We start from the raw sequence: 102,805 nt of genomic DNA on the forward strand, positions 1-102,805 counted from the left end.
AGACAACAGCAAAACTTTGGCAAACTTACTCCATTTCAATACAGTAGACAGTCCTATAAAGTATACCTCCTATAATATAAATTCCAGATAACGCAAAAATCTTATGTGAAGTTTTTGCTTCTTACTACATAAAAATTCCATATAACGTAAAGTGTAAAGTCAGCGGAGTTCTCAAATTCCATTTGAATGGTGATCTATTTCGTCGCACTTGCGAGAGAAAAAATGATGTGAGTATTGTATTATATCTATTATATGTTAAACTTATGCAATAATCTAGTTCGTAGTGATAGTTCGTCAGATAGGTCGTCAGATAGTTCGTCAGATAGTTCATCAGATAGGTCGACAAACAAAGAACAGGTAGTTGCACAATTGTTCATAAATATAAAGGCAATCGGTTGGTGCAGCATCGGTCTACCAATCTGAATGTCACAAGTTGGAGTATCATTGAAAGTTATTTTTTATTCTAACCTTGACCCTCTAGATACATATAGACGAGAAACAGGTAGTACCGCTTTTTAAAGTAAAAATATTTCGTTGTTTTGCTTTATTGTAAGCACACAATATGTGTGTTATTAAATTTAATTTGCAGAATAAACTTTGCTGTTTAGAAAAAACAAGCAAGTCGTTGTGAATGAACGTCGAACATGTGCGCTCTCCATCAACTTATCTTAAAATTACCGCAATCATGGTCTATAAAACCAGTGAGACAGATCAGAAAAAAGAAAAATGTAGTCGATACAAGCCAAGAATATTGCAGTTACGCTACAGCCAACAAATTAAACATTCAAGTCAAGTTTTTTTATTATTGTATGGCTAAATGGGTGAGTTTGGAAAGATCTTGGAATGGATTAGATAATTTGTACATGTATTTTAATGTTCTTAAAACGTAGAATCCCTATAATGTAAAAGTTCCTGGAACGGATTATTTACGCTGTAGGAGTGCCTACTGTATTTGCTTTGTATGTCGAAATAGTCATATATAGATATGATTGTAATTTAAAGTTTAATTGTATTGCTTGTCTAATAATTGCTCTCACTAAAAATGTTCTGTTTTGTTCAAACGCATGTTTGTCACGTTTCTGACTTGAATGTCTCACGTGTACCTACAAAATATCTTCATTTTCTACTGCTGGAATGAGAATGCAGACACGGTTACTATAAGGATAACAAGTTTCAATGGCTCAAATGTATTGTCTGTGAAGGAAGTTATTTAATTACAATACATAGTAATAATAATACTTTAGATTGGCCATAGTCAATGGTTCATGTGACATAATGATGTACTGCTCGTACCTGTAGCCTCATAGGAATTTACAATAGAACAATATACAAATGTGTTATATTGTAGCAAAACAAATCTCACTTTGTGACATAGACATCAAAATGCTCAATTTCATCACCTTTTTCTGTCCCATTAATTTGCTTTCCAGCTTACCATGTTCTTTCTTATCTCCTCTTTCTACATCACTTTACACAACTTTGTAATGATCAGTTTCATTCTTTTCATCTACTAGTAACTTAAAATATAGGGTTATGCTACCTGATATAGACAGTTAAATGCCCTTAGTGCTGCAGAGCTAAATGCGTTTTTATATATTTGCATAATAAAATAGTCAAATCGTATCTCTAATTTGCCTGACCATACATTACATTCCTACTTCTGCAGAAAACCACTCCACCTTGCCAATCCATATATATAAACTTCAAAGTTTGTATGTACTTCGGTTTGTCCAGCTGTAGCTATTAAAATATTGGAATGAAGAACCCGTATTGCAGAAGATTTGATCCTGGAACCTCCCATTCACCAGGCCACTATTTTACCACTGGAGCTACATGGTATTGATGGATTCAATAGGCAATATATATGTCACTATATGGGTAATAATACGCATACTGCTCCGCGTATGGTGCAACGTTATTTTCTACTTGCTTTCACGGCTCTTATTAGTAAGTTTACTTTAGCTTGCTCAAATTAGCTATTGGCAATATGCCAGGCTAATGGCAAGTGGCAGGCAACTACATTACCTGTCACTGTTTATAAGCTGATTTTTAATACCCGTGCAATGCTGGGCATTCCACTAGTTTACATTATAAAACAGTGTTATACAAAAAGAGTTTTTTTCAATAGACATAATTTACTTGACTATGTTTTATTTGGCCCATGGTGTAATTAGTTTAAAACGGTATTTCCCAGTGATAATAAAGTTCACATCTATTTATATATCTATTTATCTAGCTATCTATCCATCTATCTATCTATCCATCTATCTATTTATCTGTCTATCTATCTATCTGTCTATCTATCTATGGAACATGATCATGATAATATTTATGCAAATCCTTTTGTTGATTGATCAAGCAATCTGACTTTTGAAGTTTTGTTGGATTGCACTCAAATTATTACTCGATTCATTTCATCTTTCTCTATTCACTTATGCTGCTCCTTTCTACCTACAATTGTGGTATTTCAGTTTATTGAATGATGGCAGCCCTCTTCTCTCAAAGCTACTGCTACTTTTAACTCACTGGTGCCACCAGCTTCCTAATGACTGCACCAGAGTATCTAATGGTAATTCGGAGTCCTAGTAACCTCAGACTTAACTGTTACAACTCTATTACTATACCAAAGAGTTTCCAACGAGCAGTAAAAGAAACACAAGTTACTTGAATGTGGCTGTGATAAAACTATTTGTAGAAGTTGAAACCTTAGTTTACTGATTGCTAATTCGACCTACGCTATAGAGTTCAATGCTGTTGTTGGATACTGCAGCACATATTTCTATTGTTTCTCTCATCCATTCTACATTTTAACCTGGAGATAATGAATTAATATATGCCAGTAGGTTGTACAAATTGTGCTTTGACTAGAAGCTGTTGACATGGTAACGGATCTCATTCCTTAAAAATTTGTAACCACATAACGAGACTAATGGTACTTAAGGTAGGAACAAGATAGGAAAGAGTATCGATGTGTTAGCCAAAAATACCTTCGAAATTCTAAGTGGCGTACAAATTGTATGACACACTCACATTTGCGATAAGAAAGCTATCACTTTAAAACAACTGTCTAGCATGGAACATGTGAGCCACAACATTTCAGTAACAAGCTGTATGAGTGCAAGTCAACATGACAAGAGTTGTGCGCTATTTGTTTTAAGCCTATAACGTCTGATACTTTTTCTCGGCTAATATTATATAGCAGTTGTCAAGTGAGATCTTTTATATGGCCATATATGGGTTTTTATATAAACATCTACATTATCATATTGATCATATGAAAATTTAGATGTTTATATGAATATGATATACATGTTTATATTATATGATATATAATACTGACCATTTATCAAAGCTACGTGAGCTGTTGAAGTTATAAAGAGCTAGGAGATGATATTTGGTCTGATGTTTTGCATAGGTAGGTTACTGTGACTCTGTAAAGAACTCATTGCATCGCTCAAGGTAAGCATGTTGGTGTTCAGTTTGCAAACTGAGACTACTTTTGCATTTTCCAAGAATTGAAAATCATGCTACCATCATTTTAGAAAGCGTTAGTTTGTAGTGAAAGTAAAAGCTGAATCTTTTAACCAATATTAAACCTTTTTCTCAATACCCAATGCTAGAAATTAGTGTGAATAAAACATTCACATAAAGCAGTAGACCCTCTTAGCGAGGTTTTTTGGTTTTAAACTGAATATTTGTACACTTCAGCATGATGAAAATCGTCACATCACAAAATGGGTCTTCAAAAACATAACTGCTAAACTGCTGAATCAAGTGAACTTTACCAAGTAAGTTGACAGTCTCACTCTACTCTCAGTTAATACAGAAAAGAATCTCAACAAATGCATGTTGTTTTTGGTATTGGCATTTTTATATTCTCAAGTATTTAGCAGTCCGAGCACTCACTTCAACCACAGCCTAATCACACCTCAGCTATGATTAATGGACCTCGGCTCCGCGTCGAAGGCTGAACGCTTTCTCGTCAGTAATCCGCCAGTACTCAATGAGCCAGGACGAGTTTCTCCCATCAACATTCTGTTTAATCTTTGCACGAAAACTATTTCGAAATCTCGTGTCTTCTTTTTGAGGTTGTGATCAATCCTACTCAAGTAAGGTTTCAGCAGAAGACCACAAGAAAACAGGTTTACTCAAGAAAGGAGTTGACCTCCATATTTGAATTGACGATTTGTTGTTATCGCAACTAGAAAGGACGCCTAGTGTACTCCTAGGCAGCATGCGTTGAAGAACATTTAGACAATTTGTTCTTATCTGAACGAGGTGTTGGATTTTCTACAGGGATCTCAAACAAACATCTGCATAGAAAATGGATACTACATTTATATCAGTATTTATATTTCTCCAGAGTCTGTTCAGCTTATCTACAGGTAAGACTTGATGTTTGTGGTTCTACGCCAACATACTGAGTGCACACTTTATAAGGGTTCAGCTCACTGAAACACTTCATCTGATAAAGATGTGCTGCTCCTAGCAGTATTCTTATCACTGTAAAAAAGTTTCAAACAAATTAGATTGTTAGCGGAGAACCTTTGCTCATCATTTTCTTTTTTCCTTTCTATAAAAGTTCCTCTGAGCCAAAATATTGATGCTTACAGACTTTTAAATAATATAATCAATAAATCAATAATTGACCACGGTTATCACACATGAACTAAAAAAAGACAGACATACCCAGACAACTACTTTGCAATCAAAGATTGTTTAAGTAATTAAACAGTATATACGAATCGGTATTCTCTTGACATATAATATGTAGAGCCTAGATTGAGCCTTAGTTAGTGTACTTAAAGTGTTCATATCTGTCCCAGCAGATTGAAATCCTCATAAATCTTGTGTTAGCATCTCATGAATGTCTCCACATTAGTGCATAAATTTAGCAGTTAGCAAGGCATACCAACTAACGATTCTTCTTCTGTCATTAAACCACAAATTCTCACAAGTTTTTGCTGAAAGGGTGAGGCAACCCTAATCTTTAGATTGCAAGCTTTATTCTAAAGCTAACTCAACCTCATTTAACCATCGATAATAAGATATTCTGGCTGTCATTTATAGATCACAGTTGTCAGAAACTAGTTTAAACTAATCTTCCCAGGCTGTTGCAAAACTGGCATGTCAATTGATATAAGATTGATTCACGGTCTGTTCGAGAGTTTGAATACAGAATGTGAAGCTTTCTTACGCTTTTATGAAAGATAAGCATTGAAGAACACCTTGCCTGTTTTGAACAAGCTTCCAGATTCACTTCCAGCCATAGTAATTTATTTATAGTTTTAGATTGATTGATTCTAGCAATAAATTCTTTTGCTTGCATTTGACTCTAAAACATTAATCTTTTCCTTTGCATAAGTTTTTGGAAAAATTGTTGTAAATGAATACTTCACGCCGACTTTTATGAAGGTTTGACCATCCAGACAAATTCAGCATCCTGCAAGCTTCTATGAATTTATCACAATACGTACTCATACTATATCTATGACAATGATTACTTGAAATTTGCAGAATACCATTTACACTAGCTATGACACATTGGCAGGGCTATAAATATTCACCGAACGAGACATTTCCAAAAAGCTAAGTTGAGATGTTTCATCGAATAATCGAATTTGAGGCTATTATATTGTAATAAACCTTGTTTTAAAATGCTTGAAGTGATGAACAAAAGATGACACGACAGTTGAACAGAAGCTGTTAGCGTATAACATAAAATTGTTATATTTAGCTGCTTAGCTACATTGTATTCGAATGTCAGGGTTGCCATGGAGAAATGTTCAGTTTTGAACACTTAGGATTATACATGGTGCCAGTCTCTGAGGTAGGAGCACTAGCTTGTACTGTATCAGATTATCAGGGACTGATTTCAGCTGTGTGTCAGTCTGTGAAGTGACAGGAATCGCTCAATGACACATACAAGGCAAGAAGCACCAGCCTGAGCTGTCATGTATTTTGATCTTCGTTTTTCTGAGGATCAGTTTATGTCTGTTTTGTAAACGAGCTTACCAAAAGTACGATGAAATTTATAAAGAAAAATTGATATTTTGATTACCATCATTTGGTGAACACTCTCAAATGACCTCTTAAAATGATGTGCATATTCAATCAAGGTTTCTATATATTGTAAGCACTCTCTATGACTATGAGTTGTTGAAAAGTTCAGCATTATTGCATTTCATCTAAAAATATTAACTCTTTAGCGAAAACAACACTACAACAGTTTAGTTGCTACTGTGAAGTTTTTGTAAATCGGAGCTCATGAGTGACTTATATAAGAGTCACTGGGAAAGTCTAGTTTGACCATTGCCTGTTAGAGCGAAATCTAATCTGATTTGGACCCCAGTCAACTGTTCAGAGTTAAGAGTCTCTAAATTATCAAGTTATAAAATTATATATCGTTAAAAGTTCATGACGACAGGATAACTGCAGACATGCAGTAGCCTATGTTGTATCATGCTTTGCTACTTAGTGTACATTTAGGTGTTGGCTGTTTTTTGTAAAGAAACAAACCAAACCTGCTGCTTCATTAAAATTTTTATTCATTCATATTTTTGAAGAAGGGAGGTATAGAAAGTGCCATAATAATTCTACAGATCCGTCAAATGACAGTTTAATCGCTTTTGACTTCCCAATTTTCTTGGCCAGAACTTCTTAGTTACACCCAGTGTGACGTGGGTTCTTACCAAATTGCTCAAGGCTGTTATCTATGCATCTGTCGAGAACAAGCAATACATTGTAGGCCTTATTAGAAATTCAAAGATAAGTTAAATTGCGGATTCTGTCACATTATATATCCTAAAAAGTTTTTGTTGTGAAACAGGATAATTAATTAGAGTATTTTTTTCGTGAAAGATCGTAATGTTGGTCTACCCTTTATGTAATTGCAACTCTTATAGAGTTGCCAAAACAGTTGTTTTTGAGTATGAAAGTGACAGAAGGATTTTTATCTGTGGTCATAAAAAGGAATTAAACTCAAGCTATGTGACGCGTAGTCTATAAGCTATCAGAGCACTAGCTTATATAAAACACTTTATTTCAACATCTTGGTGTAAATAATAGGTAAACACTCTATTCAAATGGTGGGCAGATTTGATCTGAATGTCCGTAAATGAAGATATACCTAATCAAATACGACTTGTTGACTAGAACCTGATGGACATAGATATTATCATTTGGTGATTAGTCTAGCAACGGAATGAAGATACAACACTTAATATGAGAAGCTTATTTCTAAGTGGGTGTGTTTTGACTGTGAGATATGAAAGATTTATTTGTTTTAGCAGCTCCTGACAGTTGCTAACAGTTACTGACAATTGCTGACAATTGCTTCATTGGTACTTCTTACAGATGCATCATCTGACTACATTTTAATTTTGGTCAATTAAATTTCAATGACAGCGCTGTCAATTGTATATCAGCAATAAGCGAATGTTATTTTGTATGTTCTAGGCTGCAAATACTCTTATTTTTGTGGATAGTATATATATATATTACACATCTTATATATATACAGTAGTGTAATTCTTCTAGTTAGATAATAAATTGAGCTTTTAAAGAAAGAATGTGTTTATATTGGACTCAGATACTTACTTTACATAAGTAAAATGTGAATTTTACTTTGAATATAATTTGTGGACAATTCTAAATCATGACATTTAAAACTTATATGTATTTTACGTTATAAAGAGTATGTATATATCTCTAATAGATTGAACCACATATTTTCAAGGATGGAGACATCCACCCATCGCTGCAAGCACCTGTTAAAACAGATACCTGCAAGCACCTGTTAAAACAGATACCTGTACCTGTGAAGTACACAATTTCTGGTTCAGCTTGGAATCCTCACTGTAGCTTCATAGCATCAACACTTGGTTGTTAGTAGCAAAAGCTGTGAGTCACAGTACAGTAGCTAGATAACCGGATGTTTTGACATCACATTTTTGTCATGACTTTCGCATCACAACATTATCAAGAGGAAATTTTAAGCATAGTTGAGTTTTGAAATGCTACCGTTTAAGGTTGTGCCATATGCTTATGTATCGGTTACTATAAATAGATATAGCTTATAAAAGGGTTTAACAGCTGAGTTGTGTAGATAGTTCTAGAATGTTAAAACCAGTTCTAGAATATTCTAGTTAGTTCTAGATTGATCTAGAATGTTCTAGATATCTTTGGACTAAACACAGAGGATCCTATCTTTAGTTCATGACTAGTTGTTCTACCCGGCGTTGCCCGGGTAATAAAAAAGTCTTTGGACAGAAAATTGATTTGTATTTAACATGTAACAACATTTTCCATTCTAACTTTCAAATTACATATCATGAGAGAAGTGTGTTGTGTAGTTGAACTAAATTAAGAGAAAAATAAAAACAACTGTAAAGGTTTTAAAACTTTGTCAAACAACTGTAACTTTCAAGCTGTTAGCCAGGCACATTGCCTATGGAAAATTCTAGTAAGTTGCTTAATACGATAGGCTTCTAACAGCGGTAAACCGTGACTTTGTGTCTGCATTGTTGTCCAGCTACTATTCTAATAATTGCTATAACCGGACAACCAAACCTAGAATACACATACGGACATACTTTGAGAAATATATATATAGATTTAGCATTGTCTTAATATACAAACCAGCTCACCTGCGGCCTGCCCAGTCTCTTCATACATTTAACATAACCACAAATGTGAGTGATTATTATTAACACTTCATGGCCCTTTTTAAAGCAATAATTTTATAATTCTTCAAGGAGGTTAATAGGCTATTACTGGACATAAGACTTTAGTTCTTGCACGTTACACGTGAAGCATAAGGCAGAATGGCATTTATAAATACTAGTTGGTCACTTTATTAATAGTTATAGCCCCATTTCTAGTTCAGCTAATTATCATTATAGAGTAACTAAATCCCTATTAAATCTGTGACCAATTAAACTAATGAAAACATATTTGAGCTCTGTAAAAATTCAATTCCAGCTGAGACCTCAAAACCCCCATTAACCAAACCTCATTCTGTTGAGCAAACAAACGAAGCACATTAAACTGCCAACTCAGACCCCAAATTTCTTAACCAAACCAATAGCATTAGCCTGCCTATTATGAGAGATTTCAGCTTCATCCACAAACCTTTTTTTTTACACAAACCATCCACAGCTATTGGCTTGATTGTAGCTGAACAATTAAAATTTAACTAGATTTGTGTAGGCGGTTTTGAAAAACAACTGGATGTAAGTATGTTCACCTTTGGATGGATTTATAGAAAAGAACATGATCTGATCTGTATTTTGCTGCTAACAGTTTCTGTTTTAGGTTTAATGTATTGAAGGAACAGCAGTGTCTTTTTAAAGTAAATGGCTTGTGCTTTCCACTCAGCTACACCTCAACTCATTTTTTCTCACTAAATAAAATTTAATTGACACGACTTGTTCCATATGTTACTAAAAATTAAATACTTAGGAGAAACACTCATATTTGATTTTATGTCTTAATGGATAGTGACCATACATTGATGTGAATACATTGTTGAGCTCATCTGTTTTATTCAGTTTTTCACATTCAGCACCACTTGTCTTAACTAGTTTATAATAATGTTTTAGGTAAAAATGCATATCTATGTACCTGGCCTACCAGTGATGTTATACAGCTTCAATGTGACAATGTTAATTGCCCGTATCTATCAGTGGAGCAAATAACAGTTGGGCGTCTACGAGGAAACCCGTCATCTTGTCGAGAATTCAATGCTAATGAAACTACGAGAAAGCCCATTTCTAGTTGTACATATCAACTCATGGAGACACACGACTTCTTTAGGTAAGCCCAGTAAGATAACTCCTGGCTAGAAAACACTTGTTTAATTTTGTTCTAATGTACACATCAAACCACTTTCTGACATTCATCATCTGTAGGCTAGACTCACCAACTCACATTGTTGGTAAACTAGGACCAGCAGTTTATGGTCATTGGCTGTAACCAAACTTAGCTAGTTCCAGTTCACCTTTGGTAACCTAGTTACGTCTTTGGCTAAAAATATTTTTTACACATTTGTCTCACGTACTAGCAGGCATCAGCCAAAACATTGTATAATTATACTACTGCACTAAAGGTAATATGCTTTCTATGTAGTTATACAATGCATTCAACCATAGAATGTCACAACATTCATCACATTTCTGAGGTTGTTTTATTATTTTTTCATCTCATGATATTCTCATTAATGGCTCTCTTTTTCTAAAACGTCATTCATGGTTGCCGAGGCACTCAGCTATACCAAGTCATCCCTGTAAGATGAGGATAGACAGAGATTTTGTGTCAGACTCAGGATTATCCTAATATGCTGAGAAAAGATTAGTGTAATCACATGAAAGGAACTTCCTCCTTCATTGTCGCAATCAACTAGTAATCTCATGAAGATCAACTGTAATTCCTTCTTAATAAGGTGTCAGAATAATGAGCCTGTAACTTTACCTGATATATAGCAATACAACGAGAATGGCCTTAGGTTTTTTGTGTCATCCAAAATTGATGTTGATGACCATATCCTCCTTGATGCATTTGTTCTAGAGTTACATTGTCAATCTTTTAGTAATTTCTTTGTGTGTTTTAAAGTTTTTGTTAAGTTTGATTTCAGCATTTAGTGAATTTAAAAAAAAAACTATCTTTTTAACTCCATTGATACATCAGGTAAGAACAGCTCGAATAGTCACAAGCATTTTGATCACTAGTCGTACTGCTGTTCCTTGTGAGGTTAGTAACTAAATTCTGTGAGGCGTTTCACACATGCATAATCAGTAGCATAATGATAACTCACCCTGTCTAGTTAAAGACAGTAACAGTTCCGCTTTAAGAGTTAGCAGTAATTCTGCCAACAAACCACAAAAATCTAAGTTTTACAAAAACTAAACCCGCTTGGCAATGGACTAGGCTGGAAAGCGCTAAAGATACCAAAGAGTTTTCATGAACTCATTACCTAAACATTATTTTGTTAAAAAGACGCATAGTTTGTATTGTTGGATGTGTCTCTTAGTGTAATTAGCAGGATAATTATACCCATCATGCCCAAGTTCAGCTTGAACACTTCCATTATTTTATGGTGTCACATAGGAAAAGGCTAATTTGTTTAATAGTGAGTGCTGCACTATATTTAAATACAATTAGTCATTCTATATTTGCCTAGCTTCATACCCTGCACAAAATGGTATTTGCAGATCAAAGACAAATAATGAATTGATACATAGCAACCCACTAGCAATGGGTATATTTCCAATTTGCTTTTTTAGTTGTTTCTATTTATAGTAACAAAATCTATTAAGTGACACATCGCACTATGGGCAGGGTCATCATCTACTGAGAAAAGACTATAATTTGCCTAGTTTTCAGCTATGTGATATTCTTTATCTACAAGCTGATGAACTGTTGACACTGTCTGCTAAAGGGTCATTAAGCATCAACTGGTGTTTTCTGCTACATTACACCAACAATATTCCTACAGGCGCCATACGGACACTGTCTGATGAACAATTCTAATAGCTTAGCTACAAGCTTAACAAATAACAAGACTTTTTTGTTGTTTTAGAAAGCAAAATCTTTTCATGGATCAGCCTAACACTCCTACAGATATTTGATAGGAATAAGCTGATTACAGTTTTACAGCTACCACAGCAATAGCTCTCATCTGTAGGCTAGATATTGATTGATGTTTTCTGTATATAGTATTTGTATTGGTTGAGAGCTTTACTGTTCAGTGATTGTATCTTTTATGATAATATTTGTGTTTCTTGGCGTATTCAAAGGCCATTATAGGTCACAAAATCAAGTTCCGTAATTTACTTGAAGTTGAACTAACTTTTTAATGTTGCAGGCAAGTGAGGAACAACTGTTCTCGCAAACAAATCTGTGAGATATCTTCTAATGAATTCTTCCAGTCAGCAGGTACTTGTGGGATGGAAGTCAGCGAACAAATCAACATAAGGAACTGGGTTCATATAGAATACAGCTGCTATGGCGATATACTACCGGGAGTCAAGTGTGAAGCCCCTCAGGACCGTCCAACAAGTAGTGAGGCAACAAATGCGAAAAGTACATATTACTCTTTAGAATTCAGTAAAGAATGTCAAACTGAACCATTGTTAAACATACTAAACATGAACAAATATTAAAATAATATTTAATCAAAAGCCTGCATTGCTAATACAACGGTAGTTCTCTGTGTGTGTATAACTAGTTATTCAGGCTAGTAAATGTGCTCTTGGCTGGCTAACACTAATTATGTCAGGTGTCATATGCTAGCCCAGATTTAAAACAATTTATGGAATTATTTCTAGAAAGTTCCTCAACTCCTTCAGCGTAACCTCTCTATAACTGAAAACGATTTTACAAATTATAAAAAAGGTTTTGTGTTTTAGATTGCTGATGTCTTCCAAAGTTGTTTTTAATCTTTAGAGCCTGACCTATGCTGTCAACTAGAGTTAAAAGTTATTCCTGAAACAGTAAAAGAGTTTAGAAAAAACAAAAACAACAAGAATTTAAACCGTGTAACTCCCTAAAAGGCGTCAACTCATAGACATCGATGCAGAAAAGTAATGACAATGTTATTTTGAGATTTTCAAGTCTTTACGGAACTCACAACAAATACATACTAGTCGTCTATCAATCCTGAACAGCTGTTTGCAGCTGTAATATCGCTAGCATTTTGGTCTCTTAAGGCTTCTATCAATGGTAGACTGAGTTGCAGGATTTGACGAAAACATCCGCGCCAAGAGATTACTATGCTATCGTATGCTCTTTATCTGGATTATCTATGGGAGATTAAAGTATTTTTTACCCCACGGATTAATTTGACGATAGTACATTAAATGGCTCTATTTGCGGTGGGTTTAGTGTAGTGCGCAACGTTTTTATGTCAGTGTGCGGCTCATCTGTTGAGGGTTCAATAGATTTGTAGCCTAAGGTACCTTAATAAGAACGGAGAGGCGTCACTCCATTTTTCTGTATTGTCAAGAACTTGCTTTGCTATCTATCATTGTGGGTTTGCATTGACACAAAACTAAAATCTTCCATTAAATACAAAAAAAGTAAGAGTTCAGGATCAATTTTAGGTCTATCATTTACAGCTTCTGGATTGTTGAAACAGCCTTGTACCAGTGAGTTTGTACGACAAGCAGACAAGGAATGACTGATGATAACCCGCGACTATTGTTTTCTGTTCACCTATCGCTGTCGGTAACTTTTGTCGTCTCATCTACTTACAGAGAGTATACAAGACACATCGACAATTGCTATAACTAGGCTGCGACGTCCACAAACCTATCGGCCTAGCTTAGAATCTACGCAAGCTTCGAAGCCAAAAACTAGCGGCATGGCGCTGGTCATCCCCATCTTGGCAACGCTACTATTCTGCACGCTATTGCTAATAGTTGCAACAATGCTCTATCGGTAAGTTACCAGTTCTAATAGGAGAGTAGGAAAAATGAGGGAAAACAAATAGGGAGGAGGGGAAGGCGTGCTGAAGTCAGGCCTGTATTCCCTGGTTGCAAGTTGGGGCGGCTAATGTTAGGCGACTGGTTATGAGCATTTGGGGGTTTGGAGGGGGGGGGGGTGTAAGCCCCCAACAGGTTTCTTTCATGTAGGGCCTCAACCGGGCATCTCATGCAAAGTTTTAGAAATTTTATTAGAAATTATAAACATTTTTTCTATTATACCTGTTTGAGATTTGTTTGTTTTAGGTCATGTGACTGCAAGGACGTTTTCAGATTAAAGTAGGCTAAACTTGACTTCAGTTAAAACGCTAAAAAAAGACATCTTTTTCTTTTGAGCGTTTCAACAAAGACTTATTTTTGCCGATTTTATTCTAAGTTCATCCGAAGGTTTCTACTCTTCCGTTGGGCTATTGCCAAACGGATGTTTGTTAAAACTTGACATTTTGCAAACCTTTATAAAAATCGTTAACAAGAATATTTTGCCGATGATGATAATAATGACGCCTAGAACTATTAAAAGTTGACGTTTATCTTTATGACTTGGAATAAAGTGATAAAAACTGTTCCCGTAGCCGTTGGGCAAATAACTGTTCGAGTTAATGATGTTGAAGTCGAGTTATCTAAAGCAATTTATCATTACGTGGAACGAACCAAACAAATCCGTTCGAGTTAACCAAGTGTTCGTGATAAAATTTTACATTTTATCCGAGGGCGAGTTATCCGAGTTTGACTGTGCTTAGCCACCAAGAATTCTTAAAAAGTTGGGGCGGCTCAGCCGGCCAGCCACCCCAGAGAATACGGGCCTGGCTGAAGTAATCTTTACTATGTAGAAAACTGGTAGTGTGCTAACTGCTATTTGTGTTTGTTTATCCCATCACTGGCATAAATTGTTGCTTGTTGCCAAATATACAGCGTCATTTAATTAACTGCTTGCCATTTAACTGACTGCTCTCCAAGTAAGTTAAGGTGATTGATGCACAATCCAACAGTTCAAACATATATCTCTATGTTATCAGCAAGTCGTAAACCAATGAGATTCATAGTCATGTTGTTGTGAAACAGTAAACTGTTGGTTATTGAAAGATACGGCGAAAGCAGTCGTTAGTTCTGTGTAGGCCTGATTGACGGATGAGCTCTTAGGATTGATATTGCCATGGCGGCATGACCTACTCCTAGCTTTCACACAATTATGCATAAAATTTCTACTGAATAGAATTTTTTAAAGGCTCTACATGTAGATTAGGATTGTCTTTTACATGTAAGACTGGTTGTTTGCGCTTAGTAAAGCATTAAGGAGAGCACAACTCCAACTGAAAATGCTGTTTCACTTGTCATATTTGAAATACATGCTCAGTTTTCAAAACATGATTAAAAATTTACTTTCAAAGTTCCAATTAAACACTTTTATTGAAGTCACAACAGCACAACTAGCTTGAAGAGAGCTGAAAAGTTATTAAAACTTGTCTGGATAACCTTAGGAGTTAAAAAGTGACGAAAGATGGTGCATCATTATATAACTCTAACATTTTTACTTACAAACTGTTAATAGTCCTTCGAACCTTTTTGGAATCTTATTTTAAAAAGAGAACTCTTTGTCATAACTCTTGCGTTTTAGAAATGGACTTTGTCGGCAGCGCAAGTCATGGTCCGACACAGTCGAGAGCCGAATGAAACAGTCTTTGCCAAGCCCTCCTAACAAAGCTCAATTAGAGATAGATGTTGCCGAGTTTAATATAGACACTTCCAACCTAAGAGAGCTCGAAAAAAGGCTGCAGAGAAACAAGACGTCGCGAATAAGTTCAAATGACTATTGTCATGCCTTCGCACTTCCTACAAACACTTCAACAGCGCAGTAAGTTCCTATCACTCTGTAAAAGCATTGATTACAAAGATAATTTATATAAGAATTAAGGAGAAGTTTGATAGATGTTCTTTGGTTCGCAATTATCTTGCTGAGGATTAGCTGGTTAGCCAAACCTGAACCACTTCCTGCTCGGATGCATTATCTGAAGACCAGCAGTGATTGATATTAATACAGCGACACATAAATTTTATGCTGAAATGGAAATCAGCTGCTTTGTTCCATAAACTAGGAACAGGAGCAATTTTAAGTATTTACAGGGATTAAAGCCAGCGGCTAAATGTTATTTGCCCGTTGACAGCCTACCAATCATTCTGATGAAATTTTGGCAACTGATGACAAAAAGAACATCTGAGCTTACGATGATGATCTATTATTATGCTTGCCTGAGGGGCCTCACTCTAAAGCAACATAACAACATTTAATTAATGCTTCCAGTACTGATAACATTTATATAAAATATTAATAAACTAAATGCCAACGAGTTTATTATAGACTTCACTCAATATCTCAATATGACCAAGCAAATAAGCAAGAGCCTGCTCGTGTTTGTCAGACAATTAATAACTAAAAGTTTTAATCATACCCACGATGATGTACAATCATCTGTCGCTTAGTGAAAACATCAAACGAGATTTTGGCCAAAATTTTCTGATATTGAATGTGTTAATATTTGTGCATAAAATCAATATCACTAATAAAATCAATATTAGACTTATTGTTAAAATCAATGTTATTAATAAAATCACTATTATTAATGAAATCAATATTATTAGAGAAATTAATGTTATTGATAAAATCAGTACATATTGTTAGTAAAATCCATATTGTTAAAAAATTGATATCATTAATAAAATCAATATTATTAATGAAAATATTATTGTTAGTGAAATCAATATTATTGATAAAATCAATACTATTAATAAAACTCATATCTCTAAAATATCAAGAACATAAATAAAATCATATAGCAAACAGAAAAGCCACTATGGCAGATTGTCAAAGCAGAGACTTTAGAAATGTAAAAACCTTTGAAGATTACATTGCTTTCTACTCTAGAGTTTGGATAAACCAGCATAACTTAGCCTGTAGTCCTTGAATTATGCAATAGTGCCTGTTACATCGCTTACAAATATATTGTAGGACCACTTCAAAGCAACTACTAACAGACGTTAAAATGAGACCGACCTCTAGGAAAGGTCGCAGAGCTTCACTCGAGCTGCCAGTAGAGCAGACTACCCCTACACACTCCAACTGTGAGATGTATTACAGTGACACTTCAGAGTCGACTACAACCACAGCCGAACAGGGGTTCGGTTCGAATGACAGAAGGAAGCGGCGGAGGGTGAAGCCATTACCCCCTCTTCCTCGACCTGTCATTCCACACAGTGAAGTATATTTCACTGAAACAGAGACTGAAAGCGAAGCCCCTCACAAATCTTCTCGTAGGAAAGAACCTCTTCCAATACTCGAACCTCCACCCAGGTTAAACCGTGACAAGCCAAAACACGATAGATTGAAATCTCATAAACTGACTATGTCTGTAGAGGCGGGTGTTCCGCTACAGCACCCTATACGCCAACACAGTCTTGAGTTAGCGCTTACAAAAGGTGCAGCAAAAAAACTGAGTATACCAGTAACGCAGGAAACTAAAGTGAAGCTAAGCTATAAGAAGCCAGTAGCAAGGCCAAGGTCATCACGGACTTCAACATCTCTCTATGGAAATATTCTGAGAGATGAAAATATGAGGTTACCTGCGAGTATAGGTGCTTCAGGGCCTAATACAGGGAATACTAACAACTTAGCCAGGTGTCATACAGTGCCTTCTAGCCATAATTACAAAAACAACATTGATCCTTGATTGAATCCTATTTCTTCTCATCTGCTATTTTTTTGTGCAAAACTATTCTTTTTAAAAAGTGGCCTCTCATTACCTAGTCACTTAGTGCCATTTTATTATACTAAAAATATTTTATCAATCATCAAGTATTACTTTTGTATATAATTTTATATTGAACTGCCATTTCTAATAAAAGACAACCTTTTACTATAATGTGTAAAATAAATTAAATTAAAACAGATATGAATTTCATTGTTAATGTCCTATGCTGTTTTGAAGGGATCAAACAAGCAAGACTGTGAGGTACAGGTCTTGTATGTCTTTCACAACTACATGTACATGCTATATATTGTATACTTATCATACAGTTGCCTCCTTCCACACATTAGGGCACGAGGCTATATATTGTATATTTATCATACAGTTGTCTTCTTTCTGATGTTGGAGCACAAGGATATATGTTGTACATTTATCATACAGTTGCCTCCTTCTACACATTAGGGCACGAGGCTATATATTGTACATTTATCATACAATTGTCTTCTTCCTGATGTTGGAGCACAAGGATATATGTTGTACATTTATCATACAGTTGCCTCCTTCCACACATTAGGGCACGAGGCTATATATTGTCCATTTATCATACAGTTGTCTTCTTTCTGATGTTGGAGCACAAGGATATATGTTGTACATTTATCATACAGTTGCCTCCTTCTACACATTAGGGCATGAAGCTATATATTGTACATTTATCATACAGTTGTCTTCTTCCTGATGTTGGGACATGAGGCCTATACTGACCGATCTATATTTAATCACATCACTGAAATTAGGATGGAAAAATCTCCCACCGCTATGCATTTCACTACATTACCTTTAAGAATAATGAGGTGTCATCCAAAGCCTTCCCAGTTCCTACTATTTCGTAAACACAGCTGAATAGAGAAAGAGGGCTAATCTAAAGACTGCAGCAAAATATCCATTAGAAGTTTGAGCCTAATGCTAATAGATTGCCCAAAAATTGCTATTAAAAAGTGGCAGCTCAGTTAAGAAATTTACGTTTGAATCGAATTGTATATTAGCATAAAATTAATAGGGTAAACTATATAGGCCAGCATTGATGGATGGGACTATTATAAGTTTATTGCCAAAGTTGACACGTTGAAAGGATTTTTCTCAACAGAAAAAGTATTTTGCCCAGACTATCAAATATGTAGACCAAAATCGTAAACAGCTGCTAAATAAATGAAGAGACCATATAGTAACCTCCTAAATTCTGCTAAAACTCCTCATGAAAGGATTATATCTATGATAGCGACTGGCCTGAAACAAGTAATAGCTATAGTAGCAAAAGGAATAGTTACAATTCCGTATATAATTTGCCTTTGTTTGTCTGTTTGTTTGTTCCTTATAGAAACTAATTTCCTATCCTATCGGTCTAAAATTTGTATACGGTTTTTTGCTAGCCTCCCGTCACAAATAATTTTGAGGTCGCCAACTCGAAAGAGTGTCAAGGTCAAGAAAGATGTTTATTTTTGATGAGAATTTTGGTAAATGCCCTTTGAAAACAGATGACAAAACCATTCACCAATGTGGGGCTTGAACTCAAGACACTCAGCCTATTAGGCCGACACCCTAACCAACCGAACTAATCAGTCACCTTAAAAAGCTTCAGAGTGCTTATGTGTATCTTTGTTTGGTTTATTTGTTTGTTGTATTTGTTTGGTAATTACTAGAATAACAGAATAAAACTTAAAAATTCAAGTTGTACTTGTCTTCTTGGGTTAAGAATGATCATAAAAAGCTGTAACAACATTAACTATAATTATAAATTAGTAAGTTAATTCATAAAATAATTGTAAGAGGAACTACTAGATGAATCTCATACTTTTTAGGTACATATTCAGCTGCCTTACTCAACAAGGTAACAGTGATGAAATATTAAGATCAGTAGTAAATGATTCTAGAGATTTGATTTGCAATATTGTCACTTTCCTACTACTACAAATGTTACTGTTCATATAGACATCAGCATGTAGGAACCTGACAAGACATTCTCCTCCTGGCTCTTTAAGACAGAGCCAGAATCTATGCAGACATTGCAATACAGAGTCATAGGAGTGGTGAGGAGCAATAGATAACATTGAAATATATACAACAGGTAGTGAGCTTTACAGGCTGTCAGAGGTCAAAGGTCAGAGGTCAAAGCAGTGCCAAGCATTTTTAATCGGATAACATTTATAATTAGCGGTTTTTTAGCTTCAACTTACATTCACAGCTTGAGATACCAGCATGAGTGACCTATAAACCAGCATGAGTGACCTATAAACCAGCATGAGTGACCTATAAACCAGCATGAGTGACCTATAAACCAGCATGAGTGACCTATAAACCAGCATGAGTGACCTATAAACCAGTTGCTGATGCCAGAGATGGTAGAGATATTGAATGCTGTCATGAATGCTAGCTCTGAGAAGAGACACACATAGAGACTCAGCTGTAAGTAAATGACAGAGGTTCAGTTTTATTCATTTTTACCCTGTATGTGAGAATATAGGGTTTAAATGTAATAGCTCAGTAGTAGTTTGACTTACAATAATATTTATTTTAAGTCCTGGTGAATATGGTCGAATGCCAAATTTTGATTTACGCATTTTTTACATTTTGGATTGAAATGAAGTAGAGATATTTGAAGCTTTTGGAGAAATGATGATATGCTGTCAGGTTAGTTAACTGAAATACTAGGAAGTGTTTGAGATTACAAAAAGTCATACCCTGAGGCCCAAAACTTGTTCAGGAGCGCACTGTTACTCCCATTAGCTTGAGGAACAGCAATTTAAACTATGGATGAATAAGAGATGAATCAGCACTACTTCTATCAAAACTTCAAAAATTATTAGCTTGAGTTTTCCAAAGAAAGAAGAATACGCTCTCCCTTTTTTGTGACACCGATCTGGCACAAAGAACAGCTGCAATAAAAAATAATGAGGTGGAACTATTATGGCATTCTTTGTGAAAATAAGCAGGATTATGGTGACTAGATCACTTGATTTCGTTCTGATTCATAGGAAAACAAAAGGAATTAGACTTGAAACAGTCTGGATACTTTCACTAAGAATAAGCTTGTGGAAAAAGGACTAAGCATCAATACCTAGGGTAACCGATACACCAGAAAAATGAGGGGCAATAAATTGGATTTTACAAATTTTTTACATTTTACAGATTTTACAGATTTTTACAAAATTTTACAAAGTTGCACATCATCTGGCTGACAAAACAAACCTACTTGTTGGATAAAGATGGAAAACATTATGCAACATGTCGCTTTGTTGGGTCAACACATATTGTGAGCACAATTGTGATGAACTCGCTCAAGTGCCACCAAGCAAAAGATAAAAGTTGTCAGGGACACAAGAAGATACAAAAATTTTTTTAAGGCATAGTGCGACGCAACAAGTCAGTTAATATTGTGTAATCGCTATTTCAAGACAACTCATTTTCCAATTTTTTTATGTTTGCCTTGAATAAATTCTTTATTGAGCAGCATATGTATAACATGCCATGTTTCCTGCAATTTATTTATTACGCAGTAACTTAAGTGTAAATGTGTAATCACTCTGAAATCTTTTCCAATTCATCAATAAATTCAGGCTATTGTGCAGAAGAAATTTTGTGACAAGTTTGTTTAAAATAATTCTCTAAGCGAATAATTTTTTGTTACCTAAATTATAGCCGGTGTACGTGGTAACAAATTGAACAGTAATTATTACAAGAGAGTTGGCTTTGAAATTTTATTAAGGCTCAATTAAAGCTCAATTCAGGCTGTTACTGGCATTACTGGTTATCGACAAATTATATTTTATGGAGTTGTCTGCTACCTGTGATTTACTGGCCTCCGTCACATGACGAACATGTGACTTATAATAGCTCGGCTCAACGCGGAGTGAGCCAGTTTCATTTTGGTAGTATTTATTATTATTACTATCCTTATCGTTCTTTGCTAGATTACTTGCACCAATAACACAATTGATATTTGCGATAGTAAAATTTGCTTGCAACAATTTAAAAACAATTAATAGAATAAGTATTAAAGAGGAAGACAAAACAGCTGCAAATGACTTGAGACGTGGACAGTGTTTTTATTGCGAAACAAATACTCCGCCAGTCAGGGTTTAGCTTTTGTAGTAGATTTGATCTAAATTAAAATTTAATATAACTGGCTTAGAAATAAAGCTAATATGTAAATTTGGTTCAAAGATTAAAAATACGCACAAGGGCCTTTTAGCAGAAATATAATTTAATTTTTATGGTGCAACTATCTCATGGCATTGCTTCGCAGACATGCTACCGTACTATTGTAGTGAGGAAGTAAAATAAAACACAAATAAAATCATCAAGGTTTTTACAAACAAAATATTAAATATATTCAACTAGGGAATAATATAAATATTAAACTCGTAGGAATGAAAAACACACAGAGAGGATGTAAATTTCCGGGAGACAAGCTTAACTCAAGATTTTAAGATCTCTTGAGTACAATTTACAAAAGTATGATACTAAACAAAAGGATGTTAGTACTCACTGGTTGTTTGAAAAAAGACGTTTCCATACGCCGTATGAACATTTCCACCCATTTGCCATCATTTGAAACATTGCTAATTAATTAGTAGATGACACGAATATCTCAACATTAACTTTATGCTCTTTATGGCGGTTTCATAAAAATTTTATTGATCAATGTCAAAACGTAAATATAAATAAAAGAACTATGTATCAGCTTTGATTGCAGTATTTTCAACAGATTTGAAAATGAAACTTACACATTCAAATCATCTAGTGCTAAATTGCCATTAGTTACCACTCGATTGGCAAACTTTGTTGCAGGGTTAGTAAAGCTGAGCTGATATGGCCACTGTGGTTGAAGGTGAGGCCTCTGAGTCAGATGATGAATTTGAGGAAAGCTTTGGTGAGCCCGTGACGGTAAGTCTTGCTTATATATATGAGCAATCTTTATTGTGGTCATCAGTAGTCATATTTTACAACATGTTTTCCACAAGGTATCACATCAAGTAAAATAATTAAAAAGCAGTTTGCAAAAAATAAACACAAAATAAGAAACTATATCCTAACTAAAAAACTAATGAATAGTCTAACTAATATAATAATGTTGGAACTGAAAGCATAAAATATGTAAAAAGCAAGCTTGAGGATTGATATGAGTATTGTTTAAACAAAAAGGGGACAAATGAAAGCTCTGAGAAAATAGTTATGCATATCTATGATAATAAATTTTTAGTTATGAAAATGTATGAGTAATGTAAAAATGTTAAAATGGGTAAAATGGGTCAGGCTAGATGGTGAATGGTATTATTGGTCGGAGGATAGCAGGTGTAGTTTGAGTTTTGTTTTAAAAGATTGCAGAGGAAGAATTCTTAAATGAGTGCAGGGGTTGTTGAATGAATTTAGTTGGTTGCTGTTGAGTTTGTTGTGGTTTATGGCACTAGGTAATTTAAATCTGGTCGTGGTTCTGTGATCATGGTTTATGGTTTGAAAGCTTTAGCTGAGATATTTAGGGCAGTTATTGTGGAGTATTGAATGAGCAGTGATGCAGGTAAAATACTGTGATAGCTTAGGTTGGTAGGTGGTAAACGATGGTTTTATGGGGTATGTTTAGGTCTTTGCATATAGCTTAGTGACATGCTAGCGACATCTTGCTTAGTGACATATGCGATTCGATTAAAAAAGTACTTTGCCATAATTCTGTGTATGCGCATACAGCCATCGGTTTTTTCATAGCTTGGTTTCTTATAATTTTTCTACTGCATTGTTTTGTGCTTAAGTGATTGTATCTTTACTATACACATTATTTTTAAATCCTTGAGATGGCATGTTCGTTGTTTGCAAGTAAATCTCAAAGTCATCAGATGAAGCCATTAAACTTATCATAGATACTTTATAGAAATATACTTATGACCATATTAATTTTTAAAAAGGAATATTTTTATTGTAAATGTGTAAAATGTAACCATCAAGTTCCCGATTTTTTCTATTTATTTTTGAAGATTAAAATGTTTTCAGCTTACGTTTCTGTTTCACCTCAATAATTTTTTATTTGCTTACTTACTTTTGTATAAATGAGACCACAATATTTTGTGAATTCTGATGATTGTTAGACTAACTCAGTGAGCTTTGTAGGACGGGGGCAGCACACCAAAGGATTCTCCCAGTGAGAGCATGTCTTCTAAGGACTCCCTCTCTCTTGTCAAGTCTCTCTCAGGTATTTGTTTATATAACCTCTATATGCTAAACATTGTTGTAGCGCTTAGTAGAATACAGTGTGATCACTATGAAGCCATTACATTCAGTAGTAGGTATGACATGATCTATTGGCAAAATATATGTGTTTTAAGCTTTCTAAAATCACACTGAAAGTTATATTGAACTAGATTAGTTTTTTACACTGAGTGTGTAACTGCTATTTATTACCGTAGTATATACCATTATCTCATTTTAACATCCAAGTGTAATTCCTTGATGTCTTTCACGGAATATACCACCGAAAGAATGGCTTTTACATATTTACATATAAAGGTAACTATATCTTAGTTAACTCATTTTTTTCATTGAACTAATGAGGCACATTCACCAACTCATGTTTCTTATTGCTTGACTCTGAGGCTGAAGCTTCCCACTACTGAAGGGAAAATTGTTTATCTGTAGAGAATGATAGCTCAACCGATGTCTCACCATATGATGGACATCAGAAGAAGGTTGTTATAAAACACAAGTATAAGAGGTCAGTAGAATATATGGAAAACTTTGAAAGTGTGTCAGCTACAAAGTTGACCTATTTTCTTTTTTTCAGAGTTATCTCCTCATAGTTTAATCTTTAATCATTGGACATGCCTGCTCCCGAGCAGCTATCAGTCAGGTCAAGGACAATTAAAGTTTTTTCTATTGCTATTTAATTTATTACAAAGTTGACTGGCAGGAAAACAGTGTGATCGGCAACGTATGAATATCATGCTGTTTTTATTTTCAATATGTTGTAATAGATATAGCCCTAGTTCTAATAATTTGCAGACTGTGAAGCACTTCACTTAAGGAGTATGACACAAAGCATAGTTTTAATATTATAGTTTTCATTTGCTACATGTGAAAATATCGAACTGAATGAAAATGTAAAAACTGCCAAATATTTTGTTCTAATCGTCACCTACAGAGTTTTCTATCCATAGATATAGTAAACCCTTAGATATAGGGTTTACTATATCTATGTTTCTATGCGCGTGTACCATGAAGGAACTAGCTCCTGTTTTTTTTATAATAGCTTTCTGTATCCTTGATGCTAATGCCCAAGAATGTTCCAGACTAATCAAAGTTTCTTTTGTGTTGCAGCTTATTCCAGAAAAAACTGGGTAAGTTATTTTACAACTGCAATTGTGAACATGGTTCAAACCAAATGATGCCAGTTCCATTGTTTCAATAGTAAATTCTATAGAATGGTTTATTTTAGCGTAATAGGTTGAAGACCTAAGGCTAGAAAGGGTCTGACAGATCAATAGAGAATATCATCGATATTGGTGGATTCATATGCTCAACTTGCAGGTTCATGACATCTCTATGTATGAACCATTGAAATGGAGTGTTATCTGTAGCACTTGTACGCGATAATAGACAATTAATACCATTAGTTAATTAGTATTATTATATAATAATACTAATTAACTAATAGACTAATAATAATACTATTTAGCTTCTAGAATCTTTTCTTTGACTAGGATGACTCCTGGTGAGTGACCACAGGCTTTTGTTAGTTGTTCTATAGAAAGCCCATTCTATTGGAAGGTTTTTGCAAAGCACAATCTATATCACTCAGATCACAGTACTTCGCCACTCGGTTACCTAGTTCTGTAACTTAATGAGCAAGATTCTTAAATCGCTTGATCATTTGATGAGTCAGTATATTCTACTTCTAGAACTAGAGAGCAAATGTGATCAAACACTGCAGTATTGTCTTGTGTTATCTAAAATCAGTGCTTGCTACAATTGGCTCTTCACTGAACTCCCCTCTATTGCAGTGGAGGAAATGTTTTCCTTGCGTAGTCAAGTGGAGACAATAGTGGACAACTCCTACGCTGAGTCTACGAGGAATATGAGGCAGCTGGTTAAGAATGCTGATGCTCTTACAAGCAATCTCAAGGTGAGCGAAGATGATGAAGTGGTTTGCTAGTGGAGCAGTTGTTTGAGAGGAGATGACAGTGTGGTTAGCTAGTGGAGCAGGTGTATGAGAGGAGATGACAGGGTGGTTAGCTAGCAGAGCAGGTGTATGAGAGGAGATGACAAGTTTGTTAGCTAGTAGAGCAGGTGTATAAGAGGAGATGACAGGGTGGTTAGCTAGTGGAGCAGGTGTATATGAGGAGATGACAGGGTGGTTAGCTAGCGGAGCAGGTGTATGAGAGGAGATGACAGGGTGGTTTGCTAGTGGAGCAGGTGTATAAGAGAAGATGAAAGGGTGGTTTGCTAGTGGAGCAGGTGTATAAGAGGAGATGACAGGGTGGTTAGCTAGCGGAGCAGGTGTATGAGAGGAGATGACAGGGTTGTTAGCTAGTGGAGCAGGTGTATAAGAGGAGATGACAGGGTGGTTAGCTAGTGGAGCAGGTGTATAAGAGGAGATGACAGGGTGGTTAGCTAGTGGAGCAGGTGTATAAGAGGAGATGACAGGGTGGTTTGCTAGTGGAACAGGTGTATAAGAGGAGATGACAGGGTAGTTACAAAATCATTTCAACTAGACTTCCACGCACATACTGTTAGATTGTTAAGCGCCTTTCATATGTTTAACATCATATACACTACACACTGGTAATGTAACAACAACAGATCTTTTTAATTTGAAAATGCCGTTTTTCTAGTCGCTTGTTTGCCCTCAAATTCTCTCTATAGAGATGTTTGGTCAGTGATTTTCAATGCACTGACTTGAATGTTGTTGTTTTATGTTTTAAGATAATGGTGATTTAGGTGGACAAAATTGCTCCACCATTGTATTTTAAATAGGTATTAGTGTTTGTATTTTGAATAAATTTAGGCATCTATAATAAACATATTAAATAAAGAGGTGAACCATGAATATACCCAGTGCCAACCATAGGTTTCCACCAACTTATATAACTTCTTGGCTTCCACCCACTTCTTTTTGCTATTCCTATAGTGATTGCTGAGTGGTAGAGGTTGTTTATGACAACTATAGAAATATCCATCTATCTAAAAAATATTTGAAGGCATATTATTGACCAATGAACGGACAAAAAGTGCAAGTGTTTGGTCATTATAAATTATCTGTTTTTATATTTTTGATAAACATAAAATATGGGTTTGAAATTATGAGATTTTTATGGAGTACAGTCATACCTTGACATATGAGCTTAATGTGTTCTGGGACTGAGCTAGTATGTCAACATACTCGCATCTCAAGGCACTATTTTCCATATAAAATAACCAAGTAAAAATTAATCTGTTACCAAATTATGAATAAACTACCTAAAGAGGATATCACGGTGAAAAGAGTGTTTTAATTATTATAATTCAATATGTACACTAACAAAGTAACAAATACCCATTTAGTTGTTATAATCCGCAATAAAATGTAACACCACTATGTACACTACCGAATGGAGCATTATCTTCGAGACGGACATTATGGATAATGGCTGTCTGAGAGAAACTTGAGAGCAAAAGAGTTCGGTACACTAAACTTTTGTGACTCCACATAATAGAAACTTTAAATTTAACTTAAATAATTTTAGATCACTAAACGCACACTTAAAGCTAAGTTGTAAGCTTTTGTTAAACTTACTTTAATTTTATCATATTTTTAATGTTTCCGGTTAGCTGCGTTTTGCCTCGCCTTCGCTATAGAGTTTAGTCAACCTTTTAAAGTTTTTTTTCAAACTGATTTGAGGAGAAAGACCGAGCGATGCTGTTCTCGAAAGTGGCCTGTTGCATACTTAGTCGTATAGTGGCCATCATGCCGGCCCATACACTCGTATCTCAAAGATTGTTCGTATCTCAAGGAAGAAACTTGTTAGAAAGTCTGCTTTTATCTCGAGTTTCACGTATGTGGAGGCACTTGTGTGTAGAGTTATGGCTGTATTCGCATTTCTTGATAATTTAATTCCTCGATTTCACTTGGCATAGTGAGTGAAGAATGAGAAGTTGTCTCCTCATCCTATTTGTTGTATGCTACATTATTTATTTATACTTCATAAATGTGAAACCAGCCTTTTACATTCAGTACATAAGTATTTCCATCATGCGATAACTTGGAATTATGAATGTGATCAGTATTAGACAGTTGGTGACAAGTTAAAAGGTCACGGTCGTTGAAGAGCAGCTATATGGAGACCATGTAACTGTGATATTCTGCTAAGTGCTGTCTTGTTGCAGAAGTCGACCTATCAACTTCAATTGCTGACCAATGACCTCTTCAAGCTCGAAGATCAAATCGATTTGGTCAACCAACAGAAACCCTTCATCAGTTTAAAACTTCCATCACATTTGAGAACAGATGCTCCAGTGTCTAGCTAACGCAAATATTTCTATTGTTATAATATGCTATACATGTACTGCGTGTCTAATCAATGTTTTGATCCTTCTGTTGAACCTTAGTAATATTTGCTTTGATGAGGATATAAGACAGTGTTTGGGCTTTAATACATCTATAATTATTTATTTCCATTATTAAGGCATATTGTTGGACCTAAGACTATAGCTGTAGTGTATTATTGTGATAGTAATATAACACTTAATTGATGTGTATACTACGCGCAAGACTTCTACACAAATCGTTTTGTTTAACAATTTCATGTTAATTTTCAAGACCTTGTTTATTGAGAAGATTTATTCCATTAATAATTTTTGAATCATTTTTTTGCTTTTTGTCAGGCTCTGTGCTGAATCGAGGCCATTTGATGATTCAAGTTTGTAGCGAATTTTACTTGTTTGTCAATCCAATGATGGTTGGCATACAATTTAGGCATATAGCCTATGTTTCATTTTAAAAATTAATATTATAATTGAGCGACAACATTTGCAATTAAAAATGGCAGTGAAATGTGATAACAAGAAAAGTACTATCACCAAAATGAGACATAATTTGCTGTTGGCCAATTTAAGGCAACAAATCATCTCAAACGTTTGATTACTGCCAATTTTCACCATTGCTAGCCAGCTACACTAGATGTACAGTTTACAACTACTTCCATGGTCAATCCTCTTTTGCACCTTTCCAAAACCTACATTTAGAAATGCAATTATATAATCAATACATGTATTTATAACATGTGCAGCAATAATCAACGTTAACGCATTTAAACCCTGCGTGAGATTTGAGCAATAGATTTTATTATTGAATTTTCGTATATATTTTTGTGGTAGACCAAGCTTCGCAAGAGGTATTGATCAAGTCCTCTGTCTCCTTGTGAGCGAAAATGTGATATTATTGTCTGTTTTGATGCTTTTAGTAAGAAAACAGTTTATCTGCTGCTTTTTCTTTGGTTAGAAAAGAGTGGCAGCTCTGTTGTGTCAAGAGTGGCAGCTCTGTTGTGTCAAGAGTGGCAGCTCTGTTGTGTCAAAAATAATAAAAGCTAGCAATACCACTCAACCATTTGTTACACTGTGTATCGATTGAAAAAATTTTAACAATAATTTCCCAAGGCACCGCGGTATTTCCCCTTACATATATAAGCAGATATTGATCTGAGTGGATATTGTTAAAGGGGAAAATTCCAATCAATTAGTTTTAGAACAAACACATCATAGAAAGAGTTTAAGGTTTAAAACCTTGACCCCTAGCTGTTGATTGCACATTCTATTGATCTTGCTGATGGTGTACATTGCAAGGAGCTTCAACACTTGAGCTGCTGTTTAGCAAAACTCACAATCATAGTTAATCATAAGCCAATACTTTTTTAACTACCTACTATATGAAGTCAGCAGGATCACTATGGCAAGCTCCTCCAACAAGCATATCCTTGTTGAATCAGCAGAGAGCACAGAATCAGCAATCGAAGACCTCAAAGAATATAGTACACTGAGTGTTGATTGTGAAGGTGTGGATTTAGGGCGTGACGGGGAGTTGTGTCTCTTGCAAGTTGCTACGCCTTCAAAGGTTTATTTATTTGACATCGTGGCTCTGAAAGGGACGGCGTTCAGTGCAGGTAAGAGCAGATGTCTGAAACATGCACTGTTTAACCTGAACCCACGTAAACAAATCGATCACAATGTTAACACGGAGTCAAGCATAAGGCTTTCATAGCAATAATTCAATCTCAAATTGAGAATAATGAATTTATTTAGTTGATTTAAGTTAACAACTTGTTCCTCAAGTCTCTCTAATAGTAAGCTGAGTTTACAATGTATTGCTTAGCCATCAGCTGTTGGACTTGTGCCAAAAGGCAGGAGTGGTTGAGCTTTGCAGATGGTTTGTTGCCATCGTTGGCCTTCGGGCCATACAACCTGTGGTCTCTATCACCGCCTGGTAAGATAGCCATGATACCTTTAGTGTAAGCTCTTGTGATGACAGGTACAGTATTTGCCCTCGCTGTTTTAAAAAATAACTTTAGGGCTCAAGGCAACAAATCACTTTTGATAAGCACTAGGTTATGTCCCAACACGCGCAAAGGTGTCAAATTCGGAGTTGTTCCTTCTCGGTAAGAGTGAATAATTACAGGCATCCTGAGATTTCCAAGTTTGAACTGTTAGCTTAGAAACTAACTCGAAATGGCTATAAATGCTCATGATCCACAGCCCTAAAGCTGTTAGCACCTGTTCTATGTGATATGTAAACGGGCATGAAATCCCGAGGTTTATGTAAGTTACAAATCTGAGAAACCCTTGGTAGCTGTTACAGGAATGTTCTCAGAGTATATAATTTAAGCTAGCATGATACAACCAACCATTTAATAAACAATAATATAAATTAGCATAAAGTACTAAAAGGTTTTAACTTTTAAGACCCAGGGCTACATTTAGGCCTTCATACGCCAAAACTCATACACTATTAAATGTTTTACAACCTGTTATTGGAGTCGCTCAGAAAGCCGATAAAGCTTAACTAGCCTTTACCAACACGTAAAAACCTGTTATTATCAGCTCTTGCTGTTGAGTATCAAATATGGTCTTCTATCTAGCAGACAACAATAACTATTTTTTGCTCCAGCCATTAATACCTCGATTAATGATCCAGCAAACCCGGAGAAGCACCTAGACTGATTTATTTAAGCAAACAAACCCCCCTAAAAATGTGAGTTTACCATCTTCAAGCAAAGGATGAGATGCTACAATATATAAGTGAAAATATGTAGGCCGAGTTGCCACACTTTAGATTTTGACTTCCAGAAAAACATATTAACACCTGACTAATAACATCGAGTATCTAAACTCTGATTTGAAGTTCTTGTCACAAATCGGTTTTTACCAGTGTATTTCACCATGAAATTTATTTATCAGGTCTGAAGGACATTCTAGAAAATTCTACTATAACCAAGCTTTTTTATGACTGCAGAGAGGATTGTAACGCACTGAAACATCAATACAATGTAGAAGTCAAAGGTCAGTAAGCATTTATATAATATATATCCAATATACACAATGCTATATTTACAACATAGATACTATATATTGTTTTTATGCAATATATATTGTATTTATACAATTTATATTGTATTTATACAATATACCGTATCCTGTATTTATACAAAATATTCTGTAGATATACAATGTCCATTGTATATTTACAATATATATGTAAATATGTACAACATACATTTTATATTTACAATATATATTATACATATGTACATATAATGTATATTATGTAGAGTACTTAGCAGTTAGTAAAATCCGTATTATAGAAGATTTCATCTCAGAACCTCTCATACACCAGGCAATAACCCAACCCATTAAGCTATGCGAGATGCAATGAATTCATTGGGCGATGTGGATTAAAATGCGCATAGCACTCTGCATTACGTGCAACGTCACAAAAGCTTGCTCTCATGGCTCTTATTAGTAAGTTTGGTAATAGGAATACTGGCTTACTCAAATTGGCCATCAGCAATGTGACAGGCTAATGGCAAGTGGCAAACAACTACATCACCTGCCACTGTTTGTAAGCTGTTTTTTAATACTCGTGCAACGCCGCATATTCAACTAGTATATACATATACAGAAGGCACTCCTACAGCGTAAATAATTTGTTCAAGAAACATTTACATTATAGGGATTTTATGTTATAAGACCATGAAAATGCAGTAAATGCTCCTATAACGTAAACTTCCTATAATGTAATTTCCAGATAACGTAAAAATGTTGTAGGAGGTTTTTGTTTTGTAGTATGTACAAAATTCCAAATAACGTAAAGTTTCAAATCAGACGAGTTCTCTAATTCGATTTTAATGTTAGTTTATCTCGCCTAATATATATCTTGCCTAATATATATATACATGTATATATATATATATATATGTACGATATATATACGACGACCTAATATCTCCCTCTTGGAGAAGAAATTGAAAAATGCTGAAATGTAAGAACAACTGTAATCCCAGTAGTCATTGGGGCACTGGGCGCAATAACACCGGCGCCTAAAATGTGGCTTGCCCAAATACCAACAACAATCAACTCAGGTGAGTTGCAGAAAAGTGCGCTATTGGGAACAGCTAAGATCTTGAGGCGAGTGCTCAAACTTCCAGGTCTCTGGTAGGAGACCCGAGTTAGAGCAGAAATTACCACCCATAAGGGTTAACCGAGGTGAGGAAACAATTTATATATAAATATATATTATCTAGTAGATATATATATGTCACAAAGTGGTGATGCAATGTGACAGGTTCGAGATATCTGGTGTTGTGATTGTATCCTGATGTCTGCACAAGGCTAAGAGTTAAGACGTCCGTGTGTAATATTGCGGCTAACTATGTATAAGTAATAATATGCAGAAGATTGCTGTGAGAGTATGATATAATCCTTTATTGCTGACTTGTAGACATGCACGCTGTAAACTGAATTCTGAATTCTCATGAACTACTGCAGTCAGGCTATTTATACCTCCTTACAATTATTCTAGAAACTTCTTGAAAATCCATTCAGAAAAAATCTAGTAATAGAACAATGCTTCTAAATTTATGATCATGACTCATCAGCGTATTGCGCAATAGCTATTGTCATGCTATAACTTTATTTATGATACTATATACAGCACTCAGAATCTGTGACAACTCCCCATTCAAGAGGAAATTTATAGTCAAATTTCCAGCATTAAGATTCTGAGTCTATTCTGCTCATGTAGTCCGCTCCGACGTTGTCTTTCCCTTTGATCGATTCCACCGTCATGCGATAATCCTGCAGATATAGTGCCCATCTCATCACTCTGCTGTTCTCATACTTTGCTCGATTGATGTAGGTTAGTGGTTGGTGATCCGTTTGTAGTATGAACTCCACGCCGTAGAGATACGGTAGATATTTCTTTACAGCCCATACAATTGCCAGGCATTCTTTCTCTATTGTTGAGTAATTCCTTTCACGGTCCAGTAGTTTTCTGCTAGCATAGCTGACAGGAAATAGCTTTCCATCATGTTCCTGTAGTAGTACAGCTCCGAGTCCAGTGTCCGACGTGTCAGTCCTTAGAGTGAACTGCTTCGTTATGTCTGGTAGTTTCAGAACTGGTTTCTCGGTTATGGTCGCTCTTAATTTCCGGTATGCCTTCTCTTGCGCATCTGTCTAGATAACTTTATTAGGTTGTCCTTTTTTAGTCAAGTCCGACAGAGGACCTGCTATCGCCGCGTAATTTGGGACGAACTCTCGGTAGTAGCCCGTCAATCCTAGAAACGACCGTACTTGAGTCTTGGTCAGAGGCCTTGGAGCTTCAGTGATTTTCTCCACATTGTCTTCCATCGTTTTCAGTTCTCCCCGATCGATCTTGTGACCTAGGAACTCTATAGATGTTCCACCGAGGTAGCATTTCGTCGGTTTGATTGTAAGCTGTGCCTTGGCCAAACGAGTGAAGAGTTCTCTCAGTGTGTCCATGTGATCCTCCCATTTGGCAGTGTGTATGATGATGTCATCGATGTAGTTGTCTACTCCTGGTAAATCCTTTAATAGCTTCTTCATGCCACATACAAATGTTGCTCCAGAGTTGACCATCCCAAACGGCATCCTGATGAACTCGTATTGCCCATCTGAAGTGACAAATGCAGTCTTCGGTATGTCACTCTCCTCTACAGGAATTTGCCAGTAGCCCTTAGTTAGATCTACCTTCGAGAAGTAGTGATCACCGCTCATCTTCTGAAACAGATCGCTTGCTGTTGTCATTGGCTCTGGATCGAACACTGTTATTTTGTTCAAGTTCCGGTAGTCAGCACATAGTCGATTGGATCCATCAGGCTTTTTCACGAGTACGACTGGTGATGCATATGGAGAGTTTGATTCTCTGATGATCCCTGTGTTCAGCATATCTTTTATATCTTCTCTAAGTGATTCTCTCACCGCATAAGGTAATGTGTAGGGTTCGGATTTGATGGGCTTGTTACTGGTTAGAGTAATCGGATGTTTGATGAGATTGCAGTTTCTCGGTCTGTCTGTGAATATATCTGTGTAGTCCTTGACGATGTCCGTGATCTGCTTTCTCTGCTCATCAGATATATTTTCTCCCATCTTCAGATCTTCCGACTGACTTTCCCGAATACAACTCCACCAGTGTGCCTTCCTCTTCTTCTACTTCTCCGATACCAGCTACCTCAGTTATTTCCTTTTCATTATCTCTCACGTAGTATTTCTTCAGCATGTTAGCGTGGTAGGTTCGGCTTTTACCTTTGACCTGAACTCGGTATGCGTTTATCCCGACCTTCTCTTCTACGTTGTATGGTCCTTGCCAGTGCGTTAGTAACTTGTTGTGGTTAGTAGGGAGCAGGATGAGAACTTTGTCACCTTTTTGAAATTCCCTTTTCTTTGCCTTCTTGTCGAAGTAATGCTTGTACCTCTGCTTATTTCCTTCTAGCGCTTTCTGGGCCAACTCCATCGTATCTTCCAGCTTAGCACGCAGATCAAACACCTGTTGGTAGCTACTCTTGGTCTCTCCATCGGCATCATCCTGTGTCCATAGCTGTTGTAGAATATCCATCGGCCCTCGTACTGTCCTTCTGTACAACAGCTCGTATGGTGAGAATCCAGTAGATTCTTGTGGGACCTCTCTGTAGGCAAATAGTGCCGGGTTTATGTATCTGTGCCACTGCCTTGGCTCCTGATGACATAACTTTTTCAGCATTGACTTCAGTGTGCCATTGAATCGCTCCACCAGTCCATTAGCCATAACATGGTAGGAAGTTGTCGGCATCTGCTTCATGCCGAGTAGTCTGGCGAACTCCTCCATGTACTCAGACATGAATTGGGTCCCTCGATCACTGATTACTTCTTCAGGTATTCCAACCCGACTGTAAATGTCGATTAGAGCTTCAGCCACTGCTTCTGAGCTTATCTCTTTCAGTGGAACAGCCTCGGGGTATCGAGTAGCGTAGTCCACCAGAGTTAGTATATATCTATGCCCTTTTTCACTCGGAGGGTTAATCGGTCCAATCAAGTCGACAGCGCAGCGCTTGAATGGAGTCTCAATTAGTGGAGTCCGCTGTAGGGGAACCTTCTGTACTGAACCTTTCTTTACAGTGCGTTGACAGATGTCGCAGGATCGACAGAATCTCGTAACCTCATCATGTAGACCCGGCCAGAAAAAGTTGGTTAGGATTCGATCAGTAGTTTTACGGATTCCCAGATGTCCACTCAATAAAGAATCGTGGGCGTGTCTCATCACAGCGACACGTAGAGTTTTTGGTACAACTACTTGTTTTATCGGCTGTCCGCTGTTATACCCTGGGTGATAATATTCACGATAAAGGATGTCCTTCTTCACCATGAACCTGGTTTGTTGTTTGCCTTTCGTTATTGCTTCTATAGCGTCATACAGCCTCTTTAGAGAATCGTCTTCTCTGTGTGACTTGATGAGGTCTTCTCTGTTTACTTCGATGTTTTCATTGCTCACAACTGATAATGGTTTTCCTCCTCGTTTATTTTCTATAGCTTGTGCGCGTGTAACCACAGAACACTCCTGATCCTGTTCTGGTAGTGGATCACATGGGGATCGAGCGCCTGAAATATTTCCAAGCATTAGATCGTGAATGGGTGTCTCCATAACCATCGCCGTTACATCTCCCTGATAGAATGGTGTATCGATGCTGATTTTGGCAAATGGCAGTTTTCTAGCAGTGTTATCTGCCATTCGTAGATATCCTTCCTCTCCTGTGTACTGATCAGCTTTTACCAGTGATTTCTTGACCACTACTGTGGTGCATCCAGTATCTCTAATCATCTCCACCTGCTTACCATTTACATAACCTCCAACCAGGTTTACTCCATTCTCCATTTTACCAACTTTACCTTTACAACATGTTACTTGTACATAACGCTTCCCACTTAGCTTAATTTCATCCGTATTCTGTCCTTCTGGATTTGTCTCCCCTTCAGCCACACCCGCCTTGTGCGTAGGTGTCTTGAGCCTTCGACATTCGGCTGTGCTATGGTTATTCATCTTGCAGTGTGCGCAGTACTTTTGAGGCTTCTTATTACACCGATTTGCAATATGTCCCTTTTCGTTATAACTGTGGCCGGTGATGGTTGTCTCATTTGGAGTTGTCTTCCTTATGAATGACATCTTGCGACCATGAGCTGTCAGGTATCGGTCAGCAGCTTCAGCCAACTCGTCACAGCTGTCAAATTTCATCTCCTTTAGATGTACAGCGAGATCCGTAGGACATGCCGCTATGAATTGTTCTCTCAAGTTGAGTTCTTTCAGGTCTTTGCAGTTCGATAGCTCCAACCACTTGTCAATGTAGGTACTGAGTCAAACTAGAAATTGTTGTGGTGTTTCGTCGTGCTCGGCTTTACTCTCTCTGAATCGCTTTCTGTAGCCTTCCTCCGTGAGATTGTAGCGTTTTAACAGAGCTTCCTTCACCTGATCGTAGTCCTTCCTATTCTCTGCCGCCATTCTAGTGTAAGTCTCTGTAGCCTTACCTTTGAGATATTGGCTCAAATGGAATGACCATTCAGCTTTATCCCACTGATAGTTTTCAGCTATCCATTCAAATCGCTGCAGGTAACTATCCATGTCATCTGTTTTCTCATCAAACACTGGTAGTTTCGGTTTAGGTTTATTGCTAACCCACTCTAGTCCTGTACTCTCATTTTTGGAGCCATCCATCCTAATAGTCTCCACTTCCAGTTTTTTCATCTCGAGCTCATGCGCTAACCTCTTTTCTTCTATCTCTTTTTGCATCTCCAACTCTCTTGCTTGTTTCTGGCTGTCTATCTCCATTTGCTTCATTTGCATTTGGAGTTGGAGTTTTCTGTCCTCAGCTTCGGCCTCTTTTTGGCTTCTCGTTCCATCCGTCTCTCCTCGCGTCTCTCCTCGCGTTCAATCTCTGCTGCGAACTTTGGTTCGTTCTCTTCAATGAATTTGGCTAGCTCAGCATCCTTTAATCCGAGCTTCCCGCCCATATCCATTGCCCTCTGCATACTGCTCATACTAGTCTCCGCCATTACTGACTGTCTTTTGGTAATCTTTATGTCTTGCGTGAGTTAGACTGATATAATCCTGATCAACGATAGATATTCCCGGAGCAGCCCCCAAGTTGTCACAAAGTGGTGATGCAATGTGACAGGTTCGAGATATCTGGTGTTGTGATTGTATCCTGATGTCTGCACAAGGCTAAGAGTTAAGACGTCCTGGTGTAATATTGCGGCTAACTATGTATAAGTAATAATATGCAGAAGATTGCTGTGAGACTATGATATAATCCTTTATTGCTGACTTGTAGACATGCAGCTGTAAACTGAATTCTGAATTCTCATGAACTGCTGCAGTCAGGCTATTTATACCTCCTTACAGTTATTCTAGAAACTTCCAGAAAATCCATTCAGGAAAAATCTAGTAATAGAACAATGCTTCTAAATTTATGATCATGACTCATCAGCGTATTGCGCAATAGCTATTGTCATGCTATAACTTTATTTATGATACTATATACAGCACTCAGAATCTGTGACAATATATATATTATCTAGTAGATATATATATCTACTAGATAATATATATATTTAGTTATATATATATATATAACTAGCTTCTGCTGGAACACACATACGCGCATGCGCGTATGTGTGTAAAGTTATTAAAACTTTGAATATGACGTTGCTGGTAATTCCCGATACCGGCAATAAATTATGTACAAATGAGATATCGGACTGTCTTTGTCTGATACTTTGTCTGACCGAACAGAGAGAGAATGTAGAGGCTGTTCTAGCCTTTACCAGTTTAGCAATTGAACCTTATGAAAAATTGGAAATAGAAGTATTGGCACATTTGAAAATGAAATGGCACATTTAAAAATTACAAATAGAAAAATTGGTTATGGTAGCAAAAAATCAGTTTTTATACAATTTCAAAAAATAACAAATGCAAAAGGTAATATTAGTTAATAATCAAAAATGTACATTTAGCGTGTGCCCATGGTATATGATGAGTGACAAGAGTGATTGAAACAAATGAACAGCGTAGCTTGGTGGCTAATTGCACGATTCGAAACTTGTGGTTGCAATCTTCGTGAGTTAAAATCCAGCAGAATGCGAGCTTTCAATTTCAAGATTTTAATAACTATAGCCGAAGATATCGAAGGACATACACACATACACACAAACTGTAAGACTTATATATATAAAAAAGTCTCGTGCGGAAACCAAAGTGTTGTTTAGAATGTTGTTCTCCAATGGTTGTGGCCAAAGACTACCTTGATTTGCAGGAATCGAAGATGTGCAGATATTGAATACTCTGAGAATGAAGCTGACTGGTAGACTTAGTAATTGCGTGTCAGGGCTGCAGAAGTGTTTGGACTACTACATGAAAGGTAGTGTAAAGCCTTCTACAATCTATTTGCCCTTTTTTAAAACCTCTTACCATCTTTTTAATGTCTGACACCCTTTTGTCTTTATTACTTTTATACATCTCACGTCTGATATATTTTCTTTTTATGTCGGTTTGTCTGCTTTCTCATTATCTTAGTTGTTACCTGATGAGTTTATTTCAGTAATAGCCCTTTTGTAAAAATGCTATTGTATATAGAGATACCATTTTAAGAGCTCGTTGTTCATTGAAGAGCTCATTGTGCTTCAGCGCAATAGTAAACTTTTTGAAACTGTAAGTTCAAATCTTCCATTAATTCAGGTACTTATAAACATTTAAAAATAATCATTTTAGTATTTACAACCAATATTATTATTATTATTTATTGCATTACCATTCCGTTACAACTTTAATTCTACAAACAAATCTTTGGTGAAAGATTTTTTTAGCGCAAATGGTTTTTTCTAGATCATGAATATTCATCAAACTGTTTAATTTTTTTGTTTAGACTTTCTCAGATTTTACATTCTGATCAGGCTTTTCCTAATTAGCTTTGTGCTTCAGTTTGTCATAGTTAGCAAAAGTCATAATTTTGATAAGATTTATGTTATATTAATATAATTTTAATTAATTATAATTTTAAAATGTTTTTCTTTGGCTTTTGCACAAAAACTAAAATGATATTTTTTAGTTGACTATGGAGTTGTTTTTATTTACCATTCACTTCAACTTGAGCACTGAAAATGTGTTTCCAATGCTCTAATTGTTCCATTTAGATATGTGGAGCTTCCACTTAGTTTTTACATGAAAATAATTAGCAGGAGCTGCCATTAATATTACTTAGTAAATAAGCTCTCATGAAACAACGTATGAGGAAGAAGAATCAACCAGCTAAAATCAGATTAAAACTTCATTAATGTTATCTATCGGTAGCGCTAAAAAAGAATTGTTAAAATTTCTGAAAAATTATGTTGCGCGGACATACCTATAATCTAAGTTTAATATTTTCTGTCTTCAGACTCCTGCAGCACACTGTCTTATTTTCAACTTGCCTGGACATTCTGTAAACCAGTTGAGAGATGTTTTTTTACACCTCAGCCATTTATTGCTAAAATTGATTAAGTCATTTACAGGTTGCGGTGTTTCAAGTGATCAAAAGGATAAGATGAATAAAGCATTTAAAGAAAACAATGCTCTTTGGCAAAAGAGACCCCTAAGTGATGAGCTCCTCACCTATGCATCAGCAGGTAAAAGATTGACATTGAGTACCTATAAATGTGCACTGTACTGCGGTGAAATTGTGAATATCACAAATATGTGAATTAGAAGGGTAGAGAGATGTGTAGAGATGATGAAGGGATATTCGCATGTTGTGCTTCAGCTCAAATATTCATGCAAACATTCAATATTTGGAATATTCTTATGGTGTCATTACGTATGCTATGGATGCTGATGTTTAGTGTCAAAACTTTGCACACATGTAGGAGCCAATGCAAACACACTTGCTGACACTGAAATGGGCACTGATGTGGGCAATAGTGTGGGCACTGGTGTGAGCACTGACGTGGGCACTGATGTGGGCAATAGTGTGGGCAATAGTGTGAGCACTGACGTGAGCACTGGTGTGAGCACTGACGTGAGCACTGTTGTGAGCACTGATGTGAGCACTGGTGTGAACACTGACGTGAGCACTGATGTGAACACTGACGTGAGCACTGGTGTGAACACTGATGTTAGCACTGGTGTGAGCACTGGTGTGAACACTGACGTTAACACTGGCGTGAGCACTGACGTGAGCACTGGTGTGAGCACTGGTGTGGGCACTGATGCTGACACTGGTGTGAACACTGTTGTGGACAGTGGTGTGAGTATTGGTGTGAGCACTGGTGTGGGCACTGGTGTGGACATTGGTGTGGGCACTGGTGCTGACACTGGTGTGGACAGAGGTGTGGGTATTGGTGTGAGCACTGCTGTGGGCACTGATGCTGACACTGGTGTGAACACTGTTGTGGACAGTGGTGTGGGTATTGGTGAAGGCACTGATGTGGGTCCTAGCAAGAATACTGGTGTGCCGATGTGTGGAGCATATGGTTCTGGTAGCGTTGATACCAGATACAGCATCTGGATGTTTCTTTGGTATGCTTTTGCATCACTCTCGTATGATTGGTTGCTTTTGCATCACTCTCGTATGATTGGTTGCTTTTGCATCACTCTCGTATGATTGGTTAGTGCAGTTATTACGAAGTCCACTTTCTGCGTTTGAAAAAACACGCTGAACAACAAGTGTCAGTCTGTGACAAGTTTTTACAACTAACAAAAATAGCTATAAATTCATAGCTTCAACAACTGGCATATCGTCAGTTTGAGTGTTATTGAGAAACAAAAGTTTAACACAAGAAATCATGAATTTAATTTCAGCAGGCATGCACACCCGACTTGTGTAGCCACTAAAACATGGGTAAGATGCATTTTGCTAAACAAGCATCGGCTGGAGAAGCCACCCCAACCATTTATGTGAGAAATCCTTCAGGAATCGGGTATAATGTCTGCTTAGCTAACTGAAAGCGGAGGGTGGATGCTTTTAAAGAGCAGCTTTAGGGTTTGCTGTCATTCCTGTCACCACCGGTGGCCTTTTGGGAATTGAACACCATTCAGTTGTTTGCAGGTCAAGAGTTCTAAACCACTAAGTCACGGCTGCTCTTTTTTAAAACAGGTAAAAAAAGATCTTAATGTTTGCTGAACATCAGCACCTAAAACAGCAATCTGTGTAGCCACTCCTTCAGCCATTGATATGGTAAGATAGAGTTGGTTTGTTAATGCCTCTAGTTTTGGCTAATGTCGGTTACACCTACCTATATGCGCAATGCAAAATTAATGTCTGCTAGCTGGTAATTTGACACAGAATAAAAATTAGTATAGTTTTGAGATATTTTTCATTTAATAGAAAATATTTCCAAAATGCTGGAGTTGCTTGCTCGGCTAAATAATACCAACCCTAAGATAAAACCAAATTATGTAACCCTGAGAGAATTTGCTATCCTGTTCACCAATAAATAAATTGTAAAATATTAAATAACGTATTTATCAGTTTGTCTTTTGATTGATGAGGTTATGGCATGAGGATCCAACTAACGACAAACATATTACATAAAAACTAAACTGCAAAAGGTCAGAAAATATTATGACAGCGCATAGCGATCTTACTAGGTACAAAGAAAAACTGTTGCAACTTGGTAAAATGTTTCATTGAACTAACGCTCTACTCTGAAAGAGAAATGGTATGTCAAAGAGAAGGCCAGCGTTCAAGGAATTTACTTCCTGTTGAATTGAAGTACAGCTTGAAAAACTTTTGATCACATGTTGTATAATCCAATAAAACCGACTGTAAAACTGTCAGCCAACTGTTGATTTTACCGACAGTAGGCTACACAAAGTTTATTTTAAATTGATTTTGCAACTTTCTGTATCTTCACGAAGCTATTCGATATCCTTCCTTAGGTGTGATGCAGTTTGCTGAATTGAGACTGAAGCTTTACAAAAGTTTAGATCACCGCGGCTCTCTCGATGACTTGGCTGCCGTGGTGAAGTACGCTTCAAGTCGTTACGCTGACTTCATGACCAACAACAGTAAGCATTGGCAGACCCTACTCATTTTAGTTCTATTTCCAGATGTCAAAACATGACACGAATTGATACGTAATTTAACATAAAATGTATTCTTTAAGATCAATTTTATTAAGAATTGGTTTATTATTCAATTATGCGGTTCCACTAAAGTTTTACAATTCTGAAGTTGGGCTGATAAAAAGGTTATAGGAAATATTGCAGTACAGCCAATACAGTCAGTACAGACATCTTTGACTAATTGATGAGCTTACAAGAATCAATGCTTTTCAATTTTGAAAATCAAAAAAAGGGTGACTATGAGGCTGTTGGTTCCATTAGCCTTTTTAATAGGCTGCCGTAATGAGAATAATTTCCTACTAGCCGACTCGTTGCTAGCAGTGAAAAGTTGACCATGTTAACACATATTCAGATACATAAACAGTAATTTTGTGTAAATAGTTTTAAGTTAGACATAGTAATATTATAACTATGCATTTAGAATGACAATTTAACAATGGAATTAATTTGTTAATCCTGATTCTTACCTGTAACAGCCCTAACCAAACATCTATAAATTAATAATGGACTATTTAGAAAAGGCCTAGACACCTTTTACCAGTTAATTATTAAAAGTTAATGGCTTTTCATAACTGATAGTTGCAGACACAAATGTAACCTACAAACTACATGTATTACACAAACTGTAACTCATATACTTGAACTAATTTTAAATTAATATATTTAAGCATTTTCTTACAATTTCACTGAGCTTCTACCTGAGTAAAGTTTCTTCTCAGATTAAAATCATGATTTAGAGTTGGTTGGGTTGATAGTAATAAAAAGTATTCGTAGTTACCAGTTGGTAGCGAACGGAACATATTGGTAGTTACCAGTTGGTAGTGATAGGAACATATTAGTAGTTACCAGTTGATAGTGATAGGAACATATTAGTAATTACCAGTTGATAGTGATGGGAACATATTAGTAGTTACCAGTTGATAGTGATAGGAACATATTAGTAGTTACCAGTTGATAGTGATAGGAACATATTAGTAGTTACCAGTTGATAGTGATGGGAACATATTAGTAGTTACCAGTTGACAGTGATGGGAACATATTAGTAGTTACCAGTCGATAGTGATAGGAACATATTAGTAGTTACCAGTTGATAGTGATAGGAACATATTAGTAAATACCAGTTGATAGTGATGGGAACATATTAGTAGTTACCAGTTGATAGTGATAGGATCATATTAGTAGTTACCAGTTGATAGTGATAGGAACATACTAGTGGTTACCAGTTGATAGTGATAGGAACATATTAGTAGTTACCAGTTGATAGCGATAGGAACATATTAGTAGTTACCAGTTGATAGTGATGGGAACATTTTAGTAATTACCAGTTGATAGTGATAGGAACATATTAGTAGTCACCAGTTGACAGTGATGGGAACATATTAGTAGTTACCAGTTGATAGTGATAGGAACATATTAGTAGTTACCAGTTGATAGTGATAGGAACATATTAGTAGTTACCAGTTGATAGTGATAGGAACATATTAGTAGTTACCAGTTGATAGCGATAGGAACATATTAGTAGTTACCAGTTGATAGTGATAGGAACATATTAGTAGTTACCAGTTGATAGCGATAGGAACATATTAGTAGTTACCAGTTGATAGTGATGGGAACATATTAGTAGTTACCAGTTGATAGTGATGGGAACATTTTAGTAATTACCAGTTGATAGTGATAGGAACATATTAGTAGTTACCAGTTGACAGTGATGGGAACATATTAGTAGTTACCAGTTGATAGTGGTAGGAACATATTAGTAGTTACCAGTTGATAGTGATAGGAACATATTAGTAATTACCAATTGATAGTGATAGGAACATTTTAGTAGTTACCAGTTGATAGTGATAGGATCATATTAGTAGTTACCAGTTGACAGTGATGGGAACATATTAGTAGTTACCAGTTGATAGTGATAGGAAAATATTAGTAGTTACCCCCAGGAAGGGTGTTTTAAAGGTGCCTATACGCGAGGGAGCCAATACTTCTCCACAGCAAAACTCCCTGAGAGGATAATTCCCGAAATTTCCAAAACAGGATCAAAGCTTACCTTTGTACCTTTTCCTGACACTGGTGACATCTGCAAAAGCTGCAACTGGAAGACAGAGACTACAATGAATGGACAGTGCAGGCGATGCCTCTTTATAAAGCCTCTTCCGAACCTGGGGCTTCCTAAGAAACGCAAGTTGTGTGTTTATGACACAGACATATTTGAATAAAAACATTTCGAACTGTCCGTCGACAGAGTTTTATTTTAAATTCTTTCAGCTTGTGAGTTTTGTTTGCTTCTTTTTTATTAACTAGAGAATCAAAGAGTATCTATACTATCTTTATTACTATTGGCTGTTGTCCATTTGTTTGTTTACTTTTTATTCAATAGCGACGGCTTTGTTTGACGTGAATCAAGAAATCAATGGATTACTTTGACGACTTTAGCTAATTGCATTGCATATACATAATTTTTTGATTGCGTGAATGTTGGCACGTTTAAAAAAAACTGCAATTGTAACACAAAAATAAATGGCTTTGGCATTCATACAACATTCTATCATTTATATTTATATAACATTGATTCAAAAATCACCTTTTATTAACAATGACCCTAAGAGTCCTCGTAAATAAATTTCAAATGAAGACGATTTCAGCTAAAAGGATTTACAATGGTCGCTGTAATATGTACAATAAGAACTCCTTAGTTCAACAAATCAAATATATGTACACTATTTCTCATTCGATCAATTAGGAAGGCTTATGAAGGAGAAAGCAATAGATATAATTTAAAATGACCGATGTAAAGAAAAATATCTACTTAACTCTGTGTCAAGTAGTTCTTTGTTTTAGCTTTGATTGTAAACAAGCTGTATTCAGCTTGCAAAGTATAGTTGCGTTACCTTGTATTGGTAACTAGCCCATTGTACCCATTTGATGTGATTATAATTACCATACCTAACTGCGCAGCTCTTAGTGAGAGTGAGGCTACAATTAGACCGCATGTATTGCCAGTTTTTGCTTTAAAGAACATAAATTACATAACTTTTTATTATATATTTCAATACATCAGAGTCTTGGCTTTCGAATGAGCCTATATTCAATACACAAAGAGTAATATAACTATGAAAAACGGGGTGTCAAAAGTACGTCCTGCAAAAAAACACACTTGGTTCAGGTACTCAAAATGTGGCGTCATAATTCTTATTTAGCCTTAGGTCGTCGATCCCTTTCGCTGCCATTGAGGCTGCGTTTTTCTGTGACAATCGGTGCTGTTAAACCCGGAGAGCGCTAATAATAAACTAAGATTCTAGATAATCAAAAATGCCGGCGATCGTGCTAACGCCCGACCAATACAAACACATGTTCTGGGTTAATTAATTATGCTTCAATAAATGTACTGTCGTTGATAAAGGTAATGAAATCACATCGATTGAATTATGATCTGCGGTTGCGTGGCCCTAGGACTAAATGTCAACATCATCGGGAAAATATAGTATGGTTCTTGGAGTCTGAGGTACTTATCATAGAAATAATATGTACATGGAGAACTAATGACACTGATTCCTTTGTCATCTTCATTTGTTCTCTGGAGTTGTCCTACCTTCGCCTGCCACTAACGTCATTATCGTGACTTTCGTAGTTGATAAATAAGCAGTAAGAGCACACAACAACAAATATGAGAATTGTGACGTCACGATTTTTGAGACTATGCCAGTAAACTTTTTCGCGGTAGAGCTCTGGGGAAATCCTATAAACACCAACCAATGTCTGTCTCACCATGGCAAACAATAGCTCATTCGAAAGCCAAGACTCTGATGTATTGAAATATACAATCAAAAAAACTATGTAGTTTATGTGCTTTAAAGATTATTGGGTTTGTATATTTAAAATTGCAAACGGCTTCTCTGTGTAACCAATACAAGGTATCAGCGCCACTGCTTTTTTGACATGCTTTGCAACCACATTTTCACTTAGCTCTGTTTCAACATGTTCTGCTTGAATACATGATACGAATACATAATACGAATACATTATATGAATACATGATACGAATACATGATACGAATACATGGTATGAATACATGATACGAATACATGATACGAATACATGATACGAATACATGGTACGAATACATGATACGAATACATGATACGAATACATGGTACAATTACATGATACGAATACAAGTATGATGGTGATAAGTTTTAGTTTGTGATATTTGAAGATGTTTGAGCTGCAAAGTTTGAGTGAGTTGAGTTAGCAAATTCTGAGTGTTTATATTATATATATTACTATTACTCGCAGAGGCCCCGTCTTATAACACGTTTTAAGAGCTGCTTATATTAATGATTTAAACATGTTCTGCTCAAATGCACAATTAGATCCATTCAGGCACACAGAACACTTATGAAACATTAACAAGTACAGAAGGTTTACCCCATGTATACTTGTTCCTATGCATATTTCTAAACAGCTTCATTTGAGCGCTCTATTGAACTCTTTGGTACATATTCCCTTTATGCCCACTTGAGTATTGATTATGATCCAAGTACTGTGATATGGGGACAAGCAATTTACCAATCAGAAGAATAATACTCAATATTTTTCAGCCTATTAGATATTTCAATATATGTTTGTTTAGTTGAAGGTTCCAAGTAAATCTAAATATTCTAAAAGTACTGCAACATTCAAGTTATCAGCTAGCCAATCAGCCTGTGGGATTTCATATTAATATCTTTATTCAGTTTATTGGTCATTTAGCTAGAGAACTTCATGTATACTATATGCTTCATTACACTATATGCTTATTATGTAGCTAGAGAGCTATATAACATGTATGTCATATAGCTATAGCTATATAACATGTATGTCATATAGCTATAGCTATATTACATGACATAAAATTATTATGAGTTAATAGCTCATAGCTACATACGGTGTACAAGTCTTCACCATTTTCCTTTTCATCAAAGTGGGCCTCTGGTTCTACTATTAGACTACTAAGGTCTTCTGCATTGCCATGTTTGTTGGTTTTCCTGTATTCGATCGTGTATTCATAATGGCTGAACTGTAGCGCCCTTCTGAAAAGTCTGTTTGCTACTAAAGCTGGCGGTTCCGTCATAGGTTCAAATAATGCCAGAACTGATCGATGGTCAGTAACCAATATGAAGCATTTTCTATTCTATACATGTATCGATAAAACTTTTCAGTGCAAATACTATGGATAGAGCTTCCTTTTGTGTCTGTCTATATGTTTGGTGTGCTTTCAGCATCTTAAAATGTAGATCCATTAAAGATAGGTCTTTCTTAGCTATCTTGGTTTTATGAAAAAGCATAGCACCAGGCCCTACTGATAAAACATCACAAAAAATCCCAATTTCCAGTGAAGGATCAAAACATGTGAACACTGTGTATGAGCACAACACCTTCCTCAGTTATGCAAAACTGGCTTCCTCTTTGGTTCCCCACTTTCTTAGTAGATTTTTTGTAGGTTAATATAAAGGTTCAGTAAGTTTGATAGAAATGATAATTCGATAGTTTGTTGTAAAACACAACAGATCCAAAAAATGAGCTAAAGCCTGGTTCCTACATTGGCTGCAAGACCACGGCGGTAATCTTGCGCAACAAAACACTTTCGACGCTAGGCTCGGCAGTTTCAGTTCACATACAGCTGCCTCGCTATTAATCACATAAAAATGTTTGCTTGCCATGCTGCTTCAAAAATGCTGACCTTTACCTGTACAGTGCATTTCGGGAAGGTTTTGTCTGCGGTTCTTCGCAAAAGTTGAACATCGCTAAACTCTTGCGTTGGTACTCGAGGCGCAGGTTTGCATTTCACCGCTGATAACCCTGCGGTGCTGTTGCCCGTGTTTGCAGCGTATAAAGAAACCAGGCTTTAGCGAGGGAACTTCTGTTGGTTGAGGCATAACCTTTACAACATCCGTTTTTGTGTGAAAACAGATGTCCAGTATAGTTGACTGCTGGTTTAGCAAACTTACATTTTTCTTTTTGACATCACTAATCTTAGTCACTGAAACGTTGTAGCAGCTGCCTCAAATTATTTAAAGGCTTTTCTGTATTAGATTCACTCTCCAGAATATCATCTTGATGAGGGCTTCCCAACCTTTTTCACTCAGTGTCCCCTTTAGGCTTTTTCAGAAATTTGGTTCTCCACGCATGCTAATTCACATGACAAAAAACGACCAACACAAATTATAACCCTATTTTATTGTACATATTTATATATATAAATCTCAAAGTCTGTAGTTCGGTCTTTCCAGCTATAGCTGATTAATATCTAGCAATGATTAATTCCTATCACAGAAGATTAGATCTCTGGACCTCCAGTTCACCACGCGATAAACTAACCCATTGAACTATGCAAGATGCAGTAAATTCATTGAATGATATTAGTCATTATCTACATGTAGGTTCAAATACACATAGCACTTTGTGTTACAGTGCAACGTCACTAAAGCTTGTTCTCACAGCTTTTACTACTGAATTTAGCAAAAGAGATACTCGCTTACTCAAATTAGCCATTGACAATGCGGTAGGCGAGTAGCAAGTGGCAGGCAACTACATTTCCTGCCACTGTTTATAAGCTGTTTTTAATACCTGTGCAACGCCGGAAATTCGTCTAGTCTGAACATATAACAACGTATTATAAATTTTTATACAACACGCAAACAATATACAATAATGCATCAGCTTCGGCATGGTGGTGAATTGGTTTATGACTATGTTAGCTCATTATCCAATCAAAATCCAGATCGATGTAGTCACATATGCCTATATGGGTTTTGACTAGTAACCAATTACTAGCCACTAGTGTTATATGCAAAACCAAAATGTTGAGGGAAGAAACCTAAACTCACACAGCATTGCAGGACATAACTTAAAAACTGAACAAATCAGACACCTCTCTGTTCCCCTTGTATATTCAAAATTTTCCCTAGTGGGGAATTCCCCTGGTTAGGAACACCTGATGTACATGTAGATATACCACAACTCCTTCTAGATCACCGAGTCTTTCCATAATCACTTGAAAATGACCTGGAGACAAACTTATTTTAAATGGAAGCCTTTTCTGAAAAAGTACACCGCGGCACGGCGTGTGTTCCATGCTAGTCATCACTGACTCTCTGGTGCAAGAAGAATTTGGTTGTATGCATTTAGAAGGTCAATCTTGGAGAAACCATAAACTCCAGTGTCTAGCAAACACAAATATTTCTATTGTTATATAATATGATATACATGTACTTTGTGCCTAAGCAGTGTTTTGATCCTACTGTTGTACCTTGGTCTTATTTTTTTTAGCTGAGGATATAAGATAGTGTTTGAGATTTCATACATCTGTAATTATTTATTTCTTTTATTAAAATATATTATTGAACCTAAGCCTTTGGCTTCGGTATATTATTGTGAAAGTAATATAACATTTAGCTGATGTGAAGAATATGCGCAGGACTTGTTGCGCATGGACCTTCCTATTTAACAATAAATATTATGGTAATTTTTGAGACCCTGTTTATTGAAGAGAATTATTCCAAAAACAATTTAGCAAATTATGTTTTTGTGTCTGGGTCTGTGCTGATTAAAACCAATTAATGAGTCTATTTTGTTGTGAATTTTACTTTGTTGTCAACCCAATGCATGTAGTTCACCTGCCTATACAATTCTTTGACTTGCAGTATTGACCAATAAAATAAGAAACCAAACAGGCTTCAGTGGGACAGACAAGATGAATGTTTGGCACGCGTGTTTCTTTTTAAAAATTAATAAAATATTGCGAAAATGTTTAAATAGGAATAGCTGTAAGGTATGACTAATGAGAAAAGCATTATCACTGCAATGACACGCAATCTGCTATTGGTCAGTTTAATGTAGTGGTTCTCAATAATCCTCGGGAATGCCTACCTTAGAAAGAAGAAAACATATCGATTCCTTTGCCATAACTATAAATACTATCATTTATCTATAACATTGTTATAAGTTCACCTCTGCATAACACAGATATGGACAAACTTACAACAAAGAATAATTTTATTAACTGTCCCAGAAAATATTTAAAATGCATTTAAAAAGTACATCTGAGGGTCAAATATAAAAGCAAATCCTTAAGTAAGCTATAAATATTTTGGTTGACCATGTCAAACTATATGATACTGAAGAATAAACTTTACATCATGCCCTGCTTGCAACACACATACTCCGTGCAAACAAAACCCCTAAACCATAGAGTGAATGCTTTTTGCGCACACCCTGACATTGAGAGCGCGTTGCCTCTTAATATAATAGAGATGCAATTTCATTTTAGTCTAGGACAGTAAAAATAAAAAGCATGCTCCTCAAGGTTAGATGTGTCCCCTTGATGGAGCCTCACACCCCACAGAAAGGATACATCCCACTATTTGAAACACCAAATTTACTCTTTACTTCAATACAGCAATATGTCTCTGATGTCAGAGATCGATTGCTCAAGGTTATCCCCATAGTAAGTCAGCTACTCTAAATGTACAGTATACAACTAACTTTATGGTCAACCCTCATCTGCTGCTCTCAAAAACTTATATTTGAAAATGCAAATATATATATATATATATATATATATACCTATTATTATGGGTTTATTATATCTATGCTCTCAACACACACACAAACGCACACACCATACCACACACATGCACACGCATGCACGCGCATGCGTGCACACACACACACACACACACACACGCACGCACGCACGCACGCACGCACGCACGCACACACGCACGCACACACGCACACGCACACGCACACACACACACACACGCGCACACACACACAGTCCCTGATTGCCATAAGCTAAGCAGACATCATAATCGATATCCAAAAGATTGCTACAAATATTGATGGAAATTATGTTGTAGAGAATTCCCCAATGCACCATGGTATTTCCCCTTACCATGAATACACATTTATAGGCAGATATTGATCTGAGCAAGTCATCAGTATAATTTTTTGGGGTGAATTTTCAACCCATTAGCTTCATAACAAACGAATCACAGAAAAAGTTTTCGCTATCAAATATCGACCCCCCTGGCTGTTATCTTTACATTCTATTGATGCTGTTGATAGCATAAGTAACTTCAGCATTTCAGCTGTTATCTCCAAACAAATTAGTTTCAACTACTCACATTAGGAAGTCAGCAGGATAATCATGGCGAGCTCTTCCAACAAGCGCATCCTGGCCGAGACAGTGGAGACAGTGGAGAATGTAGAAACGGCAATCAAAGACCTCCAACAACATAGTCTACTGAGTGTTGATTGTGAAGGGGTAACGTTGGGACGTGAGGGGGAGTTGTGCCTCATGCAAGTTGCTACATCTTCAAAGATTTACTTGTTTGATATTGTGGCTCTGAAAGAGAAGGCTTTTAGTACAGGTGAGTGAAGTTAAAAGCAGCTTGATAAGGTGTTAAGATGAGGTTAAAATAAAATTGGAAAAAATTTGCTAGCGGCTCCTCAGTGTAATAAGAGGAAGGCTATGATTGCTATACTGTAGTATTACCTCAACTTACAAAGTGGTCTAATGCGATAATTTGGTTCTGCTAAAACACCTATAATTTTCTGCTTGTTGAAGACCTAGATATGGTCTGTACACACAGGTTTATATCTAGCACTAGGCCTGCTTCAAAATACTATGAATTTCTGTTAGTAGCCCCTCTTACAACTAAAAACAAGGATTATGTGTCAACACATTTCTTAAAGTTTTTCATAAGTTGAAACTTTATTGTCTGTTAATGTCACACAAGGGTACACAATAGTATTTCATTACATTCTGATTCCTATAAACTCATCAGGTCTGAAGAACATTCTAGAAAGTTCTACTATAACCAAGCTTTTATATGACTGCAGAGAGGACTGCAATGCCCTGAAACACCAATACAATGTAGAGGTCAAAGGTCAGTGAATATGGCATAGAGTACGTACTAGTATAACTAGAATTCCTGAAACCATTAGCCTTCTAGTTGGGTGCAATTATCTAGAGAGCGAACAACTTTTTTAGAACTACATGAGTGATTTTCCTGAATCAGGTTTCCTAGAAGACCGCTGTACTAATTATTTGAAGTGTAGATCCACTGTTCATATGAATGGGGATGGTAAGACAACTCTGGCTATTTGAGTTCACTTCATTCCCAAAGTTATGGACATACAGTCATTGAGAAATACGTACACAGGTAATGAGCAGTATGTACACAGGTAATGAGAAGTACATACACAAGTAATGAGAAGTACATACATAGGTAATGAGAAGTATGTACACCGTTAATGAGAAGTATGTACACAGGTAATGAGAAGTACGTACAAAGTTAATGAAAAATACATACACAGGTAATATAATGAGAAGTACCTACACAGGCAATAAGAAGGACATACACAGGTAATGAGAAGTACATACACAGTTAATGAGAAGTACATACACAGGTAATGAGAAGTACATACACAAGTAATGAGAAGTACATACACAGGTAATGAGAAGTACATACACAGGTAATGGGAAGTACATACACAGGTAATGAGAAATACATACACAGGTAATGCAAAGGCTTAAAAATATAAAATTGTAGATATTGAGTTTTTGGGTTTTTCTGAGATGTTATTTGATCATCCCTGACCCTCAATACTCACCAAACAGTAAGAAGAAATGTGCAAGTACACTTATTACCTACACTTTGTACTTACAAGTTTACTTACCACTTATACTTACTACTTACAAGTAGACTTACTACTTTGTCTGTATTGATAATCTCTCTATTAATTATCTCTCCCTATTGATAATCTCTCTTTTGATAACCTCTTTCCTTCTATATTAACTGTATTTTATCTAAGACCAATCTAATGGTGATGTAAAACTATATAAAATGGTATTCCATAATCTTTGTAAAGAAAAGTGCAATCTGACTGTTGATTTACAGGAATAGAAGACATGCAGATACTAAATTCTCTGCAAATGAAACTCACTGGTAAAAGGAGTGACTGCGTATCAGGACTGCAGAAATGCTTAGACTACCACATGAAAGGTAAATGACTATGCATGAGATGGTTTTAGCACATTATTTAGCAAATTTTCATTGTTTCAGAGATTCTCTTAATATTCAGCGGTAAATGTTATGCTGTTTCCGTTTTTAATGCCACTTATACTGATAGCTAGTTCGACAGGGTTTATGGCCAGGCCTGTCAACCCAAGAGTGGGGCAATGCTTGAGATTTGGTTTTGGGGCATTTGACGTATCAATGATAGTATCAAAGATATATATATATATATATATATATATATATACACGCATATATAAAATATGTATAAGTGGAACTTTACTCGATAAGTTAAACATTTTAGCTTTTGGCTTCTGTACCCTCATCCAATTATCAGCTTTATCTGAAAATTTAGCTCTGATTTACCATTGAGCACTCCGTAACGAACTGTGCAGCATCCACTTTGTATATATATATACAGTCATACTTCAACTTACGAGCTTAATGCATTCCGAGACTGAGCTCGTATGTCAATTTACTCGCATGTTGGTGCAATTTATTTATATATAAAACAATTAAATATATATTGATTGGTTTCCCTACTCTAAAAAAGCAAATAAAACACTCAAAACAAGATATTGTAACAGAAAGAGCATGTTGGTTATTGTTCTTACGTACTACATGCTTTCAAAAAGCAACAAATAAAAAATAATGCAAGGAAATGTGATTAATTAAATTGTAAAATTAAATACATACAATAGCAGTTAACACTCGCATTTGCCAGGGAGGGAGATATAAGTTATCCTTCGTTACAACATTTGACTTTGATAAATTTGGATTTTATCAAAGTGTTAAAAGACAAACTTATAAGCAAACCTAAAAGCAAACTTTCATTTTCAACTAAACGTAATTAAAATTTCTTCGGCGTTCATAGTTTGAAGTATCTCGCTGGTTAGCGAGAAATTTTTCTTTTTTTTTTGCTTTCACGACTAGCCGGGCGTTTTAAGATAAACCTATCTAAGGACGTTTGCCTTTGTCGCCCTTGCAACATGTTGCGATTAGGACGAACACAGGTGTCGTCATAATTGGTTAATGCCCGACCATTAGCCAGCTTGTCCGAATGTCTATTAAACAGTTTGGATAGATAGCGCCGGCCTTTTCACATAGCATCGTTTCAGTTACGCTGTCACCGGCCAATTGTTTGTCCACTGCCACCAGCGGTCGTGAAGATCGCTGGTGGCAGTGGAAGATCGCTGGTCTATATATATATAGATATATATATATATATATCTATATAGCGCAGGACAGATAGCGCAGTTGGTAAGGTATCGACTGTGATCATTAGGTCCTCGGTTCAAACCCCAACAACTGCACTTTTCTGGTGGTCCTTGGACAAGACCCTTGCTTGTATAACGTCTACAACCTCTATGATGAGTGCAATAATCAAAGCCATGCCGGCTCGGACGTCGCCCGGTCAAACAAGGTCCGCGCTGCCTGTAGCTGAACCAGGACAAGGCAGTGAAAAATGGGCTACTGGTTCAAAACGGATAAAATGGACTCGGACTGATAACACGGACCTCATGCAGTGCTACTTTATGAGTGAACCTCAAAAGTGGGGCTATATGGGAAGGATGCGGCAACTGTGGATAAACATGCGCCCTGAATTGCCACTAACCGCTAAGCAACTTGTAGCTCAGAGGAGTAACATAATCAAGCGGCACCTCATATCGGAACTTGAGGTAGATGAAATTAGGGAACAGTTCACCAAAGTAACCTCAACCAACGAGGAGTGCATATCAACACACACTGTCACGCATACACGATCATGTGTTGACTCACGGGTGGAAGAAGACATGCATTTGGACCTTGACCCAAGGGTGAGAGAGCTTGCGGAATATATCATCAACAAGATGTCAGCTGCTAATGATTATGGAAGCAGGGCACCACTACGAAGAGTTAGCAAGGCCATACCTAAGAAGCTGTTAGAAGACATTAACATGGCACTGGAGTCGATCTCAACTGGATCAATCAGTGAGACTAATGCCTTAATCTACAGTACAGCAACCGTCATCTTGGAGGAGATGGATATTAAGCCAATGCCAACAAGGCTTCAAGCCATTTCATCCTGGCAGCTGAGGCTACAAAATAAGATCAAGGACTTGCGCAAGAAGGTTAGTAGGCTCAGTGAGAGATCTAACCACAGTTTGGAGCGTCTAAAAAGGGAAGCCACAATAGAAGCTCTAGAATCTGCCAAACAGCAGCTAGTAGCACTCTCGGCACGACTGAAGCGGTACACCAAAGAGCGGGATAACAAGAGAATGAACAAACTGTTCATCAATAATCCATCTAGAGCGTATTCCCAGTTCAAAGGTGAACTGCAGAGGCCAATGTCTGAGCCTCCCCGATCTAGCACTTCAAAGTTCTGGAAGGACATCTGGGAGAAAGAGACTACTCATAACACCACTGCAAATTGGCTGAAGAGGCTTAAAGAGAACCATCAACACACTGTGGCTCAGCAAGGACTCACCATCAGCAAAGAGAACATCAAGTGCAGAGTGCAGCGTATGAAGAACTGGGCAGCACCTGGCCATGACATGATTCAAGCCTTCTGGTTAAAGAGATTGACATCACTTCACACTAGAATGGCTAAGCAGATGGAATGCCTAATAGAACAAGGTGACCATCCAGAATGGCTGACCAAAGGACGAACTGTACTTCTGATAAAAGAGCCAAAGCAGGGGCCGATTCCCAAAAACTATCGACCAATAACGTGCTTGCCCACCACTTGGAAACTGCTCTCAGGAATAGTTGCAGACAAACTGGAAGAGCACATGAGTCACTATATGACCAGAGCTCAGAAAGGAATTGGGCGCAACACCCGAGGAGCTAAACATCAGTTACTGGTGGATCGGACGGTCTGTCAAGACAGCAGGAGAAGGCAAACCAATCTTGCCATGGCTTGGATTGACTACAAAAAGGCCTATGACTCAATTTCCCATAGTTGGATACTTGAGTGCCTCAGTATGCACAATGTTCACCCTGCTCTTGTGGCATTCATCAAGATGTCAATGACCAAATGGAAGACGGAACTGGAGGCTAATGGCAAAAAGCTAGCGAGTGTACAAATTAAGCGAGGCATCTATCAAGGTGACTCCTTATCACCGCTGCTCTTCTGCATATGCCTAAACCCTCTAAGCAATATGCTGGAGGAAACTCAATATGGGTACCAGTTTAAGAGTAGCACCAAGATAAACCACCTCTTCTACATGGATGACATCAAGCTGTACGCTAACAAAGAAAGGGACATTGATTCGCTAATACACCTCACTCAGGTATACAGCAAGGACATCGGAATGACCTTCGGTATTGAGAAATGTGGAAGGCTAATTCTTAAGAAAGGCCATTCTATGCTCACAGATGGCCTAAGAATGCCAAATGGTACCATCAAAGATATAGAAGAAGGGTACAAGTACTTGGGGATTATGCAAAGCAACATCAACCACGAAGTCGAGGTACGTCACAAAGCCATTACCGAATACAAGAAACGCCTTCGGCAGGTCTTACGGAGCCAGCTCAATGCCAAGAACCAAATCATGGCAATAAATACCTACGCACTGCCAGTAATAAGATATCCAGCAGGCATAATAAAGTGGACTGAGAAAGCCATCAAAGAAACAGATATAGCAACTCGTAAACTGCTGACCATGCATGGAGCACTCCACCCAAAATCTGATACTACTAGATTGTATCTTGATAGGAAAGATGGCGGTAGGGGACTCAAAAGTGTACAGCAGACAGTGAAAGAGGAGGAGCAAAGCATCAAAGCACATGCAGCCTCCATGGCCATCTCAGATAAGTTGCTAGCTGAATTTCAATCGGCTGCTCTTACAACGGACCTACGCCCTGATGATGAGGAAATTGACTGGCACACGAAACCTCTTCATGGTGCTTACCACCGACAAATATCTAAGGTTGGCGATCTTCACCAGACATATATGTGGCTGAACAAAGGAAACCTAACGTCCAATACAGAGTCGCTAATCATGGCAGCCCAGGAGCAAGTGCTCCCAACAAGGCAACTACAAACGAAAATCTATCACACTAGAGACGATCCTAGATGCAGACTGTGCAAAGATGCACCTGAGACCATCCAACACATCATCAGTGGATACAGGCAGCTAGCAGGGAACGCATACACTGAGCGGCATAATCATGTCGCAGGTATTGTGCATAGAAGTCTATGTGATGAGTACGGCCTTAATAAACCACAACACTGGTGGGAAGCTCCTGGTAAGGTGAATGAAAATGACCGCGCTAAGATCATCTGGGACTTCTACATCCAAACTGACAAGCATGTCCTAGCAAACCAACCAGATATAGTGGTGGTAGACAAGGAGAACAAGAGGGCTACTATAATAGATATAGCAGTACCCAATGACTACAATATAGCCAGCAAAGAAAAAGAAAAGGTAGAGAAATATCTCCCTCTTGGAGAAGAAATTGAAAAATGCTGGAATGTAAGAACAACTGTAATCCCAGTAGTCATTGGGGCACTGGGTGCAATAACACCGGCGCATAAAATGTGGCTTGCCCAAATACTAACAACAATCAACTCAGGTGAGTTGCAGAAAAGTGCGCTATTGGGAACAGCTAAGATCTTGAGGCGAGTGCTCAAACTCCCAGGTCTCTGGTAGGAGACCCGAGTTAGAGCAGAATTTACCACCCATACGGGGTATCCGGGGTGAGGAAACAATTTTATATATATATATATATATATATATATATATATATATATATATATATATATGTATAGCGTCCTGGTGTCGATCTTTTTTGTAACTGTAATAGGTGTGCTACAGTTGGCCATCATCTGCCAGTATTAAGAACGATACTAACTGTTACATATTAGCTGTGCAGTCAGCTTTCTTTTAGCTGTGCTATAATCGCATAATTGTCTAATAACCCATAGCTATGGGCTTGCTAACTAAGTCAGTTTCTTTATGTGCTTCTTACCTGTTAGCTGTGTTTTCTGTGATACAAGACTTATCGTGATAATACAATACAACAACTACAATACAACAACTGGTGTCAGGAACGAACATTGTGGACTCACAGCCAGCATTTTTCTATGGTCTTACTATGGATCCTAACATAAAAGCTTTGATTGATGCTATGCAGAAACAGCAACAACAGTTCCAGCAGCAAAACGCTGATCTACAGAAGCAGTTTATCTCCTTGTTTGAAGCTACCAAGAGTGATAGTGCTGCATCAATACCAGTAGCTGTCGCCATACCCAAGTTTGAAGCATACGACAGGGGTAAAGGAAAATGGAACCAGTACCTTCAACTTTTCAATCAGCCCTTTAATGTGTATCGGGTGGTAGATGACAGTCAGAAGCGAGCATGCTTACTATCTTGGGTAGGAGCTGAGACATACGACTTGTTGTCAAACTTATTTGGCGCAGAGGATATTACAAGCAAGTCATTTACTGAGTTGTCGGAGAAGCTTAATGAACACTTTGCAGATACCATACATGTTCAGGCAGCAAGATTTGAATTTTCTCAATGTAAGATGAAGACTGGTCAGTCCTATGTTGATTGGGCTGCAGAACTTCGTGGACTCGCACGGCACTGTGCTTTCACGTGCAAAAGCACAGGCTGTGGCACTAGTTATGTTGATGAACAAATTCGTGACATAATCATTAAAGAGACGCCACATGCTGATGTATGTCGCCAGTGTCTTCTTGATGCTGATCCCTCTCTTAATGATGTTCTTAAGAAGGCTACAGCATTCATCAAGACAACGGAGACCGATAAAATTCTCAAGGGGGAGACAAATTCTCCAGCTATTGAAGACACAGTAAACAAAATGTCAGGTCAGTACAAGCAAAGATCACGCCGAGGTCAACAAACTATTGGAAAGCAACAAGCTAATGCACAGAATACAGGTATGTTGAAGTCTTGCCCTAGCTGTCACATTAAACATGACAGAAAAAATTTTCCCTGCAGAGCATTTGTCTGCAGGAAATGTGAGGTCAAAGGTCACATTGAGGCTGTCTGTATGGCTAAGACAGCGGCACAAAGTCAGACAGAACAGTCTGCTAGGACAGTTGAAAACTCTGTGTTAAGTGTGCTCACTGATGCAAGTGAACCTTATCATTCAGTACATGCAGTTTCAGATAATCTTTTCCAACGAGTCAATAGAAAGGTTTGGATCAAAACTGTTGTCAATGGTCATGATGCAATGTTTCAATGGGACACAGGGGCTACTTGCTCTATAGTTGATTTGCAAGGCTACCAAAGTCTTGGATCACCCCCCCTCTTACCTGTCAGTACTCATCTTAAAGCATATGGGCAGAGTGAGTTACAGATTAAAGGACAATGTTTAGTTAGTGTGAAGGTAGGAGATGTGGAAAAACAAAATCTCAAACTTCTTGTTGTAAACACAACACAAGGCTCAAACCTTTTTGGTCTAGATTGGAGTGACAAATTCGGTCTCTCAGCAGGGGCTAGCTATATTGACACAGGGTAGTTGTGATGTTACCTGTACTGTCACAGGAAGTAACCTTATTGGATTTAGGGACAAAATCGCTGCACTCTCCTCTAAGTACTCTGATGTCTTCAAGACAGGTCTTGGCCGATGTAAAAAGGTAAAAGTACCAGTACGCTTGAAACCAGGAAGCACACCAAGCTTTTCTAAACCTCGTGTAGTGCCATTCTCTAGACGCCAAGCTGTAAAAGAAGAGCTAGATCGATTAGTTAAAGCTGGTGTTTTGGAACATGTGGACTTTAGTGATTATGCTGCTTCAATAGTAGCAGTTTCCAAACCAAATGGAAGAGTGCGTATATGTGGTGATTTCAAGATGTTGAACCAACAAATATCAATTGATCAACACCCATTACCAAGCCTTGAAGAGTTGCTAGAGAAGTTGAGAGGCGGGGTACACTTTTCCAAGATAGACCTGGCAGATGCCCACTTGCAACTAGAGTTAGATGATAATGCAAAGAAGTTGTGTGTCATCAACACTCAATGTGGTTTGTTTCGCTACAACAGGATGTGTTTTGGATTGGCATCAAGCCCTGCACAGTTTCAGCGATGCATGGACTCAATGATTGCTGACTTACCTGGAGTTGCAGCATACTTGGATGATCTGATTGTCACTGGTAGCAGTGAGAGTGAGCACTGGTCTAACCTCGACAAAGTCTTAGCTAGACTACAGGAGTATGGGCTCCGCATACAGAGAGAGAAATGCGAGTTCTTTAAGAATGCTGTTGAATACCTAGGTCACATAATAGACAAGAACGGCAAGACTCCCTCGAATTCTGCAATAGAGGCTATTGAACAGTTTCCACGACCACAGAGCTTACAACAACTACAGGCGTTTTTGGGCAAGATCAACTATTATGGCTCATACATTGCTGACCTGTCTAACAAAGCAGCCCCCCTCTACAAGTTTCTTCGTGAAAATGTCGAGTTTGACTGGACTGACGAGTGTGACAAGGCCTTCCATGTTCTTAAAGAAAGTGTCATCAAGGCTACCAAACTTACCCATTTTGACCAGAGTAAACCGCTGGTTCTAGCAACAGACGCATCTAACTATGGAATTGGGGCAGTACTCCTACAAGAGGAAAATGGAGCTGAAAGACCACTAGCACATGCATCAAAAACATTGAGCGTGCACCAAAAGAATTACTCACAGATAGAGAAAGAAGCACTTTCTATCATCTATGGAGTGACTAAGTTTAGACAGTATCTATATGGGAGATGTTTCACGCTCATTACTGATCATAAACCCCTGGTTGCCATGTTTTCACCAGAAAAGAATATCCCCGTTTTAACAGCTCAGCGACTGCAGAGATGGGCCCTCACACTGATGGCTTATCAGTATGACATCAGGTACAAACCTACAGCACAGCACGGCAATGCAGATGGCTTTTCCAGGTTACCTATAGGGGCAGACCCGAAGTTTGACCATGATGAAGAGAAGGAGAGCATTGAGGTCTCACACACTATACAAGAGGAGCTCGATCATGGTCCCCTTGACGATGAGGCTGTTAAACAAGAAACCATGAAAGACACATCACTACAGATAGTGAAAGAGTGGATACTGAATGGCCTTTGGCCCAGTAAGCTTACAGCTAGCTATGAACATTTGCGGCCATATTGGAATATGAGGGAGTCTCTTTTTGTTCATGGGGAGGCTGTGCTTTTGCAACGTGATGGCACTACTAGAGTTGTCATTCCACAGGCTCTGAAGAGTAAAGTGTTAGACTTGCTGCAGACATCACACTGGGGTGTAAAAAGAGTAAAACAGCTTGCTCGTCGATACGCATGGTGATCTAGCATCAATGCAGACATAGAACAGCTAATCAAAGCTTGTGAACCTTGCCGAATCTGTGCTAATGACCCAGCCAAGTCTTACCAAAGTTGGCCGTCCACCCAACTACCATGGGAACGAATTCATTTGGATTATACAGGACCTTTTAAAGGTCAGATGTGGTTGGTTTGTGTAGATGCACATTCCCGATATCCGTACGTTGCTATGCTAGATGTAGGAAAAACTACTTCTAAGGACACAATTGGCGTGCTACGACAGATCTTTGTACATGAAGGTCTTCCTCGGACTATTGTTACGGATAACGGCCCACAATTCGTGTCAAATGAATTTGACCAGTTCTGCACCATGCATGGCATTAAACATATAACATCTCCCGCATTCCATCCTGCATCGAATGGAGAAGCGGAGAGATTTGTCCAGACTCTTAAGCAATCTGTAGAGAAGAATTGTGCAGGAGGGGAGAAAATCAAGACTGCCCTACAACTGTTTTTAACCACTTACAGATGTTTGCCTCATCCCTCTTTGAACTGGAAATCACCTGCTGAAGTTCTACATGGACGACAGCCAAGAAATACTCTGACCTTGCTGAAACCAATTCAGAACAAGAAAACTCTTTCACCAGGTCAAGCATCTTCTACATCATCACGGTATGAAGTAGACTTTTTGGTTTATGCAAGGAACTATAGCTCTGGACCTAAGTGGATACTTGGAACGATAATTAACAAGCTGGGTAACATACTGTATGCTGTGTGAACAGACCGTGGTGTATGGAGACGACATGCCAATCAGCTACAAGCTAGACTTCAAGTTAATGATACATCGACCAATGACAATATCATTACAGCTTCAAATGATCTTAACATCCAACCTGCCCAATCTGTACCTGATGAGAGGCCAGTACAAAGTCCCAGATATCCTACTCGTAATAGAAGACGACCTGATTACTATGACAGTTCTAAGTTCTAACAAGGTCATGACTAACCATAAACTCAGAATAGTGAGGGAGATGTGTTACATATTAGCTGTGCAGTCAGCTTTCTTTTAGCTGTGCTATAATCGCATAATTGTCTAATAACCCATAGCTATGGGCTTGCTAACTAAGTCAGTTTCTTTATGTGCTTCTTACCTGTTAGCTGTGTTCTCTGTGATACAAGACTTATCGTGATAATACAATACAACAACTACAATACAACAACTTTATGAGTATTTAATGAGTGATAACTTTATGAGTATTTTTGTTAGCTGTAACTAATCTCTGTACTATCGTGCCACTGCCATCAGCATTTCCACATGTTTTTTACAGGATGTGGGTTCTCAGGCTATCAGAAGGAGAAAATGCACAAAGCATTTGCTGCTGATGATTCTCTGTGGAGAAAGAGACCTCTAAGCGCTGAACTCTTGACCTATGCAGCAACAGGTTAAAAATTTACCTCAGGCTGGTATTAAAGTGAAATTCGCAAGTATGGATATCTATATACATGTATATAAATGTCAGTCTGTCGTCGTTCGGTATGTCCAGCTATAGCTATTAAAATTTAGGAATGGAAGATCCACTTCATGCTTAATTTGAGCATCCCATTCATCAGGCAATAACCTAACCAATTAAGCTAACCGAGATGCAGTTGATTCATTTGGCGATACAAGTCGTTATCTCGTTTAAAATATGCATAGCAACCTGCGTTAGCAACATCCCTTGAGCTTGGTCTCATGGCTCTTATTGGTAAGTTTAGCAATACGGATTGTAGCTTACTCAAATTAGTCATTGGCAATGTGCCAGGCTAATGGCAAATAGCAGGCAACTACACTACCTGCTACTGTTTATAAGCTGTTTTTCAATTCGAAATCAGTTTTTATAGCTTCTTTACATGAGATATTAATTCCAAATCAAAATAAATGCCACTAAACTGCTTTAAGGTCACCTGCTGAATAAAAAGCATGGAAAATAAAAATCTACATTCAAAATGTTTTGCTTGTATTCTTTTATTTTGGTTATAGATAGTACTAATAACTCAAACTCACTTTTTAACAATAAATGTGTATAATTCTGATGAATAACTGATATTATACAGTTTATTTTAAAACTATCAAGAGTATGAAATACAGATTTGTGCATAAATAAGCACAAATAAAGTTTACACATAGTAAACTGTAAGCCAGTTGAGAACGAAATTATTTCAAGCAGCTATTTTTTATTTATTTGTTTTTGCAAGTTGTAACTCAGTGAGCTAAAATATCTGACTTTTTTATAATTCTGATAAATAAGTAATATTATACAGTTTATTTAAAACTACATTGTATCACAAATATAAAATAAATATTTGTGCATAAACAATCTTTTACACATAGTAAACTGTAAAATTATTGACAGCATTTTTCATTTTTATCTAAATAAAACAAAAATATTGTTTTAAATTTGTTTAAGAGCATCAAAAACCACTTTAAATGCACTTTAACACAATCAATACATGGAAGAAACGAAGAGAGCACAACAACTTATAACACCAAGATGTCTTAATTTCTCTATAAGCCAGTTGAGAATGAAATTATTTCAAGCAGCTATTTTTTATTTATTTGTTTTTGCAAATTGTAACTCAGTGAGCTAAAATACTGTACTTTTGATACACTATAAAAGGGTTTCACTATTCCAAAGACACTATTTAGGGCAGCTGACTTCGAACTCTTACATCAGCTCTAAAAATAAAAACAAACTGTTAGTTGAGATGAATAAAATTGGAGAAGGTCTGAGTCGCGCAAACATCTGTATTGCTGTCAGTTTATGTCAACGATTGTTACAGATGTGTTGTACCTCAACACTCTGAGAGAGAAGCTTTATGCACGTATAGCCTTCCGAGGTCCTCGCGAAGATTTGGTTGCCGTGGTGAAGTATGCTTCACAACGCTATGCAGACTTCATGACCAAAAATAGTAAGTTGTCGAAGGACTTGTAGACTTCAACATAAAAGTTATTTCTGTATTTATGATTTTCTCTATATTAGTAGCTGACACTGCAGATTCATCACTTCTACTGGAAAAAAAGAATCACCTTATTTCAATAGTATAAAATAATATGAAGAGTTTTGCTTATAGAAATAGTTTATTATCAGTTTTTACCAACAAACAATGAATCTCTCTCTTTTAGAAAAGCTTCTCTGCTGGTATACAAAAAAGCTGGCTAATGGCTACAATTTGAGTTGTCTCTACATTTGAGTCGTGTTTATATCAAATTGGTCAGAAAAATGCATATCAGCAAAGGCACACTTTGTAATCATGCATCTATTTGTATTAACTGTGCTAAACTACAGCTAATAAAGATGATTTTTGTTTTGACTCTCTCACTCCAACATCAAGTACTTAATAACCAACTCAGATATATAGTGAGATGCCCACAATTGGATAATAGCCAACTAAATTTGGGTCGATGAGAAAATCAAATCTTCATTTGTGAAAACTTGGGGCATAAAACTTGCTGATCCTGATACTTTTTTTAAGGTGCATATCGGAGAGACAGTCCGTACTTTCGTACTGCCAGACTACCTGAGAGGATAATTCCTGAAGTTTCCAAACTAGGATCAAAGCTGACGTTCACACCTTTTCCTGACACTGGTGACATCTGCAGAAGCTGTAACTGGAAGACAATCGTCAGGCCAAGCGGACAATGCAAACGATGTTATCTGATCGACCATCCTGCTGAGTTTGAGCTTCAATATCGACCAGCTAAAAGGCCTCGATACAATTTTTATGATGACGATATATTTTAGTTTACGACGTTTTGATATGTTTGAGCTGGAAAGTTTGATTTTAAGCTTTTTGTTTTAGACAGTGTGTGTTTTGAGTTTTAATATTATTTATTATATACATTATATTACTATTACTCGCAGAAGTTTTGATTTATAAGAAGTTTTAAAAGTTGCTTACATTGATGATTTAAACATATTCTGCTCAAATACATAATCAGATCAATTCAGGCACACAAAGCATTTATTAAACATTAACAAGTACAGAAGGTTTACTTCATGTCTATCTGTTCCTATGCATATTTCTAAACAGCTTCATTTAACCACTCTATTGAACTCTTTGGTACATATCTTCATTATACCCACTTGAGTATTGATTGGGACCAAAGTACTGTGGTATGGGGACAAGAAATTTACCAATCGGAAGAATAACACTCAATATTTTGCAGCCTATTAGAGATTTCAGTATATGTTTGTTTAGTTCAAGGTTCTAAGTATGTCTAAATATTCCAAAAGTACTGCAATTTTCAAGTTATCAGCTAGCCAATCAGCATGTGTGATTTCATATTAATATCTTTATTCAGTTTATTGGTCATTTAGCTAGAGAGCTTCATGTATATTACACTATAATATTATGCCTATTAGCTAAGAGAGCTACCGTATATAACATGTGTGCTATATAGTTATACATGTAGTTATATTACCATACATGACATATTATAAGTTAATAGCTCATAACTATTAACCCTAGCTCTCTAGCCAAAGCTATTATATTACATGTAGTTGTAACAGCGAAAGCTGTTACCATAGGACGTCAAATCAAGTGTTGAGAAGACAACTCCTTCTGCAAGTAAAAACATTTACATGTGGTTATTAATCAGAAGCTAGCAATCTACCAACCAGCAGGGCATTCTTACAGTCTCCTACATGTAGAAGATATAAATCATTAGCTAAGTATTTGTGTAAAGATTAAGTTTTTGGTCTGTTCTGTGACCAACAAAACCTGCATAGATTTAGTGTTTATCAATTATAAAAGGGCCTATCTCTTACGTTGGTGCAATGTCAATTAATATGTGGATTACAATAAACGCTCTTATAACGTATACCTTCTATAACATACATTCCAGATAATGTAAAATCTCTGTAATGTAAACGTTCCTAGAACAGATTATTTACGTTGTAGGAACATCTACTGTACTTTGTAAGAATAACATTATAGGAACAAAGCATCTCAGAGTGAGCTTTAATTGCAACGAAAATGGTAAAAGGATGGTCAAATCTTAATAATCATGAACTTCTATTAGTGGAGTTGCCTTCTCGTTATATTTTGTTTCATACTGTCCACTATTTACTATTTGATCTTTATTGTAGTTACAGATACATGTAGTTGGTTAGTGGTTTTTCCACATTTGTAAAAGGTTGTTAAGTGTGAACTTTTTTGGCTCTCATTGGTTGTGGAACTGTAGAGCCTATTAATTGCAGGTTTAGAACCATAGAAACCCATAGTAATTATAGTAATGCAAACAGCCTTGGTGAACACATCAAAATTTTATATACGCACTTTACATATTAAAAAAGTGACAAAATAGTGTATTAACCTTAATAACTATAATTACTTACAGTAACTTTAGTGTATGTAGCGGTTATGATCTGCTTATAATTATGGTTGTTTTTTACTTTTTCCTTTAACGTAGTTATCAATCTTAGGACCCAAAGCTAACGAATTACAGTTATATAAGTTGTTGTGTAGTTATACCCCTATAATGAATTAAAGTTTATAGTAAATATTATATTAAACGCTAAAATGCATAATAAATTTTTACTGTCGCTTACTTTTCACTAATTTTTGTTTTACTCATGCAATATCAAGCATTTACGAAACACGACAAATGCTGAACTGAGAGAAAGAGAGCCATTGGACAATTACTCAATTTACCCAATGGCAACTACATTACCAGCAACTGTTTATAAGCTGTTTTTATTACCCGTGCAACGCCAGGCATTCAGCCAATCTTTACTATAATAAGAGTCACGTCCGTCTGTCCACACGTCTGTCTGAAGCCACTGTTGGGGTTGCAAAAATGATTGTACTGTACAGGATTCAACCCCGCATCACTCAGCTTTCCGACCCGGCGTGCTACGATCTTACCAACCATTCGCCTTCCATGATTTAGCAATGTGGCAACATTGACAGGACTTTGAACTTGAGAGAAGTACTATGCTATATACTATTGCGATATTAATACAACACTTAGTTAATTAGATATTAATACATCAATTTTATTTCAATTTTCGGGACTCTGTTTATTGAAGAGAATTATTCCAGTAATAATTTTGCAAATCACGCTTTTTGTGTGCTTGATCCATAGACCTATCAACTATACTTTAATAGTATAGTATAGTTATTTAATAATTGTTGAATAATAGTATAGTTAATAGGTCTATGGTCTGATCAAAGGCAATTTGATGACTCAGTTTTATAATGAATTTTACTTTTGTAAATCCCAAGGATTGCTGGCATCTAGTTCATCTTCTTATAAAATACAATTTTTTTACTTCCCTTATTAACCAGTAAAATAAGAAATCAAACAACCCTTAGTAGAACAAAAAAAACAAACAAAGACAACATATCGCTTCCTTTGCCACCTCTTTAAATAGTATCATTTATCTATAAAATTGTTATAATTACACCTCTGCATAACACAGATATGGACAAACTTACAAACCAAATAATACTGAAAAATAAACTTCACATCATACCCCTGTTTGCAAGGTGAATACTCAATGCAAAAAAACCCTAAACCATAGAGTGTCTGCTCTATGTGCACTGAGCATACCTGCCAACTCTCACGCATTGGGCGTGAGACTCACGCAATCACCCCAAAGAAAAACTGAAAATGCGTGAGAAATGCGTGAGATTTTTGCCCCAATTTCCATAATTTTATATATACTATCATTGATACATCAATTGCCCCAAAACCAAATCTCACGCATTGCCCCACTCTTGGGTTGGCAGGTCTGGCACTGAGTGCTCATTGAAAGCGCACTGCCTTTTAATAAGTGGAGGTGTAACTTCATTTTATTCTAGGTCAGTAAAAAATAAAGAGCATGTTCTTCAAGGTTAGACGTACCCCTTGATGGAGCCTCGCACCCATTGGGAGGCCGCATCCGACTATTTGAAAAGCACGGCTTTAATACAACAAATAGACTCGAACCATCAGAGATTAATTGCTTTCGATTATCACCATCGTAAACCAGCTACGCTTGATGTACAGTTTACAACTAGTTTTATGGTCAATCTTCATCTGCTGCTCTCAAAAACTCGTATTTGGAAATGTACTTCTATAAGCCCATACATATTTACAGCATGCACAACAATCCTCAATATCCATGCAATCAAACCTTACACGAGATTTGAGCAATAGTTTTTATTGTTAAAAGGCTTTTTTAAAGATTTATTTAAAATGTTCATTTTCATATATATTTTTCTGATAAGCTTCATAAGAGGTATTGCCGAAGTCATCTGTTTTCTTTCAAGTGAGTGGCAAGAGCTCTGTCATTATTGTCTTTTTTACTATTTTCAATACAAAGACAATTTATCTCCTGCCTTTCTTTAAATTGAAAGGAATCGCAGCTATGTTCTGTTAAAAACAGTTGAAGCCAGCAATATCACTCTATCACTTGCTTTTAAGTAAGATTAATACACTGTGGCTTAGTGGTCCATGATGCTTTACCTATGAACAGCAGGTTGGGATTCGACTCCCAAAAGGGCCACCAGAAGCATCCAGTCTTGAATCGCTCCTCTGCAACTGGTCATGTCTCTAGCCATCGAGATTCCCTTTTCACTGGACTTAGACATGTCCAACCAAAATCACAGAATCACCCGGTGCGCAACCAAAATCGAATGAAAACTGAAATCACCGGGTGCGCGCACATACACAGCCTCTGCTTGCCATAAGCTAAGCAGACATAATCGATTTACAAGGGATAGCTACAGTTATCAATGGAAATTATGTTGTAGAGAATTCCCCAATGCACTATGGTATTTCCCCTTATCTTGAATACACGGTTATAAGCAGGTATTATTCCGAGCAAGTCATCAGTTTTGTTAAGGGGTGAGTTTTCAATTAATTTGGTTCAGAACAAAAGAATCACAGAAAAAAATTTTGCTATAAAATCTCGACTCTCCCCCTTTGCTGTTATCTGTTCAGCAAAGGTTTGGAGATAACATCTGAATCTCCAAACAGATTAGTTTCAACTACGTGGAAAAGAAAGTTTGCAGAATAATCATGGCGAGCTCTTCCAACAAGCACATCCTGGTCGAAACAGTGAAAAAAGTAGAAACGGCAATCAAAGACCTCCAAGAACATAATCTACTGAGTGTTGATTGTGAAGGAGTAAAGCTGGGACGTAAGGGAGAGTTGTGTCTATTGCAAGTTGCTACGTCATCAAAGATTTACTTGTTTGATATTGTGGCTCTGAAAGAGAAGGCATTTAGTACAGGTGAGTAAAATCAGACGATAAGGTATTTAGAACAGACTAAAATAAGATTTGAATCAATTTGCTACCAATTCAGTGTAATAAGAGAAAGGCTTAGATTGCTATAATAGTATCACAAAGTCGTCTTATGTAATAATTAAGTTCTGCTAAAACACCTCTTATTATCTGCTCGTTGAAGACCTAAACATTGTCTGTACACACAGGTATATATCTAGCACTAAATCTGTTTCAAAATACTATGGATTTCTGTTAGTAGCCCCTCTTACAACTAAGAACGGGTGCTATGATTTAATACTCAATGCTTCTTCATTGAAGCTCTTCATAAATTTAAACCTTGTTATCTGTTGAGCATAAACCTTAGCATTTTATATCCTTGTGATTCCTATATATTTATCAGGTCTGAAGAACATTCTAGAAAGTTCTACTATAATCAAGCTGTTATATGACTGTAGAGAGGACTGCAATGCCCTAAAACACCAATATGATGTGGAGGTCAAAGGTCAGTAAATAATGCATAGGCCATAGAGTATGTACTAGTATTGCTGTAAATTGGGAATAAATGTATGTCAAAAATTCTCGAAACCATTAGCCTTCTGGGTGCAGTTATCTGGAGGGTGAACAGCTTGAGTGATTTTCCTGAATCAAGTTTCCCAAAAGATCGCTGCACTAGTTATTTGAAGAGAGTATATCTCTTGTTCCTGTGAATGGGGATGGTAAGACAACTCTGGCTATTTGAGTTCACTTAATTCTTGAAGTTATGCACATACACAGTTGATGAGTGCATAACTGCATGCAGTATGAGTTGACATCTCTTTTGATATCCTCTTTCCTTCTATATTAACTGTGATTCACTTAAGACCAATCTAATGGTGATGTGAAAACTATATAAAATGGTATTCCATAATCATTGTAGAGAAAAGTGCAATCTGACTGTTGATTTACAGGAATAGAAGACATGCAGATACTAAATGCTCTGCAAATGAAACTCACTGGTAAAAGGAGTGACTGCGTATCAGGACTACAGAAATGCTTAGACTACCACATGAAAGGTAAATTACTATGCATGAGATGGTTTTAGCACATTATTTAGCAAATTTTCATTGTTTCAGAGATTCTCTTAATATTCAGCGGTAAGTGTTATGTTGGCTATGTTTTTAATGCCAGACTCAATTGGACAGAGTTTATGGCATACTAGGCTACTTTAGAGAAGATATTTAACACATGCATTTAACACATATATTTAACACATAAAAATCTGACTTGTTTAATTTTAGATTTGCATTCTCAATCTATTCGCATTAAATTACCAAGTTTATGTACAATGTAGTAAACAGTTTACCAATGTTCACACAGAACCTGCTAGTGAATGAATGAGAAGAGGCGGGGCCAGCAGTGTTTTTGTTCTTTTAATGCTACTGTATATATATGAAACGCCAAAACTGATAGTAAGACAAAGTTAGTTAAAAGCTATATTACAAATGGAGACTGAAAAGAAATCAGTCGCAAGTTTTATTTTATATAAATTTATAATTTTTATTACATGTACATTGATACTTTTATCAAATTTTTAATGATATCCATATTACTATCGCAAAAGTCTGTCTTAAATGCTTTTGTGTGGTGATACCACTATCTTGATATACTATATATATAAAAAATTGTTTCCTCACCCCGGATACCCCGTATGGGTGATAAATTCTGCTCTAATTCGGGTCTCCTACCAGAGACCTGGGAGTTTGAGCACTCGCCTCAAGATCTTAGCTGTTCCCAATAGCGCACCTTTTTGCAACTCACCTGAGTTGATTGTTGTTGGTATTTGGGCAAGCCACATTTTATGCGCCGGTGTTATTGCGCCCAGTGCCCCAATGACTACTGGGATTACAGTTGTTCTTACATTCCAGCATTTTTCAATCTCTTCTCCAAGAGGGAGATATTTCTCTACCTTTTCTTTTTCTTTGCTGGCTATATTGTAATCATTGGGTACTGCTATATCTATTATAGTAGCCCTCTTGTTCTCCTTGTCTACCACCACTATATCTGGTTGGTTTGCTAGGACATGCTTGTCAGTTCGAATGTAGATATATATATTTATATATATAATTATATATATATATATATATATATATATATATATATATATATATATATATATATATCTTTTTAGCCTCCTGGTGTCTCTCTTTTGTGTATCCGTAACAGGTGTGCTACAGTTGGCCTTCAATCATCTGCCAGTATTAAGAACGATATTCATGTAATAAATTTATGAGTATTTTTATTAGCTATAATTAATCTCCGTACTATCGTGCTTTTGCCATCAGCTATGCACACCGTGTTTTTTACAGGCTGTGGGTTCTCAGGCTATCAGAAAGAGAAAGTGCACAAAGCGTTTGATGCTGACAATTCTCTGTGGAGAAAGAGACCTATCAGCACTGAACTCTTGACCTATGCAGCAACAGGTGAAATATTTACCTCGGGCTGGTATAGAAGTGAAAGTCACAAGTATGCATGTATACTATAATAGCATGTATAGAAAATAGCGGTATTGGTGCACGAAGCAACCCAAAAATGTGCTTAACCAATGATTTACTTGTTTAGAGAAGTTTTTCAAATCAGTTTTTCGAATCAGAATAAAATGCAGCTAAACTGCTTCAAGGTCACCTGCTCAATAAACGGCATGGAAAATAATTATCTACATTCAAAATTTTTTTCTTGAAGTATTTTAGTTATAGATAGTAATAACAACTGGGGCTCATTGTTTACAAATAAATTTTTATAATTCTGATGAATAAGTAATATTATACAGTTTATTTAAAACTACATTGTATCACAAACATAAAATAAAGATTTGTGCATAACCAAGCTTTTACTCATAGTAAACTGTAAAATTAATGACAGCATTTCTCATTTTATGTAAATAAAACAAAAATATTGTTTTAAATTTGTTTAAGAGCATCAAAAACCACTTTAAATGCACTTTTACCCAATCAATACATGGAAGAAGCAAAGAGAGCACAACAACTTATAATACTGAGATGTCTTGAGAACCAGTTGAGAATGAAATTATTTCAAGCAGCTATTTTATATTTGTTTTTGCAAATTGTAACTCAGTAACCTCAAATACTGTACTTTTGATAGACTATAAAAGTATTTCACTATCCCAAAGACACTATTTAGGGCAGCTGACTTCGAACTCTATTTTCACCTCTAAAAATAAAAACAAACTGTTAGTTGAGATGAATAAAATTGGAGGTCTGAGTTGCGCAAACATCTGTATTGCTGTCAGTTTCTGTCAATGATTGTTACAGATGTGTTGTACCTCAACACTTTGAGAGAGAAGCTTTATGCAAGTATAGCCTTCCAAGGTTCTCGCGAAGATTTGGTTGCCGTGGTGAAGTATGCTTCACAACGCTATGCAGACTTCATGACCAAAAATAGTAAGTTGTCGAAGGACTTGTAGACTTCAACATAACATTTATTTTTGTATTTCTGATCTTCTCTATATTAGTAGATAAAACTGCACATTCATCACTCCTACTGAAAAAAAAGAATCACCTTATTTTGATAGTATGAAATAATATGAAGAGTTTTGATTATAGAAGTAGTTTATCACCAGTTTGTACCAACAAACAATGAATCTCTGTCTTTCAGAAAAGCTTCACTGCTGGTGTACACAAATGCTGGCTAAAGGCTACATTTTAATTTGTGTTAATATTAGATTGGTCAGAAAAATAAATACCCAAAAATTGCTACAACTTGGGTCAATACTTTGTTTTTTGAGTTCTAATTATGTAATACATCCAGGTTGAACTTTGTTTCTTTAAATAGCCTTTGTAAAGGTATCAGCAAAGGCACACTTTGTAATCATGCATCTATTCGTATTAACTGCGTTAAACTACAGCTAATAATGATAATTTTTGTTTTGACTCTCTCACTCCATCATCAAGTACTTCATAACCAACTTAGATATTTAGTGAGATGCCCATAATTGGGTAATAGCTAACTAAATTTGATTGATTAAAATATCAAGTCTTTATTTGTAAAAACTCAGGGCATACGAGTTGCTGAACCTGGTACTTTTTATAAGGTGCATATCAGGGAGACAGTCCGTACTTCCGTACTGCCAGACTGCCTGAGAGGATAATTCCTGAAGTTTCCAAAGTAGGATCAAAGCTGACATTTAAGCCTATTCCGGACACTGGTGACATCTGCAGAACCTGTAACTGGAAGACAATCGTCAGGCCAGATGGACAATGCAAACGATGCTATATGATCGACCATCCTGCTGAGTTTGAGCTTCAATATCGACCAGCTAAAAAGTTTTGATACAATTTTTATGGTGGTGATATATTTTAGTTGACGACTTTGAGATGTTTGAGCTGCAAAGCTTGATTTTAAATTTGTTTTTTTCAACCAGTGTGTGTTCTATGTGCTGATATTATTTATCATATATATTGCATTATATATATTATATTACTATTATTAACAGAGGCTCCAATTTATAACAAGTTTTAAGAGCTGCTTATATTGATGATCTAAACATGTTCTGCTCAAATACATAATCAAATCAATTCAGGCACACAGAACACTTATGGAACATTGACAAGTACAAAAGGTTAACCACATATCTACTTGTTCCTATGCATATTTTTGAACAGCTTCATTTGAGCACTCTATTGAAACCTTTGGTAATTATCTTAGTTATACCCACTTGAGTATTGATTATGACCAAAGTACTTGGGTGTGAGGGCAATCAATTCACTAATCGGAAGAATGAGTCAAGATTTTCCATCCAACACATCAATGTTTATGCAAGCTGTAAAGATTTTCCCTTCTTGGAATCTACAGCGCAGTAAAAACACCTTTTAGTCATAGCCATTTCTAGCCTCATTGCAAAGATTTAGTCAGAAATAAACTAACAACTAAACTAAACTAATAAACTGGCCCCTTAGGCTAAGTGTATTTGTCAATTGCATTGCTTACAACTCTATATTAACAGATACAGAAAAACATTGCAGACCCTTAGTATAACAACAATTTGATATTCAAGCATGCCAAAGGCATTGTCATGTTATCAATGTTATCTAGTTACTATCTCTATATGGAGTGATCCAACTACTTTGTCTCCTTTGACCTATGATCAGGTTTAACAAGGGAACACATCAGACAGAAAATAACTACTTATTATCTAAGTGAGCCACATTCTTTTCATTTAACCAATCAAATGGCAGCGTATCTTTACTGGAAAGAACAAGGCGCATGTGTAAATACATTCCCATCAGGTCTGTTCAGACAAATTTATAAAATAACTAGAAATAATCTACTTGTTTATTTACTACTGCGTTTACTAGATGAATGCCCTGTGTTGCATAGGTAATAAAAACAGCTTATAAACATTACATTACCTTCTACATTACCTTTACACTACCTGTCACCGTTTATACTGTGCATTTACCTTGTGAGGCCAGCTGGTCATTGTTATGCGTGACGTAACATCATGTATAGTTTAACAGATGTAATGAATATAGTCAACATTATTGATCAATATGCTTAGCCAAATGCTATAATCTAACAAATAAACTCGATGCCTTGAGAGCTGAGGGTTCCAAGATCAAATCCTTTGCTAAGTAGATTTTTCATTGCTAGACTTTAATCGTTATAGCTGGACAAACGGACACTCACATTTACTCACATTTATGTATATACTAGCTGTTCAACCCGGCGTTGGATCATGAATTTCCACAGTTAAAATAATAATTAATGCTCATATTAAAGAAATGATGATTATAGTTTATTACTCTAATATATGCTTATTATTTAAAGCAATTCCATACGTACCCGACTTGCAAAGACACTGAATAGATAGTTAAATAGTTAGATAGTTAGATAGTTAGATAGTTAGGTAGATAGTTCGATAGTTAGATAGTTAGGTAGATAGTTAGATAGTTAGGTAGATATTTAGATAGATAGATAGATAGTTAGATAGTTAGATAGTTAGTTAGATAGATAGTTAGTTAAAGCAATCAGTTACTCATAGAGAAGATAGATAGTCATATTGGGGTTGTATTACATTAGTGTGATGGGAAGCTAATCGACTGCCATCAACTATGAGCTGTACTACCCAGTGTTGCCCGAGTAATAAAAAAGTCTTTGGACAGAAAATTTCTTTTATATAACACACCGTATACAAGATTTACCATTCTAACTTTTAAACTTCATGTCATGAGAAAATATTTTCAAGCAGTTCAAATGGATTAAGAGGAAAAAGAAAACAACTGTAAAGATTTTCAAGCTTTCTCAAACTACTACAACTTTTAAATTTCATATCATAAAAGAAGTGTTTTGTTGAAATAAATTAGGAAGAAAAATAAAACTGTAAATGTGTTTAAATGTGAAATAATTAGCAAGTAATGGCTAAATATAATCTGTTTAGCTATGATTACAATAAAAAATTATTTAATAAATAAGGTAATAAAAAAGTCTATTTTATTTTTATATAATTATAATTTAGTATAATTAAGTATAATTTATTTTTATTTAAAATATAACAACATTTGCCACTCTAACTTTCAAACTTTTAGTTTGCTTACATCAAGCAAGGATGTCCACTAACTAGTGGACATCTTTGCTTCAAGCTAGTCTATGTATTTGGTTGATATGTATTTAAATCTAATATTACATGCAAGGGCTGCTTGTGGACTGTGGTGTCAATGAATCAATCTATCACCATACAATGTCAATACTTTCAGTTGATGGCAGCCAATTAGCTTCCCATCACACCAATGTAATACAACCCCAGTATGACTATCTATCTTATCTATGAGTAACTGTTTGCATTAACTCATTTAACACTATCTATTCAAAGCCTTTGCAAGTAATGTAGGTACCCTAGGACACTTATATTTCGCTAGTATTTAGTTTCGTGAGTAGCACACAGAGTAAAATTTTGATGCCACTCAATTTCGCAGCTTTGATGAGTGCGAAAATATAGTGATGTGACAATAAATGCGGTGGAACATAGAAATAATTAGATTCTTCAGGTTCGGTTCACCAGTAAGAAAATTTTTTTCAGTTTGGGACTAGTTTGTAATTGTGAACCGCAGGTAGAATTGTGTAGGAGATCGATAATGCAAATTGATCACTTGCTGCCATTTGTTTCTTGGAGTATCAATGAACAAAGCTATTTAATTTCGCGTTTTCGCTCGTTCGTTATGATAGTTTAGTTTTGCTCATGAAATTTTCGTGAGAGGATGACTCCGCGAAAACGCGAAAGTTAGATGAGGTGAATACATAAGTGTCCTAGGGTATTGAATTGCTTTAAATAATAAGCATATATTGGAGTAATAAACTATAGTCATCAATTCTTTAATATGAGCAATAATTACTATCTTAACTGTGGAAATTTATGATCATTGTTCAGCCATTTCATGGCTGATGTTATTGATCTAATCAATCACTACAATTGACTAGCACAAAAAAGGGGCGCGGCCTAAATGCTCCTTGTTGTCACCGGAAACGCTCGTGTTGTTGAAGGCACTGTTATCACTCTAGGGGAAGATAACTCTATGGTACTATCCGGCGTTGCCCGAGTAATAAAAAAGTATTTGGGCAGGAAATTTATTTGTATTTAACATATAACAACACTTGCCATTCTAACTTTTAAACTACATATCAAGAGAAATGTGTTTTGAGCAGTTGAAATAAATTAGGAAAGAAAATAAAAACAGCTGTAAAGGTTTTCAAACTTTGTCAACCAACTGTAACTTCAAACTTCATAAGTGTTTGGTTTGAAGAAAAGGTGTTTCGTTGAATAAATTAGAAGAGAAAATGAAAATGTTAAGGTGTTTAAATGTAAATGGGAAATCATTAGCCAGTAATGGCTAAATATAGTCTGTTACGATTACAATGAAAAATGTTGCTATGATTACAATGAAAAGTTATGTGGTATACGGTTATATGATTTTAGTTTGTCTCAGTTTGGCATGCAAAAATTGGCATGCCAATTTTAGCTAGCTAAATTCAGCTAGCTAGCATTCAGCTAGCTAAAATTGGCATGCCAATTTTAGCTAGCTGAATGCTAGCTAGCTGAATTTAGGTATTCTGAATGTAGCCGGTGGTATTAGCTCCTAAAGAAATGAACAGATATGCCTATGCAACCATAGCTAATACATCAGGTCGATGTTATCCAACAGTATATCAGTGCAGCACTAGATTTAAATATCAAAATTGTTAATGTTGTCATTCGAGAAAAATCTGTAATTATTTTTTCGCAATATGAAGCGATAATTATCATCATTAAAATCATATACATGTATATAATAATATTCGTTCTATCACTCTCAAGCTAAAACTATTACTACTAGCTAGCTTGGCACATAAGAGCTGGCTAGTGGCAGTGCTTACTTGCTGGGAGGTTTGATTCTGTTGAAGATCTTCTTCAGATAGAGCGTCAGGCTCGAAATGCCAGGGTCTTAACTCTTCAGAATTTGACATTTTTTATGATCGCAACTCGGACATGTACACGTATGTTGAACTGTCGGACGGAATGGCCAAGCCAATGAAAAGTTATGTGGTATACGATTTTATGATTTTAGTTTGTCTCAGTTTGGCATGCAAAAATTGGCATGCCAATTTTAGCTAGCTAAATTCAGCTAGCTAGCATTCAGCTAGCTAAAATTGGCATGCCAATTTTTGCATGCCAAACTGAGACAAACTAAAATCATACTAGCTGACTACTAGCTAGCTAGTATTCAGCTAGCTAGTACAACTCATATCAACACTGGCATGCAAAATATCGTAGGCTATAGACGTATATAGATTGGTATAGAAACCCATAATAATTATTTAATGCAATCACCTCCTGGTAGAAGCAAAATAATATGTTAACCTTAGTAACTATAGATGAGATTGACTTTAGTGCACAAAATGACTTTAATGCATTTTGTGGTTATGATCCGCAAAATAATACAACATTTCAATGTACTGCGTGGAGAGTTCTTACTTTTAAAACAGACGTTCAACATAAATGCTAAATCTAACCTAAATGAATTTAATTTACTAAACACATACTTGAAGGAAGTTTTAGTATATACTTTATTAAACTTTAAACTACTAACTAAAATTTCATCATTTATCCGTTTGCGAATCCATTTTACCGTAACGGATACAGCTGAACTCGCGATGGCAAGCATTGCTTATCTCTTAATAACGTATATAATCATTATACAAATCAATAAATTTTTTATTTTGAAAGAAATAGTTGTTGATATCGGAAGGCAGAAAAAATTTTCTCGACAAAACAAAAAGTAAAAAAAAAGCATCGTGCTTTTTAGAGTTAAACAAAAATTATTTTATAACAGGTGCATCGTAATGCGTGGGCGCAATGCTCAAATAAAACGTCATTTAGTGTGCGCATACGCTATATGGTATATGATAGTGTATTTGATCAATGCGTTTTGTAACGCTCAGTGGTAAAAAACTTGTGGACTTGAAAACTCGCGATCGAAAGCTCCATGAGTTCAAATCTATTGGAATGTGGAATTTTAATTCCACGATTTTAATAGCTATAAATGGACACAACCAAGCACCACGCACCCACACTCCACCCCAACTACCAATCACCACCCTCACTCTACCACTCCCTCACTCCCCCACTCACCCACTCACCCCCACACACCCACACACACTCACACCGCACACCGAACACCGAACACCGAACACCCACACCCACACCACACACCACACAGCGCACACCGCACATCGCACACCGCACACCGCACATCGCACACCGCACACCGCACACCGCACACCGCACACCGCACACCGCACACCGCACACCGCACACCGCACACCGCACACCGCACACCGCACACCGCACACCGCACACCGCACACCGCACACCGCACACCGCACACCGCACACCGCACACCGCACACCGCACACCGCACACCGCACACCGCACACCGCACACCGCACACCGCACACCGCACACCGCACACCGCACACCGCACACCGCACACCGCACACCGCACACCGCACACCGCACACCGCACACCGCACACCGCACACCGCACACCGCACACCGCACACCGCACACCGCACACCGCACACCGCACACCGCACACCGCACACCGCACACCGCACACCGCACAACGCACACCGCACACCGCACACCGCACACCGCACACCACACACCATATATATATTTATATATATATATATCGATCAGCTGAATGCCTGTGTAATAAAAACTTTTTCTGCAGAAAGTTTATTTTTATTTAACATATAACAACAGTTACCATTCTAATTTTTTAACTTCATATCGTGAAAAGTGTTTTGTTGAGGATTAAATTAAGGAAAAAAATAAAACAACTGTCAAGGTGCTTAAATGTAAATGTGAAATAAATAGCAAGTAATGGCTAAATAAGGCCTGTCTTGCTACGATCACAATGAAAAATTAGGTGGCATACATTATATGATTTTAATTTGTTTCAGTATTGGCATCATAAGGCTAAATTGTTGTAAAAAGTAGTATAAAACCCAAAGTAATTATTGAATGCAAACACCCCCTGGTGAAAATCCTCAAAACTTTATATACGTACTATACATATTAATAATTGTTAACGAAACAATACGTTAACCGTAGCAAAAACAGTTACCTGCAGCAACTTTAGTGTATTTAGTGGTTATGATCTACAAGAAAACGTAACTATGTACTATGAGCATTACATATCGTGAGGAGTTCTCACCTTCGAGACGAACGTATAATATAAACGCTGAATCTAACTTAAATGAATTTAGCTTACTAAACACATATACTTAAAGCTAAGTTTTTGTATGTACTTTACTGAACTAAACTTCAACTTTGTCATCGGCCAGAAATGTTATCATTTTTCTGTTTTCCATTCATTTTTACTATATTTTATAACGAATAACGCTAAACTAAGATAGCGAGCATTGCATCTCTTTTAGACCATGAGTGAGGGATTTCTGCGAATAGCATCTCGACATTTTCGTTATTTTGCCGTATTCAGTATACAGCCTGCCAAATTTGAATTTCAAGAAAATTTTTTGTTATTGTCGTATAGTGAAAAAAGTTGAACAAATGTTGTTTTCTAATGCTGAGGACAAAAAAATCGTGTTCTTTATAAGAATACATAAAAAAATTTTAACAGGGGCATCGTAACTCGAGCGCACTGTGTTAATTTATAATTAATGAGTGCAATCGCGAAAAGGATTTACAGCACATATATGATAGAAGCAATGGATGTAATAAGAACGGCTTAGCCTTGTGGTTATGCAAGCTTGCAGTTGCAATCTTCTTGAGTTCAAATCTAGTACGAAAGCAATTTTTCGTTGCTAAAATTTCATTGCTATAGCTGTATAAATGAATGACAGACACTGAGATTTATATAAATAGATTGACCAACTGAATGCCCAGCATTGCACAAGTAATAGAACAATTACCTAATGAGCTTGAGTAACTTACCTAGAAAGCTAGATCCTACTAAAATAATACCCGTGTTTTGTGCCAGTTTAACAACCTACCTTAAGCGCGTGAATATCTTAACCAATGTAACGAACATTTGGCCAATGAATCCATTGTATTCTGTGTAGGTTAATGGTTGAGCGGGCTGCCTCTAGATCTGAAGCCCCGAGATCAAATCCATTGCTGTGCGAATTTTTCATTGTTAAACTTTAATTGCAATAACTAGATACAGGGTTTAATAAAAAATAAAAAGTCACAAAGACAGACATTGAGATTTATTTATATAGATAGATATAGACTAGGTGAATGCCTGGGATTGCCCGGATGATAAAAGAGTCTTTAGACAGAAAATTGATTTTTATTTAACATATACAACATTTACCATTATAACTTTTAAACTTTGTAACATGAGAAAAGATCAAATAAATTATGAGCAAAACGAAACAATCGTAAAGGTGTTTGAATTCGAAACACTTAGGAAGTAATAGCTAGATAGTCCATTTCGCTACAATGATTACAATGAAAATGATTAGATACTGATACAATTATTCAGAGATGGACACTTAAATTAACCTGCTTGTTCAAGCAAGCCTTAAAGGTTGACTTGCAATAAAATTCACATTACAGTTATTATTAACAGTTAACAATTATTCACAGATGGACACTCGAGTTAACCTGCTTGCTTAAGCAAGCTTTGAGGCTTGTCTTACAAATGAATTAATAAGAATCAATTCTCTGGTATCTATTATTTACTGTAAAATTGTATTGACTCGAAACATCCTACCAATGATAATTGCATTGAATTCAGTTTTTAATGTCACTACAGAAGAATTGATTCAATTCTCTATTTTCAATAATCAAAATGACTCGAGTCAAAATGCCCGATTCTTCCCTTGATAACTACTGCATTGACAAAAAAATCATCACGAACAGCGATGCCCTAAGTAACACAATAGTTTACTTGATGTATGCCAAAGCCAAGATGTCGGTACGACCCCATGTTGCCAGCCGCTCATGTTTTGAAAAGACTTCGATATCACAGTGTATATTTTATTGGTCAATGATATATATTACATAATAATATAGTATAGCTCTATGATTTGCCTGCGTTCTGACAATAAGCTTATTTCTAAGCTTCATAACTGCTCGTGTATATCATTCATTCTACTGAGAAGCCTTTATAATGACTCGCCATTGTACCTATACAAAAACATTGATCACAGATTGCAGGGTTAACAGATCAACCCAAAACTTTGCCACAACAAATTTAGAAAGTTAGATTATCATTTTGCAAAAAAATGAATCAGTTACATAGTTTTTTCTTTACTCACCAAACACAGCATAAACTCGTGGTTTCAATTTTATTTAATTTCCAGTTTAGAATGAATGAAAGAAATATTGTGAACAGCAACCTAAATGTTCTTCTGCTAGTAAAATCCTTCAATACTGGACCAAAGATATTTTTGACTACTACATTTTTATATGAGATAGTGTGTGTCTGCGTTTTGGTCAAACTGCAAAAACAATAGAATTTTTACAATTTTGAAATATTAAGCATTCCTTTTGTTTTTCAAATGCTTTGATTCTTGTGCAGAATTTTTTGCTGACTATAAAAAACTTTAAATTGATGTTATATGACAGAAAGTCTGCTTTTACAGCAAAAGGACTGAGTTTATGCAAGCAAAAAACGGTAGGCATGACTTAATTTCACATGAAAAAGCAATGAAATCTTTAGTGAAATAGTTGATATTTGCTATACAAACAGTCAATAGACTGAGCTAATGCGTGTAGCTAACTTAGCGATTGTGGATAATTGTTATTTTGATATGTTGGCATGGGTCAATTTTTTGTAATAATTGATAGAGAATTGATTTTGTTTATTTTGAGAGAATTGAATCAAGTAATTGAAGTTAGGATAGCTAAGGAATTGAAAACTGATTTGTGATGTTTTTGTTATGAATTGCGAATTGATTCTTACATGACATATGTTGCAAAAGAATTGGAAATTGAATTGTTAATATTTTGATAGGAATTGAAATGCATCGAGTCATTTTATTAAAGTCTTATAAACATCTCTGCAATTATTATTAACTGAGAAAACCAAATAAAAACCATAAATCTGTTGAATTAATAAGAACAATCAGTACATAGAATTGTGTGTATAAAAAGGTTACTGTTGTAACAGACGCTGTCCATCAAAAATTTTAATACGACATTACCAGTACCTTTCAATATTGATACCTCTCGATACTGGTACAAACATATGGCAGCGAAGCACGTGCAAGTGCATTGTAGGTTTACCGATTGCTTTAGGAGAAACCGGAAATAGGAGTGTAACGAGAAATTTGAATTTGAAACGGCACATTTGAAAATTAAAAATCAAAAATGGCTTTTGGAAAAACTTTTTAAAAAATTGAAAACACAAACGAAAGCAAAATGTAATCCCCATTAATAATATAAACATACTTACCCATCTAGCTTGTAACCTGCAATCGAGATAATGATACCATAGATAAGACGGCAATCATTATAGGAAAGGCTTATCCTTGCGGGAACGTGCGCGTGTGTATTTGCGATCTTGTGGCTGAATTAGATGCGAGTTCAAATCCTCGGCTAAGTGGTTTTTTGTAACTAAAACTTTATCATCATAACTGGACAAAGAATATATAGATTTGGCTGACTAGATTTAAACAATCTTTAAAAACTTTTGACATGAATATTTTTATACGCCCTTGACTTGGCTTGATTACGACCGTAATACTTTGAAATGAAGACTAACGATTTATCAATTATAAAATTAAATTTCAAACTCAGCGCATGTTTAATCATGGATCATTCTAGGACAGTGAAAATAAAAAAACATGTTCCTCAAGACTAGATGTGTCCCCTTGATGGAGCCTCGCACCTCATGGGGAGGGTGCATCCCACTATTTAAAAAACAGCGCTTTAATACGGCAAATTGTCTCTGACGTCAGAGATCAATTATTGCCGATTATCACCATTGCTAGCCAGCTACTCTAGATGTACAGTTTAAAACTAATTTCATGGTCAATCTTCATCTGCTGCTCTCAAAAACTCATATTTAGAAATATAATTCTAAATCTCATACATATTTACAGGATGCACAACAACCATCAATATCTCTGCAATCAAACCTTACACGAGATTTGAGCAATAGTTTTTATTGTTGAAATTTTTTTAAAGATTTATTTAAAAAGTTCATTTTCCTATATATTTTTCTGATAAGCTTCATAAGAGGTATTGCCAAAGTCATCTGTTTTATTCTAAGTGAGTGGCAAGAGCTCTGTCATTATTGTCATTTTTAGTATTTTCAATAAAAAGACAATTTATCTCCTGCCTTTCTTTAAATTGAAAGGAATGGCAGCTATGTTCTGTTAAAACAGTCAAAGCTAGCAATACCACTATATCAATTGCTTTTTAGTAAGATTAATACACCGTGACCTAGTGGTCTATAACGTTTTACCTATGAACAGCAGGTTGGGATTCGATTTCCAAAAAAGCTACCAGAGGCATCCAGTCTTGAATCGCTCCTCCGCAACTGGTCGTGTTTCTGGCCATCGAGATTCCCTTGTCTCTGGACTTCGACATGTCCAACCAAAGTCACAGAGCAATTATTTGTGTAACAGTGCTTTAAACACACACACCCAGCCCCTGCTTGTCATAAGCTAAGCAGACACCATATTCGATCTACAAGAGATAGCTACGAATATCGATGGAAATTATGCTGTAGAGATTTTTTCAATGTACTATAGTATTTCCCCCTTATCTTGAATACACAGTTATAGGTAGATATTGATCTGAGCAAGTCATCAGTATCGTTAAGGGGTGAGTTTTCAATTAATTAGTTTCAGAACAAACGAACCACAGAAAAAGTTTTCGTTAGGAAAACTTGATCCCCCTGGCTGTTATCTGTACAATCTATTGATGCTGTCGATAGCACAAGTAATTTCATCATTTCAGCTATTATCTCCAAACAGATTAGTTTCAACTACGTGCAGCAAAAAGTCGGCAGGATAATCATGGCGAGCTCTTCCAACAAGCACATTTTGGTCGAGACAGTGGGAAAAGTAGAAACAGCTATCAAAGACCTCCGAGAACATAGTCTACTGAGTGTTGATTGTGAAGGGGTAAGGTTGGGACGTGAGGGGGAGTTGTGCCTCTTGCAAGTTGCTACATCTTCAAAGATTTACTTGTTTGATATTGTGGCTTTGAAAGAGAAGGCTTTTAGTACAGGTGAGTGAAGTCAGAAACAGTTTGATAAGCTGTTAGGATGAGGTTAAAATAACATAAGAACAAATTTGCTAGCAACTCCTCAGTGTAATAAAAGAAAGGCTATGATTGCTATAGTATCACCTCAACTTACAAGTTGGTCTAATGTGTTAATTTGGTCCTGCTAAAACACCTATTATTATCTGCTCATTGAAGACCTAGATATGGTCTGTACACACAGGTACAAGCCTAGCCCTACATCCATTTCAAAATACTATGGACTTCTGTTAGTAGCCCCTCTTACAACTACGAATGAATGCTATGATACCCAATGCTTCTTCATTGAAGCACATCATAAATTTAAACCTTGTTACCTGTTATGCTTAAACCTTAGTATTTTATTACCTTGTGATTCCTATGTATTTATCAGGTCTGAAAGACATTCTAGAAAGTTCTACTATAACAAAGCTCTTATATGACTGTAGAGAGGACTGCAATGCACTGAAATACCAATACGATGTAGAGGTCAAAGGTCAGTAAGTATTGCGTAAATTGCTAGTATTGCTGTAAGTTGGGAATACATATATGTCAAGAACTCCCGAAACCCCTAGCCTTCTAGCTGGGTGCAACTATCTGGAGAGTGAACAATTTTTTTAGAACTACATGAGTGATTTTCCTGAATCAGGTTTCCTAGAAGATGGCTGTACTAATTTTTTGAAGGAAGTAGATCCATTGTTCCTGTGAATGGGGATGGTAAGACAACTCTGGTAATTTGAGCCCACTTCAGTTCCAAAGTTATACACATACACAGTTAATGAGAAGTACGTACACAGGTAATAAGAAGTATGTACACAAGTAATGTAATGAAAAGTGCGTACACAGGTAGTGAGAGGTACATACCCAGGTAAGGAGAAGTACATACACAGGTAATGAGAAGTAGATGCACATGTAATGAGAAGGTAATGAATACACAGGTAATAAGAAGTACATACACAGGTAAAAAGAAGTACATACACAGGTAATGAGAAGTACATATGCGGGTAAGGAGAAGTACATACACAGGTAATGAGAAGGCATAAAAATATAAAATTGTAGATATTAAATTTTTGGGTTTTTCTGGGATGTTATTTGATCATCCCTGACTCTCAATAATCACTAAGCGGTACGGAGAAATGTGCAAGTACACTTGCAACTTACACTTAGTACTTACAAATATACGTACAACTTACACTTACTATTTACAAGTACACTTACTGCTTTGTCTGTCAATGTATTTAGTCTAGCACCAACTAACCTATGGAAGGTTCTAGAAATAACCAATCTAGTTCTCACTTCATGCCTTTATCACTGATTTATTCAGAGTTCATCTCTCCATTGATAATCTCTTTATTGATAATCTCTCTATTGATAATCTCTTTCCTGCTATACTAACTGTGATTCACTTAAGACCAAACTAATGGTGATGTAAAGCTATATAAAATGGTATTCCATAATCTTTGTAAAGAAAAGTGCAATCTTACTGTTGATTTACAGGAATAGAAGACATGCAGATATTAAATGCTCTGCAAATGAAACTCACTGGTAAAAGGAGTGACTGCGTATCAGGACTGCAGAAATGCTTGGACTACCACATGAAAGGTGAATTACTATGCATAAAATGGTTTTAGCACATTATTTAGCAAATTTTCATTCCTTTCGAAATTTTCTTAACATTCAGCGGTAAGTGTTGTTTTTTATGTTTTCAATGCCACTTTTACTGTTGGCTGGACAAGGTTTATGTCATGCTACCTTATTTTAAGGAGGATATTTAACACACGAAGGGTGTCAAAATATTCTAATAAGCTTTAAAAATCTGAATTGTTTAATTTTGGAGTTGCGTTCTCAATCTATTCCCGTTACATTACCAATTTTATTTCACATACTTCCATACAGTTACTATATGCTTAATTGTTCGAATTTAGCTTTTGGCGGACAAAAAAAAGCTTTCCTTGACCCATCCTTATCCGCTTCCGACTACGCAAGCTCAGTTTTTGTTCGTCAACTGAAGTTGGAGCACGCACTGTTTCACAGAATTCTCTCTCTTCAGTTTCCAGCTTTAAATATGGCAGGTACGTATCATGTTTGTCCCTCCTTGAGAGGGACAGCATACCCCTTGCCTTCCTGTCAAGGGGTAGTCAATGGACGAGTTCTTTTATACTCCGAAATCGACATTCTCTTACCTTGACTCGGTTGATTTGCACCCGACCTAACCTTCGCCCTGTCCTTTCGGAAGGGGATACCCAAGTTGGAATCTCCTTGTCTCACCCTCTTTAGCTCGGAGCACACGTGTAAGCCTCCTCATGAGCTATCGGTGGGATATCTGTTATATCAGAAATACCTAACTGAAAGGTCTCTGTTTATAATGGGTTGTCAGGGCTCTCCTTGATCAAGTTTCCGTACCGTTGTGTCTTGAAACTTGAGAAGGGGGTTCGTTACTTTGTTGTTAACGAATATGTCAGATACCCCTTGCCTTCCTGTCAAGGGGTAGTCGATGGACGAGTTCCTTTATACTCCAAAATCGACATTCTCTTACCTTGACTTGACTCGGTTGATTTGCATCCGACCTAACCTCGCCCTGTCCTTTCGGAAGGGGATACCCAGGTCGGAATCTCCTTGTCTCACCCTCTTTAGCTCGGAGCACACGCGTAAGCCTCCTTATGAGCTATCGGTGGGATATCTGTTATATCAGAAATACCTAACTGAAAGGTCTCGGTTTATAATGGGTTGTCAGGGCTCTCCTTGATCAAGTTTCCGTACCGTTGTGTCTTGAAACTTGAGAAGGGGGTTCGTTACTTTGTTGTTAATGAATATGTCAGGTCCTTCTCTTCTCTTTGACAGACAATCAAGAAGCAGAAGACCAGCCTCAACCAGTGACCGTTGATGATGAAAACGGGACAGGGGAAGATGGCAAAGACATGTCCTTGAGGGAGCTGAAATGGAACATCTTTGAAGTACTCCCGGATTCCATACTACCCCCTCCAGATCACAAAGTAAAGAGGTATGGTAGCTTCTATGTATATCTAGTTGATATTGGTTATATTCCATGTTGATATCATGATAGATATAATGGTTACATCGTCTTATAGATGTACATGATATATATCTAGTGAATAGATATTTATGAGTACATAATGACATTTTCTGTTCTCGTAGCAAGACTATCACCGAACAGATGCTATCTCAATACAGACCACAAGATGATGACGATACAGACTATAGTCTGCCCTTGTCTCAGGTCATGACTTCAGCCATAGAAGAGGTCAAACACCAGAAACAAGCCTTCACATCAAACTACCAAGTACAGGGGGACACTCTCAAATCGTCTTACAGCCGCACTGACGAGGACGCTGCTCTTCTGGGTAAGGCATCTAACAAAGCCCTCATTCCATGCAAATATATCGAGGAGATGGAGACCCTTACAAGGCAGTTGATGCTTGTTGCTAGCCATTCAGATTGGGTCCTTGGCAGCTCCGTTGCGCTTTTGCAACAGGGTGATACAGGTGCAGTCATCAGATCGATTGAGAGCTTATGTCTTGCACAATCCCATACTGCTGCTTTGCTTGCACGCTTACTTGCTAATTTGGTGCATGTCAGGCGAGATCAGTTGGTCTCTACCTCTGCTCTTTCCTCTGCCACCAAGTCTTCTTTGCTAAAGCTTGCCATGCCGCTTAATTCACCACTATTTGAAGGGAAGTTGGCTGATTTGACCTCACAGGATGCATCGACAGCATCCAACAGAGCGTTGATATCAATAGTCAAGCAGCAAAAATGGTCACTACAACCAGCTCAACCAAAATCAGAGAAAGAAGGTGACACTGGTAAAAAGTATACTTTTCAAAGTAAAGGAAAGGCCCCACAGAAAGGCAAATCCTTTAAGATTCCCAAGAAGACCGTCGAAAAAAGTAGGCGGCTGTCTCACCAGTTACTGGCAGGTATGGAACAATCTGCCCAGTGCCTCTACTTGGCTAACAGATCTGTTAAAACACGATTTACGTTTAAACACAAAAGCCCCTTTAAATTATCCAGTACCACAAACACTCTCAGAAGACTTGGTATCGGAGCTAATGGTTTTAGAGTCCAAAGGTGCCGTAGAACCTGTCACAGGGGACCATGAGGGTTTCTACAGCCGAATATTCTCAGTACCGAAGACAAACGGGCAGTTGAGAATAATTATAGACTTATCCAGATTGAACAAGTGGTTCACTGCCCCCAAATTCAAGATGGACAACATACAAACTCCTCACCTACGGCAATGGGGTGTGACGCTGTTAACATACCTAGACGACTGGCTGATCTACAGCAAGTCAAGGGAGGTCTTACAGTCCCAGGTTTTGACCGCTACCAACCTGCTACAGGACCTGGGATTCCATATCAAATACGAGAAGAGCATGCTAAATCCCACACAAGTATGCACATTCCTAGGCTTCAATATAGACCCCACAGACGCCTCTGCCTCAGGATGGGGAGATATAGTCTGCGAGGAAACAGCTCAAGAAAGGGGGGGAGTCGAGGAAAGAAAATTCCACATAAACATTCTCGAACTCCCGGCACTCTACAAGTGCCTTCAAACTTTTCAGAAGAGTTTGCTCGGAAAAGTGGTCTTGTGCCAGATAGACAATGCAACAGTCGTAGCCTATGTAAAGAAACAAGGAGGGACCAGATTGCCACAGCTATGTACCCTAATCTGGGAAATCCTGCACTGGTGCGACGAGAGGAAGATCACATTGAAGGCATGCCATCTGCCTGGCAAACGGAATGTTATCGCAGACATGTTCAGTCGGGTGACTTCACCAACAGAGTGGTCTCTACACCCTCAGGTGGTCAAGATGATTTTCAAACAATGGGGCACTCCAATGGTGGATCTGTTTGCATCCAAGTTGAACAACAAGCTACCGATATACTTCAGCTCTATGAAGGACCTTCAGGCAGCAGGAGTGGATGGACTGAGTCAACCATGGGACAGACTGTGGGGTTACGCGTATCCTCCCATAAACTTGCTTCCCCTGGTGCTGAGGAAAATTCTCCATTCCCAAGATTGTCAAATCATAATTATAGCTCCAAACTGGCCCAGACGGAGTTGGTTCACAGGACTGTTAAGCCTACTGGCATCCAGACCGCTGGAACTTCCTACAATGGCGAAGCTCCTGAAACAGAACGGAGTATACTATCAGGGGACAGACAGACTGCAACTTCACGCCTGGATGCTGTCCAGCAGACAAGATGCAAGGAAGGCATTTCTCGAAAAGCAGCCTTTTATGCCACAAGATGCGTCAGGGAGTCTTCATCAGCCGTCTATGATGGGAAATGGAAGGTGTACTCTGATTGGTGTATTAGAGAGGAGAGAAATTCGCTCGAGCTCACTATCTATGATGTAACTGACTTCCTTATCTATCTCTTAGAGGAGAGAAAGCTGTCAGTGAGTACAATTAAAGGCTACAAGGCTGCACTGGTCAATACTTTAGGTAGATCTTTCCCGACAGGGACCGAGGACATAATCAGGGAGATGCTGAGAGGCTTTGCCGCTTGCTCTCATAAAACCATCAGAAGGCAACTACCAAAGTGGGATCTCACGGTCATCCTCCACCACCTCTCTAAGTCAAACACAGATTTGAGGTAATTCTAGTTGTCTTATACTCACTAATCCTGCTCGCTTGCTGCTTTCTATCAGCATGTTACAACGCTTGTTGTACACACTACACACTGATACTGCTTGCTTGTTGCTTTCTATCAGCTTGTTACAGCTCTTGCATTAACTTGGTGCTGACACAACAATTTATAACTTGTATTATTTTTCAGGTCGCTATCCCTGAAATGTGTGTTTCTTCTAGCCCTGAGCACTGGGAGGAGGAGATCAGAGATCCATGCCCTCACTAGAGAGTCCATCAACATCTCTGAAGATACCATCCAACTCGGAGTTAATCGCGGCTTTATGGCCAAGACACAGAAGGCAAGCGATCCGGAACTGAAAATCCTCGTTAGAGCTAACCCAGGAAATCCAAACCTGTGTCCTTATCTGACATTACTAGAATATCTGACAGTTACTAATGATTTATGTGACAATAATGGTAATCTGTTTCTGTCTTACATCAGACCTCATAAACCCATCACTCAAGATTCTGTTTCAAGATGGATTTGTTGTGCTATTAGAGACTCTTATAAAGTTTTAGATATGTCTTCTCTACCAGAAACCAATGCCCATGAGGTTAGGGCTATAGCGGCCTCTATGTTCATTTCAGATGATAATAATGTTGATGACATTTTAGCCACTGGCCTATGGTCAAGCAAGTGGTCCTTTCTGGGACACTATAAAAGAGATATACCCTGGGACCTGTCCCAATTTAAGTCACTGGTGGTCGTTAATAAAGTGTTGAAGCTCTAATCTACACCCTTATCACTTTATACCCAAGACCCCTACCATGATGATTGGGTCCTTTGGTACATACTATCAGACACTCCACGAGTAGATAAATTCCTTGGGTGAGGAGTTTTCCCCTCCTATCACACCTTATGATGAAAAGGGTTCGGGGTGATATCCTTTAGTATCCCCTCCTTTGACCCTTACATTTTAATCCGCTTAGTGAATTCCATACAAGACAACTCCTGCCCAGCCACCTGTATCTGTGGGATTCTATTAAGCATATAGTAACTGTATGGAAGTATGTGAAATAAAATTCAAGATTTTTTATAGTAAAATCCAATTTTATGATCATACTTACCATACAGTTACTAAAGACCCACCCTTCCTCCCCACGGGAGTTGCCTTCTCTCTGCGTGCAAGTTGACTCACAAAACTGAGCTTGCGTAGTCGGAAGCGGATAAGGATGGGTCAAGGAAAGCTTTTTTTTGTCCACCAAAAGCTAAATTCGAACAATTAAGCATATAGTAACTGTATGGTAAGTATGATCATAAAATTGGATTTTACTATAAAAAATCTTGAATTTTATGTACAATGTAGCAAACAGTTGACCAATGTTCACACAGAACCAGCTGCTTTAAGACAGAGAGGAGGTTGGGCCCAAAGTGTTTTTTCCTTTTATTGCCACTGTATATACATAAAATTCCAAAACTGACAGTGCGACAAAGTTAGTTAAAAGCTATATTACAAATGAGGACTAAAAATAAATCAATCACAAGTTTATTTCATAAATTTATATTACATGTACATTGATATATAGAAAAACCTTTTGTATTTTTGAAGCCTTTTGTGGTGAGCAGTTTTTAAGGTTGTTCAAATACTTCTATTATAAATATTTCTTCTGTATTACTATCATATTAATACCACTTTTTATATTTGACAAAATCTTTTATTTCCAAAATGAAACATTTTATTACTAAAAGTTTTGCTTGTGAGAAAATTTTATCGAATTTTTAATGATATTCATGTCACTATTGCAAAAGCTTTTCCTAAATGCTTTTGAGTGACACCACTATCTTGATATACATGTACTACATATACCTCTCTACCATCTTAGTGTCTCTCTTTTGCGTAACTGTAACAGGTGTGCTACAGTTGGCCTTCAATCATCTGCCAGTATTAAGAATGGTACTCACGTGATAACTTTATGAGCATTTTTGTTAGCTATAACTAGTCTATGTCCTATCGTGCCGCTGCCATCAGCTATTTCCACATGTTTTTTACAGGATGTGGGTTCTCAGGCTATCAGAAGGAGAAAATGCACAAAGCATTTGCTGCTGATGATTCTCTGTGGACAAAGAGACCTCTAAGCACTGAGCTCCTGACCTATGCGGCAACAGGTGAAATATTTACCTCGGGCTGGTATTAAAGGGAAATTCACAAGTATGGATATCTATAGATATAAATGTCAGTCTGTCGTCGTTCGGTCTGTCCAGCTATAGTTATTAAAATCTAGGAATGAATTATTCACTTATTGCTGGATTTGATCTGGGAACCTTCCAATCACCAGGCAATAACCTAACCAACTAAGCTAACCGAGATGCAGTTGATTCATTAGGCGATATGAGTCATTATCTCACCTATGAGTTAAAATATGCATAGCATTCTGAGTTAGCAACATCACTAAAGCTTGCTCTCACGGTTCTTATTAATAAGTTTAGGAATACGGGTGGTAGCTTACTTAAATTAGTCATTGGCAATGTGCCAGGCTGATAGCAAATAGCAGGCAACTACATTACCTGCAACTGTTTATAAGCTGCTTTTAATACCCATGCAACGCCAATCATTTCGCTAATTTAGTATAAATCAACAATTAAAAAGTGAAAATAGCTGTTTCGGCACACAAAGCAACCCAAAAATGTGCTTAACTAAATGATTTACCTCTTTAGAGAAGTTGTTACAGTTTTTTAACATGAGATATTAATTCGAAATCAGGATAAAATGCAGCTAAACTGCTTTGAGTTCACCTGCTCAATAAACAGCATGAAAAATAAAAATCTACATTCAACATTTTTTTCTTGGAGTGTTTCAGTTAAAGATAGTAATAAAAACTATCTTAAAATTATATTGTATCAAGAAGATAAAATAAAAATTTGTGCACAAATAAGTTTTCACACATAGTAAACTGTAAAATTAATGACATCACTTTTTGTTTTTACATAAATAGAACAAAAATATTGTTTCAAACTTGTATTAGAACATCAAACACCACTTTAAATGCACTTTAACACAATCAATACAAGGAAGAAACAAAGAGAGCAAACCAACTTATAATAACAAAATGTATTACTTTCTTTATAAGCCAGTTGGGAATAGAATTATTTCAAATGGCTATTTTTTCTTTGCAAGTTGTAACTCAGTGAGCTAAAATACCTGACTTTTAATACGCAATAAAAGGGTTTCATTATCACAAAGACAGTATTTAGGGCAGTTAACTTCGAACTCTTTCTTCAGCTCTAAAAATAAAATCAAACTGTTAGTTGAGATGATTGAAATTGGAGGTGTAAGTTGTGCAAACACCTGTATTGCTGTCAGTTTAGGTCGACGATTGTTACAGATGTGTTGTACCTCAACACTCTGAGAGAGAAACTGTATGCACGTATAGCCTTCCAAGGTTGTCGCGAAGATTTGGTTGCCGTGGTGAAGTATGCTTCACAACGCTATGCAGACTTCATGACCAAAAATAGTAAGTTGTCGAAGGACTTGTAGACTTCAACATAACATTTATTTTTGTATTTCTGATTTTTTGTATTTTAGTAGCTGAAACTGCACATTCATCACTCCTACTGAAAAAAAATCATTTTATTTTGATAGCGGGAAATAATATGAAAAGTTTTGTTTATAAAAATAGTTTATCCCCAGTTTGTACCAACAAACAATGAATCTCTGTCTTTTAAAAAGCTTCACTGCTGGTATATACAAATACTGGCTAATGGCTACACTTTGAATTGTGTTTATATCAGATTGGTCAGAAAAATGCATATCAGGAAAGACGCACTTTGTAATCATGCATCTCTTTGTATTAACTGTGATAAACTACAGCTACATGTAATAATGATAATTTTTGTTTTGACTATCTCACTACAACATTAAGTACTTCATTACTAACTTAGATATCTAGTGAGATGTCCATAATTGGCTAATAGATAACTAAATTTGGGTTGATTAAAAAATCTAATCTTTATTTGTGAAAACTCGGGCATACGAGTTGCTGAACCTGATACTATTTATAAGGTGCATATTGGAGAGACAGTCCGTACTTTCGTACTGCCAGACTGCCTGAGAGGATAATTCCTGAAGTTTCCAAACTAGGATCAAAGCTGACTTTTACACCTTTTCCTGACACTGGGGACATCTGCAGAAGCTGTAACTGGAAGACAATCGTCAGGCCAAGCAGACAATGCAGACGATGTTATCTGATCGACCATCCTGCTGAGTTTGAGTTTCAATATCGACCAGCTGAAAAGCCTCGATACAATTTTTATGATGGCAATATCTATTAGTTTACGACGTTTTGAGTTGTTATAGCAGAAAAGTTTGTTTTTAAGTTTTTTGTTTTAGACAGTGTGTGTTTTGAGTTTTAATATTATTTATTATATATATTATATTACTATCACTAGCAGAAGTTTTGATTTATAAGAAGTTTTAAGAGCTGCTTACATTGATGATTTAAACATGTTCTGCTCAAATACAAAATTAGATCAATTCAGGCACACAAAGCACTTATGGAACATCTACAAGTATAGGAGGTTTCCGCTATATCTACTTGTTCCTATGCATATTTTTGAACAGCTTTGCTTGAGCACTCTATTGAAACCTTTGGTACATATTTTTTTATACCCACTTGAGTATTGATTGTGATCCAGGTATTTTGGTATGAGGACAAGCAATTTACCAATTGGAAGAATAACACTCAATATTTTTCAGCCTATTAGATATTTCAATATATATGTTTGTTTAGTTGAAGGTTCCAAAATAATTCTAAATATTTTAAAAGTACTGCAACATTCAAGTTATCAACTGGCTATCACCGTGTGTGATTTTGTATTAATATCTTTATTCAGTTTATTAGTCATTTAGCTAGAGAGCTTCATGTATATTATACTATATATGCCTATTAGCTAGAGAGCTATATGACATGTGTGCCATATAGCTATAGCTATATTACATGGCATATTATGAGTTAATAGCTCATAGCTACATACGGTGTACAAGTCTTCACCATTTTCCTTTTCATCAAAGTGGGCCTCTGGCTCTACTATTAGACTACTAAGGGCATCCACATTTCTGTGTTTGTTGATTTTCCTGTATTTGATGATGTATTCTTGGTTAGCTATCTTGGTTTTGATAAAAAAGCATAGCGCTCAGCCTTACTGATAAAGCATCACAAAAAATTCCAATTTTCAGTGAAGGATCAAAATGTGTTAACACTGTGTCTAATATGTGCTGTGTTAACACAGCACATCTTCCTGAGTTATGCAAAACTGCCTTCTTCATTAGTTCCTTACTTTAATAGTACATTTTTTGGTAAGTCGATGTAAAGGTTTAGTAACTGTCGATAAGTTTGATAGAAAATTGCTGTAAAACACAACAGATCCAAGAAACGAGCTACGCGATGAAACATCTGTTGGTTGAGGCATAACCTTTACAGCATTCACCTTTGTGTGAAAGCAGATGTCTAATATACTTGACTGCTGGTTTAGCAAACTCGCATTTTTCTTGTTAACATCATTAATCTTAGTTACTGAGACGTTGTAGCAGCTGTCTCAAATTATTTAAATGCTCTTCAGCATTAGATCTACTCTCCAGAATATCATCTAGATCAGAGGTTCTCAACCTTTTTCAATCAGTTACCCTTTTAGGCCATTTCAGAAATTTGATTCCACACGCACTTTAATTCACATGACTAAAAAAAACAATGCAAATTATAACCCAACTTTATTGTACATATTTATATATATAAATCTCAAAGTCTGTTGTTTGGTCTTTCCAGTTATAGCTGATTAGTGTCTAGCAATGAAGAATCCGCATCGCAAAAGATTTGATTTCTGGACCTCCAGTTCACCACGCGATAAACTAACCCATTGAACTCTGCAAGATGCAGTAAATTCATTGAATGATATTAGTCATTATCTACATGTAGGTTCAAATACGCATAGCACTCTGAGTTAGGGTGCAACGTCACTAAAGCTTGTTCTCACGGCTTTTACTACTGAGTTTAGCAAAAGAGATACTCGCTTACTCAAATTAGCCATTGACAATGCGGTAGGCGAATGGCAAGTGGCAGGCAACTACATTTCCTGCCACTGTTTATAAGCTGTTTTTTAATACCTGTGCAACGCCGGGTATGCGGCTAGTCTAAACATACATGTATAACAACATTTTACTAATTTTTATACAACACGCATACAACACACAACAATACATGACCTTCGGCATGGTGGTGAATTGGTTTATGGCTAGATTAACTTATTATCCAATGAAAATGCAGATGGATGTAATCAAATATATCTGGGTTTTGACTAGTAGTTAATTACTAGCCACTAGTGTTATATATAAAATCAACATGTTGAAGGAAGAAACCCAAACTCACACAGCACTGCAGGACATAAATTAAAAATTTAACAAATCAGACACTTCTCTGTTCTCCCTGTATATTCAAAATTTTCACTAGGGGGAATTTTTTTGGTTGGGAACCCTTGATGTAGATATACCTCAACTCCCTCTAGATCACCGAGTCTTTCCATAATCACTTAAAAATGACCTGGAGCTGAACTTATTTATATTAAAAGCCTTATATGAAGAAGTGCATCTTGACGTTTGTTGCACGCTAGTCACCATCAACTCTCAGGCGTAAGAGGAATTTGGTTGTATGCATTTGAAAGGTCAATCATGGTGAAACCATAACTTTCTTTCGGCTTTTTGCATCAAATTTTTTGAAAGCGGTATAGGCAACTATATTGACAACTACTGACAATACTCTTTTGGCAACTACATTACTTGCTACTGTTTATAAGCTGTTTTTATTGCCCGTGCAACGTTGGGCATTCACCTAGTCTTTACTATAATAGGAGCCACATCTGTTTGTCCAACCATCTGTCTGAGGCCACTGTTGCGTTGCAAAAAAGATTGTACCATACAGAATTCAACCCCGCATCACTCAACTTTTTGACCTGGCGTGCTACCACCTGCACCAATCATCCACCGTCCATGATTTAGTAATGTGAAAACATTTCCAGAACTTTGAACTTTAAAGATGTTATAACTGTACTGATGGGTGTGGTTGTAATAATCTTTATTGATTTTGAGCTATGACTGAACTACCTGCTGAAGTTTAAAAACAAATTCATGTAACCAATACAAAAGTTCAGGGCTATTTGAATGAAATGCAACATCACCAAGTTTGCACAGTACATACAACCATTGAAAAATGGAAGAAAAAGAACATGCAGATTATACATATATACAGTTATACCTTTACATGTGAGTGCCCCAACATGCGAGAAACTCAAGATGTAAGCTGACTTTCTAGCTAGTTTCTTCCTTGACATATGAGAGACCTTTGAGATATGAGCATACGAGCCGGTTCCCGATAGCCACTACACTATATGGCCAAGTATGTGAGAGGCCATTTTTGAGAACAGCATTGTTCGGTTATTCTCCTTGAATTAGTTTAAAAAAGGTTCTTAAAAGGTCGGCTAAAAGTTATAGCGAATGTGAGGCAAAAACGCTTAATTGGAAACAGATACTAAAAAATATGATGATAATATTAAATCAAGTTTAACAAAAGCTTAAAACTTAGCTTCAAGTGTGCGTTTAGTGATCTAAAATTATTTAAGTTAAATTTAAAGTTTCTATTATGTGGAGTCACAAAAGTTTAGTGTACCGGATGCGTTGCTCTCAAGTTTCTCTCAGACAGCTGTTATCCACAATGTCTGTCTCGAAGGTAAAAACTCCACACAGTACTGTGCATAGGGGTTTACGTTTTATCGCAGATCAATTGAAAACACGCTTTTTCACCGTAATATCCGGTTTAGGTGGTGTTTTCATAGTATGGCAACGAAATAATTTGTACTTAGTTATTTTATATAGGAAATAGTGCCTTGAGTTCATAACTAGTACCTTTTGCCTCCTGGTAAATAACTTTGAAACTTTGTGTAACAAGAATTCTTTTAGTAATTAAATACATGATCAGCTGCAAGAAGACTGGTTGAATTTGACTGAACAAGCTAATTGTGTATTTGTTAGCTAAACCAGAGTTCACAGGTCAACGACCAGCCCTGAAATCACATATCACTGGCTAACAAGTATGGCCCACTCATACCAGCTAATCATGGGATAACAACACCGAAGGCATAGCAAACTTTAAACTGATGCAAGTGTCAAACGATCTGACTCTAGATCATTGTGTATTAGACATGATGATGCAATGCAATGAATGAACAAGGGAAAAGTAACTACTTCTATAATAGTTGAGTCTATGAGAAATGATCATAATAATACACAGTCATTAGTAAAGACTTTACACAGCAGAAACCCTTCATTGGATTGAACCTTCCAGCACATTGGAGAAAAGATGTGTCAGTGTCTAGCTAACACAAATATTGCTATTGCTACAACATGATATACATGTACTGACTGCCTAAACAGTGTTCTGTTTTGATCCTTCTGCTGTGCCTTAGTCTTATTTCTTTTAGCTGAGGATATAAGACAGTGTTTAGGCTATAGGCTTTCATAAATCTATAATTATGTATTTCTATTATTAAAATATATTTTTTGACCCAAGGCTATGGCTTAGATATATTATTGTGATAGTAATACAACATTTAGTTGATGTGTAAAATATGCACAGAACTTATTGCCAGCAAATTTACCTGTTTAACAACAATTTTATTTCAATTTTCGGGACTCTGTTTATTGAACAGAATTATTCCAGTAATATTTTTGCAAATCATGCTTTTTGTATGCTTGATCCATAGACCTATTAATTATACTTTAATAGTATAGTATAGTTATTTAATAATTGTTGAATAATAGTATAGTTAATAGGTCTATGGTCTGATCAATGGCAATTTGATGACTCAGTTTTATAATGAATTTTACTTTTTGTAAATCCCAACGACAGCTGGCATGTAGTTCACCTGTTATAAAATACAATTTTTTTACTTCCGTTATTAACCATTAAAATAAGAAACCAAACAACCATTAGTAGAACAAACAAAAAAGTGTTTGGCATATATGTTTTTTTTAATTTAATTTAATCGAGCAAAAGTACTTAGAAATATAAATGGCCATAATATATGATTAATGAAAAAAGCATTATCACTGGAATAAGACATAGGCCTACATGTAATTTGTTAATGATCAGTTTAATGCAGTGGTTCTCAGTTATCCTCTGAAATGCCTCCCCTAGAATGAAGAAAACATATCGCTTCCTTTGCCACCACTACAAATAGTATCATTTATATATTTGTATATTTCTCAAAGTCCGTCGGAAATCCAGCTATGCATCTTAAAATCTTGAATTAAATATTCCGTATGGAAGAGGGTTCGATCTCAGACCTAGCCGAACTACAGTCTCACCTGCCTAGCCCACTGAACTACGGAAGTCGAATCCAAGCTTGCCAATATAAGTCATTATATCACAGCAATACCTAACTCCTTCACGTTTGATATGGGTCATAGCAGAATGTCACGAGAAGCTGTTCACTCACATTATTAAACTGGCTAATACCGGTAGCAAAACTCTCACTACTTCTCATTGTTTATAAGACAAAAAATTTTTCTCATGAAATGTAGTTTGAAAGTTAGAATGGCAAATGTTGTTATATGTTAAATACAAATCAATTTTCTGTCCAAATGCTCTTCTATTACACGGGCAACGCCGGGTGGCACAGCTAGTTTATCTATAAAATTGTTATAAATACACCTCTGCATACCACTATTTTGTTAACATTAAAGAAAAGTAAAAAATAAATATGGACCAATTTACGACTAAGAATAACTTTATTAACTTTAACATAAAATATTTAAAATGCATCTGGAAAATGCATCTGAGATTCAAATATAAAATTAAATCCTCAACTAAGATATAAATATGTTTGATTGATCATGTCAAACCAAATGATACTGAAGAATAAACTTCACATCATACTCCTGTTTGCAACGTGAATACTCAGTGCAAACAAAACCCCTAAACAGTAAACCCTAGAGCATATGCTCTTTGCGCACTGAGTGCGCATTGAGAGCGCACTGCCTTTTTATAAAGTAGAGGTGTAATTTCATTTTAGTTTAGGTCAGTAAAAAATAAAAACATGTTTCTCAAGGTTAGACGTATCCCTTGATGAAACCTCGCACTCCATTGAGAGGCTGCATCCTACTATATGAAAAGCACGGCTTTAATACATCAAATTGTCTCTGACGTCAGAGATCATTTATTGCCGATTATCACCATTGCTAGCCAGCTACTCTAGATGTACAATTTACAACTAATTTCATGGTCAATCTTCATCTGCTGCTCTCAAAAACTCATATTTGGAAATATAATTCTAAATCTCCTACATATTTACAGCATGCACAACAATCATTAATATCCATGCAATCAAACCTTACACGAGATTTGAGCAATAGTTTTTATTGTTGAAAAGCTTTTTTAAAGATTTATTTAAAAAGTTTATTTTCATATATATTTTTCTGGTAAGCTTCATAAGAGGTATTGTCAAAGTTATCGGTTTTCTTCCAAGTGATTAGCAAGAGCTCTGTCATTATTGTCTTTTTTACTATTTTCAATACAAAAACAATTTATCTGCTGCCTTTTCTTTAAATTAAAAAGGAATGGCAGCTATGTTCTGTTAAAAACAGTTGAAGCCAGCAATATCACTCTATCACTTGCTTTTTAGTAAGATTAATACACTCTGACCTAGTGGTCTATAATGCTTTCCTTGTGAACAGCAGGTTGGGGTTCGACTTCTAAAAAGGGCCACCAGAGGCAACGTGTCTTGAATCGCTCCTCCGCAACTGGTCGTGTCTCTAGCCATTGAGATTCCTTTGTCACTAGACTTAGACATGTTCAACAAAAATTGCAGAATCATCGTGTGCGCAACAAAAATCAAAAGAAAACAAAAATCAGCGAGGGCTTACACACACACACACACACACGCACATACACACACACACACACACACACACACACACACACACACACACACACACACACACACACGCACGCACGCACGCACGCACGCACGCACGCACGCACGCACGCACGCACGCACGCACGCACGCACGCACACACACACACACACGCAGTCTTGTAGACGCATGCAATTGGGGACGCGATATTTTTACCATCACTTTGAGGACAATTTTCATCTATCATTAAGAGCTTTAAAAAATAACATATTAAAACATTTTTTGTTGGGTTTACAAATGCACTGATTTTTGGAGCTGTCATCTTATCCGTTTTTCAGTTATAGCTCATGAGAATTTAACACTAACTTTGGGGACATCACCTCACACACATGTATGAATTTTTTATCTAATAAACGGGGACTTTTGCGTAAAGAAGATAACTCTGGCTTATTTTTGTTTTTTTCAACCATTTTGGAGTTGTCGGTATGTGATACTTTTACCACACTTTCGTAAATGTGCTTGTAAAAGTTATCCATCACTTAATTTTTCCCCAAATATCAACTTAGAAGTTTGATAGTTCTTTATTAAACCTATTTAAAGTACTAATTCTACACATGTATAGTGCGCAAAGGTTGAATCGACCTTAGACTTTTATGTTTAGTAATAAATTCAGTGTAATCAATTGCTTCACAGAATTTACGGTGATCTGTTCAAGTTAAGGTTTTGAATTGCAAACAGCCAGGCCTGGGTTGCAGGCTGATGTCTATCTAGATTTAAGACTTTTCAACATTTAACGCGAGTATGTTCAAGGTAAACATTTTAACATAGTTTTCATAGAACTCTTAAGCCCTGAATAGGCAACAAATTTAATTACTATAATCGATAAAGTATTTTGCTACATCTCATTTATCACTACCAAGAGCAGCCATCAGAAAATTTACATTGCGCGATCATGAGTTAACTTTTTTAAACAAAAGTAAAAATAACCAGGCAAGCAAATGTGAGTAGTATTTTTTTTAAATCAGGAAGCCAAATAAATTTGGATATAGTTAATTTTAGT

General features: G+C 36.6%; 7 protein-coding genes and 1 pseudogene across 7 annotated transcripts; 7 read left to right on the top strand and 1 right to left on the bottom strand.

Moving 5' to 3' along the window:
• Positions 1-4,007: 4,007 nt before the first annotated feature.
• LOC137404171 (uncharacterized) lies at positions 4,008-17,467 on the top strand. The gene is made up of 6 exons (XM_068090328.1): positions 4,008-4,385; positions 9,603-9,816; positions 11,864-12,081; positions 13,254-13,437; positions 15,097-15,333; positions 16,486-17,467. Exons 1-6 carry the CDS (start codon positions 4,325-4,327, stop codon positions 17,201-17,203), a joined length of 1,632 nt encoding a protein of 543 aa, XP_067946429.1. The 5' UTR covers positions 4,008-4,324; the 3' UTR covers positions 17,204-17,467.
• Positions 17,468-21,099: 3,632 nt separating this feature from the next.
• Positions 21,100-28,206, top strand: LOC137403763 (uncharacterized). The gene is made up of 7 exons (XM_068089793.1): positions 21,100-21,144; positions 22,067-22,162; positions 23,378-23,459; positions 23,903-23,978; positions 24,581-24,600; positions 25,264-25,385; positions 27,626-28,206. Exons 2-7 carry the CDS (start codon positions 22,088-22,090, stop codon positions 27,764-27,766), a joined length of 516 nt encoding a protein of 171 aa, XP_067945894.1. The 5' UTR covers positions 21,100-21,144; positions 22,067-22,087; the 3' UTR covers positions 27,767-28,206.
• A 977-nt stretch (positions 28,207-29,183) lies between these two features.
• Positions 29,184-32,596, top strand: LOC137405199 (piRNA biogenesis protein EXD1-like). The gene is made up of 3 exons (XM_068091427.1): positions 29,184-29,397; positions 30,689-30,790; positions 32,532-32,596. The coding sequence occupies exons 1-3, from the start codon at positions 29,184-29,186 to the stop codon at positions 32,594-32,596; spliced, it is 381 nt and encodes a 126-aa protein (XP_067947528.1).
• Positions 32,597-32,962: 366 nt separating this feature from the next.
• On the bottom strand, positions 32,963-36,011 carry LOC137405200 (uncharacterized; annotated as a pseudogene).
• A 3,340-nt stretch (positions 36,012-39,351) lies between these two features.
• On the top strand, positions 39,352-41,869 carry LOC137405201 (uncharacterized). The gene is made up of 3 exons (XM_068091429.1): positions 39,352-39,433; positions 39,671-40,282; positions 41,685-41,869. The coding sequence occupies exons 1-3, from the start codon at positions 39,352-39,354 to the stop codon at positions 41,867-41,869; spliced, it is 879 nt and encodes a 292-aa protein (XP_067947530.1).
• Positions 41,870-51,061: 9,192 nt separating this feature from the next.
• On the top strand, positions 51,062-64,969 carry LOC137405202 (uncharacterized). The gene is made up of 4 exons (XM_068091430.1): positions 51,062-51,284; positions 51,702-51,803; positions 62,516-62,629; positions 64,701-64,969. The coding sequence occupies exons 1-4, from the start codon at positions 51,062-51,064 to the stop codon at positions 64,967-64,969; spliced, it is 708 nt and encodes a 235-aa protein (XP_067947531.1).
• Positions 64,970-69,234: 4,265 nt separating this feature from the next.
• On the top strand, positions 69,235-73,768 carry LOC137405203 (exosome complex component 10 homolog). The gene is made up of 4 exons (XM_068091431.1): positions 69,235-69,448; positions 69,843-69,944; positions 71,788-71,901; positions 73,530-73,768. The coding sequence occupies exons 1-4, from the start codon at positions 69,235-69,237 to the stop codon at positions 73,766-73,768; spliced, it is 669 nt and encodes a 222-aa protein (XP_067947532.1).
• Positions 73,769-84,970: 11,202 nt separating this feature from the next.
• Positions 84,971-95,117, top strand: LOC137405204 (uncharacterized). Its single transcript, XM_068091432.1, has 4 exons — positions 84,971-85,184; positions 85,591-85,692; positions 92,841-92,954; positions 94,849-95,117. The coding sequence occupies exons 1-4, from the start codon at positions 84,971-84,973 to the stop codon at positions 95,115-95,117; spliced, it is 699 nt and encodes a 232-aa protein (XP_067947533.1).
• The last annotated feature ends 7,688 nt before the right edge of the window (positions 95,118-102,805 follow it).

This window comes from Watersipora subatra, chromosome 9 (genome assembly GCF_963576615.1).
Source record: "Watersipora subatra chromosome 9, tzWatSuba1.1, whole genome shotgun sequence".
Lineage (NCBI taxonomy): Eukaryota > Metazoa > Bryozoa > Gymnolaemata > Cheilostomatida > Watersiporidae > Watersipora > Watersipora subatra.

Bases quoted from the DNA above. Each gene is read 5' to 3' on its own strand.
- LOC137405199 (XM_068091427.1), top strand. From the start codon at position 29,184: ATGGCAAGCTCCTCCAACAAGCATATCCTTGTTGAATCAGCAGAGAGC. The intron at 29,398-30,688 runs GTAAGAGCAGAT...TTTATTTATCAG, and splicing joins AGGGACGGCGTTCAGTGCAG to GTCTGAAGGACATTCTAGAA. The intron at 30,791-32,531 runs GTCAGTAAGCAT...CTGCTCATGTAG, and splicing joins ATACAATGTAGAAGTCAAAG to TCCGCTCCGACGTTGTCTTT.
- LOC137405202 (XM_068091430.1), top strand. From the start codon at position 51,062: ATGGCGAGCTCTTCCAACAAGCGCATCCTGGCCGAGACAGTGGAGACA. The intron at 51,804-62,515 runs GTCAGTGAATAT...TGTTTTTTACAG, and splicing joins ATACAATGTAGAGGTCAAAG to GATGTGGGTTCTCAGGCTAT. The intron at 62,630-64,700 runs GTTAAAAATTTA...ACTTTTTTTAAG, and splicing joins CTTGACCTATGCAGCAACAG to GTGCATATCGGAGAGACAGT.
- LOC137405201 (XM_068091429.1), top strand. From the start codon at position 39,352: ATGAATAAAGCATTTAAAGAAAACAATGCTCTTTGGCAAAAGAGACCC. The intron at 39,434-39,670 runs GTAAAAGATTGA...GCACACATGTAG, and splicing joins CCTCACCTATGCATCAGCAG to GAGCCAATGCAAACACACTT. The intron at 40,283-41,684 runs GTAGCGTTGATA...ATCCTTCCTTAG, and splicing joins GTGTGGAGCATATGGTTCTG to GTGTGATGCAGTTTGCTGAA.
- LOC137405203 (XM_068091431.1), top strand. From the start codon at position 69,235: ATGGCGAGCTCTTCCAACAAGCACATCCTGGTCGAAACAGTGAAAAAA. The intron at 69,449-69,842 runs GTGAGTAAAATC...TATATTTATCAG, and splicing joins AGAGAAGGCATTTAGTACAG to GTCTGAAGAACATTCTAGAA. The intron at 69,945-71,787 runs GTCAGTAAATAA...TGTTTTTTACAG, and splicing joins ATATGATGTGGAGGTCAAAG to GCTGTGGGTTCTCAGGCTAT.
- LOC137403763 (XM_068089793.1), top strand. From the start codon at position 22,088: ATGGCCACTGTGGTTGAAGGTGAGGCCTCTGAGTCAGATGATGAATTT. The intron at 22,163-23,377 runs GTAAGTCTTGCT...TGAGCTTTGTAG, and splicing joins GCTTTGGTGAGCCCGTGACG to GACGGGGGCAGCACACCAAA. The intron at 23,460-23,902 runs GTATTTGTTTAT...GTTTATCTGTAG, and splicing joins TCTTGTCAAGTCTCTCTCAG to AGAATGATAGCTCAACCGAT.
- LOC137404171 (XM_068090328.1), top strand. From the start codon at position 4,325: ATGGATACTACATTTATATCAGTATTTATATTTCTCCAGAGTCTGTTC. The intron at 13,438-15,096 runs GTAAGTTACCAG...CTTGCGTTTTAG, and splicing joins GTTGCAACAATGCTCTATCG to AAATGGACTTTGTCGGCAGC. The intron at 15,334-16,485 runs GTAAGTTCCTAT...AATATATTGTAG, and splicing joins ACAAACACTTCAACAGCGCA to GACCACTTCAAAGCAACTAC.
- LOC137405204 (XM_068091432.1), top strand. From the start codon at position 84,971: ATGGCGAGCTCTTCCAACAAGCACATTTTGGTCGAGACAGTGGGAAAA. The intron at 85,693-92,840 runs GTCAGTAAGTAT...TGTTTTTTACAG, and splicing joins ATACGATGTAGAGGTCAAAG to GATGTGGGTTCTCAGGCTAT. The intron at 92,955-94,848 runs GTGAAATATTTA...ACTATTTATAAG, and splicing joins CCTGACCTATGCGGCAACAG to GTGCATATTGGAGAGACAGT.